Source organism: Chiloscyllium plagiosum, unplaced genomic scaffold (assembly GCF_037043375.1).
Source record: "Chiloscyllium plagiosum isolate Xiang-an unplaced genomic scaffold, Cpla_swu_hap1 HiC_scaffold_12, whole genome shotgun sequence".
NCBI lineage: Eukaryota > Metazoa > Chordata > Chondrichthyes > Orectolobiformes > Hemiscylliidae > Chiloscyllium > Chiloscyllium plagiosum.
The window spans coordinates 59,745,919-59,890,097 of NW_028270150.1; the positions used below are offsets into that span (position 1 = coordinate 59,745,919).

Genomic DNA, 144,179 nt, shown 5'->3' on the forward strand with positions numbered 1-144,179 from the left:
CTTTTTTGTAATCTCTTACTTCAACCTTTCTTCTTAAAATCTTTCAAATCATATTAAGATGCAACAGAGGGTAGAGCAATCTGGACCCGCAGCCTGTGCAATATTTCTTCTTTGCAAGTTCTATATATTTGCTCCTAATGCTATAAAGTTTTGGAATTTTTACTCACCCAAATACAAATATATTATATTTCAAAACAGTCATAATAATTTAACTCAAAATCTCTAATAAATTCATGTGTATATATTTATATCTTCTGTCTAAAGTGTTACAACCGAGGCCAGAAGAGTGAACTGTCTCGCTTGAGTTCCACTACTCCACTGGTGACAACATAACTCAAAATGTTTTACTTAGCTACATCTATATTAGGTTCAAAATAGAATGATTTGTCAATCAGGTTCCTTCAACAAAAATACAATTATCGATTTGTTATATATACAGAACTTATATTTGATAAAGATGTAAAAGTGATTAGTGATATATGGAAGTATAAATATTTACCTTTCTAAATAGTGCGCGCACGCACACACACATATACATTAGTTAAAGGAAAAGTAAAGAAACTTTAGCATTACTGAAAATATCACATACTGTCAAACATTTTCGTTGTGCACTCATAGAATTCTCAAGAAATACTGTCTGCAGAGATTCAGTTTGGGAAAAAAAAATCTTCTGCCAAATACTGTTACTTCTCAGAAAATAAAGAAAAGAATGAAATGTTCCAGATGGCTTTCAGTCTGGCATCCCTGCATATATAGCAGGATGTCACTTGACACACACATTTGTCACTGGGATCTTCTCAGAAGCAGAACATTCAGGAAATGTCAAGAGGAAGTCTTCCAGAAACCTTTCAGGTACAATATCTGTTGCGGTTTATCAGCTCTCACCAAGAACCCTCTGAATGGTTTCTCAGAAAGATGGCAAAAGCTAAGTTAGCTAACTTATCCCTTTGCAAGCTAAGCACACCTGAACTCTAAACAATATCAAAGAGCCAAAATCCTGACCACAGTAAACACAAACATGTGACTTCCCGAAAGTCCAAGCAGTTCCACAGTCTATCAGCCTTGGCTGTTTACTGAGCTTAAAACATGTGACTGCCAGCTAATGATTTGAAAAATAAATATCCCATGGTATCCTTTCAGTAACATTTTTAAAAAGCTAGGCCCTGGTATTTACTCAGCACTTCAATTGACTAATTTTCATAATCCTGTACACATCAGTCCTCAAACTATATTCATAATACATGTGCCTTAATTTTAAAAAAATGCTAGCTAGTTTTATTTTAAAACATAATATAAGCACAGATTACTATTTTGGTTTTATTTATGATCAGTGGATAATAGAAATATTTCAACAGTTGAAGGTACCTGAATTTAAAGTATTACTTGCAATGGCCAGCAATACCATGGGCAGAATAGATAAAGTTAAAATCAATCCATTCAGTTTTTCGTTCTTGCACAGGGAAGTTGATTTGGTTGTATACAAGACAGAGTACAGATGAATAAGTTATGCCATGAACCAATCCTTTTTACAAGATTTTTTTTCCTGAAAGTTTGGTGGACGTTGTAAATATGAGCAATTGAAGCTTAGATAATGGACATAGATTGAATGAAGGTATAAAATGCTTAATAATGTGAAAGCTTGTATTTGAGGTAAATATCATTTAAAATATGTAAATTAGAATACGTGGGTGAGTGGTTTGGTGGTTAACGACAGATGTATGATGTCACCAGATGTAACATTTATTTTACCATTCTGACTTCCCTTTCACTACAGTAACGCTTCTGCCTCTAGCCCTTAAATTAACTATAAAGAAAGAACAAGCAATGCTGTGAAATACAACTATTGACAAGATGGGTTTTATTCATCGTGCAACTGCTCTTTTGGCATTAAACGTGAATGGTAAGTGGTTCATACATTTGATTAAGTGATATTTCTTATATTGGAAGAACAAATCAAAATCACTGTAAAATAGAGAAAAGTGCAAAACCAAAACGATAAAATGGAGATTGTGCAGAAACTCTTGTTCAGGCAGAAATTGGAAAGACACAAATCCGATAGTAAATATTTTTTAGGTAGATTTGGAGGTATTGATGATATTTTCCAATCTAACTTCCAAATGCAATACAGAGGTGGTGTGGGGCATTTTCAAACAGATAGTGTTGCATCACTTCAGCTTCAAATTAGATGTAAAGTACATTCAGCACAGTGTAAACCACTTTGTAATAGTGTTTAAACAATCAATTCGACCAGCTGGCACATTTGTAAATGGAGTGGTCATTTGGAAAGATAGATGAGGCAGACCAATGGCTTCTCTCACCCAATGCAACAACAACTGGCATTTATTTCACAACCTAAACACAGGAAAATGTTTGTCAGTGTATCATAGGGAGATCCCAAAAGCCTGGCCAAGAGGTGGGTAATAATGACTGTTTAATAGTTAGAAGCAGAAAGAAATTGATGGAAGGAATTCCAAAAAATGGAGAGAAACCATCAAATGCAGGGATACAGGCCAGGGAATACATAACTTATTGGATAATGCTGCTCCATATTTAAGTTGCTGTTGACTGTCTGTAAGTGCCAACTCTACTCTCTTAATATATATTAAAAAGGGAAACAAAGCAGAAATTGCAGGTGAAACTGAGGAGGGCTGGCAGTATCTCTGGAGACAAAGCAGGCTTTTTCTTTGGGTCCAGTGACCCCTCTTTGGGACTGAACCAGTATCCATTATATTTCTTACAGTTGCAATCAGAATGGAATTTCAACACAATATGTGATAGAGCGAAATGACCATCTACAAACACACACTTTGACAATAAATTCATTCAGTTCTAAAACAGGGTCACTAGACCTGAACTGTTAACTTTGCTTTCTCTTCTCAGATACTGCTAGACTTGCTGAGTGTCTCCAGCAAATTCTGGTTTTGATTTACATTTCTGCAGTTCTTTGTGTTTCTTCCCCCCACAAGGTAGACCTCTGTGCAACAATATGTAGTTCAACCTGCAGCATGACTTGGGTCTTCCACCTCATGACATGACACTATAGATTGTCATTTGAGACCAGTTAGTACATTACCAGTAAAAACTGGATATGTGAGAAAAAATACAGAAAGAGTTGTTCAGTTTCAGATTATGAAAGTAAAACCCACTTATAAATCAGAACAACTTATAATGGTGCATGTCCTTATGTGGCTCTTTGAACAGGAAAATATGCCTTAATCATTGTATTGCATAAGTTTTATGGTGTTAGACACAAAATGGTTGCATACATGAGCGTGATTTAATCATGGATTGCTTTTCTGATATTCAAATGAAAGTTGTAATCTCATCATGTTTTTTACACAATCTGAGATTGTCAAAGTAGATTGATCTCTTGAAGTTAACACTAGTATCCATTATATTCCTTACAGTTGCAAATATAAAGAAATTCAATATCACTATGTGTGATAGAATGAAATGACCTACTACACACATGCTTCAGAAACAAAAAATCCTGTCCAATAAAGGACAAATTCCAAGTCTAAATAGTTTGAAGAATTTGATGTTTTAAAACAAGTCGTTGCAAAACTAACATGAAAGTCAAGCCACTGAAGGGAAAGATACCCCAGAAAAGTCAATAAAATGTTAATTTTGTGAGAGCAACTGAACAGATATTACATTCCAGGCAGTAATTTCACTTCAAATAGTACAATAGGAAGAAATGATTGAGGAGTAATAATGTCACTAGATGGGTAATCAGGAGGTCCAGGTTAATGCTTTAGGGAAACAGATTCAAGTCTCATTTAAATTTAGTTCATAAAACATTTGGAACTGAAAGCTATTCCTGATAACAAAGACCATGAAACTATCATTGGCTATTGTGAAAGTCCGTCTGGCCCATGAACATCCCTGCCATCCTTAGACATGACTCCAGACCCACAGCAATTTGGTTAGCTCTCAACTTGTGCAGAAGTGGCTCTGCAAACTACTCAGGTGGGTAGAAGGCAATGAGGATTGAGCCACAAAGGCTGGCCTTATCAGTAATGTCCAAATCCTGTGAAAGAATAAATAAATTCTTAACAAGTACTTTGCTGACTATAAATCACTTTGAGATATCCAGTACTTGTGAAAAATGCTGCATAAATGCAGACCTATTTTCTATAAGAATAATGGTGGTTTATGGGCAGCACGGTGGCACAATGATTAGCACTGCTGCCTCACAGCGCCAGAGACCCAGGTTCAATTCCCGCCTCAGACGACTGACTGTGTGGTTTGCACATTCTCCCCGTGTCTGCGTGGGTTTTCTCCGGGTGCTCCGGTTTCCTCCCACAGTCCAAAGATGTGCAGGTTAAGTGAATTGGCCATGCTAAATTGCCCGTAGTGTTAGGTGAAGGGGTAAATGTAGGGGAATGGGTCTGGGTGGGTTACGCTTCGGCGGGTCGGTGTGGACTTGTTCGGCCGAAGGGCCTGTTTCTACACTGTAAGTAATCTAATCTAATCTAAGTTTGGGCTGCCTATCCCACTTCATATTCTCGATGCACTTGCACCTCTGTTTCTGCTGACTGGGTTAACCTATGGTTGCCCAGAGTTGGTGAGCTGCAGAAAAGAAGCTTGTTTAGTACATTTAATTCATCTGTAGCATAATCTTGAAGTTTGAAGCTAAATGTGGTTCAGTTCTCACCCCAGTAGGGTGTGTTCAGCAACCACACCATGTTTTGAGCAGAAGTTGTTATTCTGGTCTCTATATTTCATGCTGTCAGTTTGAGCACTCTTCAGTAATATTGAGCTTTTCTGCTCAAGCCGCCCCATTCACCTCAGATGCTCATTCCTTTGTGTTCATGTCCCACTAAAACAACTCCTCTGCAATATGTCCCATACAGTCTCTGCAAAAATTGTGGATGTTTAAAATAATTTTTGTGGCTTTAAAGAGCTTGAAACACCTTTTAGACACCCCTACAGCTATTTCCCTTCAAATCGCCACATTATTAAACTTTAAACTGTATCTCTTTAATTGTTAAATGCAAAAAATGATTTCTACCTGTGCAACACATAACTGGTGACACTGGGAGTTAGTTTAAATGTCATTTATGGCTGGTTGATTTTCATTCAACTTAGCTCACTGGTATGTGAAAAAAAACTTGAGCAATGGGATCTTGGCAGCATTTTTTAGTTGGGATCCTGAAGCAGCTGTGAACAGCTGGAGAGTGGCAGTGCCCATGATGTTCTGAGATTACACCTATGCAGATGGAACCTGATGTGATGAAGACCTTGATCTGCTTTCCCACCATATTTTCTCTCACTAGTTCCAGCAGCAACTGTTTGCACCTGAACAGACTGTGAAACGTTGCATGTTTAAGAATATAAGAACATTGGCTTTTTATTATCTTGCTTTTACTAATAACTGTGCGATTAATGACTTTATTTTTGCTGGAATTCAGCTTTGTTGATTTTTAAAAAATCTATAAAACCTGCTAAACGAAAATCCCAAAAAATGGCAATATTTATAAAATTGGACAGATGTTTGATTTCAGTCAGTGTTGAATTTAAAAACGTTTGGAATAATGTGTTAGCTTTAGCCTGGAATTTAATTAGCCAAAAGCTCACATGCATTGGCAAAGTTATAATTGTAATCTAAACTGAGGCATTTTTACATGTTGTGGTCAGATACACGGAAACATTGATAGTGATGTGGTCAAAGACAAAGCTGACCAAATAACTTTCTCAGGTGAGGAAGTCACCCATGCTACATCAGCTCCAACTGTGCTTTAATTTAACTCTAATCTAAAGAATACCCCAGCAACCTCAAAACCTAACAGAGACAATTTTGAATTGTGGTCAAACTAACCCACGGACAGAGATATCGGCCTGACAGAAAATTAGCCAAACTAAAGTTAACAGCAGTTATTGACAGAGAACAGTGGAAATCAAGATCAAAGAGTTTACAAAATATCAAAGAAAGCCAATTCCAACCAGTCTAAAGGTTGCATATTGGCGAAGAGTTGATCAAACATTCTGGCAGCTTGACTGCCTAAGTATGTACACTTTACACTTTCTTAGCTAGTTGTATCTTTGGATCAATGGTGCTGGAAGAGCACAGCAGTTCAGGCAGCATACGAGGAGCTCCTCGGATGCTGCCTGAAATGCTGAGCTCTTCCAGCACCATTGATCCAGAATCTGGTTTCCAGCATCTGCAGTCATTGTTTTTACCTAGTTGTATCTTTGTCCTACTGAACCTCCAGGGCACCATTATAAGACACCGAAGCTTGAGGTCCTATTTTGTAGAGACGGGATTGGTATTATTGAGGTTGAGAGTGTGGCGCTGGGAAAACACAGCAGGAGAGACAGCACCCAAGGAGCAGGTGAATCGATGTTTCGGGCATAAGCCCTTCATCATTCCTGATGAAGGGCTTATGCCCAAAACGTGGATTCTCCTGCTCCTTGGGTGCTGTCTCTCCTGCTGTGTTGTTTCCAGCACCACACTCTTGACTCTGATATTCCAGCATCTGCAGTTCTCACTTTCTCTGCTTGGTATTATTGAAGACCTGTTCACCTGGCAAATGTTAAGCTCATTATGTCTTCTGAAAAACAAATGTTCTTGCTCCACAATATACTCTTGCCACCTGAAAAACGCAGAATTTTCATTATAACTAATTCTTCAAGGATGAGTCTTGTTGGTGCCCATAACAGAAAGAGTTAGGAGTAGCTGTGTTTTTCATCACTAAAGTAAATCACATGTTCATCAATTTGTATCTCATTTAGTTGTAAACAGGACTTACCTACATTCTAACCAGGTAAATTGTTAAATATTTCTCTTTACCTGTTGAAGGAAAAGTCTTACAATGCTGGCATAAAGATCAAAGATAATTATAACCTGGTGCATTTTGCACAAATTTCCCCTTAATGAGCATTACTATAAAACACATAGAAATGAAGAAGATCACCCTTTTTAGAATCATACAGTCATAGGATTTTGCAGTGTAGAATGAGGCCATCTGATCCATAATGTCTGTATCAGCTCCTGAAAGAGCTACCCAGCCAGTCCCACTATCCAGCCCTACCTCCATAGCCCTGCAGGTTAATCACCTTCAAACCTATATCCAGTTCTCTCTTAAAACAAAGTATGGAATCGCCTCCACCACTCTCCCCAGACATAACATTCCAAATCTTAACAAGTCTTTGATTAAAGAAGTTTCTCCTTATCTCACTCCTAGCTCTCTTGCTGACAGTCTTGAGATTGTGATCCTTCGTTACTGACATACTAACTAGTAGAAGCAGAGTATTTTGAACACGTCAATACGGTCACCTGCTAATCCTCCCTGCTCCAAGAGTACAAGCCTAATTTCTCTAATCTTTTTGTGTACTTAAAATCCCTCATTCCTGGTATCATTCCTGTAAATTTCTGTTGCACTCTCCAGGGTTTTAACATCTTTCCTTAAATAAGGTGGCAATAACTGAACACAATACTCCAAATATAGTCTGACTAATGATTTGTAGAGGTATAGCATTAATTCCTTGCTTTTACACTTTATATTCTATACAGTTACACTAGTGACAAATGAGAACTTTATGGAAATTGTCAATATATGTTGTTCCTTTCCTAATCCAAAATGCACAGCCAACTCACTAAAGTTCTCCAGCCCCATGATCATTTAAGAATAATGTTTTAAGGATCTTTGACCTTTGTGGACGCCCTTCTGTATTCACATCAATATTGGCAATGGTACCTTCAGCAGTCTGGAATTCCCTCTCTAAATTACTGCACAACATCAGTCCTCTTTAAAATCTTTCTTTAACCAAGCACTACGCACCTATTTTAATTTCTCTTCTTTGGCAGGGTGTAAATTTGTGTTTGCATAAGCTTTTGTGAAGCATAAAATAACATCTTCACAGAGACAACGTGCTATAAAAGTAGTAATTGTTGTTGTAATATGCTAATAAGTTGTTACATGAACTACACCAGTCAGTGATATGCCTAGTCAACAAGAATGTTGAACTCTCCTATTCAAGTAATTGTTCTGCAGGCACCAATTAAATTTAAGGCTAATTATTCTCCATGCAGAAATCTTTCCTCATTAGCTAAATATAATTTGGAACATAGATACTTTGTCTTTCACAAATGTTAGAAATATGGCATGTATATAATTGTTATGCTTTGGAACTGTCTCTTGAAGTTAGGATAAAGTGAAGGGGATCATCTGATCTGTTTTGAAGTATGTTTAACAACACTCTTGAAAGATTGAAGAAAGACCCAGATTGCTTTGCTTAGAGGAAGGTGTAAAGTGATCACACTTTGAAATTATGGCAACAACATCTGTGTTCATAATAGAGTGATAGTCTAAAAAGTCCAAGGAATATGTTCATAATTTCACATTATAAGCAAATGTGCTTTAAGCTATTCATTTGATACAAAAATAGAATAGAAATGGATTCTAATGTAGAGCTAATAAACATTCCTACCTGGATACAAGGCCCACGTGATTCATATTGTCATGGAGATGGAATTTGAGAAAAGAAATTCTAAGGTATCCCTGAAATTCACAGACACAGTTAATCTGCCAGAACTTGGTTGGGAAAAGCAGCTGGAAGCCAGAGGGCTCCATGCTTATTGTGCAAACTGCAGGAGGAAGCTGATACTTTTATTGAAAAGAGAACGTTTTTGAGGATTTCAATTGAGATTGAAAGATTTACCTCCCTTACATTTGAAGAAGAATCTCAGGTGGGGAGGGAAAAGACACTACAAAACAAAATTCTGACATTAAATATTACTAGCTGAGAAAAGAAATGCGAGCCAAGCATCACTTTAAATTGGTTCTGAGAGAACTGAATGTCTACATAAAGGACAGCATAAAATATATCTGTGAAGTATTGTTTTGGTTATGCAAAAAGTAAAGAAAGGACAGTTTTGTTCAATGGTTTAAATCATAAGTTGTCGACAAAACTATTGTTGTCAATGGCACTTTTAGATTGACCTTATCCAACCTACCATTTCCAACAAACTAATCTGGGCGCCATGGTGGCTCAGTGGTTAGCACTGCTGCCTCAGTGCCAGGGACCCGGATTTGATTCTAGCCTCGGGCGACTGTCTGTGTGGAGTTTGCACATTCTCCCCGTGTCTGCGCGGTGCTCCGGTTTCCTCCCACAGTCCAAAGATGTGCCGGTTGGGTGAGTTGGTCATTCTAAATTGCCCATAGTGTTAGGTGCATTAGTTGGAGGGAAATGGGTCTGGATGGATTACTGTTTGGAGGGTCGGTGTGGACTTGTGGAGCCAAAGGGCCTGTTTCCACACTGTAGGGAATCTAATCTAATCCCAGAATAATGGATACAACAGAAGCAATGAAGCCAGAAAATGAACATGAAAGCCTCAAAGATACCATCAAAGTGATCTTTCTCAAGCAATAATTCATTCTAAACCTCCAAACATCGTGAACTACAGCGTGCTCACTATGACTGCAGAACCCTAAAGTCCACCGTAAAAAAAAGTGCATTCATTGAGAGCTTTGGCTTCTCTACCAGGAAACATTATTAAGTTAAAAATCACACAACACCAGGTTATAGTCCAACAGGTTTAATTGGAAGCACACTAGCTTTCGGAGCGTCGCTCCTTCATCAGGTGATTGTGGAGGGCTCGATCATAACACAGAATTTATAGCAAAAATTTGCAGTGTGATGTAACTGAAATTATACATTGAAAAATTGATTGTCTGTTAAGCCTTTCATCTACTAGAATACAGTGATAGTTTCAGTTCTTTCATGTGTAAATTACAAAACCTTTTTTTAAAAGTTGCATTCTCGGGTTAGCTGTTAACAATGGTGATAGCTAGACAATATGTTGAAGGTGTTAGCCCCCTGTGTTCTCTGTCTATGCCATGATGTTTAGATTGATTCTAATCTAAAAAGTGAGATAACAGAGTTTTACATAAATTCATGCAGTTTTTGAGCTCAGAGTTCTACATGAATGTATGCAGCTTTTGAGCAAAGTGCAATGTAACTCTCCAAGTACAAATTCACCCCACAAAGTATATGTGTGCATGTGGGTCTTTGTCTGTGTGTGTGTGTCTGTCTGTCTGTCTGGGGTGGGGGTTGTGAGTGTGAGAAAAGGTGTGTGTGTGTAGTGAGTGCAGACTGTCTTAAGTCTGTGAGGGGGTGCATGTGTGAGTGTGGGTGTCTGTGTGCACGTCTGTGTGTACCTGTGTCCGTGTGTATGTGAGAGTGTGAGTGTGTAGGAATATCTGTGAGTGTGTGTAGTGTAATGGTGATCACTTGTAATGTGACATGAACCCAAAGTCCCGGTTGAGGCCCTCCCTATGGGTACCGAACTTAGCTATGAGCCTCTACTCAGCCACATTCCTCTGCTGCCTGAACCGTAGTCCACCTTGGAGGATGGTCACCCGAAGGTCCGAGGCTGAATGTCCTGGACCACTGAAGTGTTCCCCAACTGGGAGGGAACCCTCCTGTCTGTTGATTGTTGTGCGGTGCCCATTCATCCGGTGTCGTAGCCTTTGCTCGGTTTCCCCAATGTACCATGCCTCCGGGCATCCTTGCCTGCAACGTATAAGATAGACCGGATCTGCTCAGATGAGGAGGAACGTGATGGACACCTGGAAGTACTCAAGGATGCCCTCACAAGAACGGGGTACGATGCTCAACTCATCGACCGCCAGTTCCGACGTGCCACAGCAAGGAACCGTAATGACCTCCTCAGGAGACAGACACGTGCTGCAACTGACAGGGTACCCTTCATTGTACAGCACTTCCCAGGGGCTGAAAAATTATGCCATGTTCTTCGTGACCTGCAGCACCTCATCAAGACCTTCCCCACACCTCCACTACTTGCCTTTAAACAACCGCCAAACCTCAAACAGATCATTGTTTGTAGCAAACTGCCCGGCTCTCAGGACAACTCCATACAACCCTGTCATGGTGGACGCTGCAAGATGTGTCAGATTGTGGACATAGATACCACTATTACGTGTGGGAACACCCCCCACCTTGTACATGGCAGGTACTCATGTGACTCAGCCAACGTTGTCTATCTTATACGTTGCAGGCAAGGATGCCCGGAGGCATAGTACATTGGGGAAACCGAGCAAAGGCACGACAATGGATGAATGGGCACCGCACAACAATCAACAGACAGGAGGGTTCCCTCCCAGTTGGGGAACACTTCAGTGGTCCAGGACATTCAGCCTCGGACCTTCGGGTGACCATCCTCCAAGGTGAACTTCGGGACAGGCAGCAGCGAAAAGTGGCCGAGCAGAGGCTGATAGCTAAGTTCGGTACCATAGGGAGGGCCTCAACCGGGACCTTGGGTTCATGTCACATTACAGGTGACCACCATTGCACTACACACATACACACAGATATTCCTACACACAAACACTCTCACATACACATGGACACAGGTACACACAGACGTGCACACAGACACCCACACACACCCTTATAGACACACACACTCCCACACTCACACATGCACCCCCTCACAGACTTAAGACACTCTGCACTCACTACACACACACACACACATATTCTCTCACACTCACAACCCCCACCCCAGACAGACACACACACACAGACAGACAAAGACCCACATGCACACATATACTTTGTGGGGTGAATTTGTACTTGGAGAGTTACATTGCACTTTGCTCAAAAACTGCATGCATTCATGTAGAACTCTGAGCTAAAAAACTGCATGAATTTACGTAAAACTCTGTTATCTCACTTTTTAGATTAGAATCAATCTAAACATCATGACATAGACAGAGAACACAGGGGGCTAACACCTTCCCTCACCACCAGACGCCTGGAGGAAGAACGCCTCATCTTCCGCCTCGGAACACTTCAACCCCAGGGCATCAATGTGGACTTCAACAGCTTCCTCATTTCCCCTTCCCCACCTCAACCTAGTTTCAAAATTCCAGTCCCCTTGACTTGTCCGGACTTGTCCGACCTGCCGAGCTCCTTTTCCACCTATCCACTCCACCCTCTCCTCCCTGACCTATCACCTTCATCTCCCCCCCCACTCACCCATTGTACTCTATGCTACTCTCTCCCCACCCCCACCCTCCTCTAGCTTATCTCTCCACGCTTCAGGCTCTCTGCCTTTATTCCTGATGAAGGGCTTTTGCCCGAAACGTCAATTTTGCTGAAGTTCCTCGGATGCTGCCTAAACTGCTGTGCTCTTCCAGCACCATTAATCCAGAATCTGGTTTCCCGCATCTGCAGTCATTGTTTTTACCTTCAACATATTGTCTAGCTATCACCATTGTTAACAGCTAACCCGAAAATGCAACTTTTAAAAAGAAGGTTTTGTGATTTACACATGAAAGAAGTGAAACTATCACTGTATTCTAACAGATGAAAGGCTTAACAGACAATCAATTTTTCAATTTATAATTTCAGTTACATTACACTGCAATTTTTTGCTATAAATTCTGTGTTACGATCGAGCCCTCCACTATCACCTGATAAAGGAACGTTGCTCCGAAAGCTAGTGTGCTTCCGATTAAACCTGTTGGACTATAACCTGGTGTTGTGTGATTTTTAACTTTGTACACCCCAGACCAACACCAGCATCTCCAAATCAGGAAACATTCTGGCTAGGTTAATAAAAAACAACCATACAGGACCTAACCAAATATAAGTTGTTTTTACCGTTTCTTGTAAAAACTGGGTGCTGAAATGAGATAGAGCTATTTTAAAAACTAGAATATGAAAGAATGGCTGCAGTTTTGAAAGCATGTAATCAGATACCTGTGGCAGGCGTTGCAAAAAAAATTGAACAAGTTATAAATGAAATTCAGATTGCAACTAAGGGTGCGTACTTGATAATGCTATGATCAGCAACAAGGAATGGATTGATCTGTGGACACCTGACTGTTATCTTCTACTTTCCAACAACTGTCTGATTGGTTCTCAAGGCAGCTTGAAGCTAGAAACAATGTATAGACAGATAGAAGTGATCAGATTTTCTCCCAGCCCAGAAGCTGCCTGTTCTCTCTATCAAAAATGTTATTTAAATCTAATGAAAACCAGTAATGTTTCCTTCAGCAGTTGCTGTAAACAATAACTTTTGAATTAATAAATCAAAAACATTTTCCAAGTAAGTCAGCCACTTTGTGTTCCTACAAACCACTGGAAGCACCCAGAGAAAGGCATCGGTACATCAAGGTGTCTGGCAAGCTGAATGGTCATCCGACGTAAAAATACACTTAGGAACCATGGTCAGAGTATGGCTAATAAGGGAAGTTAGGGATAGTATTACATCCAAGAAAGAAATATACAAATTGGCCAAAAAAAGCAACTGACTTGAGGATTGGAAACGGTTTGGATTCCAGAAAAGGGAGATAAAAGAAAGAGGGGGAAATAGAGCTTAAGATAAATCTTGTGGAGAACATACAAACTGATAGTATAAGTTTCTGTAGGTACGTGAAGAAAAAAAAATAAAAAAGAATATAGGACTCCTATGGTTTGAACCAGGATTTTTTTACAATGGGAAATAAAGAGATAACAGACCAATTGACTACATACTTTAGACAAAGGAAGATACTAATAATATCAGAAAATTATTGGGCAATTTAGGACCTATGAGAAGGAGAAATGGAAGAAAATTAACATTAGTAGCGGAATAGTGCTGGGGCAACAAATGGAATTAAAAGCAGATAAATCTCCAAGGTCTGAGAACCTTCATCCCAGAATACTTAAGAAAGTGGCCTTATTGATAACTGATCTGCTACTGGTCATCTTCCAAAATTTTACAGACTATGGAGCAGTTCCTATGGATTGGAGGCAGGTTAATATCATCCCACTAGTTCAGAAGGGTGTTAGAGAGACAACAATGAATTGTCAACCAATTAGCTTTATGTCGCTACTGGAAAAAATGCTATTATCCATTATAAAAAATATAATAGCAGAGCACTTGGAAGATCGTGACAAGATCAAAAAGAGTCAACATGGATTATAAAGGGAAAGTCGTGCTTGATAAATCTTCTGAAGTTTTTTGAGGACATTACTGGAGGGAGCCAATGGATATGGTTTACTTTGACTTTCAGAATACTTCCAGTATGTTCCTACGTAAGAGCTTGCAAAAAAAGCTCATAGTTTTAGAAGTTTGTTTACTGAACTAGTTTGAGAACTGATGGCACATAGGAAATGAAATGTCGGATTAAATATCTTTTTCTGAATAGCAGGCATTGAACAATAGGGTAATGCAGCTATTCACAATATATATCAATGACTTAAATGAGGATGCTGTGTGTCATGCATTCAAGTTTGCAGATTACATAAAGTTGGGTGGGAGGGTATGCTATGATGAGGATGTAGAGAAGCTTCAGTCTAATTAGGACAAGATAAGTAATTGGTCAAATACATGGCAGATTCAATATAATTTGGATAAATATGAGACTATCCATTTTAATAGGAGAAAGTGAGGTCTGCAGATGCTGGAGATCAGAGCTGAAAATGTGTTGCTGGAACAGCGCAGCAGGTCAGGCAGCATCCAGGGAACAGGAGAATCAATGTTTCAGCCATAAGCCCTTCTTCAGGAATGAGAGCCTCATTCCTGAAGAAGGGCTTATGCCCGAAACGTTGATTCTCCTGTTCCCTGGATGCTGCCTGACCTGCTGCACTGTTCCAGCAACACATTTTCAGCTCAGTATCCATTTTAATAGCAAAACAAGCAGGCAGATTATTACCTAAATGGCAATAGATTGGAAAAGAGAGTGTTGTAATGAGACCTGGCTGTCATCTTACACCAGCCTTCAAAAGTAAGCACGGGTACAGCAGGTGATGACAAAGGCAAATTATATGTTGGGCTGGAAAGCAAGATAATTCAAATACTGGAGCAGGGATGTCTTGCTGCAATTGTGCAGGGCCTTGGTGAGACTGTATCTAGAATGTTATGTGCAGTTTTGGTCACCTTATCTAAGAAAGGAAGTTCTGACTATTAAGATAGTGTAAAGAAAGTTTAACAGACTGCTTCTTGGGATAACGGACTGACATATGAGGAGAGATTGGTTCAGTTAGGACTATGTTCACTGGACTTGAGAAGAACAAGGGGGGAGTTCATGAAAAACTCAAAAATTCCAACAGGATTAGACAGGGTAGATGGAGAAAGGATGTTCTTGACGATGGGGGGATCTAGAAGCAGGGGACACAGTCTAAGGGTAACAGACGGCTTTTGAAGACACAGATGAGGAAGACTTTCCTTGCTCAGAGAGTGGTGAGCCTCTGGAGTTCTCTGCCATAGGAAACTGTTAAGCCAAACCATTGAACTCTTTTAAGGAACATGTAGATAAAGGTCTTATGTCTAAAGGGTTCAAAGGTTATAGGGAGAAAGTGGGAACAGGCTACCGAATTGGATGATCAGCCATGCACATATTGAATGGGCTGAAAGAACTGAATGGCCTACTCCAGCTTTTATATTTGATGTTTCTACTTAAACATTGGAACCAGAAGCAGTGTTTGTGTGTGTGTGTGTGTGTGTGTGTGTTAGTGTGTGTGTTTGTGTTAGTGTGTGTGTGTGTTAGTGTGTGTGTGTTAGTGTGAGTGTGTGTGTGTTAGTGTATGTGTGTTTGTGTGTGTGTGTGTGTTAGTGTGTGTCAGTGTGAGTGTGTGTGTTTGTGTGTGTGTGTTTGTGTGTGTGTTAGTGTGTATGAGAGTTAGTGTGAGTGTGTGTGTGTTAGCGTGTGTGTGTTGTGTGTTAGTGTGTGTGTGTTAGTGTGTGTGTTAGTGTGTGTGCGTGTGTGTTAGTATGTGTGCATTAGTGTGTGTGTTAGTGTGTGTTAGTGCGTGTGTGTGTTAGTGCGTGTGTGTGTTAGTGTGTGTGTGTTAGTGTGTGTGTGTGTTAGTGTGTGTGTGTTAGTATGTGTGTGTGTCAGTGCGTGTGCGTGTGTGTTAGTGCGTGTGTGTGTCAGTGCGTGTGCGTGTGTGTTAGTGCGTGTGTGTGTTAGTGTGTGTGTATTTGTGTGTGTGTGTTAGTGTGTATGTGTATGTTAGTGTGTGTGTATTTGTGTGTGTGTGTTAGTGTGTGTTAGTGTGTGTATGTGTTAGTGTGTGCGTGTGTTAGTGTGTGTGTTATTGTGTGACTTAGTGTGTGTGTTATTGTGTGTGTTAGTGTGTGTGTGTTAGTGTTAGTGTGTGTGTTAGTGTGTGTGTGTTAGTGTGTGTGTTAGTGAGTGTGTGTGTGTTAGTGTGTGCGTGTGTTCGTGTGTGTGTTAGTGTGTGTGTGTTTGTGTGTGTGTGTTAGTGTGTGTGTGTTTGTGTGTGTGTGTTAGTGTGTGTGTGTTAGTTGGTGTGTTAGTGTGTGTGTGTGTGTGTGTTAGTGTGTGTGTTTGTGTGTGCGTGTGTGTTAGTGGGTGTGTGTGTGTGTCAGTGTGTGTGTCAGTGTGTGTGTCAGTGTGTGTATGTGTTAGTGTGTGTGTGTGTTAGTGTGTGTGTGTTTGTGTGTGTGTGTTATTGTGTGACTTAGTGTGTGTGTTATTGTGTGTGTTAGTGTGTGTGTTAGTGAGTGTGTGTGTTAGTGTGTGCGTGTGTTCGTGTGTGTGTTAGTGTGTGTGTGTTTGTGTGTGTGTGTTAGTGTGTGTGTGTTAGTTGGTGTGTTAGTGTGTGTGTGTGTGTGTTAGTGTGTTAGTGTGTGTGTGCGTTAGTGTGTGTGTGTTAGTGTGTGTGTTAGTGAGTGTGTGTGTTAGTGTGTGCGTGTGTTCGTGTGTGTGTTAGTGTGTGTGTGTTTGTGTGTGTGTGTTAGTGTGTGTGTGTTAGTTGGTGTGTTAGTGTGTGTGTGTGTGTGTGTTAGTGTGTGTGTGTGTTAGTGTGTGTGTGTTAGTGCGTGTGTATGTTAGTGCGTGTGTGTGTTAGTGTGTGTGTGTTAGTGTGTGTGTGTTAGTTTGTGTGTGTGTTAGTGTGTGTGTGTTAGTGCGTGTGTGTGTTAGTGCGTGTGTGTGTTAGTGCGTGTGTGTGTTAGTGTGTGTGTGTTAGTGCGTGTGTGTTAGTGCGTGTGTGTGTTAGTGCTTGTGTGTGTTAGTGCTTGTGTGTGTTAGTGTGTGTGTTAGTGCGTGTGTTAGTGTGTGTGTTAGTGCGTGTGTGTGTTAGTGCATGTGTGTGTTAGTGTGTGTTAGTGTGTGTGTGTGTGTTAGTGTGTGCTTTAGTGTGTGTGTGTTAGTGTGTGTGTGTTTGTGTGTGTGTGTCAGAGTTGTGTGTGTGTTAGTGTGTGTGTGTATGTTAGTGTGTGTGTGTTAGTGTGTGTGATAGTGTGTGTGTGTGTTAGTGTGTGTGTGTGTTAGTGTGTGTGTGATAGTGTGTGTGTGTGTTAGTGTTAGTGTGTGTTAGTGTGTGTGTGTTAGTGTGTGTTAGTGTATGTGTGTGTGTGTGTTAGTGTGTGTGTTAGTATGTGTGCGTGTGTGGGTTAGTATGTGTGTGTTAGTGTGTGTTAGTGTGTGATAGTGTGTGTGTGTTAGTGTGTGTGTGTTAGTGCATGTGTGTGTTAGTGCGTGTGTGTTAGTGTGTGTGTGTTAGTGTGTGTTAGTGCATGTGTGTGTGTGTGTTAGTGCGTGTGTGTGTTAGTGTGTGTGTATCTGTGTGTGTGTTAGTGTGTATGTGTATGTTAGTGTGTGTGTGCGTTAGTGTGTGTGTGCGTTTGTGTGTGTTTGTGTGTGTGTGTGTTACTGTGTGCGTGTTTTAGTGTGTGTGTGTTAGTGTGTGTGTTAGTGTGTGTGCGTGTGTGTTAGTATGTGTGCATTAGTGTGTGTGTTAGTGTGTGATAGTGTGTGTGTGTTAGTGCGTGTGTGTGTTAGTGCGTGTGTGTTAGTGTGTGTGTGTGTGTGTTAGTATGTGTGCATTAGTGTGTGTGTTAGTGTGTGATAGTGTGTGTGTGTTAGTGCGTGTGTGTGTTAGTGCGTGTGTGTGTTAGTGTGTGTGTGTGTGTTAGTGTGTGTGTGTTAGTATGTGTGTGTGTCAGTGCGTGTGCGTGTGTGTTAGTGCGTGTGTGTGTCAGTGCGTGTGCGTGTGTGTTAGTGCGTGTGTGTGTTAGTGTGTGTGTATTTGTGTGTGTGTGTTAGTGTGTGTGTATTTGTGTGTGTGTGTTAGTGTGTATGTGTATGTTAGTGTGTGTTAGTGTGTGTGTATTTGTGTGTGTGTGTTAGTGTGTGTTAGTGTGTGTGTGTGTTAGTGTGTGCGTGTGTTAGTGTGTGAATGTGTTGGTGTGTGTGTGTTAGTATGTGTGTGTTAGTGTGTGTGTGTGTTAGTGCGTGTGTGTGTTAGTGTGTGTGTATTTGTGTGTGTGTTAGTGTGTGTGTGCGTGTGTTAGTATGTGTGCGTTAGTGTGTGTGTTAGTGTGTGATAGTGCGTGTGTGTGTTAATGCATGTGTGTGTTAGTGTGTGTGTTAGTGTGTGTGTGTCAGTGCGTGTGTGTTAGTGTGTGTGTGTGTTAGTGTGTGTGTGTTTGTGTGTGCGTGTGTGTTAGTGGGTGTGTGTGTGTGTCAGTGTGTGTGTCAGTGTGTGTATGTGTTAGTGTGTGTGTGTGTTAGTGTGTGTGTGTTTGTGTGTGTGTTATTGTGTGACTTAGTGTGTGTGTTATTGTGTGTGTTAGTGTGTGTGTGTGTGTGTGTTAGTGTGTGTGTTAGTGAGTGTGTGTGTTAGTGTGTGCGTGGGTTCGTGTGTGTGTTAGTGTGTGTGTGTTTGTGTGTGTGTGTTAGTGTGTGTGTGTTAGTGTGTGTGTTAGTGTGTTAGTGTGTGTGTGTGTTAGTGTGTGTGTGTTAGTGTGTGTGTGTTAGTGCGTGTGTGTGTTAGTGCGTGTGTGTTAGTGTGTGTGTGTTAGTGCGTGTGTGTGTTAGTGCATGTGTGTTAGTGTGTGTTAGTGTGTGTGTGTGTTAGTGTGTGCGTTAGTGTGTGTGTGTTAGTGTGTGTGTGTTTGTGTGTGCGTGTCAGAGTTGTGTGTGTGTTAGTGTGTGTGTGTGTATGTTAGTGTGTGTGTGTTAGTGTGTGTGTGTGTTAGTGTGTGTGATAGTGTGTGTGTGTGTTAGTGTGTGTGTTAGTGTGTGTTAGTGTGTGTGTGTTAGTGTGTGTGTTAGTATGTGTGCGCTTGTGGGTTAGTATGTGTGTGTTAGTGTGTGTTAGTGTGTGATAGTGTGTGTGTGTTAGTGTGTGTGTGTGTTAGTGCATGTGTGTGTTAGTGCATGTGTGTTAGTGTGTGTGTGTTAGTGTGTGTGTTAGTGCATGTGTGTGTGTGTGTTAGTGCATGTGTGTGTGTGTTAGTGTGTGTGTGTGTTAGTGTGTGTGTATCTGTGTGTGTGTGTTAGTGTGTATGTTATGTTAGTGTGTGTGTGCGTTAGTGTGTGTGTGCGTTTGTGTGTTAGTGTGTGTTAGTGTGTGTGTTAGTGTGTGTGTTAGTGTGTGTGCGTGTGTGTTAGTATGTGTGCATTAGTGTGTGTGTTAGTGTGTGTTAGTGCGTGTGTGTGTTAGTGCGTGTGTGTGTTAGTGTGTGTGTGTGTTAGTGTGTGTATGTTAGTATGTGTGTGTCAGTGCGTGTGCGTGTGTGTTAGTATGTGTGTGTGTCAGTGCGTGTGCGTGTGTGTTAGTGCGTGTGTGTGTCAGTGCGTGTGCGTGTGTGTTAGTGCGTGTGTGTGTTAGTGTGTGTGTATTTGTGTGTGTGTGTTAGTGTGTATGTGTATGTTAGTGTGTGTTAGTGTGTGTGTATTTGTGTGTGTGTGTTAGTGTGTGTTAGTGTGTGTGTGTGTTAGTGTGTGCGTGTGTTAGTGTGTGAATGTGTTAGTGTGTGTGTGTGTTAGTATGTGTGTGTTAGTGTGTGTGTGTGTGTTAGTGTGTGTGTATTTGTGTGTGTGTGTTAGTGTGTGTGTGCGTGTGTTAGTATGTGTGCGTTAGTGTGTGTGTTAGTGTGTGATAGTGCGTGTGTGTGTTAATGCATGTGTGTGTTAGTGTGTGTGTGTTAGTGTGTGTGTGTCAGTGCGTGTGTGTTAGTGTGTGTGTGTGTCAGTGCGTGTGTGTGTGTTAGTGTGTGTGTGTTAGTGCGTGTGTGTGTTAGTGTGTGTGTTAGTGTGTGTGCGTGTGTTAGTGTGTGCGTGTGTTAGTGTGTGTGTGTGTTAGTATGTGTGTGTATGTTTGTGTGTGTGTGTGTGTGTTAGTGCGTGTGTGTTAGTGTGTGTGTATTTGTGTGTGTGTGTGTGTTAGTGTGTGCGTGTGTTAGTGTGTGTGCTAATGTGTCTGTGTTTGTGTGTGTGTGTTAGTGTGTGTGTTAGTGTGTGATAGTGTGTGTGTGTGTTAGTGCGTGTGTGTGTTAGTGCGTGTGTGTGTTAGTGCGTGTGTGTTAGTGTGTGCCTGTGTGTATTTGTGTGTGTGTGTTAGTGTGTGCGTGTGTTAGTATGTGTGCGTTAGTGTGTGTGTGTGTTAGTGTGTGATAGTGCGTGTGTGTGTTAGTGCGTGTGTGTGTTAGTGTGTGTGTGTTAGTGTGTGTGTGTGTGTTAGTGCGTGTGTGTTAGTGTGTGTATATTTGTGTGTGTGTGTTAGTGTGAATGTGTATGTTAGTGTGTGTGTTAGTGTGTGTTAGTGTGTGTGTATTAGTTTGTGTGTGTGTTAGTGTGTTAGTGTGTGTGCGTGTGTGTTCGTGTGTTAGTGTGTGGGAGTTAGTGTTTGTGTGTTAGTGTATGTTAGTGTGTGTGTTAGTGTGTGTGTGTTTGTGTGTGTGTTAGTGTGAGTGTCAGTGTGTGTGTTTGTGTGTGTGTTAGTGTGAGTGTCAGTGTGTGTGTTTGTGTGAGTGTTAGTGTGAGTGTCAGTGTGTGTGTTTGTGTGTGTGTTAGTGTGTGTGTTTGTGTGTATGTGTTAGTGTGTGTGTGTTAGTGTGTGTGTGTGTGTGTTAGTGTGTGTGTGTTAGTGTGTGTTTTTGTGTGTGTTGTTTGTGTTAATGTGTGTGTGTTAGTGTGGGTGTGTGTTAGTGTGTGGGTTTCATCTGTGTGTGTTAGTGTGTGTGTGTGTGTTAGTATGTGTGTGTGTTAGGTGTGTATTTGTGTGAGTGTGTTGTGTGTTAGTGTGTGTGTGTGTTAGTGTGTGTGTGTGTTAGTGTGTGTGTGTGTGTGTGTGTGTGTCTGTGTGTGTGTGTTTGTGTGTGTGTGTGTGTTAGTGTGTGTGTATGTTAGTGTGTGTGTTTGTGTGTGTTAGTGTGAGTGTTAGTGTGTGTTAGTGTGTGTGTGTTAGTGTGTGCGTGTGTTAGTGTGTGAGTTTGTGAGTGTGTGTGTTAGTGTGTGTTAGTGTGTGTGTATTAGTGTGTGTTAGTGTGTGTGTGCATGTGTGTGTGTGCGTGTGTGTTAGTGTGTGTGTTTGTGTGTGTGTTAGTGTGTGTGTGTTAGTGTGTGTGTGTGTGTTAGTGTGTGTGTGTTAGTGTGTGTGTGTTAGTGTGTGTGTTGTGTGTGTGTTAGTATGTGTTAGTGAGTGTGTTAGTGTGTGTGTGTTAGTGTGTGTGTGTTAGTGTGTGTGTGTGTTAATGTGTGTGTGTTAGTGTGTGTTTCTGTGTGTTATGTGTGTTAGTGTGTGTGTGTTAGTCTGTGTGTGTTAGTGTGTGTGTGTTAGTGTGTGTGTGTTGTGTGTTAGTGTGTGTGTGTTTGTGTGTGTGTATGTTAGTGTGTGCGTGTTAGTGTGTGTGTATCTGTGTGTTAGTGTGTGTGCGTGTGTTAGTGCGTGTGTGTTAGTGTGTGTTAGTGTGTGTGTATTAGTGTGTGTGTGGTAGTGTGTGTGTGGTAGTGTGTGTGTGGTAGTTTGTGTGTGTGTTAGTGTGTGTGTTAGTGTGTGTGTGTTTGTGTGTGCCTGTGTGTTAGTGGGTGTGTGTGTGTGTCAGTGTGTGTGTCAGTGTGTGTATGTGTGTTAGTGTGTGTGTGTTAGTGTGTGTGTGTTAGTGCGTGTGTGTGTTAGTGTGTGTGTTAGTGTGTGTGTTAGTGTGTGTGCGTGTGTTAGTGTGTGCGTGTGTTAGTGTGTGTGTGTGTTAGTATGTGTGTGTGTGTTTGTGTGTGTGTGTGTGTGTTAGTGCGTGTGTGTTAGTGTGTGTGTATTTGTGTGTGTGTGTGTGTGTTAGTGTGTGCGTGTGTTAGTGTGTGTGCTAATGTGTCTGTGTTTGTGTGTGTGTTAGTGTGTGTGTTAGTGTGTGATAGTGTGTGTGTGTGTTAGTGCGTGTGTGTGTTAGTGCGTGTGTCTGTTAGTGCGTGTGTGTTAGTGTGTGCGTGTGTGTATTTGTGTGTGTGTGTTAGTGTGTGCGTGTGTTAGTATGTGTGCGTTAGTGTGTGTGTGTGTTAGTGTGTGATAGTGCGTGTGTGTGTTAGTGCGTGTGTGTGTTAGTGTGTGTGTGTTAGTGTGTGTGTGTGTGTTAGTGCGTGTGTGTTAGTGTGTGTATATTTGTGTGTGTGTGTTAGTGTGAATGTGTATGTTAGTGTGTGTGTTAGTGTGTGTTAGTGTGTGTGTATTAGTTTGTGTGTGTGTTAGTGTGTTAGTGTGTGTGCGTGTGTGTTCGTGTGTTAGTGTGTGGGAGTTAGTGTTTGTGTGTTAGTGTATGTTAGTGTGTGTGTTAGTGTGTGTGTGTTTGTGTGTGTGTTAGTGTGAGTGTCAGTGTGTGTGTTTGTGTGAGTGTTAGTGTGAGTGTCAGTCTGTGTGTTTGTGTGTGTGTTAGTGTGTGTGTTTGTGTGTATGTGTTAGTGTGTGTGTGTGTGTGTTAGTGTGTGTTTTTGTGTGTGTTGTTTGTGTTAATGTGTGTGTGTTAGTGTGGGTGTGTGTTAGTGTGTGGGTTTCGTCTGTGTGTGTTAGTGTGTGTGTGTGTGTTAGTATGTGTGTGTGTTAGGTGTGTATTTGTGTGAGTGTGTTGTGTGTTAGTGTGTGTTAGTGTGTGTGTGTTTGTGTGTGTGTGTGTCTGTGTGTGTGTGTGTGTTAGTGTGTGTGTATGTTAGTGTGTGTGTTTGTGTGTGTTAGTGTGAGTGTTAGTGTGTGTTAGTGTGTGTGTGTTAGTGTGTGCGTGTGTTAGTGTGTGAGTTTGTGAGTGTGTGTGTTAGTGTGTGTTAGTGTGTGTGTATTAGTGTGTGTTAGTGTGTGTGTGTGTGCATGTGTGTGTGTGCGTGTGTGTTAGTGTGTGTGTTTGTGTGTGTGTTAGTGTGTGTGTGTTAGTGTGTGTGTGTGTGTTAGTGTGTGTGTTAGTGTGTGTGTGTTAGTGTGTGTGTGTTAGTGTGTGTGTTGTGTGTGTGTTAGTATGTGTTAGTGAGTGTGTTAGTGTGTGTGTGTTAGTGTGTGTGTGTTAGTGTGTGTGTGTTAGTGTGTGTGTGTGTTAATGTGTGTGTGTTAGTGTGTGTTTCTGTGTGTTATGTGTGTTAGTGTGTGTGTGTTAGTCTGTGTGTGTTAGTGTGTGTGTGTTAGTGTGTGTGTGTTGTGTGTTAGTGTGTGTGTGTTTGTGTGTGTGTATGTTAGTGTGTGCGTGTTAGTGTGTGTGTATCTGTGTGTTAGTGTGTGTGCGTGTGTTAGTGCGTGTGTGTTAGTGTGTGTTAGTGTGTGTGTATTAGTGTGTGTGTGGTAGTGTGTGTGTGGTAGTGTGTGTGTGGTAGTTTGTGTGTGTGTTAGTGTGTGTGTTAGTGTGTGTGTGTTTGTGTGTGCGTGTGTGTTAGTGGGTGTGTGTGTGTGTCAGTGTGTGTCAGTGTGTGTATGTGTTAGTGTGTGTGTGTGTTAGTGTGTGTGTGTTTGTGTGTGTGTTATTGTGTGACTTAGTGTGTGTGTTATTGTGTGTGTTAGTGTGTGTATGTGTGTGTTAGTGTGTGTGTTAGTGAGTGTGTGTGTTAGTGTGTGCGTGTGTTCGTGTGTGTGTTAGTGTGTGTGTGTTTGTGTGTGTGTGTTAGTGTGTGTGTGTTAGTGTGTGTGTTAGTGTGTTAGTGTGTGTGTGTGTTAGTGTGTGTGTGTTAGTGCGTGTGTGTGTTAGTGCGTGTGTGTTAGTGTGTGTGTGTTAGTGCATGTGTGTGTTAGTGCATGTGTGTTAGTGTGTGTTAGTGTGTGTGTGTGTTAGTGTGTGCGTTAGTGTGTGTGTGTTAGTGTGTGTGTTTGTGTGTGCGTGTCAGAGTTCTGTGTGTGTTAGTGTGTGTGTGTTAGTGTGTGTGTGTGTGTGTGTTTGTGTGTGTGTATGTTAGTGTGTGTGTGTTAGTGTGTGTGTATCTGTGTGTTAGTGTGTGTGCGTGTGTTAGTGTGTGTGTGTTAGTGTGTGTGTATTAGTGTGTGTGTGGTAGTGTGTGTGTGGTAGTGTGTGTGTGTGTGTTAGTGTGTGTGTGTCAGTGTGTGTGTGTTAGTGTGTTAGTGTGTGTGTGTGTTAGTATGTGTGTGTTAGTGTGTGTGTGTTAGTGTGTGTGTCAGTGTGTGTGTGTGTCAGTCTGTGTGTGTGTTAGTATGTGTGTGTTAGTATGTGTGTGTTAGTGTGTGTGTGTTAGTGTGTGTGTGTTAGTGTGTGTGTGTGTTAGTGTATGTGTGTGAGTTAGTGTGTGTGTGTTAGTGTGTGTGTGTTTGTGTTATTGTGTGTGTTAGTGTGTGTGTGTTAGTGTGTGTGTCTGTGTGTGTTAGTATGCTTGTGTTAGTGTGTGTGTATGTTAGTGTGTGTGTCTGTGTTAGTGTGTGTGTGTGTTAGTGTGTGTGTATTAGTTTGTGTGTGTGCGTGTGTGTTAGTGTGTTAGTGTGTGTGTTAGTGTTTGTGTGTTAGTGTGTGTGTGTTAGTGTGTGTTAGTGTGTTAGTGTTTGTGTGTTAGTGTGTGTGTGTTAGTGTGTGTGTTAGTGTGTGTGTGTGTTTGTGTGTGTGTTAGTGGGAGTGTCAGTGTGTGTGTTTGTGTGTGTGTTAGTGTGAGTGTCAGTGTGTGTGTTTGTGTGTGTTAGTGTGTGTGTTTGTGTGTGTGTATGTGTTAGTGTGTGTGTGTTAGTGTGTGCATGTGTTAGTATGTGTTAGTGTGTGTGTGTTAGTGGGTGTGTTAGTGTGTGTGTGTTAGTGTGTGTGTGTGTGTTAGTGTGTGTTTTTGTGTGTGTTATTTGTGTTAGTGTGTGTGTGTGGTAGTGTGTGGATGTTCGTCTGTGTGTGTTAGTGTGTGTTAGTGCGTGTGTTAGTGTGTGTGTTTGTGTGTTTGTGTGTGTGTGTCAGTGTGTGTGTATGTTAGTGTGTGTTTGTGTGTGTTAGTGTGAGTGCTTGTGTGTGTTAGTGTGAGTGTTTGTGTGTGTGTTAGTGTGAGTGCTTGTGTGTGTTAGTGTGAGTGTTCGTGTGTGTGTTAGTGTGTGTGTTTGTGTGTGTGTTAGTGTGTGTGTTAGTGTGTGTTAGTGTGTGTGTGTGTTAGTGTGTGCGTGTGATAGTGTGTGGGTTAGTGTGTGAGTTTGTGTGTGTTTGTGTGTGTGTTAGTGTGTGTGTATGCATGTGTGTGTGTGCGTGTTAGTGTGTTAGTGTGTGTTAGTGTGTGTGTTAGTGTGTGTTTGTGTGTGTGTTACTGTGAGTGTTTGTGTGAGTGTTTGTGTGAGTGTTAGTGTGAGTGTTAGTGTGTGTGTGTGTTATTGTGTGTGTGTGTTGGTGTGTGTGTGTGTGCGTGTGTGTTAGTATGTGTTAGTGAGTGTGTTAATGTGTGTGTGTTAGTGTGTGTGGGTTAGTGTGTGTGGGTTAGTGTGTGTGTGTGTTAATGTGTGTGTGTTAGTGTGTGTTTCTGTGTGTGTGTGTTATGTGTGTTAGTGTGTTGTGTGTTAGTGTGTGTGTGTTAGTGTGTGTGCGTGTGTTAGTGTGTGTGTGTTAGTGTGTGTGTGTTAGTGTGTGGTAGTGTGTGTGTGGTAGTGTGTGAGTGTGTTAGTGTGTTAGTATGTGTGTGTGTTAGTATGTGTGTGTTAGTGTGTGTGTGTTAGTGTGTGTGTCAGTGTGTGTGTGTCAGTGTGTGTGTGTTTGTGTTATTGTGTGTGTTAGTGTGTGTGTTAGTGTTAGTGTGTGTGTATGTGTTAGTGTGTGTGTGTTAGTGAGTGTCTGTTAGTGTGTGTGTGTTAGTGTGTGTGTGTTAGTGTGTGTGTGTTAGTGTGTGTGTGTGTGTGTTAGTGTGTGTGTGTTAGTGTGTGTGTCTCTGTGTGTTAGTATGTGTGCGTGTGTTAGTGTGTGTGTGTTAGTGTGTGTGTGGTAGTGTGTGAGTGTGTTAGTGTGTTAGTATGTGTGTGTGTTAGTGTGTGTGTGTTAGTGTGTGTGTGTTAGTGTGTGTGTCAGTGTGTGTGTGTGTTAGTGTGTGTGTGTTTGTGTTATTGTGTGTGTTAGTGTGTGTGTTAGTGTTAGTGTGTGTGTTAGTGTGTGTGTGTTAGTGTTAGTGTGTGTGTATGTGTTAGTGTGTGTGTGTTAGTGAGTGTCTGTTAGTGTGTGTGTTAGTGTGTGTGTTTTTGTGTGTGTGTGTTAGTGTGTGTGTGTTTGTGTTAGTGTGTGTGTATGTGTGTTAGTGTGTGTGTTAGTTTGTGTTAGTGTGTATGTTAGTGTGGGTGTGTGTTAGTGTGTGTGTGTGTTAGTGTGTGTGTGTTAGTGTGTGTGTGTTAGTGTTAGTGTGTGTGTGTATGTGTTAGTGTGTGTGTTAGTGTGTGTGTGTTAGTGAGTGTCTGTTAGTGTGTGTGTTAGTGTGTGTGTTTTTGTGTGTGTGTGTTAGTGTGTGTGTGTTTGTGTTAGTGTGTGTTAGTGTGTGTATGTGTGTTAGTGTGTGTGTTAGTTTGTGTTAGTGTGTATGTTAGTGTGGGTGTGTGTTAGTGTGTTTGTGTGTGTTAGTGTGTGTGTTTGTGTTGGTGTGTTAGTGTGTGGGTTTGTGAGTGTGTGTGTTAGTGTGTGTGTCAGTGTGTGTGTGTTAGTGTGTGTGAGAGAGTTAGTGTGTGTGTGTGTGTTAGTGTGTGTGTGTTAGTGTGTGTTAGTGTGTGTGTTAGTGTGTTTGTGTTAGTGTGTGTGTGTGTGTTAGTGTGTGTTTTTGTGCGTTAGTGTGAATGTTTGTGTGAGTGTTAGTGTGTGTTAGTGTGAGTGTGTGTGTGTGTTTGTGTGTGTGTTAGTGTGCGCGTGTGTTAGTGTGTGTGTGTTATTGTGTGTGTTAGTGTGTGTGTGTTAGTGTTAGTGTGTGTGTTAGTGTGTGTTAGTGTGTTTGTGTGTGTGTGTTAGTGTGTGTTTTTGTGCGTTAGTGTGAATGTTTGTGTGAGTGTTAGTGTGTGTTAGTGTGAGTGTGTGTGTGTTTGTGTGTGTGTGTTAGTGTGCGCGTGTGTTAGTGTGTGCGTGTGTTCGTGTGTGTTAGTGTGTGTTAGTGTGTGTGTGTGCTTGTGTGTGAGTGTGTGTGTTAGTGTGTGTGTTTGTGTGTGTGTGTGTTTGTGTGTGTATGTGTTAGTGTGTGTGCGTGTGTGTATGTGTGTTAGTGTGTGTGTGTGCGTGTGTGTTAGTGTGTGTGTGTTAGTGTTAGTGTGTGTGTGTTAGTGTGTGTGTGTTAGTGTGTGTGTGTTAGTGTTTGTGTGTTAGTATGTGTGTGTGTTAGTGTGCGTGTGTTAGTGTTTGTGTGTTAGTATGTGTGTGTGTTAGTGTTTGTGTGTTAGTATGTGTGTGTTAGTGTGTGTGTGTTAGTGTGTGTGTTAGTGTGTGTGTCAGTGTGTGTGCGCGTTAGTGTGTGTGTTTGTGTGTGTTAGTGTGTGTGTGTTAGTGTGTGTGTATGTGTTATTGTGTGTGTTAGTGTGTTAGTGTTAGTGTTAGTGTGTGTGTTAGTGTGTGTGTGTGTTAGTGTGTGTGTTTGTTAGTGTGTGTGTTAGTGTGTGTGTGTGTTAGTGTGTGTGTGTGTTAGTGTGTGTGTTTGTGCGTTAGTGTGAGTGTGTGTGTGTGTTAGTGTGTGCGTGTGTTAGTGTGTGCGTGTGTTAGTGTGTGCATGTGTGTTAGTGTGTGTATGTTTGTGTGTGTGTGTTAGTGTGTGTGTGTGTTATTGTGTGTGTTAGTATGTGTGTGTGTTAGTGTTTGTGTGTTAGTATGTGTGTGTTAGTGTGTGTGTGTGTTAGTGTGTGTGTTAGTGTGTGTGTCAGTGTGTGTGCGCGTTAGTGTGTGTGTTTGTGTGTGTTAGTGTGTGTGTGTTAGTGTGTGTGTATGTGTTATTGTGTGTGTTAGTGTGTGTGTGTTAGTGTGTGTGTATGTGTTATTGTGTGTGTTAGTGTGTTAGTGTTAGTGTTAGTGTGTGTGTTAGTGTGTGTGTGTTAGTGTGTGTGTTTGTTAGTGTGTGTGTTAGTGTGTGTGTGTGTTAGTGTGTGTGTGTGTTAGTGTGTGTGTTTGTGCGTTAGTGTGAGTGTGTGTGTGTGTTAGTGTGTGCGTGTGTTAGTGTGTGCGTGTGTTAGTGTGTGCATGTGTGTTAGTGTGTGTATGTTTGTGTGTGTGTGTTAGTGTGTGTGTGTGTTATTGTGTGTGTTAATGTGTGTGTGTGTTAGTTGGTGTGTTAGTGTGTGTATGTGTGTTTGTGTGTGTGTTAGTGTGTGTGTGTGTTAGTGTGTGTGTGTTAGTGTTAGTGTGTGTTAGTGTGTGTGTTAGTGTGTGTGTTTGTGCGTTAGTGTGAGTGTTTGTGTGTGTGTTAGTGTGTGTGTTAGTGTGAGTGTTAGTGTGAGTGTTAGTGTGAGTGTTAGTTTGTGTTTGTGTGTGTGTTAGTGTGCGCGTGTGTTAGTGTGCGCGTGTGTTAGTGTGTGCGTTTGTGTGTGTGTTTGTGTGTGTGTTTGTGTGTGTTAGTGTGTGTGTGTGTGTTAGTGTGTGTGTTAGTAAGTGTCTGTTAGTGTGTGTGTTAGTGTGTGTGTGTTTGTGTTAGTGTGTGTTAGTGTGTTTGTGTGTTAGTGTGTGTTAGTGTGTGTGTTTTAGTTTGTGTTAGTGTGTATGTTAGTGTGGGTGTGTGTTAGTGTGGGTGTGTGTTAGTGTGTGTGTTTTAGTTTGTGTTAGTGTGTGTGTTTGTGTTGGTGTGTTAGTGTGTGTTAGTGTGTGGGTTTGTGTGTGTGTGTGTTAGTGTGTGTGTGTTAGTGTGTGTGTATGTGTTAGTGTGTGTGCGTGTGTGTGTGTGTTAGTTTGTGTTAGTGTGTATGTTAGTGTGTGTGTGTGATAGTGTGTGTGTGTGTTAGTGTGTGTGTTTGTGTTGGTGTGTTAGTGTGTGTTAGTGTGTGTGTTAGTGTGTGTGTTAGTGTGAGTGTGCGTGTTAGTGTGTGTGTGTGTTAGAGTGTGTTGTGTGTGTTAGTGTGAGTGTGCGTGTTAGTGTGTGTGTGTGTTAGTGTGTGTTGTGTGTGTTAGTGTGTGTGTGTTAGTTAGTGTCTGTTAGTGTGTGTTGTGTGTGTTAGCGTGTGTGTGTTAGTGTGTGTGTGTGTTAGTGTGTGTGTGTGTGTACATGCATGCTTTAAAGTCTTCATTCGTCGTATCGTATGTCAATAGTTTCAATTTGCTTACTTTTAGTGATAGTCAAATTACTTTTAATAAATAATAATTCTTGTTCAGTACAGAAACTTGGTTCATGCTTTCAACCAACCTTGGTCAGAAAGCCAAGGGGTTCTGTGCATATTTTTAAAAAAATCTTTAACATTTTGTACAACCCTGGGAAAGCAGGGCTCGATTTACGATGTATCATCCCAGTGGGTCATTATGAAGTTTGGGGGCTCATCTGAGATTTGATTGGATTAGAAACAGAGGCAAAGGGCATTTGGGTGTCATATTAGTAAATATTACAGGTGAAGGAAAACATCAGGTTTTGTTACTGTGCTCGAGATATGGCACTGGAAACAGCAAAAGATTTCCTGCCGATGGCAGACTAATCACTGTCAGTCTGAAAGGCAATTTTGAAACCAAGATTGATTGACTTGGTAGATAAACTGAAGGCAACATTGCTTGACAGAGCTAGGAAGGCAGAAATAATTGAGATAGAAGCATGGCACTTGGGTTGACAGTAAATACAGAAATGGCCAATTACTTCAAGCCAGAAATGAATGATATTCAGTTACAGTTAAAGCAGCTTGAGTATAAGGAAAGAATGTAGAAAGTACAGATTACTGAAAAATAGAGAAAAGCATCTGTACATCCTCACAATTGTGGCTATGTCAACTCGATTCCCAAAAATTATTTCTTTCAGGCAGGGTAGTAATGGAAAAGTTAACACAGTTTCTGTTAACCCATTGTGGACGACCAGCTGAGATTCAGTTTGATCAGGGTTCTAATTTCATGTTGAAAAATTCCAGGAAATAATTAACAGTTTAGGAATAAAACAATTGAAACTAAGCATGTATCATCCACAAAGCTTTGGAGAACAATCATCAGACCCTCAAAACCACAAGTAAAACATACAATCACGAGTATCCACAGGACTGGGATAAAGAATTACATTTTTATTATTTGCAATCAGAGATTATCCAAATAATTCTAGTGGATTTAACCATTTTAAATGGTTTATGGCCAAGAGATTTAAAGTCTTCATTCGTCATATTGTATGTCAATAGTTTCAATTTGCTTACTTTTAGTGATAGTCAAATTACTTTTAATAAATAATAATTCTTTATTATTTATTAATAATCTGTTTAATTGGATTAAGAAGTTCTTGAATGACAAAGTTGAATCCTCAACGTTGGATTATGTGTCAATGTCTCCAGAAAGACTCAGAAAAGCATGTAGGGTAGCACAGGAACATTTTGTAAGTTTCACATGCAAAAATGAAAAAATAGATAACTAAATCTTAGGAAGTTTCAGGTGGGAGATGAAGTATTAGTACGGTTGCCTTTCCAAGGTGAATCTACGAAAGCGAAATTCAAAAGTCCATATAAAGTGGTTAGATGCGTTCATAAAGTGACTTATCTAATAAATATTCCCAATCAGTAGGAAGAAGAATCAATTTTTGTCACATAAATGCATGAAAGTGGTATTATTGTAGAGAGGACAATAAAGAGGAGCAAGTATGCTGGATGTAAGTGTAAGAGAAGATGATGAAGATAATGACAATGATGTAGAAGGTAAAGGAGACAATTCTCAAAGTGAACCTCTTAGAATTCAACCTGATAACATGGAAATACTGGGAGAGTTAGATACTGTATTCCCATATTTAGAGAAAAGACAATGCAGGATGTTGTAAGAACACTGAGAAAATTTAAGTTAATCGAAGCAAATACATCCAGATGTATTACATAAGTTAGGCATAATGTAGATGCAGGAGTGTCAAGACTGATTAAACAATACCCTTGATGCTTGAACAACCTCAGGTAGAAACTGAAATTCAGTATGTGTGAGAACCACTTGATAGAACTTGGTCAAAGTTGAGATTCACCAAAAGTGTTAGTTCCTAAAACTAATGGATCAAGTAGACTTTGTATAGATACTTGAAAGGGGAATGTGATCACCAAAATAGATTTGTACCTGGTTTCATGATTGGAAGATTGTATTGATAGTGTTGGCAATGCCTCATTTCTTTCCAAGATTGATCTGTTGAAGGGGCACTGGCAAGTGTTAAAGAAATTTCCATGTTGTTACACCAAATGGATTATATCAATGTCGGGTGATGCCACTCGGGTTAAAGAACGTTCCAGCTACATTCCACAGGTGTATGAAACATGTCATAACTAGTGTTTGTAACTGTTTAGTGCCTTCAGATGATGTTATAGGCTATAGTAGCAAGTGCGAAGAGCATGTAAAACAAGTCAAAGGCATAGAAGAAAGTGAGGACTGCAGATGCTGGAGATCAGAGTTGAAGAGTGTGGTGCTGGAAAAGCAAAGCAGGTCAGGCAGCATCCGAGGAGCAGGAGGGTCAATGTTTTGGGCATAAGCTCTTCATCAGGAATGTTGGGTTGGGAGAGTGGGGAAGCAGACTGAGAATTAAATAGGAGGGTGGGGGTAGGCTGGGGAATGGTAGTTGGGAAGGCAATAGGTAGATGCAGGTGGGGGGATGAAGGTGATAGGTTAGAGCAGAAGGTGGAGCGGATAGGTGGGAAGGAAGATGGACAGGCAGGACAGGTCAAGGGAGCGGTGGCGAGTTGGAAGGGTGAATCTGGGATGAGGTGAGGGGAGGGGAGATGAGGAAACTGGTGAATTTGATGTGATGCCATGAGGTTGGGAGGGTTCCCTAGGCAGAAGATGAGGTATTCTTCCTCAAGGCGTCGGGTGAGTTGGATTTACTGGTGGAGGAGGCCCAGAACTTGCAAGTCCTTGGGGCAGTGGGAGGGGGAGGTTGAAGTGGTCAGCCACATGGCAGTGAGGTTGTTTGGCGCATGTGACCCAGAGATGTTCCCTGAAATGTTCTGTCAGTTGGCATCCTGTCTCTCCAATGTAGAGGAGACCACACTGAGAGCAACATACATAGTAAATGAGGTGTTTGGATGTGCAGGAAAATCTCTGTTGGTTATGGAAGGATCCTTTGGGGCCTTAGACGGAGGTGAGGGGGGAGGTGTGGGTGTAGGCTTTACACCAATTGTGGTGGCTGAGTAAGGTGCTGGGAGTGGAAGGTTGGTGGGTGGTGTGAGCCTAACGAGGGAGTCACAGAGGGAATGGTCTCTGCGGAATGCTGATAGCGGTGGGGAGGGAATACTTTTCTGGTAGTGGGTTCTGATTTTAGGTAGTGGAAACGGTGGAGGATAATGCGCTATATCTGGAGATTGGTGGGGTAGAAGTTGAGGGCCAGGGAGTTCTATCCATGTTGCGGTTGGAGAGTTGGGATTTAAGGGCAGAAGTGTGGGAAGTGGAGGAGATGTGCTGGTAGGCATTGTTAACCGCGTGGGAGGGGAAATTGCAGTCCTTGAAGTAGGAGGCCATCTGGGATGTCATGGAGTGGAATTGTTCCTCCTGGGAGCAGAGGGATAGCTTTTTTATGGGGGGGGGAGGGAAGTGAGAGGAGGTGTAGTCCAGGTAGCTGTCGGCTTGAAGTCGATGTTCGTGTTGAGTTGGTCTCTGGAGATGGAGACAGAGAGGTCCAGGAAGGGGAGGCACTTGTCCAAGATGGTGCAGATGAACTTGAGGTCAGATTGGAAGGTGTTTGTGAAGTTGATGAACTGTTCAATCTCATCGTGGAAGCGCAAGGTAGCGCAGTTGCAGTCATCAATGTAGCAAAGGAAAATTTGGGGAATGTTGCCAGTGTAACTACGGAAGATGAACTGTTCCACATATCCTATGAAGAGGCAAGCATATGGCTGCACCCACACCTCTCCCCCCACTTCCATCTAAGGCCCCAAAAGATCCATGATGCCCATGGATACCCCTTTGTTCTGAAGGAAGTGGGAGGATTCAAAGGAGAAGCTGTTGAGGGTGAGGACCAGTTCTGTCAATAAAATGAGTCTGTCGGTGGAGGGGTAGTGGTTGATTCGGTGGAAGAGGAAAAGAGGAGGGCTTGGAGGCCTTCACCATGGTGGATAGATGTGTACAGGTACTGGATATCCATGGTAGAGATGAGGGGATGGGGGCCGGGGAAACAAAAGTCATGGAGGAGGTCAAATAGGTCAAATAGGTAAAGGCCTATTTAAACAATTACAGTTGGATGGTTTAGTGAAAAATGTAGCCAAAGGTGGATTTGCAAAAGCAAGAGTGGCTTAGTTGGACATGTGATTGGATAAGCGTCATTGATGACAAAAAATGTGAAGTCATAATCATAGTCATAGAGATGTATAGCACGGAAACAGACCCTTCGGTCCAATCGCTCATGCCGACCAGATATCCTAAATTAATCTATTCCCATTTGTCAGCACTTGGCCCATATCCTCACAAACCCTTCCTATTCCTGTACCCATTCAGCTATCTGTTAAATGTTGTAATTGTACCAGCCTCCACCACTTCCCTGGCAACTCATTCTATGCATCATCACTTCCTTTTCCAACTTGGCACAAATCTTTAATGGCATAAATGCCCCACCCTTTGCATGAAAAATTTGCTCCTTAGGTCCCTTTTATGTCTTTCCCCTCTCACCCTAAACCTATGCCCTCTAGGTCTGGACTCCCCCACCCCAGGGAAAAGACCTTGTCTATTTATCCTATCCATGCCTCTCATGATCTTTTAACCTCTACAAGGTCACCCCTCAGCCTTCAATGCTCCAGGGAAAGCAGCCCCAGCCTATTCAGCCTCTCCCTGTAGCTCAAACCCTCCAACCTTGGCAACATTCTTATAAATCTTTTCACAACATTCTTCCTATAGGAAGGAGATCAGAATTGCACACAATATTCCAAAAGTGGTCTCACCAATGTCCTGTACAGCTGCAACATGACCTCCCAACTCCTGTACTCAATGCTCTGAAAGAAAAGCATACCAAACGCCTTGTTCACTATCCTATCTACCTGAGACTCCATTTTCAAGAAACTATGAACCTGCACTCCAAGGTCTCTTTGTTCAGCAACACTCCTTAGGACCTTACCATTAAGTGTCTAAGTCCTGCTCTGACTTACCTTTCCAAAATGCAGCACCTCACATTTATCTAAATTAAACTTCATCTGCCACTCCTCAGCCCATTGGCCCATCTGATCAAGACGCCATTGTATTTTGAGATAACCTTCTTCGTTGACCCTACACCTCCAATTTTGGTGTCATCTGCAAACTTACTAACCTTCTTGTTTTTAAAACTAAATAAGGAGTCATAAGGCTGGAAGAAATTGATGTATTTTCTTTGAAATGTGTGTGTAATTTCAGTATGAAAACTGTGCTTTTATCAATTTTGTAAAAGAAACAAGCAAAATTGGTCGAGTCAGCAGAATGTGTGATTCCTGAAGAAGGGCTTATGCCCGAAACGTCGATTCTCCTGTTCCTTGAATGCCGCCTGACCTGCTGCGCTTTTCCAGCAACACATTTTCAGCTCTGATCTCCAGCATCTGCAGTCCTCACTTTCTCCTCGAGTCAGTAGAATGCCAAGCAGCATTTGAGAAGGTGAAGGTAATCAAAAAAAAAGTGTAGGTCATCCATGATTTTTCCAGACTTTTCAAAGTGGCAATTAGTGCTAGTGATTTGGGCGTAGGTGCGATTTTGTGACAGGGTGATCAGTTAGGTGTTTGTGAAGTCAGTTGAGTAACTCTCTAAGAAATTAAACCACTACCAGAAGAAATACTGTATGATGGGCAAAGAGGTTTTATGATTATTGTTAGCTCTTCAGAACTTTGAAATCTAAATCTGACATGTGAACAAGGAAATGCTAATTTAAACTGACTACAATCCACTAGCCTTCACTGAAAGGTTTACAGGAAGAATGTGAGACTATTCACATGGAGCCTTTTGTTGGAACAATTTAATATTCATATTATGGGAAAAGATAACGTGATTGGAGGTGATGACTGATTTAAGGACCCTCTCGGACAGTTCATTTTTGGAAAATTCACACATATGCACTGTTGATAAATTAGTTAACAGACTCTTGGAGTTTCTGTCTGTCTGAGATTAGTTGGAGTTTGTTAGCCCTCATATTAATTTTTACTTTCAGCTAGTCTTTGAATTCCTTCCAGATATTTTCTGGATCTTTTGCTCCTGCTTCCTGACATTTTCTACCTGTTGCATCAATTAACGAATTGCAGAATCACCGTTTACAAAATGCAAGCTGTAATAACATGTTTCTGACTGAGATAGCATTTGTGCCATTAAAGATTTGCGCAGAGTTGGAAAAGAAAGTGACAGACTGACCATGGTCTGGAAACAGATAATTGCTCATAATGTTAAGTGTTTTCAAGTTAGATTTTTTTCTGGAATCACTTGAGAGCTCTTTTTCCAGGATCACTTAAATGTTATTTTTTGTAGAAAAATCAGATCAGTGCCAATTTCTTCTTTAATAATGAGATGTTTTAAGTGTTTTATTACAAGTCTTTAGACTTTAGTTTTCACTGCAGTTCAATTTCAGCCTTTAGCATTTAAATCATAAATTAATTACCTGAATGCTCTATCAACAGACCAGTACCTGACTATTCTCATAGAAATGATGGTACTGATGTTATGAATTCTTTGATGGACAAAATTGTTGCTCCAAAGGATTTCAATTTGTTTCCCAGATATCTGCTTTTTGGGTTCTTTATTCTAGATGGTCACTGATGATTTGAATTTACCTTCAGTAGGATGTATTAGCAGATGCAACAAAGCTTATACCACCTCTGGTGATATAAGATATTGGGAATGGATATCTTTGTATTGACACTTCACAAAACATATATTACAACTAACTATTATTACAAACATTACATTAACAGGCATATTTAGTTTCTGGGCTAAAATTAAATTATTAGATCAAAATAAAGGAGTATGCTTTTTGAAGTATGTCATGCTTTCTTGATCCTAAGGTAAAATGGAGTATGAGATATGACCCTCAGGTCACATGCCATGATAAAAATGGTGGTATCATGAGCATGTGTCTTAAATGTATACTGATATAATGATTGTGAGACATTACACAACACCATTTGCCCCCCATGTGGCAAAAGCAACTTCTCACATTCTGGATTTATCAGATTTCTCAAAGCCCATTGAAATGCAATAGAAACAAGTCATCCTTTTTCTTGAAGGACTATTTAAGAGATGAGGAGCAAACACAGAAAACACATTATTCACCACGAGTTACTACAAACTACATTGGCGAAAAGACCCATTATCTGGTTTTAGTTGTGCTGATGGCTGAGGAAAGTGAGGAGAACGTTCTTATTGTTCTATACAAGTATGCCACAGGATATTTTAATTCCACCCGAAAGAGTGGACAGTGCCTCAATAGAATATCTGTTGCAATAGTGCAGAATAATCAGATGGACTGCATCACCCCTGGCCAATCTACTATCTGCTGTTTTAAGAAGTATCAATTATCAAAGTAAAATTATATTCCCAATACCTTTGCTCCTTTTTGTCAAGTTGATTTCAAACACAGCTAATAATTAATTTTTAAATGTCTTATCACTGAAGTGTCAGATGTAAAGATTGTCCTTCAGAGAGATGGAAAACAAAACTTATGCTTTGTTAATAGTTAAAACTTTAAATCATTCACAGTTTCCATATCAAATAATGCATAGATTAAATGTAGTTCACCCTGCCAAGCAGCTAATGCAAAACTCAGAAGAATATTGAATACTGCACTTAAATGGAGATTTCCCAATCTACCTACCTCCCATGATCTCTTTGAGATAGGCAGTGTATTGCAAGTTATGGATATTGAGCACTGTCCATCAACAAGAATTAAAGAACTGGAAGTGTTTTAATTTTGCACATTTTGCAATTAGTGATATGTAACCATTGCTGTTATATTCAATCCAGGTTTACTTACCGTTCTTGCATGTCTGGAGGAATCAAGCAGAAATGCAACTCTTGGAGAAAGCATCTTGCTGAATCCAAACTACACAGATTGTGAAATGTGTTCAGTTGAATGGACATTTTCTTCACACTCAGAGAACCGTCGTATTTCTTCTTATGTCAAAAGCAAAGGACCGACTTCTGAAACTATCTTTCGTACATTTGAACACAAAGTGAATATTGAAGATGATGGCTTTTTTTTACGACTTCTATCTATTCAGCTTAATGATACAGGAAAATACACTCGAACTTTCACAGCATCAAATGGAATAGAAAGCTGCGTAAGCGTAATAATTAATGTATATGCAGGTAAGGTCTGAGCATCAATTGGACACACTGCATCAATATAATATTTCAGACTTTCAGCAAAAAAAAATAGAATTTGAGGGAAATTGAACAGTTGATAACAATGCTTATTTGGCAAATGAAAGTAGCTGAGAAGATCAAAGATTGCCCTGTGAAAGGATACAGTTCCTCAATGCTGTTCATGCAATGCCTCCATAACGTCAGCAAAAAACTTTCCAATAAACTTCCATTAACATTATGGCAGCAAAACAGGAGAAACCCCAAGGAAATGCAATTTTTTGAGTTTTATTTTTCATTTTTAATTTTCTAACTTACCTACTTCCCTTCTTCAAGACAATTTCATGCAATATGCTATATTCTAAACCAGATGGTTGGTAGTTGACCTGGTGAGGTTCCATGCAGTGATTTGTAATATTGTTCACTTAACAGACAAAAAAAATTACACAATATATTCTGATTCTAATTTAAATGTATTAAGCTGCAGGTCTCTCCTGCTCCATTGTTGAACGTTCAGCAGATACTCTGTCCATTCAACTTCATCTGTTAATAGAGGAGGGCACTAGGAAATACCTTGAGAATATTACCACACATTCATTGTTGGATTTTCAGAGACTAAAATAAAAACTTTCATTAACAATCATGAGTTTCCAGTACTGCAGATTTGGGAATAAAACAGGAATGTTTGTTTCAAACAAAAGTGTTAATGCTTGACAGAGTGTATACCTACATATTTTCTGAGTTTGTTGACTTGCAAGAGAAAAATCCTGCTCCTCCTGAAAAAAAAACAATGCTCTAAGATAACTTTTCTCCAACCATATCCTTGCTTCTCCTTGTGTGAGCTTCCCAGTGTTAGACTTGCAAAGTGAAAAATCACACTAATACCAGGTTATAGTCCAACAGGTTCATTTGGAAGTACAACTTTCAGAGCACTGCTCCTTCATCAGGTAGCTAATGGGACAGGATCATTGGACACAGAATTTACAGTAAAAGATCAAAGTGTCATACAACTAATGCAATGTACTGAACAAACCTAGATTGCTGTTAAGTCTTTAATCACTTAGAATGGGTTGCAGGTTTTGATTCATTAATATGTAAATCCCAGAATTTCTTTCAAGTCATATTCCTGAGATAATTTAAGGTCTCAAAATAAAAGGTGACATCTCAGCCCAGACAATGCATTAAAGGTGTGAGGTTAGAGTCTGTCTGTATCCCAACCTTGAGTCTGACTGGTTCAGAGAAAAGTGTGTTGGGATTTGTTTTGAGATTGTTAATATTTTTACACTTCATCCAACCTCAAACCTTATTATTTGAAAGATTTGGAATTAACGGGGAAAGCTGAAACATTCAGTGGTTTCTAAACAAAATTCAGTGAGATTGTTGAGGGGAATAAACTTGCAGGTAAAAGGGATACAGCAGTTTAATGGGACTGACTGGCTTGCTCTGTAGTATTTTGCGGCAGAGAGCCTTGGGAGCTGGGCGGAAGTGAGGTCGGAGCACAGAGGCTGTTGGGAAGGTTAGTGAGTGCTATCCAAGAGAACGAGAATTTTCTGGACAGGACCTTCAGCAAGGTCATTACACTGTGCATACCAGAAGAGAGAAGGGAGATGACAATGAGGAAGGAAGAGATGATTCAAGTCCAAGAGACCCTGGGAGAAGTACCCCTCGAGAACAGGTTGAAACTCTTGGAAACTGTTGATACAGACGACACTGCCAGTCCGAGAGGCGGACAAGTCTGCCAATTGAAAATTGGCGTGTAGGCAGAGCTGAGGAGTCAGACATCATGCAGACCCGTTGTAATAGGGGACTTAATAGTGAGAGGGACTGAAAGAGGTTTCTGCGGCAACAGGCCGGATTTGAGGATAGTGTGTTGCCTACCTGGTGCTAGGATCCAGGACATCACCGACAGAGTGCAGAGAATCCTCAAGGGTGAAGATGAAGAGCCAGAGGTGGTGGTGCATGTCGGCACAAATGACGTCGGGAAGAAGAGGAGGGATATTCTACAGCGAGACTTTAGAGAACTCGGAAGAAGGCTGGAAAGCAGGACTTCCAGGGTGGTTATTTCCGGTTTGCTTTCAGTTCCTTGGACTGCAGAGGGCAGGAATAGGGATTTGAATGTGTGGCAGAGGAACTGATGCAGGAAGCAAGGATTTAAATTCTTGGATCACTATGGTATGTTTTGCTGTAAGGATAAATGATACAAGAGGGACGGGTTCACCTTAATAGGTGGGGGAATCAGCATTCTGGCAGGCAGGTTTGCCACTGCATCACAGGGGTGTTTAAACTAAGTAGTGGGGGAAAGGGGACAAACTGGAAATTCTAGAAGGAAGTTAAAGGGAAAATGAGAATAAGCAAAGTTAAGAAAGACAACAGAATCAACGGAGCAGAAAACTCTAGAAGGGATCATACAGTATGGTCAAGTGAAATAGGGATTGATAAGGAGGGAGAGGGGAGTAACAAATTAAGAATATTATATATGAATGCATGAAGCAGAAGAAATAAGATGGATGAGCTTGATGCTCAGTTGGAAATTGGCAGGTACGATGTTGTGGGGATAACTGGGACGTGGCTTCAAGTGGACAGGCCTGGAAAATGAATACTCAAGGCTATACATACTATCGAAAGGACAGACTGATGGGCAGAGGGGATGGGGTAGCCCTGTTAGTGAGGAATGATATTCAGTCCCTTGCGAGGGGGGACACAGAATTATGAGATGTAGAGTCAGTATGGATAGAGCTGAGAAATTCTAAGGGTAGGAAGACCCTAATGGGAGTTATCTACAGGCCCCCAAACAGTAGTCTGGATGTTGGGTGTAAGTTCAATAAGGAGTTGAAATTGGCCTGTCGCGAAGGTATTACTATAGTTGTTATGGAGGATTTCACCATGCAGGTAGACCATCAGGGTGGTACTGGACTCCAAGAAAGGGAGTTTGTGGAGTGCCTCCGAGATGGATTCTTAGAACAGCTTCTACTGGAGCCTACCAGGAAGAAGGCAATTCTGGATCTGGTGTTGTGCGACAAACCGGATTTGATCAGGGATTTCGAAGTAAAGGAGCTATAATGAGGTAGTGACCATAATATGATAGGTTTTAATCTGCAATTTGAGAGGGAGAAGGGAGAATCGTGAGTGTCAATATTGCACTTGAACAAAGGGAATTATGGAGCTATGAGGGAAGAGCTGGCCAAAGCTCAATGGTTCAATACCCTAGCAGGGATGGCAGTGGAACAACAATGGCAGGTATTTCTGGGTATAATGCAATAGGTGCTAGATCAGTTCATTCCAAAGAGGAAGAAAGATTCTGAGGGGAGGCAGAGGTGGCCGTGGCTGACGAGGAAAGTTAAGGACTTATGAAAATAAAAGAGTAGAAGTATAACGTAGCAAAGATGAGCTGGAAACCGGAGGACTGGGAAACTTTTAAAGAGCAACAGAGGATAACTAAAAAGGCAATACGTGGAGAAAAATTGAGGTACGAAGGCAAACTGGCCAAAAATATAAAGGAGGATAGTAAAAGCTTTTTTAGGTATGTGAAAAGTAAAAAAAGGTTAAGACTAAAATTGAGCTCTTGGAGACAGAAATGGGTGAATTTATTATGGGGAACAAGGAAATGGCAGAAGAGTTGAATAGGTACTTTGGATCTGTCTTCACTGGGGAAGACACAAGCAACCTCCCAGATGTAATAGTGGCTGAAGGACCTAGGGTAATGGATGAACTGAAGGGAATTTATATTCAGCAGGAAATGGTGTTGGATAGACTGTTAGGTCTGAAGGCTGGTAAGTCCCCGGAATGACGGGACTATCATATGTTGAAAGATTGGAGCAGCTGGGCTTGTATACACTTGAGTTTAGAAGGACGAGGATTGAGATTTATAAGATTATTAAAGGATTAGACACTCTGGAGGCAGGAAGCATGTTTCTGCTGATGGGTGAGTCCAGAACCAATTTAAACATGCGGGGGGGGGAACATTTAGAACAGAGTTGAGGAGAAACTTCTTCACCCAGAGAGTAGTGGATATATGGAATGCTCTGCCCCAGAAGGCAGCAGAGGCCAAGTCTCTGGATACTTTCAAGAAAGAAACGGATAGAGCTCTTAAAGATAGTGGAATCAAGGGGTATGGGGATAAGACAGGAACAAGATACTGATTGTGGATGATCAGCCATGATCGTAATGAATGGTGGTTCTGGCTCGGAGGGCCGAATAGCCTAGTCCTGCATCTATTTTTAATTGTCTATTAAAGACAAAAAACCTGCAGATGCTGGAATCCAAGTTGACAGGCAAGAGGCTGGAAGAATACAGCAAGCCAGGCAGCATCAGGAGATCCTGAAGAAGGGTTGCACCCTGAAATGTTGACTTCTCCACCTCCTGATGCTGCCTGGCTTGCTGTGTTCTACCAGCCTCCTGCCTGTTTGCTCTGCCATTTGTCAGCATGAACTCAATAGGTTATCTCATCACTTTCTATGCTGTTATGCCTCCATGACTCTTTATTTTAACAATTCTCTTGAACTGCAAGCACTATAAACAAATTGATGCTATTATTAGACAGCTTAAGCTCTCAGCCAATAATTCTTTTTACTGCTTTTCTCTGTTATTCATACTTCCAGATAAAATTATATTGAAAACAGTATATAAGGTTTCTCATTGAGAGTATTGCTACCATTTGCTATTGCCAACATAAGTAAAAATAATCCAAACTTCATTTTCAGCATTCTAATTGTGGTCGTTGAAAGACAACAATCTGATCTAATACACACTGAAAGCTTAATTCCACTATATTATGATCTTATTTTCTCGTAATCAACAGAAAATTACCAGTTCCACAAACTGCAGTGATTATTTTGTGATTATTTTACTCTTTATTCTTCAGGGAGGATAACAACTCACATCAATTATATAGACTGAACCTATTGGTGCTCTGAGTACAAATCTAAAATGAAATTAAACTGCTCCCTAAGTCTATCTGCTATGTGGGGTAAATATATAATATATCCTAAAAATCATACCATGTCAGCTTGGCGAAAACAACAGAAAGCTTCACACAAGCTTGGAAAGCTTCCGATTCAAGAACCAATCTGGGTTGTGATACTTCAATTGTATCAAGATTGAATGCTCTTGAGCTGAAATGAAGAAATGAAAATAAGCAAGGAATTGGGGTGGAGTGCCATTCAAGAATAATTTATAATTTATGGTTCACACACTGTCATAACCAAAGATCTTTTGTGGGAGTACATCAAGTGGGCATTGACAATGTTAGTTGTTAAGTACAGATGAATAGTCTACTGAAACAAATCATTATTTCGTCTTATGGCTTATGACACCACTGAAACTTCACAATGAGATGCACATTTGGTAATCAATTTTAACATTTGATTATCAATTAGTCTATAATAATTAAATAAATAGAAATTAAATAATTACACTTTTAAAAATATAAGTAAATGGAATTGAACAGGAAAGAGGTTGAAATTTAGACGTGTTCTTATTGAATGCTGAAACACATACAATTCTACTTCTGCTGCTATTTCCTATGTTTTTAATGGCCTAAAATGCAAGTTACTTCTGAGTTGTGTGAGTATGAAACTGCTCAGAAAAGTGTAGCAGCAATTTGCAATTGATTCACCTGTTTAATACATGGCTTTAACCATAGAAATAGAAATGATACAGTACTTAAGTTTGTCATCATTATTTTTTGACACTTTTTATGGAAGTTCAGTTAATTTGAAGGAGAAAGAAAGAAAAAAATCTGCATTTCCAAGGTAATGAACATGACCTCAGGATATTCCAAAGCATCTCACAGCCAATGAAGAGATTTTGAAATGCAGTTACTCTAACATTGCAGTACCCCCTTAGCATGAGACTGGAATTTTCTGTTTAGTTAAATGTTTAGGCTTCCAGAGTGGGAGTCAAACCCATGACCTTCTGCATGAGAGGTGAGAGTGCTACCAGCTCAGTCAGGGTTGACACTATTTTTACAGCTCATTTAAACAAATGTTACAGACAAAAGTCTGTATATGCAATTTACTTTTTGCATTAAAGATAAGAACGGTGGAATTCAGGAATTGAAAATGCTGATACTCTTAATGGAAACTCTGCAATGTTTCTCTGGTAATGATTAAATGCTTCAGGAGATAGCATTGGAGGGATGTTAGACAACGATTGTAACAGGTCAGCTGGTATTATCTTTCTAAAGTGGATGAAGAGCTGTAAATACTCTGCATGCAATAATTCCTATTTGGAGCGCTGGAAGTCCATTTGTCAAAATCATGGATTTAGCCTCCCTCTTCATCATATTAGCCATCAATAAGTTATTGCTCAAAATAAAACCCTGTCCTCTCATCCTTGCAAAGTATTGTTCCATTTCCAATCTCCTTTCAATTCCAATGTCCCTGAATACATTGTATCATCCCATATCTATGCATCTTTCCTGAAACTCCATGTTTGAATCTTTACACTGATGTTTTCAGCTGTGCCACAGAACTAAAAGTTCTTCCTAAATCAAAAAAGACATTCTGTGTGTCTGTGACAAAGGTAAACTGCTACACCTCATCCTTCTTGAGTTGTTGGCAGCCTTTAATACTGTTGGCCCTCCTGTGACTCTTGAACCTAAGGTAATCTTCTGTCATCATATTCACATGTTTGCAAAGATCAACTACTTCCAACTTCGTAACATTGCCTGAGTCTTCCTGACCTCAGCCCACCTACTGCCGGAATCCTCACTCATACCTTTGTTAATACTAAATAAACTCAGCATCTCTAGTTCAATCTTGTGTGCACTTAAAGCATCCTGGAGGCTAGTGTTTCAAATTCGCATAAAGTCCTACTCATTTATAATACCCTGCCTATGGACCTTAATTAGCTCCCAGTTCAGCAGTAACTTGAAGTTAAAGTCTCATTCTTATTTTCAAATCTCTTGATAATTTTTCTGTGCTCTATCTTTGTGATCTCCACCTGCACAAGCATCCCAGATAAGCATTGCTTCAACATTGTCTGACGTGCCTCCAGCTGTCAAATCCTTAAACTCTGGTCTTCCTTTCTAAACATTGTTGGTTCTCTACTTTTTCCTCTTTTGAGATGCTTCTTAGAACCCAGCTCCAACCAAGAGTTTGGACATTTTCTCAAATATATGACTTAGTGTCAAATTTGTTTGTTAACACTCGTGAAGAATCTTGAGACACTTTATTAAATTAGATGTAATATCATACCATAGAATCATAGAATCCATACAGTGCGAAAACAGGCCATTCAGCCCAACAAGTCCACACTGACCCTCCAAAGAACGTCCCACCCAGACTCATCCCCATATCCTATCCCTGTAACTCCACATTTCCCATGGCTAATCCACATAACCTACACATTTCTGATCATTATGGGTAATATAGCATGGCCAATCTATCTAGTCTGCACATCTTTGCACTGTGGGAAGAAATCATATTATTAGAAATTGTTGTTCTTGAAACCCTCATCTATAGTGGAGGGTGATTGTACACATGTGTATACATTTGCATATAGCTAGAGATTAAGCGGTGTGTTTTTTTTAATTCATTCATGAGATGAGGGCATCACTGGCGAGGCCAGCATTTATTGCCCATCCCTAATTGCCCAGAGGACAGTTAAGAGTCAACCACATTGCTGTGGGTCTGCAGTCACACGTAGGCCAGAGCAGGTAAGAATGCCAGTGAACCAGATGGGTTTTTCAAACAATCAATTCATGGTCATCATTAGACTCATAATTCCAGATTTTTGTTGAATTTAATTTACAGCATCTAGAGTGATGGGATTCAAACCTGAGTTCCCTGGACATTACCCAAGTCTCTGGATTAACAGTCCAACAATAATACCACTAGGATATTGCTTGGTGTTCAAGCTATCCAAGAAAGGAATGGAACAGATTTTGTTACCCTTCCTCATCAAGTCATTGAATTTTGTCACAGCACACTGTCTGTAGGTTTCATGGTATGAAAGGTAGCGTTCAATGCTTCTGTAATCTGCTGTCATATGGATTGTGAGATACATTGCTAAAGATTTCCTCTTGAGCGTGTGGAGGAAAGATTGATTAACAATTCTGCAAGAAACCAATAATGAGCATACAAATTAGGAGCAGCTGTCAGCCATTCAACCCCTTTAGCTTGCTCTACCATTTAATAAGATCATGGTTAATCTAATTATAACCTCAACTGCACAATCCTATCTCAATAACATTTCACATCCTTGCTTAACGAGTATCTATTTACTGCTGTCTTAAAAAAACTGAGGATTCTACTTCCACCCAATCTTCACTTAAAAAAAAGTTTCAAAGACTCACTACTCTCTAAGAGTTTTTTTAAAAAAGCCTTGTCATCGCTTTAAATGTGCAACCCTGGATTTTTAAACTGTGATACCTTGTTCTAGATTCTTCCATAAGAGGAAAAGTTTTCTTCATACCCAGCCCATAAATACTCCTCAATTAAGTAACCTCTTGCTCTTCTAAACTCAAACTAAGACAAACGTAGCCAGTCAAACCTTTCCTCATAGGCCAAGACCTTTATTCCATGTATTAGTTGATTACACCTTCCCTGATCTGCCTCCAATGCATTTACATCATTCCTTAAATAAGGTTATAAGTTCTCTACACACTGCTCCAGTGCCCTGTAAAAGTAAAGTGTACCTGCCCAATCCTTTGTAGTCAATTCCTCTCAAGATGCATTGTAATATTCTGTTGGCTTTTCTAATTACTTGCTGTATCTGTGTAATAACCTTTCACAACTTATGTATGAGGAGACCCAAACCTCCCTACCCCAGAGCTCTGCAATTTCTTATGATTCAGGTAATATGCTCTTTTGTTCTTCCTTCCAACTGTACAGTTTCAAATTATCCTGTCTTGTAGTACATCTGTCACATGTTTGCCCACACATTTAGCCTATCCATATCATTCTGTAGCCAACTTATGTCCACTTCACAGCTTCCTTTCCTGTCTACCTATGTGTCATCAACAAATTTGGTTACCACACCTTCTATCTCTTTATTCAAGCCATTTATATAAAATTTAAACAAATGAGGTCCCAGCAACTGCTCCCAGTGGAAAATGAGTTATTCCATCCTGCCAACCTGAAAAAGACCTCTTTGTTTCCTCTTAGCCAGTCAATCTTCTATCCAAGCCAATGTACTTCCCCCCCCCATTGCCATGGGCTTTTATTCTCTGCAAAAACCTTTGATATGACACCTTTACAAATGCCTTCTGAAAATCTGGAAGTCTGGATAAAAGAAAGCAAGCAGTTTCAATGGTTCAGGAAATAATGGGCCATAAAATACTACTAAGTCATTTTGTCCTGACAGATGTTACTGAATCGAGTGATATTAGAAAATAGATTGTTGCCAATGTTCCTATAGAACATGATTCTTCCACAGAGTTTACTGTGTCCCCAAATCTCATTGATTAAAATGGAATTTGGCTTGTTCAGTATAAATTAGTAACCCTGCTAATGTCCCCCATATAACATAAGCAGTTCTTTGTCATTAATCAATATATCGTTTAGCCCATCAAACCTATAGGTTATATCGATTCACTACTTGGGATGTTTAGGTATTGTTGTTGGAATTATTTCACACCAGATGGCAGTATAACATTTTTAGCATTATTTCCATATCGCTATCCTATTTGAAGTCATCACATGTAATTAATATATATTCCTGCAGGTGGCAGTATGTTTGTTTGGATGCAGAAAGGTTGCAAAAACGTTTTAAATTCACTCTCTATATTAACCTTGTGCCACTCGATTTTTCACACGTCTCTGTATTTGCTAGACTATCTGTCATTAGTGTGTCTTTTACGAATGGGACTGGATGATAGTAGTCCTTAGCATCTCATTGCCTTTGATTGTGAGAAAAGTAAAGCTGAAGATTTGTAAGGGAATCAGAGATTCCATATTCTAGCTACTTTTAACAAAAACATTTAATGGAAAGTTATTGATAAAATGTGCTTTAGATAACAGTTCTGTACTTGGGTTAGATGTTGGCATTTGCAGCAGACCTGTTGGCCCCTTTCCCATATTCAGCGAGTTGGTTTGACATTAGCTTGTCGAGTTACAATGGATCCTTCCTCCCTGATATCAGCACTGTCATGGATGATTGAGGTGTCTTAATGAAAATAGCTCACTTTTTAAAAAACAAACTGCTAGCAGAAAGAGTAGTTCTGCCAATCAGATGTATTGTAAATAAACAAATAGTCCTGCCAAGTTTGTCAGCTGAAATCTGCCTCTTGCTTCCAACAACATCTGCCTTTAACAACCCTGTATTTTGGACTCCCACAGAAATCTACATCAGTGCTGAAGCTAGACTAAATGGCTACCGACTCTTGCTCGTTGGAAAATTGATTATACTTCTAAAGAAATGGATACAAATCAAACTATGCTGGGTAAATTTTAACTCCTTCCACCTGATAGAAGCAAGGCAGAGATTTAAATGGAATGTGAATTCTTATCCTGCCCTAATTTGGCTGACAGTAATTTGAAATTTGCTTGTTGTCTTAGGTTCCCTGCAGTATTCTCCTGCAGGGAAGAAGAGTGTGTTGGTGACAGTCTGGTGATCTGTGTTGAGTGTGTGCCTTTTATGGTTGAATCATGCGGATGTTCTGCAAGATGTGAGGGCTAGGGAGCAGCAAGGGCTGCAGGATGATGAGGACAGGGGCTGCAGACTATGGAAGGAGGAAAAACTGAGGTGAAGTCAAGTGTGTTTTGGTAATTGTGGGAGAGTGAAGTGGGCTGGGGGAGAGGGTGTAGTATTGTGAATAGTGAGACTGCTAATGCCAGTAGCAATTGGTTAAGCTGAGAGGTAGGATTCTGGTGAGGTGGGCTACACAGTTTTCAGAGGCGTAGACATATCCTGGCAGATGATTTTCTGGCACTAAACTCCCCAGCCATCTATTTTCACATTTGACAGGTTTTCATTGAGAGCTATCATCCCTCATTGCCTTTTCCCCTCCACCCATCACTTGGATGAGATTCTTCAAAGCAGCATGAGAAACTCAAGCTATAGCTCCTTCAGCTATTTCAAACTCCTCAAATGCTCCCTGCCCTCTGAAACCAGAGTGCACTTCCCCTTTAAACAGTGCAGGCTGCCTTTAAAAGGCATCAAAAAAGTCTAAATTTTCAATTTAACTGGGACCCACTTCCAAAATGGACACCTGTCTGACAGGCAGCCTAGGGTATTGTTAGGCATCAAGTTGTCTGCTTCTGGCTCCATCTATCACAAATTTTCCAGAGAGAAGATCATGTGCAAACATGTGACATTTGTAACAACAGTTAACTGTTGGTTTGTCCTGTTGAACATTCTGTTGCAGACATGCTGACTTTGATGTGCTTAATTCTTTCTTTTGTCCTTAACAAACTGAGAGATATCTGTGGTCAAAATCAAACTCTTTCTTTATTATCAATACTAAATGCGTGTAGGTCAGGTGTAGACACAATATAAATAGTCTCTCAGTGCTGCCTTTGTAATTTTGCCTTAATTCAAGTTCAAAAGGCAAATTCCTTCTATGCCTGTATTATTTTATGTTCTATTGCCCAAAACAGCCATCCTTGGTGAGACTAATGATTTACTGCACTTTTTATTGAATGATAAGTTGATTTATGATCAGGACAAACCCATTATACTTGGACTCTTGCAGCCAACAGACAGAATAATTTGTTGACCCATCAGTCCAGACGGGATCAAACTCAAGTTCAAGGGTGAGAAAACAGAATCTAAACCTACTTTCCTGTTTAAAGTGAACTAAAATGCTCTCAATGCAGCTTAGTGCTGATCTCCCACATCATACACCAGAATAACAAAGATCAAGATTGATGTGGATGCTGGTTTCAAATAGGATCAAATTCTTCTGGATTCTTTATATTTACCAAAAAATAGCTTCAATTGTGAGTTTGTTAGAAACTGGATATGGTGATCAGAATTGGAATTCTGATGATCCTTTTGGCAAATGAGAGATTGAAGTAGGCCATTTAGTAGTTTAAGACCATTCTGCCATTCAATGAGACATATAAGATGATCAGAGAGTTAGATAGAGTGCACAGTGAGAGCCTTTTTCCTCAGATGGTGATGGCGAGCACAAGGGGACATAGCTTTAAATTGAGGGGTGATAGATATAGGACAGATGTCAGAGGTAGTTTCTTTACTCGGAGAGTAGTAGGGGTGTGGAATGCACTGCCTGCAACAGTAGTCAACTCACCAACTTTAAGGGCATTTAAATTGGCAGTGGATAGACATATGGGCAAGATTGGAATAGGGTAGGTTAGATGGGCTTCAGGTTGGTTTGACAGGTCGGTGAAACATCGAGGGCCAAAGGGCCTGTACTGCTCTGTTATGATATGTTGTGTTCTATAATATCAAGGCTGATTTGTGACTGAAATCCATTTACCCATCTCTGCTTCATATCCATTAATATTCTTGAGTAAATCTATGAACCTTAGATTGAAAATTTAAAATTGATCCAGTATCAATTGCCTTTTATGGAAGAGGGTTCCAAACTTCTACCATTCTAAATTTAATTTTGAAGGCCTGGCTGTAATATTTAGACTATCATTCCTGGTGTTTAACTTTCCAACTAGTACAAATAATTGTATATCTTACTTATTCCACTTCATATTTTGCAAACTTCAATTACATCACCCCTCAACATTTTAAGTTCAAAGGAATACAATCCTAGTTTGCATAAATCACTCCTGTTAAGTTAAGTCTTTGAATTTAAATATCACTGTGATAAATCTATACTATACTCCTTCTAAAACCAAGATCCTTTCTAAAGAGTGGCACCCAGAAATGCTGACACTGCTCTAGGTTTTAAGAGGGCAATGCAGCGACTCAATGGTTAGCATGCTACCTCACAGCACAAGGGACTGAGGTTCAATTCTTCCTTTCGAGTGATTTTCTGTGTAGAGTTTGCACATTCTCCCCACTGTGTGGGCTTTCTCTCGGTGCTCCAGTTTTCTCCCACAGTCAAACAGATGCAGGTTGGGTGTCATAGTGTCCAGGGATGTCCATGTTTGGTGGACTGGCTGTGGGAAATGCAACATTGCAAGGACTGGGGGATTCAGTCTGGGTGAGACACTCTTTGGAAGGTTGGTATTGGTCAAATGGCCTGCTTCCACACTGTAGGATTTTCTATGAAGTAGAGCTTTTCATAACTGAAGTATGATTTCTACCCCCTTTTATTTTAGCAGTACAGAGAAAAAGGAAGGCATTCTATTAGCCTTCTTGATTGTTTTCTGTCCAGGTCTAGGATATCATCTGTACATCAGACTCCCAACTCTCTTTGGCTCTCCACTCTTTCCGGCTTTTCACCATTTAAAAAAGGCTCTGTTTCATCCTTGCTGTTAGGTCCAAACTGTATAACTGCACATTGGTCTACACTGAAATTCATTTTTATCTCAATTTATTCTACAGTTTTACCCATTTATTTAGCTTTATGCTTTCAGCTACACTGCTTAAATTGCACCTATTTTTGTGTCATTAGCAAATGTGAATGTGTGGCCTGTCACCGTTAATAACCATGATGGACTGATGAAATTTGAATACAGAGCCTTGCAGGAGATCACTAAGCATGCTGGGTTAACTTTTCTTGGGGTGAAAGTGGCCCTGACAGCAAGTCAGAGATCTGTAGCAATTTCACCATAGCCATTTCTGTGTACCCTGACTAGTCTATGTAGCTATCATGGGGCTCCTGTCCCATTAAGGGATGAGATCCCAGAGGCTGCCAGCTTTCCTAGACTCTGCAAGAAGAAGCAACATGGATACAGCTCTCAAATGAAGATAAGTTAACCTGGTTGCTGGGTAGACAAGCCTGAGCAAGGGGCTGCAGATAGAGGTGTTGATAAGGATGGAGGTGAGGGATTGTTGTCTTCATTGTCTTGCCTTTTGTTGCCAGAAGGGCCCTATATGAACCATAGAGTTATGATCAGGAAACCCTCACCAGATTCTTTTAAAAAGCCCCTAAAGAGCCCACAAGCTTCTTTTACTGTGGCTGGTCACCTACATTTTGAAGGATCCCGCCTGCCACTGAGAAGGTGCAAGCCGTGGCAGGAACAATTGGCCTCAGTTGGTCACTTAAAGGCCTCAATTAGCCTGGGGAATGGGATCATTCCCTCCTTCCCCTCCACCAATTAAAACTTCGCAGCATCAGGAAGATGATGCATACCAACTCCCATTTGCTTTTGCCATTTAATTGACATCCAACTCACAATCTGTAGTCAAGGGCTGCTTTAAGTACTGTCCTTCCAGCCAATTTTAGTACAGAGCTATTATCCCCACTCTGCGTCCCCTACGGCTCAACCAATTTCCCACATAACGCCTTAAGTTCCATGACCATTGGGAGATCTCTTGTACCCTAACTCTCCCTTCACACCGACATTAACAGTTGAGCCCGCAAGCATCAAGGCCCTACTTTCTGGTATTTCCTCCTTAAATCCCTGCATCTCTCCACCTCTTTTAACATTCCTTCAAACAAACCTCTTTGCCTAAGCTTTTGATTATCTCTCCTATTAAGCATTGCTTAAGCTTGGCATCCATATCTGTTCAATTACTCCTTTATGAAGTGCCTTGGGACACTTTTCTACATGCATTGCACTCAGTATGCACCCATTGATACTTGGACTATTGCAGTATTTAATAGTGTCATATTAGTAATACTTATTCTTGCTGTTTTCAGATTATTAACTGGGTTAAACATTTGTGAACGTTTGCTTATGTTTTCCTAACCTTTTGCTATCAGAGCAGCTTCTAGCCAATCCTAATACTGTTTTCAGTGACTGCCAATAGCCACCTAGCTACTGTTGAGTTGTCAAGGGAACAACATAAAAAAAACAAATAGCTGTTGTTGTGGGAATGTCAGAAAACAACCAGCTGTAGTGTTAATGCAAATGCTTTTTTTTTCGGTATTTGCTTGCAATTAGAATGCACAAAAACGGTTCATCTTACAAACTGAAAAAAGCTAAAATGTAAACAGGAAATTGTTTATTAGTTTAAAAAAATGCTTGAGCGCTGATGGAGTGAAGTCAGGTGTGAAAAGCAGTGGGAAGAATGCCATTGGATGTACTTGCCAGTTGACTCCTTATGTGTGTTGAATAGAAATGTTTACTTTTGTGAGAAAAACAAATGAGCAGTGTTCCTGTAGAACATTCCTATATTGACAAACTATTGAATAAGCAGTAAGAAAAGCTTTAGATAAAATGGTAGCAGAATAACTAATCAGATAGATAGATGGATAATTGAGTTACTGGAAAGTCGTCACGACAGCAGGTGCTGAATTGTGATGACATGACAAATAAAACAAGGCATCATAATTCATAACATAGTTATAGGCAATCATTCGTAAACAATAAAACAAAAGAATTTAATAATTAAGGAAATCTGAGTCTACATATGAATACTGTGTCTGCTGGAAAACTGTAAAAAATAGAAAATACTCAGCTGATCAGACATCTGTGGAGAGACAAGTTGAATTAACATTTTACATCAGTGATCTTTCATCATGGAATGATAAGCTGAACTATTGGACAACTTTGAGGTCAAAAGATGAGGATGAAGTCATTGGCCAACACCTTCTATTATGAAACATAATTAACCTGAAATGTAAGATCTGTTTCCATCTTGTCAGTTGCTGCACGTCCTGCTTCATATTACCAGCAAATCTTGGAAACCTAAGGTGCTATTTAACAGAAAATATTTTGAGGGAGGCCTCACATTGTACAGAGGTATTCCAGCATGCATAGCAACTTCCTCAAATTGCTGTAAGACCTCTTGCCTACACAAATGGAGAGTGAAATGTCAATTTGAAGTGTACTTAGGGTAATTGAAAGCTTTTGAGAAGGTACATTCAGATGTTGCTAGTTTGGGTGTGGCCACCACCAAAATAGAAGGAAAACAACGTTTATTAAAACATAAATAAGGAGATGGGAGGAGAAGGTCTGCTGGCTGCTGCCACTTGTCAATGTGCAGTGTTCCCTTTATACAGTACTCAACTCTTAGCTGAGGCTGCGGGCTGTGAAGAAAGCAGAGCAACATTGAATCCCCTTGAAAATAGGGCAGCCTGTGGAGTACACTGCTGGATCACCACAATATGGTGACAGTGGAGTAACAGCTTCTGTCTGCCTTTGTTTTTTTCTCTCTTCTGTTTATACTTTAGCTAGTTCTTCTTTTCGTTATTCCCCTTTCCTGGTTGCATCGATCCCCTTCCAGACATATCAGCAGCGATAGGCGTGGGTCTGTCCCGGAGTATCAGCAGTGGTGGGAGCAGGTCCATCCCAGACTATCAACAGAGGTGGGGGCAGTTTATTCCTGGAACATCAGAAATGGTAGGAGTAATTCCTTCCCAGAGTATCAGCAGTGGTAGGTGTGATTCCTTCCCAGAGTATCAGCATTTGGTAGGAGTAGTTCCTTCCCGGAGTATCAGCCGTGGTAGGAGTAGTTCCTTCCCGGAGTATCAGCCGTGGTAGGCGTGATTCCTTCCCAGAGTATCAGCAGTGGTGCGAGTAGTTCCTTCCTGGTGTATCAGCGGTGGTAGGAGTAGTTCTTTCCCGGAGTATTAGCAGTGGTAGGAGCGGTTCCTTCCTGGAGTATCAGCGGTGGTAGGTGTGGTTACTTCCCGGAGTATCAGCGGTGGTAGGTGTGGTTACTTCCTGGAGTATCAGCCGTGTTAGGAGTAGTTCCTTCCCTGTGTATCAGCATTGGTAGGAGTAGTTCCATCGTGGAATATCTGCAATGGTAGGCGTGGTTCCTTCCTGGAATATCAGCAGTAATAGGAGGTAGTTATTTCCCAGAGTATCTGCAGTGTAGAAGTAGTTCTTTCCCGGAGTATCTGCAGTTGTAGGCGTGGTTCCTTCCCGGAGTATCAGCTGTGGTAGTTGTGGTCCCTTCCTAGTGTATCTGCAGTTGTAGGCGTGGTTCCTTCCCGGAGTATCAGCTGTGGTAGTTGTGGTCCCTTCCTAGTGTATCTGCAGTTGTAGGCGTGGTTCCTTCCCGGAGTATCAGCTGTGGTAGTTGTGGTCCCTTCCTAGTGTATCTGCAGTGGTAGGAGTAGTTCCTTCCTGCTGTATCAGCCGTGGTAGGTGTGGTTACTTCCCGGAGTATCAGCCGTGGTAGGCAAGGTTCCTTTCCAGGAGACATTAATGAGGGCAACATAATCCAGAACAAGGCATGAGCTGCTTTGATGTGGCGAGCCCAGCATTGAGTTTGAGCTCTGGTTGTTATCTGGCAGCTTCAGCAGACTCCAGCAATGTTGGCACTGAAGAATGGCCACACTGTTCCAGCAGCAGCATGGCTTCAGGACATGGCTGGGCCCAGTAACTGATGGTGAAGGTGTGCAGGCACTTGGGGCACCTGTGTGTTCATGGACTGAGGGATGGACTTAGAGGCTTTGTTTTTGTGGCAGTGAAGACTCAGAGGAGGCTGGGGAATTATCCACATGTTTCCTTTTCTTTTGGCTGTTTCTTTTATTTCTGCATCTGCTTTTAATGCTATCTTTTATATTCTAAGCTGGGGCCAGACAATGGTGTCTTTGTACACTTTTCACTGTACTCCTGTATTCTTCTACTTGGGTACTTGTGACAACAGAATCTAAATCTACATCTAAATGTTTTTGCTGATCACCAGGTCAGTTCGGTGCCAGCTTTGGGCCCCTTGTTTCAGATGTGTCCTATCTGACACAGCATTTTTTAAAAAAATGACATTTGGCAATCTCATCATTGTTATTTGCCAAGATACATTTCAGAGGGGTGTACTACTTATCTCAACCCCAACTAAAATCCCTCTGGATGGAAAATCAATGTCACATCAACTGTCTCTCAACAAGACTTCCCCACATCATTAACATGTTCAAGAGAGTCTGATGTGCTCAGATTGATGCCCCTCAGTGGGAGGGTCCCCAAACTCAAAGGGGCAATAGACAATTGACAATAGACAATAGGTGCAGGAGTAGGCCATTCTGCCCTTCGAGCCTGCACCACCATTCATTATGATAATGGCTGATCATCCTCAATCAGTATCCTGTTCCTGCCTTATCTCCATAACCCTTGATTCTACTAACCTTGAGAGCTCTATCCAACTCTTTCTTAAATGAATCCAGAGACTGGGCCTCCACTGCTTTCTTGGGCAGAGCATTCCACACACCCACCACTCTCTGGGTGAAGAGGTTTCTCCTTATCTCTGTCCTAAATGGCCTACCCCTTATTTTTAAGTTGTGTCCTCTGGTTCAGGACTCACCCATCAGCGTAAAGATGTTTCCTGCCTCCAGAGTGTCCAATCCTTTAATAATCTTATACGTCTCTATCTGATCCCCTCTCAGTCTTCTAAACTCAAGGGTATACAAGCCCAGTTGCTCCAATCTTTCAACATAAGATAGTCCTGCCATTTCAGAAATTGACCTCGTGAACCTATGCTGCACTCCCTCAATAGCCAGAATGTCTTTCCTCAAATTTGGAGACCAGAACTGCACACAATATTCCAGGTACGGTCTCACCAGGGTCCTGTACCACTGGGCAGTTAGGATAGGATGGGGAATCGGAGCCAAGCTGCTGATTCTGGCATCCAACATTTCCCGTGTTGTGATGACCATGTTAGAATTTGGTGGGAAGGTATTGGGCTGGCCAATCACCAAAGACAAACCATAAGATCCAACCATATTATAATTAGGGTAAGTTTGCCATTTTTCACTTTACATACTTACTTGCTATATGATATTAACAATTCTCATGATCAGTGCAGGTGAAAAGCTTTGGTAATTAATGTTTTCCTTGACATTTAAATATATCCGGTGCTGACTTTTTAATCTTTATAGAAACATAAAATATATTAGCCCAGAAAATCCCCAATTCTGCTGGCATGTGATGTTCATCGTTTCCTTTCATGTTCATCCTCATTCTTCCAGACTACTTGAAGACACAGCTGACCTTTTCTGTCAATATTTTCATACACTCTACTTGTTTGTCCCTTGCCCCACTGCAAATAGTTTGAGTGTTCAACTTCTGCACTAACATCACTTGCAGGGCTTTATTGTCAAACTCTTACCTTCTCTGTTGACATTCATAGTCAGACAAATGCATATACTGCAGTTAAAAAGTTAATTGTTCAGACACTTCTAATAGTTAGTTCCTTCAGAAGTGTTAAAGGTTTATTATTACAGCTGACTAGGTTTTCATTGCTGTTAACCAAAGAAGTGGTCACTTTTAAAATAAATACAGTTTGGTTAATAAAGGCAAATGAAATCTTTTTCCTCTGTTGTTAGGTTAAATAAAGTAAGTTCCAAAGAAACGTTATTAACTTCCTCTGCAGCTTGCATTGGATATTTAAATGATCCATTTTTCTGAACTTGCATCAAACCTTTTGTGGGTTTCTGTGGGTTGCACCCTTAACGTGCCAATCTGAAAAAGTGAGCAGGACATCCACCCAAAGGCGTCCAGTACAGGATTGTTGGGTCCACTCAAGGTTCTTCTGACCAGACACTTCCACTGACGATCAAAGGCTTCTCCTTCAGATCTCTAAGTACGGCTTTGTCTCATCCAGTATCCCACTCCAGCTTGCTGACCACAATCACTTACTATGTGGGGTTTGGGTAGGAGATTGAGAGAAACTCAAATATTAACTTTTCTTAGATAGAGGCCTGAAATATTGGTTGTCCATCTTGTCTCAATATATGGAAACCCTTCCCCACTTCAAATCATTCATATAATGCAATGTTTCCCAAACATTTTTCCAGTGTAATGACATTTTAGTACCTCAGATGTCAGGTAACCCATAGTGCAAATTTGGGAGTTACAACAGTTGTGGAGTGGGTAGGGCTTCAGCTGTTAAGCTGGTTGGGGGGAAGAGGTGAATGCACCCTTTTGAATTAAACAATATTTGTATCCTATCTGGACACAAAAATTTCATGTATTTAAATCAATGTTACCTTGTTGGAAAAGCTCCAGAAATTCATTTTCAGATACAGAGGCATTTTTCTTTTCCCGTACATTTCAATTTGAATGTGGAAAGACAGTTTACAATATAACATTTGGATGTACTTGCACTGAATCTCTCTTCTGAATATTCCTAATGAGCAGTACCATTATGCTATAAAATGCTATCTACCTGGAACAAGCCTCAAATCTAATTTCACAAGGGGCTTTCATGACAGTCTTTAACCAATGAATAAACTTTAAAAATTAACTTGAGACCTGACCTTTCAGCCTCTGCTGATTTACAATATCTATACGTTCTAATATTAAAAAAATCATGCAAGCTAGAATAAAGATATCAATGGGAGAAATTGGGCTCTGGAACATTTATATTTCAGGTGCTGAATTGTGTCTTAATGCTTGTAAGGCTATGCTGAACTGTACAGAGACCAATAAATGGACAAATAGGTGAATTTCCCAGTGACTGACAGACATGAACTGAGGGACTAAACTTCATGTTTTACAGCCTCCACTGTAAGAAATTGAAATCCAGATAGATCAAATATTACTTAAGAGGCAACTGATAGACACTAAAGAACATTTTTATTTCACATTATCTACTAACACAATCCAGCATTCTTGATGTTGTCCAACTGTGGCTGACAAGAGAAATCAATGATTGTATTGAATCAAAGGAAGCAGTCTAAAAAATTGAAAGAAAATGTCTAAGATTTAGTAGCCCTTCAGAATTCTGCAAAGAAGGACTAGGACAAAAAGATTATGAAAAAATGTATATAAAAATAAGCTAGCAATAAACATAAAATTGGTCTGTAAAGGCTTCTAGAGGTACGTAAAAAGGAGAAGCTTCATTTAAAAATTTGAATCCAATACAAATAGAGTCAGTAGAATTTATAACAGGGAATAGGGAAATGGCAGACAGACAAAACAAATAGTTTTTGTCTGTCTTCATGGGGGAAATTATTAAAAATCCTCCCAGAAGTAATGGAGAATCCAGGGAATAGTATAAATTCGGGTAATATCTAAGATAATAAGATTAAGGAAAACATTACTGCTGTAATTAGACAGAATATTTCTGAGGGAATCATCCATTGAAACTACATGGGTAGAAATTAGAAATAAGAAAGGGATGATCAGCTTGATGGGATTGTATTATATGGCCCACAATAGAGGGGAATTGAGGAGCAAATATGTCCAGAGATCTTAGATGTATGTAAGAATAATAAGGTTGCAATAGTGGGGACTTTTAACTTTCCAAACATTGACTGGGACTACCATAGTATTAAAGGCTTGAATGGTGAGGATTTGTTAAATGTGTTATCCTTTCATAAGTATTTTAAAACGATTAGAATTCTAATAGTTAGTCCCAAAGTGTAAACAGGATAGGGACATTCTTTAGGGGGAAATCAGGAAGGTAAAGAGGGGATATGAGATAGCCTTAAGGTTAAGGATAATCCAAAGAGATTCTACAAGCACATTAAGAGTAAAAGAGCAAGTAGAGAGAGAATAGGCCCCTTAGAGATCAATTAGGTTGTCTATGTTTTGAACCTCAGGAGATGGCAAGAAGGGGTAAGATAAAGGAACCTTGGATGATGAGAGCAGAGGAGCTTCTCATCAAATGAAAGAAGGTAGTTTACATAAGGTGGAGGAAGCAACGGTCTTGCTCAGCTCTAGAGGATTACAGGCAGGCAAGGAAGGAGCTCAAAAATGGTCTGAGGAGAGCCAGGAGAGGGCACGAAAAAGGCTTGGCAGGAAGGATTAGGGAGAATCCAAAGGCATTTTACACATATGTGAGGAATAAGAGAATAATCAAAGAAAAAGTAGGGCAGATCAGGGATAGCATAGGGAACTTGTGTATGGAGTCTGAGGAGGTAGGGAAGCTCTAAATGAGTTTTTTGCTTCTGTCTTTACTAAAGAAAAGGACCTTGTAGTGAATGAAACCACTGAGGAGCAGGTAAGCATACTGGGATGGATAGAGATTGAGGAAGCTGATGTGCTGAAAATTTTGACAAACATTAAGATTGACAAGTCGCCAGGGCCAGACCAGATTTGTCCTCGGTTGCTTTGGGAAATGAGAAATGTGATTGATTCACCGCTTGCGAAGATCTTTGCATCCTCGCTCTCCACCAGAGTTGTACCTGAGGACTGGAGGGAGGCAAATGTAATTCCTCTCTTCAAGAAAGCAAATAGGGAAATCCCCGGCAATTACAGACCAGTCAGTCCCACATCTGTCATCTGCAAGGTGTTAGAAAGGATTCTGAGGAATAGGATTTGTGGCCATCTGGAAGAGCATGGCTTGATTAAATGCAGTCAGCACGGCTTTGTGAGGGGCATGTCATGCCTCACAAATCTTATTGAGTTCTTTGAGGATGTAACTGGACAAGTTGATGAGGTTCAAGCAGTGGCTGTGGTGTATATGGACTTCAGCAAGGCGTTTGATAAGGTTCTCCATGGTAGGCTCGTTCAGAAGGTCAGGAGGAATGGGATACAGGGAAGTTTAGCTGCCTGGATACAGAATTGGCTGGTCGACAGAAGACAGCGAGTGGTAGTGGAAGGAAAGTATTCTGCCTGGAAGTAAGTGGTGAGTGGTCTTCCACAGGGCTCTGTTCTTGGGCCTCTACTCTTTGTAATTTTTATTAATGACTTGGATGAGGAGATTGAAGGATGGGTTAGCAAATTTGCAGACGACACAAATGTTGAGGGTGTCGTTGACAGTATAGAGGGCTGTTGTAGGCTGCAGCGTGACATTGACAGGATGCAGAGATGGACTGAGAGGTGGCAGATGGAGTTCAACCTGGATAAATGCGAAGTGATGCATTTTGGAAGGTCAAACTTGAAAGCTGAGTACAGGATTAAAGGCAGGATTCTTGGCAGTGTGGAGGAACAGAGGGATCTTGGTGTGCAGGTACATAGATCCCTTAAAATGGCCACCCAAGTGGACAGGGTTGTTAAGAAAGCATATGGTGTTTTGGCTTTCATTAACAGGGGTATTGAGTTTAAGGGTCGTGAGATCTTGTTGCAGCTCTATAAAACTTTGGTTAGACCGCACTTGGAATACTGTGTCCAGTTCTGGTCGCCCTATTATAGGAAAGATGTCGATGCTTTGGGGAGGGTTCAGAAGAGGTTTACCGGGATGCTGCCTGGGATGGAGGGCTTATCTTACAAAGAGAGGTTGACTGAGCTCGGACTTATTTCATTGGAAAAAAGAAGGAAGACAGGGGAACTAATTGAGGTGTACAAGATAATGAGAGACATAGATAGAGTTGATAGCCAGGGATTTTTTCCCAGGGCAGTAATTATTAACACCAGGGCTCATAGTTTTAAGCTGTTTGGCAGCAAGTATAGAGGGGATGTCAGAGGCGGGTTTTTTACGCAGAGAGTTGTGAGAGCGTGGAATGCGTTGCCAGCAGCGGTTGTGGAAGCGAGGTCATTGGGGATATTTAAGAGACAGCTGGACATGCGTACGGTCACAGAAATTTGAGGGTTTGTACATTAGGGTTTACCTCACATAAGGATCAATGGTCGGCACAACATCGTGGGCTGAAGGGCCTGCTCTGTGCTGTACTGTTCTATGTTCTATGTTCTATGGGAGAGATACTAAATGTATAACTCCCATCAATTTTTACTGCAAGGAAAGAAATGGAAGCTAGAGAACTCTAGGAAATAAATATTGATGTGTCCTCAAACAGACTCGCTACCACAGCCACATCTTCTTCCTCAGCACCTGTCTACGGAACCGACTGATCCCGCACGGACTCCGGATTATGTTCAGACCAACAAAATTTGGACCCAACCAGGACAACCAGGACCTACAACAAATCCGAAGCCTCCAGCAACAGACCACCTTCCGGATCCTCCGCTCCACGCTTGCAGCCATGTGCCGCTACCTACATTCCCTGCAGTCAGCCCTACCCCATATAAGGACAACACTCTCACAGACCTGCAAAGGACCTCTACTGTTCTTCATCCACAGAAGAATCCATACGCTAAACAAACAGTTCTTCCTAGCCATTTCAGAAATTAAAGACAGTAAGTACCAAAACCTTTCATGTACTTACCCCCACACTCCAGATTCCTCAATTGTTCCAGTATCTTCAATCGGCCTCCGGAACCGCTCGGGTGCCATTACCCACACGGCCGCTGCAGCAACCGCCGCCGTTAACCATGACGTCACTTCCGGCCCACTGACCATGCAGCCTCCGCGATCCCCGCCCAGACAACCGCCTCCATGATCGACAAGAAGACCATCGCCGACAGATTCGCGGCCTCCGCGGGGTCCACAGCCATCGGGAACAAAACTGTTTCTGCCGTCGCCGCAGCCACTTCTCCCCCCGGAGTTGCCGTCACCGCATCTACTTCCGCCCCCAGTGACGTCACTCACCTGCACAACGACCACGCCGCATGCGTCTCCACCCCCGCGCCGATCTCCGTCCCTGCGCCGATCTCCGTCCCTGCGCCGATCTCCGTCCCCGCGCCGATCTCCGCCCCTACGCCGATCTCCGTCCCCGCGCCGATCTCTGTCCCCGCGCCGATCTCCGCCCCTACGCCGATCTCCGCCCCGCGCGGATCTCCGCCCCCACGCCGATCTCCGCCCCCACGCCGATCTCCGTCCCCGCGCCGATTTCCGCCCCTACGCCGATCTCCACCCCGCGCGGATCTCCGCCCCCACGCCGATCTCCGTCCCCGCGCCGATCTCCGTCCCCGCGCCGATCTCCGTCCCCGCGCCGATCTCCATCCCCGCACCGATCTCCGCCCCTATGCCGATCTCCGCCCCTATGCCGATCTCCGCCCCTACGCTGATCTCCGTCCCCGCGCCGATCTCCGCCCCTATGCCGATCTCCACCCCACGCCGATCTCTGTCCCCGCGCCGATCTCCGCCCCTACGCCGATCTCCACCCCCACGCCGATCTCCGCCCTTACGCTGATCTCCGCCCCACGCCGATCTCCGCCCCCACACCGATCTCCGCCCCCACGCCGATCTCCACCCCCGCGCCGATCTCTGCCTCCATATCGATCACCGCCCCCACGCCGATCACCGCCCCCACGCCGATCACCGCCCCCACGCCAATCACCGCCCCCACGCCGATCTCTGCCCCCATGCCAATCTCTGCCCCCGCGCCGATCTCTGCCCCCACGCCAATCTCTGCCTCCACATCGATCTCCGCCTCCACGCCGATCTCTGCCCCCATGCCTAACCCAGCCTCCACACTGATCTCTGCCCCCAAGCTAATCTCTGCCCCATGCCGATCTCCACCCCACACCTAATCCCGCCCCCACGCCGATCTCTGTCCTCACACCTAACCCCGCCCCACACCCAACTCCGCCCACACGCCTAACCTCGCCCCCATGCCTAACCCCGCCCCACTCCCAGCTCCATCCCCACACCACGTCCCAGGTCCTAGCTCCCAGCCCTGCCGTATTTTCACCATCCATACAGACTTCCCCCTCCCTGAGGATGATAGATCAGTCCTCAGCAGCGGCCTCACCTTTATCCCTCTACGTTCCCAGATTAACGAGTTCAACACGCGGCGAGACATCGAACAATTCTCCCGCCGCCTTCGCCTCCGCGCCTATTTCTCCAGCCAGGACTCTCACCCACCCTCTGATGACCCCTTCTCCCACCTCCAACACACCCCATCCACCTGGACACCCCGTGCTGGCCTCTTACCCGCCCTCGATCTCTTCATAGCCAACTGCCGCCGTGACATTGACCATCTCAACCTCTCCACCCTTCTCACCCACTCCAACCTCTCACCCTCGCAACGTGCAGCCCTCCACTCCCACCGCTCCAACCCCAACCTCACTATCAAACCGGCAGACAAGGGAGGTGCGGTGGTGGTTTGGTGCACCGATCTTTACACTCCTGAAGCTAAATGCCAGCTTGCGGACACCTCCTCCTATTGCCCCCTTGACCATGACCCCACCTCCCTCCACCAAACCATCATCTCCCAGACCATCCATAACCTCGTCTCCTCAGGGAATCTCCCATCCACCACCTCCAACCTCATAGTCCCACAACCCAGCACCGCCCGTTTCTATCTCCTGCCCAAAATCCACAAACCTGACTGCCCCGGCTGACCCATTGTCTCAGCCTGCTCCTGCCCCACCGAACTCATCTCTGCATACCTCGACACGGTCCTGTCCCCCTTAGTCCAAGAACTCCCCAACTACGTTCGGGACACCACCCACGCCCTCCATCTCCTTCATGATTTTCACTTCCCCTGCCCCCAATTCCTTATCTTCACCATGGACATCCAGTCCCTATACATCGATGATTGTATCGGCGCTGCCTCGTGCTCCCACGAGGAGATTGAACAGTTCATCCACTTTACCAACACCTTCCACCCCGACCTCAAATTTACTTGGACTGTCTCAGATTCCTCCGTCCCCTTCCTAGGCCTCTCCATTTCTATCTTGGGCGACCGAATCAACACGGACATTTACTATAAACCGACCGACTCCCACAGCTACCTAGATTACACCTCCTCCCACTCTGCCCCCTGTAAAAGTGCCATCCCATATTCCCAATTCCTTCACCTCTGCCGCATCTGATCCCAGGAGGACCAATTGCAATACCGAACAACCCAGATGGCCTCCTTCTCCAAAACCGCAATTTCCCCTCAGACGTGCTTGACGATGCTCTCCACCACATCTCCTCCACTTCCCTCTCCACCGCACTTGAACCACGCCCCTCCAATCGCCACCAGGACAGAACCCCACAGGTCCTCACCTATCACCCCACCAACCTCCACATACATCGTATCATCCTTCGTCATTTCCGCCACCTCCAAACAGACCCCACCACCAAGGATATATTTCCCTCCCCACACCTATCAGCGTTCTGGAAAGATCACTCCCTCCGTGACTCCCTCGTCAGGTCCACACCCCCCACGAACTCAACCTCCACTCCCGGCACCTTCCCCTGCAACCACAAGAAATGCAAAACTTGTGCCCACACCTCCCCCCTTACTTCCCTCCAAGGCCCCAAGAGATCCTTCCATATCCATCACAAATTCACCTGCCCCTCCATACACATCATTTACTGCATCCGCTGCACTCGATGTGGCCTCCTCTATATTGGGGAGACAGGCCGCCTACTTGCGGAACGTTTCAGAGAACACCTCTGAGACACCTGCACCAACCAACCCAACCACCCCGTGGCTGAACACTTTAACTCCCCCTCCCACTCCGCCAAGAACATGCAGGTCCTTGGCCTCCTCCATCGCCAGACCATGGCAACACGACACCTGGAGGAGGAGCGCCTCATCTCCCGCCTAGGAACCCTCCAACTACAAGGGATGAATGCAGATTTCTCCAGCTTCCTCATTTCCCCTCCCCCCACCTTATCTCAGTCCCAACCCTCGGACTCAGCACCGCCTTCTTGGCCTGCAATCTTCTTCTCGACCTCTCCGTCCCCACTCCCTCTCCGGCCTATCACCCTCACCTTAACCTCCTTCCACCTATCGCATTCTCAACGCCCCTCCCCCAAGTCTCTCCTCCCTACCTTTAATCTTAGCCTGCTTGGCACACCTTTCTCATTCCTGAAGAAGGGCTTATGCCTGAAACGTCGATTCTCCTGCTCCTATGATGCTGCCTGACCTGCTGCGCTTTTCCAGCAACACATTTTTCAGCTCTGATCTCCAGCATCTGCAGTCCTCACTTTCTCCATGTTGAAAACAATCCACATTACAAAAGAGGAAGGGTTGGAGGTTTTAGGAAACATAAAAATGGATAAATCTCTGGGACCTTATCAAGTATATCACAGAACATTGTGGGAAGTTAGAGAAGAAATTCAGGGGTGCCGAGCAGAAATATCTGTAACATCTAAACCACGAGTGAGGTGCAAAAGGACTAGAGCGTGTCTAATGTTGTGCCTTTATTTAAGAAAAGCTGTAGGAAGAAGCTTGGGAACGATAGACCTGTGGACCTGACATCAGTGGTGGATAGGCTGTTGGAGGTGGTTCAGAAATATAGGATTTACATGCATTTGGAGAGGCAAGGATTGATTAGGAATAGTAAGCATGGATTTTTGTGAGGGAAATTGTAGAAAGTAATCATGACAGAAGAGTAGTAGACATTGTTTATGTGGACTTTAATACAGCCTTTGATAAGGTTTTGCATGGTAGACTAATTAACAAAGTTAATTAAAATGGGATTCGAGATGAGCTTGCCCACCGGACACAGATTGGCTTGATGACAGGAGAGAGATAGTGTTGGTGGTGGAGGGTTGTTTTTTTGGGCTGGAGGCCTGTGACCACTGATGTTCCACAGGGGATCAGTACTGCCTTCACTTTTGTTTGTCATTTATAGAATGAATAGAATCCCTACTGTGTAGAAACAGGCCCTTCAGCCAAACATGCCCACTCCGAAGAGTGACCCATCCCCCTATTTACTCCTGTGTTCTGCACCTAACTTACACATTCCTGAACACTATGGGCAATTTAGCATGGCCAAATCACCTAACCTGAAAATTTTCGGCTGTGAGAAGAAACTGGAGCACCCAGAGGAAAGCCACGCAGACATGGGAAGAAGGTGCACACTCTTCGCAGTCACCCAAGGTCAGACCGAACCCGAAACTGTGAGACAGCAGTGCTAATCACTGAGCCACTGTGCTGCCCTATATAAACAATTTGGAAGAGAATATAGGACGCAGGGTCAATAAGTTTGCAGATGACATCAAGTTTGTTGGTATAGTGGACAGTGAAGAACGTTATAAAGAGCAAAGAGAACAAAGAAAATTTACAGCCCAGAAACAGGCCCTTCAGCCCTCCAAGCCTGAGCCGATCTAAATGCACTGCCTAAACCTGTCGGTCAATTCCTAAGCATCTGTAACCTCTGCTCCCCACCTAGTCATGCTTCTGTCCAGATGCATTTAAATGAATCTACCATGCCTGCCTCTACCACCTCTGCTGGCAACACGTTCCAGACGCCCACCACCCTCTGTGTGAAGTACGTACCGCGCGCATCCCCCTTAAACTTTCCATCTCTCACTTTGAAAGCATGATCTCTTGTTATTGAATCCTTCACCCCGGGAAAAAGCTTGTCTCTATCCACCCAGTCTATACCCTTCATGATTTTGTAAACCTCAATCAGGTCCCCCCTCAATCTCCTTTTTTTTAATGAAACTAAACCTAACCTACTCAACCTCTGTTCATAGCTAGCACCTTCCATACCAGGCAACATCCTCGTAAACCTTCTCTGCACCCTCTCCAAAGCATCCACATCCTTTTGGTAATGTGGTGACCAGAACTGTACACAGTATTCTAAATGCGGCCGAACCAATGTCTTGTACAATTTTAACATGACTTGCCAGCTCTTATACTCAATACCCCGTCCGAATAAGGCAAGCATACTATATGCCTTCTTGACCACTCTATCCACCTGTGCAGCAACCTTCAGTGTACAATGGACCTGCACTCCCAGATCTCTCTACCCATCAACTTTTCCCAATGCTCTTCCATTCATTGTATAATTCGTTCTAGAATTAGACTCGCCTAAATGCATCATCTCACATTTGTCTGGATTGAAAGCCGTCTGCCACTTTTCCGCCCAACTCTCCGGTCTATGTATATTCTCCTGTATTCTCTGACAGTCACTTATGCTTTCTGCCACTCAACCAATCTTTGTGTCATCTGCAAACTTGCTGATCATACCAACAGTGCCCTCTTCCAGATCATTTATGTATATTACAAACAACAGTGGCCCCAACACTGATCCCTGTGGAACACCACTGGTCACCTTTCTCCATTTCGAGAAACTTCCTTCAACTACTACTCTCTGTCTCCTATTGCTCAACCAGTTCTTTATCCACCTAGCTAGGACACCCTGCACACCATGTGTCTTCACTCTCTCCATCAGTTTACCATGGGGAACCTTATCAAACACCTTACTAAAGTCCATGTATATGACATCAACAGCCCTTCCTTATTCTAACAACTTGGTCACTTCCTCGAAGAACTTTATCAAGTTGGTAAGGCATGATCTCCCCCGCACAAAACCATGTTGCCCATCACTGATAAGCTCATTCCTTTCTGAAAATGCGTTGCTGGAAAAGCGCAGCAGGTCAGGCAGCATCCAAGGAGCAGGAGAATCAACGTTTTGGACATAAGCCCTTCTTCAGGCTCATGCTTGAAACGTCGATTCTCCTGCTCCTTGGATGCTGCCTGACCTGCTGCGCTTTTCCAGCAACACATTTTCAGCTCTGATCTCCAGCATCTGCAGTCCTCACTTTCTCCTCCAAGCTCATTCCTTTCCAAATATAAATAGATCCTATCTCTCAGTACCCTCTCCAGCAACTTCCCCACCACCAATGTCAGGCTCACTGGTCTGTAGTTACCCGGAATATCTCTACTACCCTTCTTGTACAGGGGGACAACATGAGCAACCTTCCAGTCCTCCGGCAACTCACCTGTATTTAAGGATGCCACAGAGATATCTGTCAGGGCCCCAGTTATTTCCTCTCTCGCCTCCCTCAGCAACCTGGGATAGATCCCATCTGGTCCTGGTGATTTGTCCACCTTACTAACCTCTAGCATACCCAACACATATTCCCTACTTATGCCAACGTGATCCAGACTAATCAAACTTCTATCTCTAATCTCAAGATTCATCATGTTCCTCTCCTCAGTGAACACTGATGCAAAGTAATCGTTCAGAGTCTCACCCATTCTCTCAGGTTCGGCACACAGCCTTCCTTCATTATCTTTTAGTGGATCAATCTTTTCTCTAGTTACCTGCATGCTTCTTATATAAGAATAAAATGCTTTGGGAATTTCCTTAATTCTGCTTGCTAAAGCTTTTTCATGACCCCTTTTAGCCCGCTTGATTCCTCATTTAAGACTTGTCCTAATCTTCCGATATTCCTCCAGGGCCCGTTCTGTTCTTAGCTGCCTAGACCTTATGTACACTTTCCTTTTCCTCTTGGCTAGTTGTACAATTTCTCCTGTCATCCACGGTTCACGACTCTTGACATTCCTATCCTTTGCCCTCAATGGGACATGCCTATCCTACACTACCATTAACCTATCTTTGAAAGCCTCCAACATCTCAAATGTGAATTTCCCTTCAACTAGCTGTGTCCAATCCACATTTCCCAGCTCCTGGCTAATTTTGATATAATTGGCCTTGGCCCAGTTTAGTACTCTTCCCTCAGGACCACTCTCTTCTTTATCTACAAGTATTGTAAAACTTAGAATTGTGGTCTCTGTTCCCAAATAAATCCCCCACCGCAACATCTATCACCTGTCCTGGCTTGTTCTACAGTACCAGGTCCAATATGGCCCCTTCCCTTGTCGGACTATTGACATACTGCTCTAGAAAACTCTCCTGGATGCTTCGTACAAATTCTACTCCATCCAGACCTCTGATGCTAAGTGTATCCCATTCAATGTTGGGAAAATTAAAATCTCTCATCACCACTACTCTATTGCCTCTACATCTATTCATAATCTGTTTACCTATTTGTTCTTCTACCTCATGCTCACTGTTGGGAGGTCTGTAATACAGCCCCAATAATGAAACTGCACCCTTCTACTTCTCAGCTCCACCATAATGCCTCACTACCCAAGACCGCCATAGTGTCCTCCTTTAGCACAGCAGTGATATCGTCCCTGACCAGCGATGCAACTCCATCCCCTCTTTTACTTCCCTCCCTGTCCTGTCTGAAACGTCTATATCCTGGAACATTCAATTGCCAATCATTATGCCCTTCCTTCAACCAAGTCTCTGTGATGGCAATAATGTCATACTCCCAGGCACCAATCCAAGCCCTAAGTTCATCTGCCTTACACACTATACTCCTTGCATTAAAGTAGATGCATTTCAGGCCACCGGTTCTTTTGCGCTCATCTGCTCTCTGCCTACTCTTCCCTTTATTAGTGCTGTCTTCATAATTCTTACAATCTGCAGTCTTTATCTCGCTGCCTATTTGTTTTCTCTTCTGGTTCCCAGTCCCCTGCCACATTAGTTTAAAACCTCCCCAACAGCAGTAGTAAAAACCTCCCCAAGGACATTGGTTCCGGTCTGGTTCAGATGTGGACCATCCCTTTTGTAATAGTCCCACCTTCCCCAGAACCCATCCCAATGTCCAACAAATCTGAACCCCTCCCTCCTCCACCATCTCTCAAGCCACGTGTTCATCCTGCCTATTCTTTCATTTCTACACTGGCTAACACGTGGCACTGGTAGTAATCCCAAGGTCACTACCTTTGAGGTCGTTCCCTTTAACTTTCATCCTCACTCCCTGCATTCTTCTTTCAGGACCTCATCTCACTTTCTACTTATATAGTTGGTGCCTATATGCACCAAGACAACTGGCTGCTCACCCTCCCCTTTTAGAATGCTCTGCAGCCAATCAGTGACATCCCCGACCTGAGCACCTGGGAGGCAACATACCATCCGGGAGTCCCGTTTTCAGCCATAGAACCACTTATCTACTCCCCTCACAATAGAATCCCCTATGACTATGGCCCTATGAGTCTTTCTTCCGCCCTTCTGAACATCTAGGATTACAAAGAGATCTTGGGCTGAGGAATGGCAGATGGAATTTAATTTGGATAACTGTGAGGTATTGCATTTTGATAATACAAACAAGGACATGACTTACACAATTAATATTAGGGCCCTGGGCAGTGTTAGGTGAAAATGGGTACTGCAGATGCTGGAGATTAGAGTCGAGACTGTGGTGCTGGAAAAGAACAGCACGTCAGGCAGCAACCGAGGAGCCGGAAAATTGATGTTTCAGACAAAAGCCCTTCATCAGGAATGAGGTTGGGAGCCTCGAGAGTGGAGAGATAAATTGGAGAGGGCTGGGGCTGGGAATAAGGTAGCTGAGAGTGCAATAGGTGGATGGAGTTGGGGGTGAAGGTGATAGGTCGGAGAAGAGGGTGGAGTAGATAAGTGGGAAGGAAGATTGTCAGGTAGGACAGCTCATGAGGATGGCGCTGAGCTGGAAGGTTGGAACTGGGATAAGGTGGGGGGAGGAGAAATTAGGAAACTGGTGAAGTCCACATTGGTGCCATGGGGCTGGAGGGTCACGAAGTAGAGGATGAGGCGTTCTTCCTCCAGGCGTCGGGTGGTAAGGGAGTGGTGACGGAGGAGGCCCAGGACCGCATGTCCTCGGCAGAGTGGAAGTGGGAGTTGAAATGTTCAGCCACGGGGCAATGGGGTTGATTGGTGTGGGTGTCCCGGAGATGTTCTCTAAAACGCTCTGCAAGTAGGCGTCCTGTCTTACCAATGTAGAGGAGATCACATCGGGAGCAACGGATACAGTAAATGACATGTGTGGAAGTGCAGGTGAAAGTTTGATGGATGTGGAAGGCTCCTTTGGTGCCTTGAAAAGAGGTGAGGGGGAAGGTGTGGGCGCAGGTTTTGCAATTACTGGGCGGCACGGTGGCACAGTGGTTAGCACTGCTGCCTCACAGCGCCAGAGACCCGGGTTCAATTCCCGCCTCAGGCGACTGACTGTGTGGAGTTTGCACGTTCTCCCCGTGTCTGCGTGGGTTTCCTCCGGGTGCTCCGGTTTCCTCCCACAGTCCAAAGATGTGCAGGGTCAGGTGAATTGGCCATGCTAAATTGCCCGTAGTGTTAGGTAAGGGGTAAATGCACGGGTATGGGTGGGTTTCGCTTCGGCGGCTCGGTGTGGACTTGTTGGGCCGAAGGGCCTGTTTCCACACTGTAATCTAATCTAATCTAATCTAATTCCTGCGGTGGCAGGGGAAGGTGTCAGGAGGGGAAGGTGAGTTGTTAGGAATTGGGAGTAAGGGGAAGCAAATTGGCAAGAGGCAGGGTGGGAGGAAGTGTAATCCAGGTAGCTGGACCCACCAGCAGAGATATATTTCCCTGCCCACTCCTATCCAGTTTCCATAAAGACTGTTCCCTCCATGACTACCTAGTCAGGTCCACGCCCCCCCCCCAACAACCCATCCTCCCGTCCTGACACCTTCCCCTGCCACCGCAGGAATTGCAAAACCTGCGCCCACACCTCCTCCCTCACCTCTGTCCAAGGCCCCAAAGGAGCCTTCCACATCCATCAAAGTTTCACCTGCACTTCCACACATGCCATTTACTGATGTGGTCTCCTCTCGATTGGCAATATAGGACACCTATTCACAGAGCGCTTCAGAGAACATCTCCGGGGCACCGACACCAATCAACACGGCCGAACATTTCAACTCCCACTTCCACTCTGCTGAGGACATGCAGGTCCTGGGCCTCCTCCGTTGCCACTCCCTTACCACCCGATGCCTGGAGGAAGAACACCTCATCTTCCGCCTTGGGACCCTTCAACCCCATGGCATCAATGTGGACCTCACCCGTTTCCTAATTTCCCCTCCCCCCACCTTCCCCAGTTCCAACCTTCCAGCTCAGCACCGTCCTCATGACCTGTCCCTCCTGTCCATCTTCCTTCCCACCTATCTGCTCCACCCTCCTCTCTGATCTATCACCTTTACCCCCAACTCTATCCACCTATTGCACTCTCAGTTACCTTCTCCTCAGCTCTACTCCCCTCCCATTTATCTCTCCACCCCCGACGCTCCCAGCTTCATTTCTGATGAAGGACTCTGGCCCAAATCATTCATTTTTCTGCTCCTCGGATGCTGCCTGATCTGCTGTGCTTTTCCAGCACCACACTCTCGACCCTGGTCGGTATTTTAAAACAGAGACCAAGGGATTCATTGAAATTTGCATCATAGGTAGACAGGGTGGTAAGGAAGGCATGTAGCACACTTGCCTTCATTGCTCAGACCATTGAGTATAGAAGTTGGGATGTCATATTGAGCTGGTACAGGACAATGATGAGGTCTCTGCTGGAATCCTGTGTGCAATTCTAGTTGCCCTGCTATAAGATGGATATTATTAAGCTGGAGAGGATTCAGAAAAGGTTTAACAGGATGTTGCCAGGTATGGAGGGTTTGAGTTATAAAAATAGGCTAGACAGTCTGGGATTTTTTTTTACTGGAGCATGGGAGGTTCATGGGTGACCTTACAGATGTTTACAAAATCATGAGGGACATAGATAAGGTGAATAGCAAATACCTTAGTGTGTGGGAGTTCAAAACTCACCTATTTTAAAGGTGAGAAGAGAAAGTTTTAAAAATGATATGTGGGCAACTTTTTTATAGAAAGAGTGGTTCATGTGTGAAATAAACTATCAGAGGAAGTGGTGCATGCATGTATATCACAATGTTTAGAAGACATTTGGATAAGTAATGAATAGGAAAGGTTTGGAGGGATATGGGCCAAATGCAGGAAGTGGGACTAGTTTATTTTAGGAACATGGTTAGCATGGACTAGTTGGATTGAAGGCTCTGTTTCCATGTTATATGACTCTATGACTCTATATTAACATTTTTCTTTTTAAAAAGTATAAGGAAAATTAATGGGAATTAGAATAGATAAATCTACAGGACATTCCATAGAAGATGCAAGGTGTCACCATTCAAAATGATATAGATATTGAGATGGTCCATGCAGATTGGAAAATGTCAAATGTAACCCAACTATGTTACATTGGGATCTACTGATCCATAAACCTAATGTTTGTCTCAAGGAAATGCTGAAATCTATCATAAAGGATGCAACAGCAGAATACTTAGAAAATAATGGTAGGATTAGGCAGAGTCAACATGGTTTTCTGAATTTGAAATTATGTTTGACAAACCTGGTGGAGGCTAGTATGATTGCAACATTTAAAAGGCATCTGGATGGCTATATGAATAGGAAGGGTTTGGAGGGATAAGGGCCGGGTACTGACAGGTGGGACTAGATTGGGTTGGGATATCTGGTCGGCATGGATGAGTTGGACCAAAGGGTCTGTTTCCATGCTGTACATCTCTATGACTCCATGACTGTATGTTGGAGATTTTTGAGTGTATAACTAGCAGATTAGATAAGTGGAACTTGTGAATGTGATATACTTAAATTAACTTACATTTTTAGGTCACTTTTGATAAGATCTCACACAACAAGTTGTTTATTTAAATTACTACACACGCGATTGATGGAAATGTACTGGCATAGATTGAAAACTAGTTAACAAATGAAAATAGAATGTAGTAATAAATGAGTCATTTTTAGGTTGGCAGTCTGTTACTTGTGAAATGCCACAATATTGAGTGTTTAGGCCTCAGCTAGTCACAATCTAACTTAAAGATTTGGAAGTGGGAATTACATGTAATATTGTCAAGTTTTCAGATGACACAAAACTAGGTGGGAGTGTAAGTGGAAGGACACAAAAATGATTCAAAATGATTTGGAGAGACTGGGAAAACATTGGTAGATGGATACAATCTGCAGGAATGTGAGGTTAACCACTTTGTTGTAAAGACAGGAAAATGGAATATTTTTTAAATGTGAGAGGCTGTAAAGTATTCAACTTCAAAGTAACTTGTGTGCCCTTGTTTATAAATCACAGAAAGTTAATATACAGATACAGCAAGCAATTAAGAGTGCCTATATAATATTGGCCTTTATTATAAGAGGATTTTAATACAGAGCATCTTACTATAATTATATCTTGGTGAGACCACACTTAAAGGTTTTGTCTGTAGTTTTGACTTTCTAACCCAATGAAAGGTACAGTTGCCACAGAGAGTATAGAAATAATTCCTGAGGTGGAGAGATTATCCTGTGAGGAAGACTGATGAGTGGTTTCATTCAAGCATGCAAAATTCATGCAAGGATTGACAAGTTAGATGCATGAAGTATGGTCTACCTAGCTGGGGAGGACACTCCATTTATAACTGAGATGTGAAGGAATTTGTTCAGTCAGAGAATGGTAAATCTTTGGAATTATCTGCTGAGGGTGAGTTACTGAACATCTTCAAGACTGAGATTGTTTAATTTCTTCATATCAAAGAAATTGAGGGATATAGGATAGCTTAGGAAAATAGTGTTGAAGTGGAAGATAAGCCATGGTCACATTGAATGACAGACTGAGTTTGAAGTACTGAATAGCCTACTCCCATTCCTATTTCTTATGTTCTTATCTTACCAATCATGGAGTGAGAGGTTGCTTTTCTACCCTTGAACAGTGGCATCCAGGGCCATGATTGTAACATTTTGAGCTCCACTGACAGAAGTTAAATTTTTGATGGAAGTTGTCTATTTTATAGTAAAAGCTGTGAAATCAACTGTAATACACTCCATCATTGGTCCTTATTGGTTAGATTTCATCCAGAATGAATAGATCTCAAATTTGGTGCAAAGTCTTATGCAAAATTATGTTTCAACTCCACGATGCTTCTTCACAATATGCATTCTGGCAGGATTTCTAGTATCTCAAGAATTTAGCTTTGTGCACATTTCTTCTGAATCCTGGATCATTGAGATCTTTCATCTTCAGCAGCAGTGCTGGTGAGCAACTTCATTTTTCAGTAAGCTCACTTTTATATCATTATTTCCTCTATTCCTGATCCTTGCACTCCTTTGCTCAGTATATCACTGCTTTCAGATGTCCCCGTTATCTTAGCCTCTAAATTATGAACAGTACCAGTCTCTGGACTCATAGCAAAGAATAAGTGAGGACTGCAGATGCTGGCACTTAACTTTACACTCATAGCTACGAGTCAAAAAGTGTGGTGCTGGAAAAGCACAGCCAGTCAGGATTCCTGATGAGGAGCTTATGCTTTAAACGTCGACTCTCCTGCTCCTCGGAGGCTGCCTGACCAGCTGTGCTTTTCCAGCACCAAACCTTTTGACTTGTAGCTATGAGTGTAAGGTTAAGCGCCAGTCTCTCTTTATCTTCAATGGCATTTTCTCTTCCTCCACTCACTCGGAAAGTTTCAATTTTTGGGCACCTGAATTTACAACTGCATAAGGGATGACTTGTGATGAAAGGAGGGAAGAAAGTAAAAAGTGTTTGTTCAAACTATATGCACCTTTTGAATTAGAGTCCCTACAGTGTGGAAACAGGCCCTTCAGCCTAACAAGCCCACACTGACCCTCCGAAGAGTAAACCATCCCCCAACCTCATTTCACCCCTAACTAATCCACCTAACCTACACATCCATGAACACTATGTGCAATTTAGCAATGCCAATTCACATCTTTCACCTGCATATCTTTGGATGTGGGAGGAAACCGGTGCACCCACAGGAAACCTATGCAGACACGGGGAGAATGTGCAAACTCCACGCAGACAGTCGCCTGAGGCAGGAATCAAACCCGGGACCCTTGCACTGTGCGGCAGCAGTGCTAACCACTGAGCCACCGTGCCATCCTTTGAGCATGAAGAAATTGTGGTGAGAGGGAAGTAAAATGACAGAAGAAGCATTAGGTATGCAAATACTCTCATCATCAATTCCTCCTGTCCTGCCAGTGGCCATAGCTTCAATGATGCCCCTTCAATGAAGACCAGTTCTGCATCCTCTTCCCATTATATTTTTCTGTCTGACATTATGTGCCAGTTTCTCATGCAAACAAGACAGAAATATGTCATTATGTATCCTGCAGGTTTAAGTAATGTCATTGCTGATGTGTTATGTCTAAGCTGTGCACAAGAGACATGCATCCATATTAAGAGTAAGAGACTGAGATTAAACATACAGATTAAAATATTGAGCATTAACCGATAAGAAATTGTTGATATGCGGTTGATGGGGATTTAATTAACTGGATGACAAATAAGGTTAATGGTTCAGTTTGCTTGAAATGTATTTTGACAAATGAACTCACTCTCCTTGACAACACATAGGTAATTATATTGTATTCGTTTTCTTGTAGTAATACTCCTGGCATTAATACACCATTACTTGTTCCAATTGTCTCTGGTGTATATCTCTGGAGGCCTTCAGCTTCACGATGTATGTAGGATGCCTTTCCTTTCCACATCTCCAATCCAGAGGATTAGGTGAAAAGCCTGATGTTTGCTCTCCCCAATATTTAGCAATTGCCGAAAGTATCCCTGTGGAACTTAACATTTGAACTACCTCCCACCTCTTCTTGTAGCCATAATGCATCATCCTTTTTACAACTACAGGCTGTCTCTGATATTGGTGGCTGCTCACAATACAAGCCCAGAGCTGACTTTGTAGCCAGTGCATGACACTGGGAGCATCAGAATAGCACATTAAAAGAGCAGGCAGCACAACTTTACCAAATTGCCTGAAATGTATTGAACAAACCTAATTCAATCAGGAGTCATGATCCTCACACTGGATTTTGAGAGTTGGGAAAGATCTCCCCCACCCGCTTTGCTGACATGAATTTCATGTCTTATGGTGAATTCCAAAGTACCTTTAATAATTTCAGCCCTCTGTTGCTTTGCAACAATAGAAAAGTTGCATTTTTTTCCAAGGGAAAGTATTTCTTCTTAACAATTTTGGGCATCTTGCAGTTTCTTTTCAATAAATAATCCATTAGGGTATAAACAATTTTAGATTTTATAAAAAATATAATGATTTCAAATCCAAACAGGAATTCAGAAATATCATTACTTATGATTACACTGAAAAAGAGCAGACAACATATACATGTGGGGGAAAGTCAATTCCATAGCTTGGGATGTTACAATTTTTTTTTGGAAAGCCATGACCCATTCTTGGGGCACAGCTGTTCTGCTGTCACTATTTGTTGCTTAGCGATAGAAAACTGATTGTTGTATGGCGATGGCACCAGAATTCCCAGACGCTGAATTCTCAAATGACACATGTTCCCTATTCTATGAAACTGGCTGTTCGACAAATACTGAATTCATGAACTTTGGTCAGGGAAGAGGCATAATGAGTATTTTTTGTTTATTAGATCGCAATGCCACAATATAACAGGCGAGGGATGGCATAGCATTGTCTAATGATAGGAAAACAATTTTAAAGAAACAAAATGCCACAGTCTGTGGTTGAACAAAAAATAACAGGATGTAAAAGTCTACACTTAGAGCCTTCAATTAGAGTTTTTTTTAGCTCACAGCTTGGATTGAATTTTCTGCTGTCTCTGGCAGTGAGATTAGAGATGGGGAGAGCATTTAATCAGGTGGAATGTATTTAACCGAACCCTGTGGCCTTTCTGCCTGGTCTAGAATTAGGTTTTAGGTAAGAGAACTTTCTGCCTCTGCCCTCAACCAACAATCACTTAAGGGTCTCATCCCATTGCTGCCGGTATTCACCCAGCCTATCATAGGTAATGTGCATGGCAGTGGAAACATGTGGCCTGTTTGTCACCAATGAGTCGTTGGGATAGGGTGTCACTTAATCAAAGGCATTCAGTGCTTGATCGAAAGACTGCTCATCAGGAAGTTGGCAATGGTGGCCTGCTGAGACATATCCTCAACACTTGCTTCTAGTTTGTCTATATTGTGTTAGTATTGTCTCACTGTAGTCTCACAATTAGTGTGTTGTATACTTCTAAGAGACATATCATGATATCAACACTGTTTCATAGCTCATAACCTGCAGGCATTAAAATCTCAGACTCTATCTTGACTTGCACCACTTGAAGCATGATGTGCTGATGAAAGCGTACTGCTCGTTGAAACTTAACAATAGCCCAGACAAGTATATGTTTTGATGAAGCTTCCTGAAAAGAAGCAGCAAAGCTCCTTTGTCAGCTCTTCAGCCAGCAAGTGAGACATCTGATGCCTCAACGAAATTCACTCAATGGTTGTGCATGAAGCTACTGTGAACAGTTTAATCTTTCCTTTCCCCATTTCAGTTACTGTTCTCTCATATTATAATGACTAAAGATATTTCAACTTGAACTGAACCATAACATTTTTGTTATCCTTGCTGTACTTTAGAATCTGAAGTAAAGACTCTTGAGGTAAACCAGTCGAATGCAGAAGTCCATAGCTCAAGAATAATAACACACATTTCAGGTAAAGCTATCAATTGTATGCATATTACAGTTTTAGTTTCCGGTCAATCACAAGCTGAGGCTTAGTTTTATTTATGGGCAGTGTATATGATGGGATATTTTTATTGTCTGGATCTTAAAGTATTCTTTAAAGCATATAATCTGGCTGCTTTGGAAACTTCAGTCATACTCAGCTGGATTCTAATTTAACTTTTTGCCCAGATTTTCTCCAGGATTATGCCCATTTTCTGATTGTTTCTGAGTGACTGGTGTGGGTTATCCATGAAAGAACATTCTGCTGGCTCTCAGCATCCACTGTCATGTTTGGGAGTTTTGTCCAAAGTGGTGATGAACATTACATATACTCATCTGCTTTTGAGCGAGAATGTACAGGTTATGGAATAATGATGGAGAGACTTTCTCCCATCCATTTCCCGTTTTTCAAACCATAGCAATTCTAGACATCACAATTGTCTTTGCAATCTTTGCACCCAGTAATACAAAGGCAGTTAGATTAGGAGGTTATTCAAGAGCTGCATTATCTGACTTAATTGATCAAATTAGAGATTTAAATTTCATTAATTAAAGCCATTTTATTTTTTAAAAAGTATCTAATACAAAGCATTTATAAATAAAACTATCAGTAATTCCTAACTGTAATAGGAGCTTTGCATATTTGTATAATTTTACATATTTTGAATATATTAATTTTTGGATAAATTGAGTGTACTCTATTCAATTCTGCAACTAAAGAACCAGTGCCAGACTGTGGAACTGCAAAACAGTGTTAAAAAAAAATATCCAACTGTGAAGTCAAATCTGTGGTGGTTTCAGCTTCCAGACTTCCCAACCAATTCTTTCTGATTCCCTATTAGTCAGCAAGTCCGGCAGTCTGATTACACAAAGCTTTATATAATCTGCGGTCAAACTCACCCAGATGCATTGACATAAGGATCACATAAACAAATATGATCAAGGGAGCTTTGCTTTATTATCTCTCTGTCATAAACAGGTAGAACCTTAATGGCTTCATGAATTTTGGGCCTTCACCCATCATCTTTGGTCTTTCGATAATAACATTCACATGCCCAATAATAGATTAGTGCATAACTGAGACATTAACAATTTACTTAACAACAGAGAATATCAATGATATAGTTTATTACATTATGAACATATTTACATGATGTTTTAAATTATAGTTTGAGCATATGTGACAAATTAACTTAAAGCTATTTTTTGAATATGATTTATTGAATAATCTTTCCTGATGTGAGTTTTGTTTGTGAACTAATAAATGAGCAGTGTCATTCATAACTATTGTATCTATTATTTATAATAATAGCATCAATTGTTGGATCCATATTTGGAGGGATAATCTTGGTTCTGATCATCTGGATTGTAATTAAATTAATTAGAAGAAGAGTAGCATCAGGTAAGCAAATGTATTTCTAAAAAGAGATATGCCTTGATTTTATTTGTAGACATTCCTAAATATGAGCAGTTTGATATTATATTTCTAAATCACTAATGTGTTTTAGTCATTATTGGTTCTTGGAAGATTTTCTTTAGCAATCAGAAGTGGTCAAGTATATATATATTTCTCTTAAAAATTTCCTTGAAGTTATACTATAAGGAAGAAGTTCGAAAGACAGATTCTTGCATGTGCATCTTTCTGAGAAGAAATAGGGTTATTTTTTGTGTTAAAAGGGGAAAGGCATTTCAGTGAAGCAGAATGGAATGGTTTCACTCTGGACACCATTTGAGGTTTCTCTATGAAGCAAAATCTATTAGCAAAGAATGTAATTGCAGCTTTATTCCAAAATGAAGAGAAAAATCCTCTTGCCAGCACCAGACAGCCCTGATGCAAATTCTTACTAAGCCTGGGCAAAGGATTTGGGAACAAGTGTTCAAATCCCACCTGGACAGCTAGTGGAATTTTAATTCACTTAAATAAATCTGGAACATAAAACCAGTCTGAGTGATGGTGACCATGTCAAATATCTTTGATGTAAACACTCACCAGGCTTTTGTTTGACCTTCAGAGAGGGAGGTTTGCCATTCTGACCCAGTCTGACCTACATATGACTCCAAATTCACAACAGTGTGTTTTACTCTCAATTGTTCTCTAAAATGCCCTAGCAAGCTACTCAGATTAAACAAGTAGGAATGTGCAATAAATGCTGGCTTCATCAGCAACACTCACCTTGTGAATGAATTTTAAAAATGGACTGGATTTTCCAAGGTGTGGCAGTCACACGCAGATTGCCACTCTGCTCATTGCTTTATGTTAAGAAGTCTTTATATTTCTGCCAGAAGAGTCCAATCAGGGATTCTTCAGAAGTGTAAGGGTGTACTTTAATACTGACAAGGTCCCTCTAAATGCAGGATAATTTGGGGAAGGCAAGCCTCACCCTGGGGGGAGCATGTTTTAGCATCTGGATGAAGAAGTAGGTATCATTTCGTGGTGAGAGAGTGGTTTTAGGCCCTGGGTTAAAGGAGGATTTCCATGGGGATGTCCCCCAGTTGACCTTAAACTTTACCTCAGATTGATTATGCCCCTCTCACCAATTTCAACTTTCACTTCATCCTCATTGGCATACTGTGGCTACAATGACTACTATCTACAAGATACAGCACAGCAACTTACCAAGGCTTCCCTGATAGTGCTTTCTCAAACTCTTAAAGTCTGCTTCCTCAAGAACAAGGGCAGCAGATTCATGGAAATTTCACCAATTGCAAGTTTCCCTCCAATTCGCACACCAACATAACTTGAAAGTATATTGACACTTGGAACAAAATATTGGAACTTACAATCATACAGCATTTTGGGAGTAAATTCATTATGTGGACTGCAGAAGTTCAAGAAGGCAATTCACTGCCACCTTCATAAGATCAATTAGGAATGAGCAACAAATGCTGGCCATACTAAAGAGGCAATCAAAATGAATTATACAACTCCTACACAAATTATGTTTTTGTCTGTCTTATACTGTGAGGTTCATATGTGTGTATTAAGCACTATATCGCATGAAGTTAAATAGACCTTGATGTAATTTAAAATCACAAAAATTGTCAGACTATCTTTGAAGCAGTGGCTGTTTTTATTAGTAACTACAGACACTATTGTGCAACATCAGTAACCCACAGACATGCATATTTAGTGTTAATTTGTGCTGGAAGCAAAGCATAAACATGCAGAGTGCCCATGAGGAACAGTGCTGATGTTGGTCAAAACTTGTTAAAATCAAATCATGGTCAGTGAACGGGAAGTGTTCTATTGTATTAATTTGTTCAGGGGATGAAATTTAGTAGTATAACATATTTTGCCACCCGATTCTCTGAAAACGTTTTGCTCCATGTATTAAGTGTGGAATTCTGGATTTTGACAGATGCTATTTTATTTGAAACATTAACTTAGTTATTTGAAATAGGTTAATAACAGAGCCATAATGATGCCAATTGGAAAATCTAGGCCCATTGATATCATATTACCTCTCACTTTGCTTGCATGTAAACAAATCAAATGGAGATAAACTAATTTTCTTCAGCGGATTGACATTACATCAAGTACAAAAAGACCTCTTTAGTAAAACAGCAATAAAATATTATTTTTAAGTGTGAATTAGCAAAGGGCAATATGTATTGGTAGGAGACAAGATTCGGGTTTTAAAAGGAATAAATATCTATTGACAATAATGAAAATGAAGGAACAACTGTAATTGTACATTTGACCTTAAAACCACATTTATACTGGCACTATTTAATTCAGATTCCAGCAATCCTTTATCTATATGCCAGTTCCCAAACTTTTATGTTGTGACATGTTGTTGTTTTATCCTTTGACATGTTCACAGAGCTAGAAAGAAAACTCGGTCTAATTATTTACCTTCCATAATAAAAATCTGGATCATGGATACCATTCTAAAATCTGAATTAGAACAGCAACGGAATCAAACCAATTTTTAAAAATCCAATGAACACCATCCTATTGTTAAAAATGTAAACTAGATCCTCATAAACATTTAGGACATATTAGGCTATAAATTTAATCAGGAGAAAGTGAGGACTGCAAATGCTGGAGATCAGAGTCGAGAGTGCGGTGCTGGAAAAGTACAGCAGGTCAGGCAGCATCTGAGGGGCCGGAGAATCGATGTTTTGGGCATAAGCCCTTCATCAGGATAAATTTAATCAGGTTATTTTTAACATTTTAGAACATTGGTGAGTCTAAAATATGAACAAACAAAATAATTATATACTTTGGATTTTCATCTTGCTTTTGAGCATTAGCTAATTGAATGGAAGAAAACCATGGAGGAAGGACCTGTAACAAAGTGAATCTAATCTTTCTCTGAATACTTTTCTCAGAGAATAATTAACACCCAAGTTCAAAATGGGAAAGTGTGCTCATATTCCTCAACAGGGCATGATCATATCTGAAAGAATTCAAAACAAAATAATGTTTTGAAAAGTTTCAGGACAACTTCTAAATTATATTGATGAACTGACATAAATAAGATTATTTTCAGAGAACTCACAAAGCCGCATGATGTGAGTCTTTACAATGACAAACGTAATGCTTATAATTGATCCAAATGTTCTTTTTCACTTTAACAATAATCATAAGCCAGAAAATATAATTTATAAAATAGTCAAATCTCACATCGGGTGAGAGATTCAGCTGCTGTCTTCCCATGGTGATGGACTGATGTGAAAAGTTAGTTAGTGCTAAATCAGTTAACTTATTTCAACGTTATGACCTAATAATTTGACCAGTAAAGGAATGCAAGTGGCAACATTCAATTTAGACATAAATGATTCAATATTAATTACTAAAAGGCCATAATATTGTCTGGTGGAAATTTGCAGCTTTGATTTGAAAGTTTTGCATATTTTTTCACCTTTTAAAAAATATAAATAAATTAGAAGTGGTTTGAACAGTCTTTACTGCTTCTGACCTTAAATGTTCTGATCATGCAGGAGTGAGGGGGGGGCATGGGATTTAGTTGGTATTCAAAATGAGTGTAAGTGAATAGGCAATCTATTTGACATGCATTCCTCAATTTACTTCCCACTGAATTGGTCTTCTGGTGCAGCATTCCAATCCTTCCCTTTGGGCCAGAGAGTCTGCTTTCAAGTCACACGTCAGGATTTCATGGCCGCAGAAGGTGTGTCATAATGTGGCCAACGTGTAGATTAGCAATGTTTACAATGGTATGGTATACACCGTTTTTAAAAAAAAATTGGGTTGATACTGTGCTGTTCTAATGGTATGTTTACAGCTGGCAATAAAAAAGGAAGAGTCTCTCCTGGTTAGATCGAACATTGTGTTATCTGCAACACAACAGCCTTCCCACATTAAAAGACTCAATGACCAGGTTATTAAACATGATGTTTATTCTGAGAGACTACCATGCATACGTGTTGAATACCTCTCAGAAATTCATTGTAAAACAAGCATGGGATCGATTAAACTAAAATTTGTGTTTAATTGCAACTCATTCTTTTGCTGTGTTGATAGTATACCAGTTTATTTTATTTTAGAAAATAAAAGTTCATTGTCAATCCAGATGTCATCTTATCCAATTTATGGCAATTGGAAAATCCCAACATATGCCTGGTAAGTTTTCAGTTTTCTAACATAATTTTATAACTAGATGTTAGAGCGACAATAGACAATAGACAATAGACAATAGACAATAGGTGCAGGAGTAGGCCATTCAGCCCTTCGAGCCTGCACTGCCATTCAATATGATCATGGGTGATCATTCCTAATCAGTATCCTCTTCCTGCCTTATCTCCATAACCCTTGATTCCACTATCTTTGAGAGCTCTATCCAACTCTTTCTTAAATGAATCCAGAGACTGGGCCTCCACTGCCCTCCGGGACAGAGCATTCCACACAGCCAGCACAATCTGGGTGAAAAAGTTTCTCCTCATCTCTGTCCTAAATGGGCTACCCCATATTTTTAAGCTGTGTCCTCTGGTTCGGGACTCACCCATCAGCGGAAACATGTTTCCTGCTGCCAGAATGTCCAATCCTTTCAAAATCTTATATGTCTCAATCAGATCCCCTCTCAGTCTTCTAAACTCAAGGGTATACAAGCCCAGTCGCTTCAGCCTTTCAGTGTAAGGTAATCCCGCCATTCCAGGAATTGACCTCGTGAACCTACGCTGCACTCCCTCAATAGCTAGAATGTCTTTCCTCAAATTTGGAGACCAGAACTGCACACAGTACTCCAGGTGTGGTCTCACCAGGGCCCTGTACAGCTGCAGAAGAACCTCTTTGCTTCTATACTCAATTCCTCTTGTTATGAAGGCCAGCATGCTATTAGCCTTCTTCACTACCTGCTGGACCTGCATGCTTGCCTTCATTGACTGGTGTACAAGAACACCCTGATCTCTCTGTACTGCCCCTTTACCTAAATTGATTCCATTGAGGTAGTAATCTGCCTTCCTGTTCTTGCCACCAAAGTGGATAACCATACATTTATCCACATTATACTGCATCTGCCATGCATCTGCCCACTCACCTAACTTGTCCAGGTCACCCTGTAATCTCCTAACATCCTCATCACATTTCACCCTGCCACCCAGCTTTGTATCATCAGCAAATTTGCTAATGTTATTGCTGATACCATCTTCTATATCATTAACATATATTGTAAAAAGCTGCGGTCCCAGCACGGATCCCTGCGGTACCCCACAGGTCACTGCCTGCCATTCTGAAATGGAGCCGTTTATCACTACCCTTTGTTTCCTATCAGCCAACCAATTTTCAATCCATCTAGTACTTTGCCCCCAATACCATGCGCCCTAATTTTACTCACTAACCTCCTATATGGGACTTTATCAAAAGCTTTCTGAAAGTCCAGGTACACTACATCTACTGGATCTCCCTTGTCCATCTTCAGAGTTACATCCTCAAAAAATTCAAGAAGATTAGTCAAGCATGATTTCCCCTTCATAAATCCATGCTGACTCTGTCCTATCCTGTTACTACTATCCAGATGTGCTGTAATTTCATCCTTTATAATAGACTCCAGCATCTTTCCCACCACTGAGGTCAGACTAACTGGTCTATAATTTCCTGCTTTCTCTCTCCCATCTTTCTTAAAAAGTGGTATGACATTAGCCACCCTCCAATCCTCAGGAACCGACCCCGAATCTATAGAACTCTGGAAAATAATTTCCCGAGCCACCTCCTTCAGTACCCTGGGATGTAGACCATCAGGCCCCGGAAACTTATCAACCTTCAGACCTAACAGTCTCTCCAACACCAAATCCTGGCAAATATAAATTCCCTTAAGTTCAGTTCCTTCAGCCACTGTTACCTCAGGGAGATTGCTTGTGTCTTCCCCAGTGAACACAGATCTGAAGTACCAATTCAATTCTTCTGACATATCTTTGTTCCCTGTAATATATTCCCCTGTTTCTGTCTTCAAGGGCCCAATTTTAGTCCTAACCATTTTTTTGCCTTTCACATACCTAAAAAAACTTTTACTATCCTCCTTTATATTAATGGCCAGTTTACCTTCGTACCTCATTTTTCCTCTGCGTATTTCCTTCTTAGTAATCCTCTGTTGCTCTTTAAAAGCTTCCCAGTCCTCAGTTTTCCCACTTATCTTTGCTATGTTATACTTTTTCTCTTTTAACTTTATATGTTTCTTAACTTCCCTCATCAGCCACGGCCGCCCATGCCTCCTCCTGGGATCTTTCTTCCTTTTCGGAATGAACTGATCCTGCAACTTTTGCATTATACACAGAAATATCCGCCATTGTTCCTCCACTGTCATCCCTGTTAAGGTATTGCATCATTGAACTTTGGCCAGGTCCTCCCTCATAGCTCCATAGTTCCCTTTATTCAACAGAAGTACTGTCACTTCCGACTGTACCCTCTCCTTCTCAAATTGCAGATTGAAGCTTAATGTATTATGGGCACTACTTCCCAATGGCACCTTCTTTTCGAGGTCTCTGACCAATTCTGGTTCATTACACAATACCAGATCCAGAATTGCCTTCTCCCTGGTCGGCTCCAGCACCAGCTGCTCTAAGAATCCATCTTTGAGGCACTCCACAAAGTCTCTTTCTTGAGGCCCAATACCATCCTGATTCTCCCAGTCTACCTGCATGTTAAAATCCCCCATAACAACTGTAGTAACATCTTTGCGACAGACCAATTTCAGCTCCTGATTCAACTTACATCCGACATCCAGACTACTGTTTGGGGGCCTGTAGATGACTCTCAAGAGGGTCTTTTTACCCTTAGAATTTCGCAGCTCTATCCACACTGACTCTACATCCCCTGACTCTAGGTCCCCCCCGTGCAAGGGACTGAATATCCTCCCTTACCAACAAGGCCACCCCACCCCCTCTGCCCGTCAGTCTGTCCTTACGATAGCACGTGTAGCCTTGAATATTCATTTCCCAGGCCCTGTCCACTTGAAGCCACGTACCAGTTATCCCCACAATATCGTATCTGCCAATTTCCAAAAGAGCCTCAAGCTCATCCATCTTATGTCTAATGCTTTGTGCATTCATGTATAGTATTTTTAATTTGTTACTGCTCTCACCCTTCCCATCAACCCCTATTTCACTCAACCTTACAGCATGATCCCTTTCCGAGTTTTCTGCCTCGTTGATACAGTTGTCTTTCTTGACTTCTCTTGTTCTAACTTTCCCTTCAATTTCCTTTTTAAACATCCAGTTTGTCCCTTCCCCCCCCCCCCCACTACTTAGTTTAAATGTAGCGGTGTGCAGTAGAAAACCTGCCTGTCAGAATGCTGGTCCCTAACCTATTAAGGTGCAAACCGTCTCTCTTGTAGAATTTATGCTTTCCACAAAATATACCCCAGTGATCCAAGAACTTAAATCCTTGCTTCCAGCACCAGTTCCCCAATCACACGTTCAAGTCCATTATCTCCCTGTTTCTGGCCTCACCAGCCCGAGGGACTGGAAGCAAACCGGAGATAACCACCCATTTCAGCCTTCTTCCTAGTTCTCTGAAGTCCCACTATAATATGTTCCTCCTCTTCTTCCCGACATCATTTGTGCCGACATGTACCACCACCTCTGGCTCTTCACCCTCGTCCTTGAGGATTTCCTGCACTCTGTCCGCGATGTCTTTCACCCTGGCACCAGGAAGGCAACACACCATCCTTAAATCCCGTCTGCTGCCACAAAAACCCCGGTCAGTTCCTCTCACGATGGAGTCCCCTATTACCACGGCTCTGTGCGATGTCCGACTCTTCCGCTCTGCCTCTGCGCCAACTTTTGATTGACAGACCTGGCCGCCTTGCGAACTGGCAGTGTCATCAGTCTCTATTGTTTCCAAAAGCTTCAACTTGTTCCTGACGGGTACTTCTCCCGGGGTCTCTTGCACCTGTCTCCTCTCTGCCTTTCTCACCGTCTGCTCTCTTCTGCTCTCTTCTGGCATGATTGGTGTAATAACCTCGCTGAAGGTCTTGTCCAGAAAGATCTCATTCTCTCGGATGAGCTTAAGGTCCTCGAGTTCTTTCATCAGTGCTGCAATATGCTCGGTCAATAGCTGAATGTGCACACACATATACGAGCCAGACACACCAGAGTCGTTGACCTCCCACATCAAGCACGTAGCGCACTGAACCAGCTGGGCAGTCATGTCTTCCCCCTCTTCAACTGTGGCATAAACACTTCACTCAACCTCCTTGTCAAAGACTCCTGAGCTGAAGCCTCACTCTTCGATCCAAACTTCCTTAGACCCTCTTTTTGTGGCAAGTCTGTGGACTCTTAATTTAGGTTAGAGGAGGAGGGAGGGAGGGAGACCCTACTTTGTAGGACCTGGGGTTTAGAACACACCCACTCTAATAGCAATCACTTACCTTCCCGACTGGTTTTGCGCTCCGCCTGAACTTCCGCTCAGCTCCCGCCGCTCTCTGCTGCGAAAAGTGAGATTAATGTAAATCAAAAGTCAAGAGGACGTTTGGCAGCAGCATAATGAAATATGTGATTTGAATAACCTCCAGAGTGTATAGATCAATAAGGAGAAAGTGAGGACTGCAAATGCTGGAGATCAGTGTCAATGACTATGGTGCTGGAAAAGCACAGCAGGTCAGGTAGCATCCAAGGAGGAGGAAATCTGACATTTCAGGCACAAACCTATGATCAAGAATGAAGGGCTTATACCTGAAACATTGACTCTCCTGCTTCTTGGATGCTGCCTGACCGGCTGTGCTTTTTCAGCGCCATGCTCTCGACTCTGATCTCCAGCATCTGCAGTTCTCACTTTCTCCTAGTTGATTATAACCTTACTGTGAAGCCTCTTCCAAGAATGCCTACCTTGAAGAAATTCTCCTCCTCATTCGACATGGAATTCCTGATGAAAGGCTCATGCATGAAACGTTGGTTCTCCTGCTCCTCAGATGTCCCCTGACCTGCTGTGCTTTTTCAGTACCACACTATTCAACTCTGTATTGATCAATAATACATGGTATTTTTGTCAATTTATAAGTTTCTGTTAAAATGCCCCTAAAGAATCCAACAAAATCCCACATAAAAATAAAAGAGCTATAATTAACATGCTAGATTTGCAGCTATGAATTAGAAGGATTTTACATTGCATGTCCTAGTTATTCAGTATCCTGCCATTTCCAATTCTACATTACACTTTCACTACAGGAAATCATTATGGGAAGGTTAAGACTGATGATTATTCTACCCTCCACTCAGCTCAGAGTGAAAATTAGCACTCAGGGTATCTTTGGCGGTATCTTTGTTGATTTGTATTTTCATATACATATTCAAAGTACCAATAATCAGCTGATGTACCTGGACTAAAATAACATAATCAATTACTTATATGAGCTTATTGGTATTTGCAAAATTCTCTCCATGACTGACTCAGCAATATAGAGGGGCACCATACAGAGCAATAGTGATAGGAAATTTGATAATTAGAGGAATAGAAAGATGATTTTGCAGCTACCAACATGCATCCAGGATGGTCTATTGCCTCCCTGGTGCCAAGATCAAGGATAAAAACAATTACTGCAGATACTGGAAACCAGATTCTGGATTAGTGGTGCTGGAAGAGCACAGCAGTTCAGGCAGCATCCGAGGAGCAGTAAAATCGACGTTTCGGGCAAAAGCCCTTCATCAGGAATACAGGCAGAGTGCATACTTTCTCCCCACCCCCACCCTCCTCTCATTTATCTCTCCACCCTTCAGGCACTCTGCCTGTATTCCTGATGAAGGGCTTTTGCCAGACACATCAATTTTACTGCTCCTCGGATGCTGCCTGAACTGCTGTGCTCTTCCAGCACCACTAATCCAAGATCAAGGATAGCACTGAACCTCTGCAGTTCTCACTGATGGGTGAGGGCAGGGCGAGTAGCCAGCAGCTTTTGTCTACATTGGCACCAAAGGCACAGATAAAAAGAAGGATGTGGTCCTAGCAGGAATGTAAAAGTAACAATTGCTGGATTCTTTTTGTTACTACTTGCAAGTGTAGAAAATGGAACAGTTGAATACATGGCTAGAAATATAATGTAGCAGAAAGAATATTGGATTCCTGAGACACTGGGACCAGGTCTGGAGAGATGGAATGTGTACAGACTGGACAGATTGCAGTTAAACAGAACCAATATCAAATTTGTTGAGGAATGAATTGCTTATGGTAATGGAGAGGCTTTAATCCAACATTCGAACACAGAACAACTTCCATCCAGAAGGACTAGTGCAGCAGATACACAACAACTTGCAAGTTCTCCTCCAAGACATTCACCATCCAGCTTTTAAATAGATCACTGTTCCTTCAGTGTAGCTCCATCAAAATCCTTGAACTCCCTCCCTCACAGCATTAAAGAAATATTTTGTCATCTCAGTCCTAAATGATCAATCCTGTCTCCTAAGATTGTATCCCTTGGTTCCAGACTCGCCAACTAGGGAGAACACTCCTCCAGCATCTAGTCTATCCAGTCATGTTAAAATTTTACATATTTCAATCAGAACCCCTCTCATCCTTATGTACTCTGGTGAATGCAGGCTCACTTGACCCAATCCCTCCTTGTAGGACAATCCTGCTGTCCCTGGTATCAGTCTGGTCCGTCTCTGCTCACTCACTCTATTGAAAGCATATCCTTTCTCAGATCATAACTCCATACAGTACTTCGCTTGTGGTGTCCTCAGGTGCCTATATAAATGCAGTAAGATATCTTTCTGAAATCAAATCCTCTTGCATTGAAGGCCAATGTGCCATTTGAGTCTATTTACTTGCTGTCCACCTGCTTTCATATTTTCATTTAGTGTGGAGTATTCTTGTTATCCTGATGCACATAAAGGAAGATTTTAAGAGGTTATTTTTAACGTCTTCAGAATTATGTTTAAAGTAGATTTAAATTTATGGCTATTTTTTCTGTTTAAGCCTAAGTGAATTCTCTAGATCTGAATGATCACTTTTTGACTGTTACTGTAACACAGTGTTATTAGCTTAACTGTTCCTGTGCAAGGTTGTGCTTTGAATGTGAAACATGTCTGAGGCAAGCATCCTCTTTTCATGTTTAACATAGCAGATGTATCCCTTGGTTTGTACCTTGAGGGGTCTTTTAGGTTTGCCAACATAATATGCCGCTATGAAAAGAGCTGATGTAAATACTGCTTTGTTCTCCCATGGAACGAGTCCTTTGAGTAGCTAAGAACATTCTGAAATCTGAAGCCACAAGAAAAACAACAAATTCCAATGTTATGCTTGTTAAGATGTTTGCTTAGTCTGTTGGGGATTCATTGAATCTACGGCAGGACTGGATGTGCTATGTGCATTGTTCCTTTGAATGCTCAGAAAGGGCTCAGTTCCAGTGTCTTTATACTAGTTCCTTTATGTCACCTAGATAAGTATCATAAATTAGTCTCAAGCTAGTTCTTATATGCTGCAGTTTCTCTTTAGCTGCTTTTATACTGCTGTTTTGTTTAGATTTCAGGGGACTGGCACCCATGAGGCAGTTCCCCTCAATTGGATGACAAAATCTGGCTTCTTTGCCCCAGTAACTGATGAGAAAGCTCACTGCCAGGATGAGAGAGAGCCTGGTTTAGTAATTTGAATATAGGCAGCCCACTCACAGATCCTGTTCTTCCAAGAATTTGTTCTAAATGAGCTTAAATGCAAAGCCAGCTTTACTGAGTTTTTTTTTATCACAAATAAAGATTTTAGACATGGGTGTTCAAGTGTTTCATAATTGAGGTTTATCTCACCTCATTTCTTGATGTAAGGTTGACTAATTGACCATGATTGATTGCAATTATGAGTCAACAGCTCTATCATCATCATCATGTCACAGAAAGCAACTTAAGCAACATGGCCTTTTACCATCAAAAGATTCACACGTTCCTATGTTCCTCCTATTACTCTTTGGCTTCTCATCTGACTTCTACTCTGATCCTGTTTTTACTGTCCAACTTGTCACCCTGCCACTTTGCAAATCATACCATCATCCATAACGTTCTTTTGCTGTGCACCATGAAATTCTTATGTTGCTGTGGTGCTGTTACTCATATTCCTTTTTCCACTTTAACCGTCAGTTCTGCTCTGTAATTGCCCCAGTGTAACTATGTCAGATACAAGTCAATATGTATTTACCTGTTTAGCTCCTCAAGTTGACTGGATCAGATGAAAATCTTCCTTGGAAATTTTCATCAAGCTTTGTATTACGGGTCTCATTCTGCTGTTTGCAAACAGAAGTAGATGGTCTGTGGAAATGGTGAGGATCAGCTGTTCAGGCACCAAGAGAAAGCTATGGTAGCAGAGAGAAGCTGTGGGGAGAGAGTGGAGTGAGATGATGCAAGTGTCTGTCACTGAAGAGAAGTAACAGAAGATGCCTGAGACAGCAAAGGCTCACACTTACCTTGTGCACTCCAAAAGAATACTTCTGCTTTTTCCAACCACATAATGCTTTAATATAGATGGTTCACTAGCTTCCAACAAGATTAGTTTACAAATATAGATTTGATAGAGAAATTAATTAGAGAAACAGAGTTAATGGTTCAAGCCTGGTATGACCCTTATTCAAAACTGCAAAGACCTGGAAAATGATTTTTTTGGGAGCATAGTAGTAAGTGGAACATATGGTGAGGATGCACAGAGCAAAAGACAAAGGAAATGCTAATGATAGTAGACGAACAATATAGATGTAGAACAGATGTAAATTGTAGATGCAAATAGTAGAAAATGAGTCAATTCTGTTGGGAACAAGACATGGGGGAGGGCTGTATTCAAGACAGAAGACAGTGTTTATCGCCTGAAGTTCTTAAACTTAACTTTGAACCCTGAAGGCTGTAAAGTACCTAAATGGAAAATGAACTACTATTTCTTCAGCTTGCATATGGTTTCACTGGAATACTGCAGCAGACCTTGGACAGAAGTAAAATGGTGTATTGAAATGGAAAGTCAGGGTCATTCTTATGACCTAGCAGAAGTAAACAGAACAATGAACACAAAGCAGTCACACAGTCTGAGTTTGGCCTCACTAATGGAAAGGAGACTGTGTTGTGAGCATTGAATACAGCAGACTAAATTGAAAGATGTGCAATTAAATCGTTGTTTTTCTGGAAGGTATATTTTTGGTCTTGGACAGCGAGGAAGGAGAATGTAATGGTCAAGGTGGGTGGAAGGATACAGCTTTTGCAATTGCATGGGAAGCTGCCATGCAGGTATGAGGAGATATTGAGTGTCAGTGGAGTGGTCCTTGGTGTCATCGAAGGAACAGTTCCAGTGGAATGATGACAAAGAAGGGGAAGGATAAATGTGTTTAGTGGAAACATCTTGCTGGAGGCAAAAGAAATGATGGAGGATGATCCTCTGAATGCAGTAGCTGATGGTGTGGAAAGTAAGGACAAAGGGAATCCTTCTTCTGAGAAAGAGGACATGAAATGAAGACAGAACTGCAGGAAACGGTTCAGACATGGCTGATGATCATCTCAAGTACATCTGAGGAGAAGTTTTGGTTGAGAGAAAAGGAGGACATATCAGAGGCACAGATGCGATGGAGACAGAGAAACAGGGAAAATGGAATGATGGACACACAGAAAGCTTGAGATAAGGAAAAGTAGTCAAATTGCTGAGTTTGTCAGGGATATTGATAGACAGCCAATCCCCAGAAATGGAATACATGTGTTAAAGAAGGGAAGGGACAAGTCAGAGACAGGCTAGGTGAAGGTGCTTGCTGCATCTACCTTTCTATGCTCATTGATTGGAGTACAAAGACACCCAGGTACCTTTGTACCTTCACAGTTCCCAATACAGCACCATTTTGAAATTAGTCTGACATTCATTTTTTTTCACATGAAGTGTATAGTTTCACATTTAGCCACATTGTACTGTATCTGCCATGTGTTTCCCCATTCACTCACCTTCCCGAAATCATTTTGTATCCTTCCTTGAATCCACCTCATAATTCATAATGCCACCCAATTTTCTGTTGTCAGCAAATATGGAAATATTGTACTTTATTCCCTCAGCTAAGTCATTTATATAAATTATAAATAGCTAAGGCCCAAGAACTGAACATTGAGGTACCCTACTAGTCTCTGCCGGCTGCTTAGAAACAAAATTCCCTTTCTATTTCCTGATTGACACCCAATTCTCAATCCAATCCAATTTAACACCCATATACATAATGCTTTAACTTTGCCCACTCTTATGAGGGACCTTATCAAAAATCTTCTGAAAATCCAATATACCACATCCACTGGTTCTTCCTTATCTATTCTACTAGTTATTTCTTCAAAAAACTCAGGTAGGCTGGCTTTGTTCAATCCTGTAATGTTTTCCAAATGTTCTGTTATCACGTCTTTTATAATAGACTCCAGCGTTTTCTCCACTACTGATGTTTGGCTAACAATTCTGCAATCTCTGATATTTCTTTCTCTCCTTTTTGAATAGTGGGGTTACATTTACAATGCTCCAGTCTGGAGGAACACTTCCATAATCTAAAGAATTCTGGAAGATAACCACCAATGCATCCAATATTCCCAGGGCCACTCTCTTTCATGCTCTAGATTGTAAATGATCAGACCCTGGTAGTTTGTCAGCCTTTAATCTCATTAATTTCTCCAGCACTATTTTCTTACTGATACTGATTGCCTTTAATTCAGCCCTCTCATATTACCAATGGTTTCCTGCGGTAAGTTTTTCCTGTTTTGTGAAGATTGAACCAAAGTGTGAGTTTGTTTCCACCATTTGTTTGTTTCCTCCATTATAATTTCTCAAGTTTCTGACTGTAAAGGACTTACATTTTTTTCTTTACTAATAGAGTTATAGAGTTATACAGCATGGAAACAGATCCTTGCATCCAACTCAGTCAACCAGACATCCCAATCTCACCTAGTCTCATTTGCCAGCATTTGGCCCATATCCCTCTAAACCCTTCCTGTTCATATACTCATCCATTTGCTTTTAAATGTTGTAATTTTCCCACATTCACCGCTTCCTCTGGTAGCTCGTTCCATACACACATCACCCTCTGCGTGAAAAGATCCCCCTCAGGTCCTTTTAAAGCTTTCCCCTCTAACCTTAAACCTGTGCCCTTTAGTTTTGAACTGCCACACCTTAGGAAAAAGACCTTGACTATTCACCCTATCCATTCTCCTTATGATTTTATAAATCCCTGTAAGGTCACCCTTCAGCCTCTGATGCTCCAGGGAAAAATGTCCCAGCCTATTCAATCTCTCCCTATAGCTCAAACCCTCCAATCCCAATGAAATCCTTTGAAATCTCTTCTACACCTCAAGTTTAACAACATCTTTCCTATATAAAGGTGACCAGAATTCGATGCAGTATTCTAAACGTGGCCTTACCAATGTCCTGTACAGCCGCAACATGAAATTCCAACTCCTATACTCATTGTTCTGACCAACATGCCAAATGACTTCCTCACCACCCTATACACCTGCAACTCCACTTTCAAGGAATTATGCACCTGCACCCTGGGCCTCTTTGTTTGTCGTTGCTCCCCAGGTGCATGACATTAACTGCATACATCCTGTCCTTATTTGCCTTTCCAAAATGCAGCACATCGCATTTATCTAAATTAAACTCCATCTGCCACTCCTCTGCCCATTGGCCCATCTGATCCAGATCCCATTGTACTCTGGGGTAATCCTCTTCCCTGTCCACTACGCCCCCTATTTTGGTATCATTTGCAAACTCACTAACCAGGCCTCCTGTATATTTTCTTTCACATATTTATAGAAACACTTTCTAGGAGTTTCTATGTTCCCTGTAATTTTACCATCTGTTACAAGGGCATTTTGTGTGCATGGACAAAGACTCAGCTCATTGCTTGGACCAGACTGCAGTTCAGATCCACTCGCCTGCTCTCATTGCGCTCACTGACTTAGTATCTACCTGGAAGATTGCCACCTTGATGCCTTGCCATGCCATACTATACATGTTAGTGCAGTCACACAGACAGGCAGCTTAACTTATTAGTCAGCAGTCTTCAGTTAAGGGAGTGTACTTCATGCTGTATGGTTCCCTGCTAAGTCATTCTCATACTTGTACGATGTGCTAGCACCTTACTCAACAAACACATTAACGTTCAGCAAGCAATGTTGCATCAAAGTCTTAGGAAAGTAGTCCTCACTGAAGTCCAGGGAGGCACCCATCAGTCCCAGCACAGTGAGCCTCTGATATCACTCAGGGTAAACATGTGACCTGTGGGGTTGCCAGACTCACTGTGAGGCCATTTAAAGGGAAAGAACAATACACACAGAGCTTTGCAGTGTACAGGACTCAAACTTGAATGGTATGTCATCCCTGGCAATCCTATTGCATTGGCTCACTGTGTGCTGCACACCTCTCTGCCCAACATTACTGACCACTTCATTCACACCAACACTTTTATACACAGAAGCCAGGGAAAGAATAGGGATGTTTGACCAGAATGGGTAATGGTGTCAGCAGAACCCATTGCCCTGTATACTTCCACATGATGCAGCAGGCTTTCTCAACACGGACACTGATCCATGGTACATCCTGTGTGGATACCAAGTTAAACATCATGATGGTACACATGAGTCAAACAATCAGGTTTATACAAACATGAGACTTGATATGCAGTGCAATTTCATCTGTGCCACCAACATGTCCTCAATAGGTTTCTTTATTTTTCTCCTTCCTACTGTGTTGAAAGGTTCAGCAGATGGAGTGGAGGGAACCTTTCCTGCAATGCAGCCTGTTGACTCAGGAGGATTGGTTGGGTGACCCCAGGGGTATTAGTGCATCACATCCTGAGTTGTCCTGCCAGAGGCAAGTGGACCCACCTTGGCTTGAACTTCCACAGGTCAGAGGGGTGCAGGCAGGATGGAGATGGAGTACCCAGCCACTCTGAAGTAGCCTGAGAGGAGACTTCTAGGGAATCTGTGTCTGGTTCCTCCATTTGTTGCCTCCTGGTACCACCCAATCTCCTTGTGAAGAAAGGGCACCAGGAATATTTGCCAGCTTCCTTGTTTCCCTATTGCCATGCCTTCAGTCTTGAGAACCAATTACTGGGGTGATGGATTGCAGTTGATGCATGTAGCTGCTGTCTTGCAGCTTTTCAGGATAAAAAGGGCCATTGCCTCCAACATATCTGCAAGCTGCTCCTGTATCTCCCTGTCCATTTGGATGAAGTCCCTGATTGCCAATACCACGGGAACCTCTCCTGCCTGGGACTGAACAGTACCTGGTCTCTGGCAGACCTCTGATTGTCAGAAACCTGGGACGTTTCTTCCTCAGCAAGCTATGGAGCTGTCACTGAGAGGTGTTCACCAGATTATGCTCCCACTCTTCCAAAGGCTTACACTCCAATCAGGGTGTCATAATCTGAGCTTGTGGAAGGTGGAGGAGGCAGCCTTACTGATGCTTCATCCGAGATTTCCGTATATTCTCACTCTAAAACATCAAGGTGGTGGCTTCTGACATAGCTGGACATCAATGCACAGTGAACATCCCACTGCATACCTGCAAAACAAAAGAGAAAGAAGACATTACAGCCAGTGGTCTCGATATCCTTGCAAGTGCAATCCTGGTCTTCTTCAGATAGTCAGATACCCTCCATCTGTACTTGCCTTATCTATCTTTCTACAGGCCACCTTCTGCTGGAAGGAGAGAAAGAGGAGAATTGAACAAGCTGAATGTGAATGGAATTTCTGCTAGAGTTGGTGGAAATGTGGTAAGGTGTTGCAAGACAGTGAGTAGGCAGTGGAGTGGTTGTGCAGAGTTCATAGTGTGGTGGAGGGGTTGAGAGTGAGTCAGGGAAAATGTTACAGGCAATGGTGAGCGTGCTAGAGCATGAACATTGGTGGATCAGTAACAGAGTGAGTGTGAGGTATAAGTTAAAAAAAGTGTGGCATTTACCCTGGTAGAGCAGGGAGGTCATTGACCTACTTGTGGCACTGCTGGCCATTCCTCCTTCCCATGGAGACCATTCTGAGAACGATTTCGAGCTCAGACCAAGCTGCCAGGATCTGGTGACATGTAATTCTCTGCACCATTGGGATCTCCAGGCCCTGTTACAGAATTACTGCATCATCTTTCCCGTTTCTGGTAAATTCATACTACATTTGTCAGGGAAAGGACCAGGCAGCTGTGGTTAGTGCTTGCTTGAAAGTACAACAGCCTTTTAAGTACAACATGGGTGCCGGGGTGCCAGTTTTTCAGTAGATACCTGTTGTATGGCATGTTATTTTGAGAAATGGTTAATGGTAAGACAGGGCTAGATTGGTCAATAGGGCCACCATTGGGGTAGAATATGTAATTAATGAGGCAAGTTTGGTAAAATATGTCTATCATTTATTGATTTGCAATTATTTTATGTGTAATGATCTCAAACGATAACAGAAATTGCTGGGTAAACTCAGCAAATCTGGCAGCATCTCTGGACAGAAAGTAAGGTTAACGTTTTGGATCCAGTGATCTTCAGTTTTGAAGAAGGTCACTGGACCCGAAATATTAACTCTGCTTCTTCTTCACAGATGCTGCCAGATCTGCTGAGCTTTTCAAGCAATTTCTATTTTTGTTTCTGATTTGCAGCATCTGCAGTTCTTTATTTTTTTTTTCTTGTGAGTCATAATCCCAACTGATTATAATACTGGACAAATCAGATCCCAGAAAGGCTTGATAGACCATGTATTCATATTTTTGAAATCGATTAACATGGTGGTTAGCTGGTGAAACATTCACATAAGGCAGATATTCTTCAACAACAAGAGTTTACTACACAGAAGCAGAACAAATAAACAAAGCTCTATGGAGGTAAGAAAGATCTTATCACAGACATTAAAACAAAGTTTCTGTGAAGTGAATCTTATATTTTTGGCCAAGTGTCAGTTGCGTTGAGTTTTCTAGAAGGCTTATTAATATGAGGGCCAGTGAGATAGTGAGGAAAGATTGGATAGGCTCAGATTGTTTATCTTAGAGGAGTAAACGTTAACAGGGACCTGATAGATATGTATAGGATTATGAAGGTGTAGATAGGATGGATAGAAAGGCACTTTTCCCATAAATAGAGGTTTCAATAACCATCGGGCATAGAATTAAAATAAAATGTAGAAGATTAAGAGGGGTTTTGAGGAGAATCATTTTTTACTTAGAGGTTTGTATGAGGCTGGAATTGTCTGCCTGAAAAAGTGGTGAAAAGCACCTTGGTTCAGTGTTTAGATATTCACATGCACTCTCATAGCCTCCAGGGTTATAGTCCAAATCTTGTAAATTGGATTTGTGTAGTCAGATCTTTGCTGACTGGCACAGACATGATGGCCCAAATGGCCTACTTCTGTATTCTATGAGTCTATGCAAATATACCGCTTCCATGCCCACATGCATCCAATGTTTTCATAATCACTTCTTACAGAATCAATCACTTCCTGGCAGGTCTGACAACTCATTAATATATCATTGAAACTTCCATAACAAGCAAGGAGACATTGAAAATATTCTCCGTTAGAAAAGAAACTGCTCCTCCAAGAGCCCAGAAAAAGCTGAAAATTAAACATTTGGCAGTTTGTTCAGCTCACATCATTGACACAACTGCAAAATAGTCAAATTATGAATGCTGGGCTTTGATCCAGCAATGACTAATGAGCTGAGTCCTGTAAGAGGCATTGAAACAACCTGTATATTGTTGCCATGGAAGACTGATGACTTTAGCATTTCTCCTCATAATCTTTTTTTAAAGTGTTCTTCTCGTACCGATGTGTTTCTTCGCACAAGTTTAATATGCCTGACATTAATTAAAGTTTCTTTTGTAATTGATACAATCAATGGCTTTGATTGACAGGTTTATGAGAAGGTAATCAGGTCAATGTTCTATAAAGGGGATGTTGAGAGTCTTTTCTTTAGTTCCCACCTCAAGATAGGTGATCCCTTGTGGTTAATGGCTCCCCAGCTATGAAATATGTGGTATTTAACAGAATGGCTCTGGCTCTATCAAAGTTGAATGAGAATTGAAATGCTCACCTTGTAATGGAGCCAACAACTATTACATATGAATAGTGACTGTCAAACAAAATTCTGGAAATGGGATTGGAGGCAGGAATTCTGGATTCGAATCCAGCCTGCTATTTTTGAAGTTTCCTCCACACAAATCTGGGTCATTGACTAAAATGAGAGAGAATATGTGATGGTTTGTGTAAAAGGAGATAAATTTGCCAGTGCCCACTTTATATCCCTGTGAAAGTTTCATTTTAATTACTTAGACTGAAATGGAGATTATTAAAACAAAAAAAAACCTTGAGCAAGCTTGTTTCACTTTTGTGCAAACTGAAATGTAATGCCCCAGTTTTACAAAAAGTTCTGACCACTCCGTTGACTGATGGAAGTACTCAAATAGCTTTATTGTAAAATTTTATCTTGGTATTCTTAATTAATTAATAAAATTGTCCCATTAGTTAAGACAGAATAATAATTAAGCTATTAACAAATTAATGTTCTCCATGGAGATAAAAAATATGAGGTACTGTAACAGGAGAAAGATGTATAATGTTAGCTTTACACCGGAAAAACTAGTTGAAAATTAAGACCTTTTAGTTCATATGTTTGTATGTTAAAATATGTAGCACTATCTCAGATATTGTCATAATCCATTGACTAATAATCTGAGCAATATTATGATACAGCTGCAGTAACAAAGGTTAGCTTCAAACACTGTTCATAACAAAGTCAGATAAAACCAGTTCTTGTGATAAAATTGCTCTGAAGAGGTTGAGGATCATCTGAAATTCTGATATCCAACGTTTTTAATACAGTGATAAATGTTATAATTAAAGGAAGTTGTGATTTCACTCCAATCATGTTCTAGTTTGTGTTTTATTTGTAAGAGGCAGAAATATAGTGATATTGAATAGTCTGTGAATAGCAAGTATAGCATAAAAATTGAAAGTCAAACTTTGTATTTTCACAGAAAAGAAGAATGACAACGATGGCTTGATAACCTATCGGATTGCATCACATGCCAAAATGTCACAAAGGAAAACAGCATACTTTGACAGGAAATTCTGCAGACAGAAGTTACATGTGATAGAACATTTTATACATTCATTTTCAGTAACCTAATTTCTTTAGGTGGTAGTTTATCTCATTGCTAAACCTAAACTGAGGAATGTACTACAAACCTCTGACACTTGGTAGTCATTTTTTAAATTTGAAATACTGTAAAGTTAACTTGAAATCATTTTGAATAATGTGATTGATTTACAATATTTACATCTTGCTCAATTCAGTGTATTTAATATTCAGTACAATATGTTTTGTTATACATGCACACTTCTAGTCAGCCCAACACAGTGGTAAGCTGTGGTTGCTGGAACCACAGTGAGACAGTTTTATTCAAGTTGGTTTCATCCTGATTTACTAGCAATCATAGAGTGGCTGTTTATCTGATTTCTTTTGGTAATCTTTAGACAGCTGACATAGTGGGGTGGGTGTGGTGGATTCCATGCACTTGCTTACTTATATTTATTCATGGACAGAAAAAAAATACAGGGCTAGGGCATAAAGCATTGGGTGGGGACCCAGTGGGCTGAATAACCTGTACTGTAAACAGTTTATAATTCTGATAACTAACTTCAAAGTCAATTCTAACTGAGAGAGGGAATTGGTGATGGGGTGGAGAGGTGGTTAGGGTGGAGTGATGGAAGGGTTTGCTGGTAACAATCTGTTGAAGTTCTGGATGTAGGTTTGCTCGTAGAGCTGGAATGTTCATTTCCAGACGTTTTGTCATCCTATTAAGTAACATCGATAGTGGGCCTCCAAGTGAAGTACTGTTGATAATTCCTGCTTTCTATTTATATGTTTGAGTTTCTTTGGGTTGGTGATGTCATTTCCAAGCCAAAGAAACCCAAACATATAAATAGAAAGCAGGAATTATCAACAGTGTTTCGCCTCGAGGCCAACTGAAGATATTACCTAGTAGGGTGACGAAACATCTGGAAATGAACCTTCCAGCCCGACGAGCAAACCTACATCCAGAACCGCAACCTGAGCTACAAATCTTCTCAAAACTCGCTAAAACTGTTGAAGTCTCTGAGGCATAAGCTCTTGAAATTCTACCTCCCAGGCATCAGTTGGATGCCCTGACTGATCATTCTTACTGGCTTTGGATGGGATTATGTCACTGGTGACAAGTGGGTGCCAAAATTCATGAGTTAATCAGATAGTTGGGAAACAAAGGATTGCTGTGACCACACAAAGATCAGGAGGTCTGGACCAAAGATTTGACTGTAAATTGATAACCAAAGTGATAACATCAGTATGTTTCATGTGTAACATCTGATTATTTATACCCATTCAACTCAATGAACAGAATAATGTTTGGAATGAGAAAACATCTTTCAACTCATCAGCTCATTGTTTCTTCAAGTATTACAGAATCTGTCCTCTCCTAGATCTTACTTCACTTTCTCATAGCGATACTTGTACCAAATCTATAGGATTAATAACTTTTTGCTCTATTTTAAAACATTATTTAATCCATCTACTGTATGCAAGCTGTCAAATCCACAGTAATAATACACAGGGAAACATACAGTTGTATATCAAATTTCCTGCAGAAAAACAGTTCCAACCCTTCCTTCCCTCAAGAAGCTTCTGCAAAGTTTTTCCTCAGCCCCAAATTTGGTAAAATTACCAAACCATCATAAAACGCACAAAGGTGCGAATATTCTCGGGATCTTGTTCCATTGGTGCAACTGCACTACACCAGAATGCCAATGACAAAAGTTCCAAAACTTATTGTGACAAGAGGTATCTGTATGCAAGTTGATTGTTGGAATGACCCCCTTTTCTTTAACATTTGACCTTGAAAAGATTCGTGACCTTTAGAAGATGGTGATGAGAAGTTATAATCTCTCACCTGACATAGGTTTTCCTTGGTTTTCGAAGTGGAGAATCAGTAACATTTCCTGCATTCTAGAATTCACCCAGATATACTCTAGACGTTGAGCAGTGTAAAAAGCACAATATCCCAATTTCTCTTCAAGCTATCTAGTATAGTCCTCAAGTGGAAGTCTACTTTTTCATGAAAAACTGACAAAACGGAGGATGCTCGAAGTCAGAAACAAAAACAAAAATCTCAGCAGAACTGTTTTCAAGAAGGGTCACTGGACCTGAAATGTTAACTTTGATTTCTCTCCACAGATGCTGCCAGACATGCTGAAATTTTCCAGCAATTTCTAGTTTTGTTACTTTTTCATGACCTTATTTCATTTAGGAGAACAAAGGAAACAAAATAAGGTCTCTGAGCAGAGATAGTTGTGGGACACTGAAATTTCTGTACTATAGGCATGTACCTGGAATTATTTATGTTTGATGGTGCTAGTATCCAAAAACATTGTGTAAATACCTTGTTCTGTATTGACCCTGCAAACTCTGCTGGATCAGCACTAAAGATATCAGCATTTCCAATCCCAGAAAAATTGGATCATTGTTTTAGTAAATTCACACTGATGAACTATAAAGCTTTCCTCAAGCTACCTTTTAGATTTAGAATCCCTACATTATGGAAACAGGCCCTTCAGCCCAACAAGTCCACACCGACCCTCCGAAGAGTAACTACCCAGACCCATTCCCCTACATTTAACCTTGACTAATAACCTAAACTATCGGCAATTTAGCATGGCCAATTCACCTGCACATGACCTGCACATCTTTGGACTGTGGGAGGAAACCAGAGCATCCAGTGGAAACCCACACAGACACGGGGAGAATGTGCAAACTCCACACAGACAGTCACCTGAGGCTGGAATCGAACCCGGGTTCCTGACGCTGTGAGGCAGCAATGCTAACTACTGAGCCACCGTGCCGCCCCTTCCTCAAAATAAAATATGAATTTTCATGACAACGTGATAATAATCCTATGTTATGACTGGGTTTGGAGGATTACACTGATTTCTCTCTAGCCCTACTCCTCCACTTGTCACAATATGTTTTTAATTTAACCAGATTGGTGATGTGGGCAATCATACAGGTCTTCAACTGTACCGAGGTGCCAATTGGTACAGTATGATCAGTAATAAAAACAAGTTAGCCAGGTTTCTTTAGTCTAAAACAAACAACTGGTTTATTACTAAAAGAAAATTTACTTAAATAAAAGTCAGTGACAACCAGTTTTGAGATATATGCTTTTTGTGAGAAAAATAAATTAACACACACAAATATACTCAAGCCTGGGGAAAAACAAAAAAAAATGAACACTCTGCAGATCATTTAAAGTATTTTGATCGAGTAAATTTTACTCTCAAAAAAAGAGGTTAAGTCACTGATTGATTGTCCCAAATGGTGTTTTGATTTTGAAGTTATCCTACATACACCAGTTTCTCATGTTGGTGTGCTTCTCTGGAGCAGTTACAGCTGGCTGAAATCCCTTTGCTCGAAACAGTAGGTATATTCCAAAAATACATCCAAAAGAGAAAATGCTGGAAAATCTCAGCAGATCTGGTAGCATCTGTAAGGAGAAAAAAGAGCTGACATTTTGAGTCTAACTGACCCTTTGTCAAAGCTTTGACAAAGGGTCAGTTAGACTCAAAATGTTAGCTCTTTTCCCTCCTTACAGATGCTGCCAGACCTGCTGAGATTTTCCAGAATTTTCCCTTTTGGTTTCAGATTCCAGCATCCGCAGTAATTTGCTTTTATCCAAAAATTCATCACCATTCAACTCAATAAATGATTAAAATGACTTCAGGTGTGTTTACAGCTCACACACATTATTGAGAGGTATTGCAGACAAAGGCCGCAATGGGCTTTTGTTTCTCAGGTCTTAAAATTTCTCTAAAATAAACAAAGAGCTGCAGATGCTGAAGATTAGAAACAGAAGAATCTGATGAAGGGTCACTGGGCTTGAAATGTTAACTCTGCTTCCTCTCCACAGATGCTGCTGGACCTGAGTTTCCCCAGAAATTTCTGATTTTCTTCTCAAATTTTCTGAGTTAAAAAATATATCAACTCATCAACTAGGCCATGTTTTCTGAATGTTTTCCAGAGTAAGAATTCATCCAGGCCACCTGTTCCTTTCAGTTGCAAAGTTGATATGATTGTGCCTGTACCTTCTCCTTCACAAAATGTCCTTTGTTTAAAGGTTCAAGATATATGTATATTGGTCTATATGATCTTTTAAAAAATAATTTTTGTATCACATCTCTTCATAACGGTGATTTATGTGGTATTTGCAATATTGATTATTTTCAACAAAACAAATTTTCATTACATTCTTGTTGGACATTTCTCACAAAAATAATATGTGATACCAACCTTACATGGTTTTTATCTATTTCATTTGCAACTGAACTGAAATAAAAGAATGAATATGGCTGGCTCCCTGAGACAAAATTGTTATTGGTGGATTTGAAGCAATAACAACTCTGCAAGATTGGATAAGAAGTGCATTGTCTACATCATGTCACTAATCCAATTTCAGTCCAGTGAAAATAGGATGATATTTTCTACCCTTTGAACCATTCTGGTGAAACAAATTTGTATGTTTTCTTTCATGTGGAGGAAGCATCTTTGTTAATTACATCTGAGGCGGAAAAAGCAAACAAAATGAAGCAAAATGGGTCCTGGTTTGGGCTATTTAAAAGATCAAACAATAAGTTGCAACTGGGATATTTTTGACTTGCTTAAAATGTTTTTTGGAAATATTGTGGGGAGTTGCTGAAACATTTCAGCTGTTACCACACCCAGTTGGTGAGGATAGAATAGCGCCTTGCATAGATATGGGGACAGCTATCACCTTTCCTGCGAACTACACAGAGAAGGGGGACTTAACCTGGCAATTATATGACAAAGGATGTTAAGGCAGGCCACCCTTAGAAGATTCTATGACATAAGATATTCAGAGAATAAAGGGAGGCAGTGGTAATGTCACTGGACAATGCGATGGAGACATTGTTTCAAATCTCAGTACAGGTGATGATGAATTTAACTAATAAAATCTGGAATTAACAATTAATTGGATCACTAAAGTCCTGTTTTTAAGGAAGAAAGTATGCCACCCTCACCTAGTCTGTCTGAGTGTGAGTTCTGGTCCTATGGGCCAGAGTCCAACAAATGTGGTTGACTCTTAAATTCCCTCTAGTCAAGAAATATCCTGACATAGTGATGGAATCAGACTTAGAGGCAATCTCCCAGACATCAACATCCCTAGGTAGCTTAGCCACAGGGCAGACCTGGCAGAGGTGGTGGCATTGTAATGTATGGTTAGGAGGATGTTTTGAGGTTGACTTTACATTCTGTGAAGTCTTATGGCATGAAGTCAAACATGGGCATTGAAAACTCCTGCACGTTACCACTTACATTCTAATCCATTTTTGGATGATGAATCATTGCTGTTTCATGTTGAACACAAATTGGAAGAAGTAGGCACAGATGGCACTTTGGGTTAAGGACTTCAATATTCATCACCAAGAATGTTTGAGTACCACCATTATTGACCAAACTGTTTGGGTCCCAAAGGATTTAACTGCTGGACTTAGTTTGCAGTAAGTGGTGAGGAAACTAACAAGAGGTTAAAAAACTGCTGATCCAACTATTTCAAATGCATCAGCCCATTATCGTATTGTAAAGACAAAGTATCATCTTCACAATGGGGATATCATCCACTGTGTTCAATGGAATTACACTATGCTAAAAGTTTTGAAAAGATCTAGCAACTCAAAGCCTGACAGCAACAAGGCACTCTGGGCCATAATCAGCAAAAGAATGGTACTCCACCACGAACTGTAATCTTGTGATCCAGCATATACCCGAGCCTACCATGACCATCAATCCAACAGCTGGAAATGTGTTGCTGGAAAAGCGCAGCAGGTCAGGCAGCATCCAGGGAACAGGAGAATCGACGTTTCGGGCATAAGCCCTTCTTCAATCCAACAGACCAACCCTGGTTCAATGTAGAGTGCAGGAGAAAATAAGAAACAGGAAACAGGAGCAAGATTAGGCCATTCGACTCTCATACCTGCCCTGCCATTCGATTAGATCATACATGATCTGCCCTACTCCTCAATTCTTCTTTCATGCCAACTCCTCAAAGCCCTAGGCTCCTCGATATCTCAGAAATCCATCGGCATACGCTTTAGACACTTTCCATAATCTAGCCTCCACAGCTGTCTGAGGTAGAAAATTCCAGACATGCACTACTCTTTTCGAGAAGAAATTCCTTTTCCTCTCAAATGAGAGACTCCCTTATTCTGTAACAATGTGACCTAGTTTGAGATTCTCCAACTAGTGCAAACATGTTCTCAACATCTACCCTGTCTTGTCTCATCACAATCTTGTGTGTTTCAATAAGATCATCCCTCATTCTTCTAAACTCAAATGAAAAAAGGCCCAACTATTTAGCTGTTTTTAATAAATCAACCCTTCATCCATGGGATGGCTAAACTACACTATGAAGAGACATTGGGCAAACTGAGCCTGCATATCAAAGAATGAGAGATGATCTCATTGAAACCTATAGGAGATGTAAAGTGTTGACAGGGTAGATGCAGGTAAGATTTTCCCCCTGTTTGGGGAATCTGGAACTAGGGGCTGAAGTTTATAATAAGAGGGCTATCACTTTGGTTGAAGATGAGAAATTATTTTATTCAGAGGGTTGTGAAAGTCTCCGGTATGGAGGGCCATGGACGCTCAGTCTTTGAGTATTTTTGTGGTCAAGATTAGCAATGGCATGCAGGATTATGGGAATAGGGTGAGTAAAATGCATTAAAGGATTTGATCCACCTTGATCATCGTAAAATGCATGACAGGTTCAGTGGGCTGAATGGCCTATGTAGTGATTGTAATGAGGTCAGCCAGGGGGACTTAATAGAAAATGAGTTCCCTGACTGGGCTGTTAATCTGGTCCACCGGGGAGCCCTGTCTTACAGATATAAACAGGTATGTCAGACATCCTTTTCATGCAGAGCTGGCACTGAGGGAACTGGGTCAGTGTCAAGGACCCTCCACATGTAAATAAAAGGTGTCTTGGTGACAGGATACCAGCCTTTGTGGAGTTACTTCAGGAAGAGTTGTAAACACTCCGTCTTTGGAGGCATTCCTTGTTCAAAAGAAGATGGTTGTGGTTGCTGGAAGTCAATAATCTCATAAGCAGTGTATCATTATATGAGGTTCTTCAGTGCAAACAGATTCAACTGCTTTATTAATGACCTCCCTTCCATCTACAGTAAAAACAGATGAGTGTAAGGTTGAAAGGTGTTTTTTTTTTGAGTCTAGTTTTTTTGCCCTTTCATTTAGCAATTAACTAAACATTACTCATTAATTAAGAAAAGTTAAATTTTGTTGCAGCCTTAAATCAGGAATATACAAGCTCTGAAAGAACATACAGCGGTTCATTAGTGGCTTGTTTAATCTGATATTTTGAAATTTTGCTTAGTTGTACTCAGAAATTATAAACAAAGAACTCCCTCAGGTATCTTAACTGCTGGTAATTGTGTGAGAGATAGGGGATTTTAATTTAAAATTCTAGGTTTTCTTTAAGTTAGCAATTAACTAAATATTACAGTGGAAGTTAAAACACCTTAAGTTTTACTGCAACCTGTAGTCATGTATAGAAATAAATATTCTAGTATGCAAGTTGTGTTAGAGCAACGTGTGTCATTTGAAAGTCTTTGTTTCTCCCAGTGATGCTGTCCAAGATCCTAAGCAAAGTTGGGTTATAGCTCATGGCAGTCCAAGGTTCCATGGAAAAAGCCAAGATACTCTTTGTAATCTGTAGGCCCAAAATCAGAGAGAGGATTGAAGCAAAAGCCAAAGTTAGTAAAACACACCAATTGCCATTTTAGAAGTGCTTCATTTCTGGTGGGAACTAGACACCAATCTTTTTTCAAAATTCATTCATGGACATAGGTGTCATTGGCTAGTCCTACTTTTATTGCTTATCTGTAAATTCCCAGAGGGCAGTTAAGAGTAAATCACATTCCTGTGGGTCTGGAGTCACTTGTAGGCCAGACCAGGTAAGGATGGCAGATTTCCTTCCCTAAAAGACATTAGATTAGATTAGATTACTTACAGTGTGGAAACAGGCCCTTCGGCCCAACAAGTCCACACCGACCCGCCGAAGCGTAACCCACCCAGACCCATTCTCCTACATTTACCCCTTCACCTAACACTACGGGCAATTTAGCATGGCCAATTCACCTAACCTGCACATTTTTGGATTTTGGGAGGAAACCGGAGCAAACACGGGGAGAACGTGCAAACTCCACACAGTCAGTCACCTGAGGTGGGAATTGAACCCGGGTCTCTGGCGCTGTGAGGCAGCAGTGCTAACCACTGTGCCACCGTGCCACTGAATGAATCGGATGGGCTCTAATCATAGAATCATAGCATCATAGAATCCCTACAGTGTGGAAGCAGGCCATTTAGCCTATCGAGTTCACACCAACCCTCTGAAGAGGAGCCCACCCAAGCCCACCCCTCTATCTTATCTCTGTAACACTGCATTTCCCATAGCTAGTCTATCTAACCTAAAAACTGGGCAATTTACCATGGCCAATCCACCTAACCTGCACATCTTTGGACTAAAGGCTACAATTAGACTAGCTTTTGAATTCCAGATATTTTTTATTGAATTCAGATTTCACCATCTACCATGGTGCAGTGTGAATCCAAGTTCCCAGGACATTTGCCAGGGTTTCTGGATTACTAGCATTGTGTCATTACTACCACATTACCAACATCTCCCAAATGATGACCACCCAGCAGGGGGAGCTCTAAGTCACAATTGCACTAAACGCGGAATGTCAACATATATTATCATAAAATTGCAACCAATGAAAGTGAATGGCAATAGTTTACATGCAATCAAATCCACTAAATAGGACAATTATGGCTACAGAATTTGGACGTCCTAGGAAAGGTCGCTGAGCCAGACAATAAAGTCTGGCTGGTAAATCACAACATAGGGGATATTTTGCTAAATTCAAATGAGACATTGAAGCAAGTGTTAATATACAATCTGAGAAATTACAATAGTTATAGCAAATCAAGTTCCAAGCTTCTTCAATCAAACCACAAGAGCAAATTTGAAAGTTAAAGGCCAGATCATAGCGAGAGTAAAATATAAAGACAAAAGGGAGTGAACTGTCCAAATCGTGAAGGGTTTTCCATGCTATCTCACTGTCTCCAACATATTCATTAGCTGGATACAGAGACTGGTGAGGTGGTAGGTCTCTCTAATTAATTTTTCTCCTCCAATCAGTGATGCAGAACATTGAATGGTTGCACGTCTGCATGGCCCTGCAGCTTAGAGAGAATATTAACTGCAAATCCTACCATTTATGGTATCTCCCTCATTTGACACTAGCCCAATTCTTCAACTTGCCACAGTTGGAAGAACTCTCCACTACCCAGACATCCCAGAATGGACCAGCACCTAAGAGTCAGATTTAGATGGCCACTGTATTATGAGGGAGAGTGGACTTACATTGTGCCTATTGTAAATCTCTTATCCTTGAATGTTTTGAAGAACTGATCCATGCAACAAATCTTTTATCTGCAGAAATGTGTGTAATCATCACTGTTTCTGTAGTCTTATTCACATGGTGAGTGTAAGTGCAATGATGAGTGCAGGCCAAGACCGAGTACATTCCTGGCATATTCCGTGTCTCGCCTCAGAGTTGGCCACATTAAAATGCAGTGTTTTGGCTCCAGTCCTCAACCTCATGGTTCAAGGATCCCAGATGTTTGAGGCTATCTCCAAGCAAGTAATCAGTTGTTTGTGAGAGATGAGCAATATTTAGCCATTATAACTTCTTTTATCCTTCAGATGTCTGATAAAGCTGTTCATCTTTCATATGGGTATGACTTAATCAAGGCTGACCATGGAAATTATGTTCCTGCGCAACATTATTTGACTGTGCAAGTTAAAATGTATTTACAAAAATGATACTTTATTTACAATGATGTTGCATCTCTGTCACATATATGCCCTCAATGTATTTTCTCCTTCCTGTACCTCCCATTATAGGATTGAGGTGCCTTTGAAGACTTGGAAAGTTTAGGCAGTCTCTTTGGCTGCATTTGGGGCCAGACTGCCTGGGAATACTGGAATCATCCTGCTCAGCTGCAGGCTTATCTACCTGAGTTTCTACTGCTAGGATCACAGACTGGGAGGAGTTGGAGGAGCAGGCAACCTCTATAATGACCATGCTGTGGTACTGAGGGTGAGGGTAGGATGGGGAAAACTCTCTGTTGTTTCTCTTCACTGTGCATACTGGCACAACCCTATCTCACTGAGAGGAAGGTGCACCTGAATTGATTTGGAATGTACTGTTCCCTCACACCTTTCCTTTGATACTGAGCAGTTAATCGACTTTGCACACAATTTCCACCCTACCCTCAAATTCACTTGGTCCATCTCAGAAACCTCCCTCCTCTTTCTTGACCTCTCCATTTAAATCTCCAGCGACAGTCTCCGGACAGACATCTACTACAACCCACAGACTCCCATAACTACCTAGACTACACTTTCCCCCACCCAGTATGCTGCAAGAACTCCATCCCATTCTCCCAATTCCTCTGCCTCCGCCACATCTGCTCAGACGAGGAGACATTCCACTCACGAGCATCCCAGATGTCCAGTTGTTTTGAGCAACATACTTTTCCTCCTTCCACCATCCAGGCAGCTCTCTGCTGCACCACTTCCATTCCCTGCTGCACCACTCTAAACCCCCTCCCCTCCCAACGCAATAAAGACAGAGTTCCCCTTGTCCTCACCTACCACCTCACCAGTCTCTGTATCCAACGCATCATCCTCAAACAATTTCACCAACTCTAAACAGATACCACGACCAAGAACATCTTCCTCTCCCCACCCCTCAATGTCTTCCACAAGCACCATTCCCTCTGACAGTTCTTGGTTCACACCACTTCCACCACTGCACTTCTCCTATAACCAGAATAGATTTAAAACCTGCCCGTATACCAACCTCCTCATCCGGGGCCCCAAACAGTCCTTCGAAGTGAGATAGAGGTTCACCTAACTCTCTTCCAACCGGGTTTACTGCATCAGGTGCTCCTGATGTGGTCTCCCCTACATTGGGGAGTCCGAATGTAAACTTAGGGAACAATTTACCAAGCATCTCAGCCAGGCCCGCTGGGACCAACCAGACCTCCCAGTCACTGCCCATTTCTCCTTCCCACACCCTTTCCAACATGACCATCCTTGGCCTTCTCCATTGCCAAAACAACTACAGTACAAATTGGAGGAACAACATCTTATCTTCAACCTGGAGGACTCAAGGTTGAGTTATCTAATTTTAAATAACGTCCCTTCCCATCCCCCAACTCCTTTCCGAGCCCCTCCCCATCCCTTCTGCTGTTCCATGCCACCAACCAAATTCATTCCTCCCATTGACCAACCAGGCCGTGCCCTCTACTTGTCTTCTCCTATCCCCACTTCACCACACTGCCCGCCACCCCCTTTATCTGCAGCTCCCCTTACACCCACCCCAAGTCCTGAAGAAGAGTTACACCTGAAAAGTCGACTTTTGAACCTCCTGATGCTGCCTTGCTTCCTGTATTCATCCAGCCTCCTGCCTGTCTACTGTGTGCATACCCAGCAGACACTGACAGTCAGTCTGTCCTGGCTGGATGGCTGCTTTGCGATGCAGAGTGATGCCAATAGCACGAGTTCAATTCCCACACCAGCTGAAATTACCACGAAGAACTCTCCATCTCAACCTCTTCCCTCACTTTGAGGTATAGTGACCCTTGGGTTAAACTCACCATCTCTGGTCCATTTCTAATGAGAGAGCAGCCCTGTGATCTGGGCAGATGATGGTGACTTCATCTTTACTATGAAGACAGCCACATGTATGCATGTCTCTGAATTGGTGGAACTTGCAGGTGAATGTTTTGTAGTTCATCCCTGATGCTTCACTAGTTTATTGTCAAAGGTAGAGGTGATCACTTCCAATTCCGGCCTCTGGCTAGGGGAGATTCAGTGGATTCAACCAGTGCTTGCATACGAGAATATATGGATTAAAGGTTTTGAGATGGATATAATTGTATTCAGGTTAAGAATGAGTTAATATTGATGGTAATGGGAAAGCAGCACAGCAGAGCACAAATAAAGATCACTGGGTTTGTTGTCCATTGGTGTTTCTCCACATAAGGTGCTCCTATTCTTCTCTGGGCAACCGTCTCCTTGTGAGCAATGAGAAAGTGCCCTCTCAGCCTAGTTAGAAGACAGTATTTTTCCTGCAATGAGACAAAGGGAGAGATTGATAATGATGGAAGTGAATATCAAGCAATTAGTAATCATACATGGCAAAAGTGTTGGTAAAGTGTTCCTGTGATTGAGTAAAAATGGCAGACAGCAGAAACGGTTATTAGTTTGGAAGGAGGAAGTGGGTGAGTGTTTTGAGTAGATGCAGTGCACACAATACAAAGATGTGCTGTCCATGAGCTTCGGTAAGAAGTGTGTGTAGTGGGAAGTTAGACTGAGTGGGTGATGTAAGTGTAAAGTACCAGAGGGAGATGGTGGTTCTTGCCCTTTCCAATGCATTGCATCTTTGAGCCTTTTGTATCAACACTGGGCATCTCTTTTGATGCAGGACATAACTCTGACCTGTGCTGTTATTTGGGTCTAAGCTGGATCAGACACCATGCAATGCACTCACCATCACCTCAATGTAAATGGGAAATTCAGTCCAGAATTTTGCAGATTAAAATCTTAACATCTTAGCAAGAAATCATGCTTCAGATTAAAATTGATCTTCAAGATAAGATAAATTTGCTGAGTGAGAAAGTTAAATAGAATTTTGAGAAGAATTTCCCAAATTATTTCAGGACTGGGTAGACTAAAAGAATATGAACTAAAAGAATATGAACACACAATACAAAGATGTGCTGTCCATGAGCTTCACAAAATTAGATGCTTTCATTTGGTCTCTGACAAGTAATTTTGGGCCAGGGAAGAAGAATGCTAACACTTTATAACACCTTCAATAGACTGCTTGTGCCTGAAATATTCCACAAAACTAAGTCCAATTTATTCCAAAGCAAATTCCAGATCAATTTGGCTTTTTACTGTAAGAAACATATTATATCTGTAAAGCATAAGTGAAGGTATAAATGGAAAGAAGGTATAAATGGAAAGAAGGCAACAGCAGGAGTAATTTTACTGATTACAATACCAACTAAATGATGTTCAGTTATTGTCACTGCTCGTAAACCAAATGGAAATGTTAGGATCTGTGTGGACCTAATCTAACTCAGCAAGCAGTGCAATATGAAATCCATTAAGTGGTTGATTACAGCTGAGATAAACTGGTGAAGACTACACTGTTCACAAAATTAGATGCTTTCATTTGGTCTCTGACAAGTAATTTTGGGCCAGGGAAGAAGAATGCTAACACTTTATAACACCTTCAATAGACTGCTTGTGCCTGAAATATTCCACAAAACTAAGTCCAATTTATTCCAAGGAAAGCATGAACAATCTACCAAATGAATGATACTTTTTATAAAGTCCAACAAAGGAGGACCATGATAATGGAATTAAGAGGACCTGAAAATATTGCAGGGTTCAGGCCTTATTTTAACTGACAAATTTGAATTCGCAAAGCCATTTCGAGATCACAGAATACAAGCAACAGATCATCAGGGGGAGAAAAAGTGACTCAGACTCTCTGTAAAAAACATCATAACAAAGCTGCAAAGATTTTGAGGGATAATTAATGAAGTCAGGAAATTCATACCTCATCTATCAACAATTAATAAGCAGTTGAGAAGTTACTAAGACAAGGCCAATATTGGTTCTGGAATGTTGATCAAAGAAATTATTCTGAAAGGAATGAAAAAAATTAACTTCCTCTGACAATTTGACCCACAGTTATTAATAATAATAATTGTGGATGATCCATCCACAGAGCTGGTTACCATGTTTACCAGATCCAAGACGATGAAAAATTGAATGTAACAGAAAATGCTGAACATACGCAACAGGTCTAACAGCATCTGTGGAGATAGAAAAGAATTAATGTTGTAATAACTCTATTTCTCTCTTCAAAAATACTGGCTGACCTGCTGAGTTTCTCCAGCATTTTCTGCTTTTATTTCAGATTTCCAGCAGCCAAAATATTTTGCTATTAGCTGCAATATGGAGGCTGTTGTTTGAGTGCTTCAAATTCACTAATAGAAAAGAAAATGATACAGCACTATTGAGTTTAAACAAAATGTCTGGGTAATATGGATCTGCAAGAAGTTCTCCAATTATGTTTTGGAACTTTAAGATTAAGGTTTAAGATTAAAACAGATCATGGACAAACGTTTCTCCTCTTCAGACAAACAAAATTACAAGGTGCGACCTTGTATTCAATGTTTCACACTGCATTTGATGAGATGCAATTCACCCACTGGGAACTTTCAAGGGAACTGTCAAACAATAACTTGTGGAGAATACCATTTGAACAGACTGAAAAACAAGTTAGAGTTGATAGCAGACATAAAACTATACACATGCTCAGTAGCAAAACACTTGTCACCAACAGAGAAAACTGGAAGGGACAAGAGAAGCTCCTAACAGAGACAAAGAATTTCTCCTGATTAGAAGCTAATGCTTCCAATTAAACCTGTTGGACTATAACCTGGTGTTGTGTGATTTGTAACTTAATCCTGATTAGAAGGTATTGTCAGAATGAATGGTTAGCACATATCCCAGCAATCCTATATTAAGACAATATTTTGAGCAATGTAAGCATCTCATAATTATAGATGATGTAAGCTCACATGACTACAAGAGAGTCTGGAGACAGACCTCAAAGTGACACCATGAGCTTGTGTGGATCCTTGAATGCGTAAATAGTTTGTCATGGTTAAAATATATGCAGACTACTACAACCTCATTAGAGAGGCAATATAAAACCACTACCACTCCAAGCAAACAACAAAACATTTCACTTGTCTAATAGTTGCCTCCAGGATAGCATTACTGAAGTGGGAAGTCTGAACCTTTGCTTGGTGTCACATCTTGCTTGACTCTTTCATATTAATTTTTCCATGAGCTGACTGTGAATTAATGCGTCTATCTTTTAGTGACACATTTAAAAATGGAAAGTTGCATGGAGCACAGAGATAGTTCAAACTCTACATGTCCTCCTGCGGTGCTCAAATACCACTGACTATGTAGCCAGGAATCCACCACAAAACTTGTTAAGGAGTAAACAATAATCGATTTTCCATCCTGTTCACTTCATTTGGATCCAGTATGGACAGGTCTCAAATCCTAATTAGCATGTCCAAAAATGAGAAATCCAATTTCTAACACCAAAAAAGTAGGAATTTGATTAACAAAAAAGAGAGTTACTCAATGATCATATCCAAAGGGAGAATTCTAGAACTTCAAAAAATGGCTGCTGAGAGTCTTGGCAACGTGGTCAGAAATTAGATCAGAAATCTTGCTGTTTTGACAAACTCAGTCCAAGCCCATTCACTTTAATGTGCACCCTGAAAAGATTGAAGAATGCAGTAAATACCAGAAGCAGTCCTTCTAACTGCTCACATTATGGAGAAAAGACAGTATTTGATGTGGTATGGTAGCATTGCAATTATATTATTAGAATAGTAGTTCAGAGGCTCAAATTATTGATAATATACAGAGACATGAGTTCATATCCCATCACTGCAACAGGGGAATTAATAGACAGTTAATGAAATAAATTTGGAATAAAAACTAGGATCTTTAATGGTGAATATGAAGCTACCAGATTGTCATAAAACACCATCTGGTTCACTTTGTCCTGTGTTCAGCAGTCTGGTCAGAATGGAATCCTGATGATAGCTCTCAGATGGTTGCCTGCAGTGTCACCATTAACTTCATGGCAGAGATCATATTTCTCTGACAGACAAAGAAGGACATTTGTACCTGATTGTATTTCAAGCCAAACATACCTTTTTAGACAAACCTTCCCCAAAAATTTGGATTTATAATCATATAAATGTTTGAGTTACCCAAGGTGTCAAAAATACACAGAACTATTGTCGTGCATTGGCAGTTTATTATGCTCTTCAGTCTCAGCATGTGCGTTGAATACATAGGGGTAGACCTTTTGCTCATGAGACATTCATTATTCCAGTGGAGCTAGGAATTGGGAATGGAGACCCTCAGTCTTCATTATTCATCTATGACTGGAACTGTCTGAAAGTCTCCATTTAAGTCAGTGACTTTGAATGATTCCAATGAAATTAAGTAAAATCTTATTCTGGAGAAATTTGACTATTAAATGCATAGTTAACTTTGAAGTAACTATTTAACACACCATACTCACCTCAAACACACGGCCGCATACAATTTCCCCATATCACTTACACTTCCCGATCCAAAATCCCAGCACCCGATTCCCCCACATCCACCACCTCAGGGACCTGGCATCCTTAACCTAGAACCCACCAGCACCCCCCTCACCAGACCCAAAGCCCACAAGACCAGACATTCACCAGATTTCTCCGGCTCACCCTGCTTTCCCTAAATACATAACTGGCCCCCTTGCCATCTTGCGCCTTAACCCCACCCTAACTGGCAATCTGCCTATCTCTAGCTGGCACCCCACCTTCCCATCACACCAACCTAATAGATAACTTAAATTAACCTGCCCAAAGGTGTTATGGCATGCCTCTGGAGGAGATGGGGCTTGAGCCTGGAGTCTTTTTGTTCAGAACTATGGACACTTTATGTACTTAACTTATAAACTTACCTTAAAGGGCAGCTATTCAAGTGACTATTAGGACTTTTAAATGTCAGAACATGGCAGCTACCTGTTGTAAAAAGGGAAGAGTTGCTTGTCTTCCTTTGACAGTTCTGCATAAAGAAAGAACTATTAGGATTGAGTACGTCTTTTCTTTGAGTGACCTGAGCATAATTTCCACTCATAAATGCCGAACCCTATTGCTTCCTTTTTTCATAAGAAAGGAGTGCTGGGGTGGAAATGTGCATGATGTTGCCAATCCCTGGAAATTTGATTCATGGTTTTTAAATTTTGCTGATCTTTTAATGGTACATTCATATGTTATTAGCTACTGATCTGGGTGATGTTCCTTTCCAGGTGAGTGTTGTTCTTATCTCATTGGCTGTTGTGTGGTACATGCTGTTGTTCCAATATTGTTCCATTTCCACTGTTAGTTGCTGTGTATCTCTGGATCCAATGGCTAATCTATGCGCTCTGCAAATGGTAAATTCATATCTTCCTGATCAGCCACCTGGAATGAAGGAACAGCTGCTCCAGTTTTGTTATGATCCTGCAACTGTAATGGTACACAGGTCATTCTACTATAATGCACATTTCCTTAATGTGAATTCACTACAACATGATTGGTGAAATGGGGACACTTTTTAAAGTGCAAACTTTCGAAACATGTGATGGCTGTAACACAAGCACATCACCAATTATTAAGCGCTGTTTCTGAGACATGATTTTTCTATAACATGGGGTTGCACAAGAACACAGCCATCGCGTTATAGAAAAACTACCTGAATCCAGTCATTCACTTCAATTGCATGCTATCAAGATGGCACCTGCTCTGTTCAAGTCCCATTTGGTACATCAGCTGAGATCATTGGAGGTTTATATCCCATCTGCTCTGCCATGTTCAGTTCTGGCAATGGACAGTTCAGTTCAGTTAGGCAATCTTGTCAAAATAAAGTTTATGAAGGGGCTGAATTGTTCACTCGTGAACTGAGCGCCATTGTTGCTCATCACAAGGTCAGGAATCCCACAATGGCTGAATTGTACTTTTAAGAATTTGATAATCTCAGTGGTTGCCATTGATATCAGCTGGTCCCCCTCTCAATAGTTACAACAGTTGGCTATGATGATAAGATAATCAGTTCTTGCGAATGTAATGAAATCTACTCCCAGCTGTAACCATGGTCTACCTGAGATATCATGTGTCATCAGTGGCTCTCTGACTGGTTTAGTCTGACATTCTTTATAAGCACTCCACTGACTGATGTGATCTTGATTTTATTGTTCATGTTTGGCCAGTAGAGCACATCTCTTAACTGCTTGCTGGCTTACATTGGTGGAACTTTAGTATCACTCATCTCAAATTTTTAATGACCTTGATTTTATTTCCTGTCTACAACATACAATTTTGGGCTGCAATGGAAATTGGGGTCTCCTTTGTATCTGAGTTCTTTTCATATTCTATACTTAATTTTCCTGAGTAGCCTCATTTAATTGTGTAACAATAATAACCAGTCTTTTACAAACATAAATAAAAGGTTTACCAGGAACTACGCTACTCTATTGTGCATGCAGAGTTTGGGAATATAAGGTTTATTCTTAGAAGAAATGAAAATTAAGCTGGGCAAGGAGACAAGGGTTATCCAAAAGTATGAATAGTGCTGATATCACTCTGGAGGCTGTGAATATGTAAAATAGTATACGTGTGCATGCACACACACTGATAGATGCCATTGTGAAAATAACATTGAGGCAATCCACCAAACCACTTAATCTAGTGAATTGGAGAAGGTTGTTTCAAATTTCAGAACTGGGCTCAGGAGTATTATTGGACCTCATGACTGTTGACTTCTATAATGATCTCCACTCAAGCCTCATGGTCAGGCAGGAGAGTATTCTATTGGAAAGACTCTCTCCCACCATTCCCCGATACTCCACAGGAGATTTGGTCTTCAGACATCACTGAACCCTGGCACTGGTTGTTGTCTTACCATCATGTGTTGTGCAGTTGGCGTGACCGTGATAGAGATCCTGAAACAAATACTATTATGTACCAGGAGGGAGTGATCAGATCTTAAGTCAAAGAATTCCAAAATGGCACACAGACTGTAAGTCCAAACAGAATACATCATTGGTTTTGAGGAGATATTGCTCACTCCCAGATGGCTCCCAATTCTCTCTGCCTGCAGAGCCAGCACGTTTGACCAGGCAATTCTTCTATAGCCTGTTCAGACCTTTAAAGAAGCTAGTTGATGGTAGGTTCAGGCACTTGCTTTCTGTCCCCAATATATTATTGAATATCCACCACATAACCACCATCTGCCCTTTAATGGGATTGCAAGTGTGAAAGTATATACCATATGTGTAAGCTGCAACAACATCTGGATCCACCACCGGGAACATTGTGCCTAGAATTAAATTCAGCTCACTGTAGCCCATCAGGTAATGGGACTTGCATACAGAACAGAAGGTCAAAGTATCATGACAAATCAATGATATATAAATATAAGATGTTAATCAGCAAAGAATAACTACAATTTCCTTCCAATCACCTGCAATAAAGAATAGTGTCAGTAGTGAGGAAGTGACAACTATTGCCTCCAGCCAGTTCTGCTCCATTTGTCTAGTTCTCATCCGTGCCATGCATGCCAGCTGTACCTCTCATTGCATTTATGGTGAAGGCTGATGACCACACTTATGCTGTCACTCAGTCTCCCACCTCCACAACCTGATTGCCATTACTAATTGGATGGCAATTGCAGAAAAGGCCTCACACTTGTGTGCCTCCCCTGAAATAACCCCAAGAAATGCACTGCTGCTGCGACTGGAATGAGCACATAAAAAAATGCCCAACCAACCAAAATCAAATTTTGGCACTTGCTAAATGTGACGTGCTGATGTAAATTGAAATTTCTACATCTTTGAAATGCTATTATAACAAAAGACCAACCTCCTTTTAAAAGCCAAGAATTTAAATTGACTAAATTATAGTTGTTGAACATAAGACTCAAAAGTAATTTTCTTCCGACTGTTAACGAGAAACACATTTCCAGACCACTTATGTGGTTCTATTGATGTTTGTGTGAGGAGACCAAACTTCCTGCAGGAAAAAAGGGTTTCTATTGGCATAATGCATAATCCAGTTTGTCAGTTATGTAACATTCAAAAATACCTGAAGAATCCAAGTACTTCAGAGCTTAAAATGACATTTGTTTGGTTATGTATTCTAACATATATTGTTCTCATTACTAATTACATTAACAAAATAATTCAAGGATGAAGCTGAATTTTGAAAATAGCAATGACTTACAACAGGCTACTAACTTTGCATTACCAAAATTAACAAGAGCTTAAATTAATTTTGAGCCAGGATTACTCTAATTTTCGCTGCATTTCAAAATCAGAACTTCTGATTTCCTCCTGCAAAGATGGACACAAATCAAAAGGAATACAGGCAATTTTAAGCTGTGATTGCTTGGCTTAATTCTGATGCTGTGACCTCATATGACTGTAATGAATGTTTCATGGTTGTGTAAGCTTAACTGCAGATGTGTACATGTTGAGGCTGTAATAAAAACAAAATTGAGTTAAAAAACAGACCACAAACAGAAGTTGTATACCACATCTGTTGTTACTACAGTTACTCCTTTGTTATCTGCTGGTTGCTTACTGTGATGCAATATTGGAGGAAAAAATGGCTGGTAAGCTACTTCAAAGGCCTAAACACTTCTGTTGTTATCCTTGACCAACTGCTTAACCTAGTTTGTGTTGTTAATTTTGCATTTGGTTAAAGCACAAATCTTCGAAAAAAAGAGACAGAAATGATAGATTTCTGCAATCTGTGAGTGGTGTGTACTCTTTATTCAAGAGCTCTTACTCCAAACTGGTTGCTCTGATGGCTTATTGCCTAATTCAATGCTCTAGGCAAGCATTAGCACTTGCAGTGAGTACTTGCTGGGAAATAACAGGCCTGTATTACCTAATTTACTGCCCATTAATTTAAATAATTAGAAAATCAGGCACCACAGCTCCTCTCCAAGTGTCCGATTGTGCAATCAGTTCTGAAAGCATTTTAGAAATTCTTCACTCAAAAAGGATATGATGGAAAACCCAGAAACAAAAACAAAACACAGGGAAATTGACATGAACTTCATTTTTCTGGGTTTTCTCAAGAGATAATTAGGATGGATAAGCAAGGGAACCCTCAATATAATTCATCCCAATGAGAATGATCCAATGATCATGTTTCCTCTAGACTCACCTGAAGCCATTCTCAGAAAGCTGTTAAAGCAATTGCCAGTTTGGTTTTCTAATAATAACCATGTCTACTGTTATATTCAATTCACAATGCTTAATGTGAGTTGTCAGATTTGCTTTGTTTATGAGAATGTCATGTAGTTATAGAGAAAGTGCTGGAGAAAGTCAGCAAGTCTGACAGCAATTTTGGAGTGTGACAATGCTGCTCCTTTAACAAGGTGACAATGCCCTTGTTTTGTTTTGTCAAAAGGGGTTGTAAAAGCCAAGGTTCAGATATGTCTGGAAATTTCCACTTGAGAAAGTTTTTAAGTGCGTTTTAAAAACACATGTACAAAGAAAGAGGAGTAGCCAGTTCTCCCAGTTCAGGGTTTGGTTGGAGCAAGCTGTTTTGCTTGCAGCTGATGGTCAAGTTTTCGCTGGGATCCCAGAGAAGCTGCTGGGGACCCAAAGAAGCAGTTCCATGCTGATCCTCTCTCTCTCTCTGACATCTATCTTCTGTAAGAACCTGTGTTTGAGTTTAGCTTTTTGCCAAGGGGGTGTTTATGGGATGTTGCAAGCATTCGGAACAACATCATTAAGTTGCATTTTCATGTTGGTTAGGTTTTCAAATAGTTTTTATTCTAAATTTGGTTTTCTTCTGTTCATGTGTAAACAAATTCTGTTTTGTTTAAAATGGAGTGGTTGTGCCAACTGTGTCATTCCTAGGATATCCACCTTACACCCGCTTAAAATGACTAGAAAAGTTAGGGTCTGGGCTATCTTCCTGAGGGGTCTGGCCTGGTCCATAGCAGGAGAGAGAAACAGAATTACCTTTTGAGTTCAATATGACTCTTTACTTTGAAATTCTGAAGAAAAGACAGACTGGTCCCAATAAAGTTAACTCTTTCTCTCTACACAGAGGCTGCCAAATCCACAGAATTTGACTGGCATCCAAATTACCTTGCTTTTATTTAAGTATTTAATAATCCTTTTAGTGGAACAAATGATCTACACAAGAGTGTAATCAGATGAAATTGAAACTAAACTAAAAAAATGAAACAAAAGGATAGTGATGAAAAGCTTGGCCAAGAAGACTTTGAAAACTATTGTAAATGAGGAGACAGAGGTGGAGAGGCAGATAACTTTAGTTAGGAGTTCTAGAATGGCTTCGAGGACTAGTAGCATGGTTATCATTGGTGTCAAGAGGTGAGTTTTAAAGAGGAGCGTTTTCACAAAAAGACCAATGTTTTCAGAGGGTTAGAAAGCTGAAGTAGGTTACAAAAAATGAATAGGCAAGGTGCACATGTCTAAAGGTCTGGATTGACAATATGGGGAATTTTTGAACACCATGCTTGATCCAAGGCTTAAATAACTAATTTGCCCTCTGCTCCTGTGCAAATCACACCAGCTGCTGAGGGGATTCTCAGCAACAGAGATATGACAGGAATTGGAGCGAATGATAGAAATGTCAGGGAGAAATGACTCACACTTTATCTGCTAGTGCAATATACCTGCAGCAGTTACATTTTATAATTGGTGCATAAGCAGATATTGGATGTTTTTTCACCCGAGAAGCATAAAGAGACCACCATTACTTGTGCATACTGAGGATATATCAGGAACCTGAATATGCACTCTGTTGGTTGAATGGCTAACGTTTCATCCATTTATCTTACTAGATAGAAGTTTGTGTGTGCACCTGATTTCTTGATATTTACTCTCAACAAGTCCAACATCCGGCACAATTCCTTGATATGGAACATGTGAATATGAGGTTGTAAGTTTGCTCACTGAACTGGTAGATTGTTCTCAGACATTTTTGTCGCCATGCTAGGTAACATCATCAGTGAGCCGTCAATGAAGCATTGGTGATCTGTCCTACTTGCTATTTATCTGTCTTGGTTTGTTGTGGTGGATAATATCACTTTCGGTTCTGTTTCTGAGAGGTTGGTAAATGGGGTCCAAATCAATGTATTTGTTGATGGAGTTCCAGGTTGAATGCCAAGCCTCAAGGAATTCCTGTGCATGTCTTAGCCTGTACCAGGATGGATTTATTGTCCCAGTTGAACTGGTGTCCCTATTCATCTCTGTGTATGGATATCAGTGATAGTTGGTCATGTCTTTTGGTGTAGATTGGTGCTCATGTATTCTGGTGGTTAGCTTCCTGCCCATTTGCCCAATGTAATGTTTGTTGCTGTCCTTGCAGGGTATTTTGTATATGATGTTCATTCTGCTGGTTGTTGATACTGGGGCTTTTAAATTTATCTGGAACTGTTTCAATGTGGTGGTAGGCTTGGGGGCTACCATGATGCCTAGGGGCTGGAGTAATCTGGTCGTCATCTCTAATATGTCTTTGATGTATAGCAATGTGGTTAGAGTCTCTGGGCATGCTGTGTCTTCCTATTTAGTATGTTGTGTAGGAATTAGCGGACTGTGCTTATCGGATACCTATTGTTCCTGAATGCATTGTATAGGTGCTTTTCCTTGACTTCCCTTAGTTCCTGGGTGCTGCAGTGTGTTTTAGTTCATCTAAACAATGTCCTGATGCAGCTCCGTTTGTGGGTGTTGGGATGATTGCTTCTGTAATTGATATCTGGTCAGTGTGTGTGGCTTCCCTGTAGACACTGGTCTGCAGCTCTCCATTGGCTTTTCATTCTACTGTGACATCTAGGAAAGGGAGTCTGTTGTTGTTTCTTCTTCCTCTTTGGTGAACTTTATACCCATAAGGATGTTGTTTATGTGTTTGTGGGTTTCTTCTAGTTTGTTGATGACAAAGGTGTCATCCATATAGCAGACCCAAATCTTGGGCTGGACCGTGGGAAGGGCTGTTCGTTCTAACCTCTGCATTACTGCTTCTGCTAAAGACTCCTGACATTGGTGATAAACCGCAACAAACTAGAAGAAATCCGCAAACATATAAACAGCATTCTTACTGGTATAAAATTCACGAAAGAGCAAGAGGATAATAACAGACTCCCCTTCCTAGATGTCACAGTAGAACAAAAAGACAATGGAGAGCTGCAGACCAGCATGTACAGGGAAGCCACACACACTGACCAGATATTCAACTACAGGAGCAATCATCCCAACAAAGCTGCAACAGGTTATTTAAATGAACTACAAAACACTGCAGAACCCAGGAACTAAGGGAAATCATGGAAAAGCACCTATACAATGTATTCAGGAACAACAGGTATCCGATAAGCGCAGTCCGCTAATTTCTACACAACAGACATAAATAGGAAGACACAGCATGCCCAGAGACTCTAACCACACTGCCATACGTCAAAGACATATTAGAGATGACGACCAGATTACTCCGGCCCCTAGGCATCATGGTAGCCCACAAACCAACCACCACACTGAAACAGCTCCTGATGAATTTAAAGGCCCCCCGTACCAACAACCAGTAGAATGAACATCATATATACAATATCCTGCAAGGACAGCAACAAATATTACATTGGAGCAGACGGGCAGGAAGCTAACCACCAGGATACATGAGCACCAATTAGCTACCAAAAGACATGACCAACTATCACTGGTATCCATACACACTGACAAAGAGGGATGTCAGTTCAACTAGGACAATACATCCATCCTGGGACAGGCTAAACAAAGACACACATGGGAATTCCTCAAAGCCTGCCATTCAAACCAGAACTCAATTAACAAACATATAGATTTGGACCCCATTTACTAACGTCTCAGAAACAGAACCGGAAATGATGTAATTTACCACAACAAACCGAGACAGATAAATAGCAAGTGGGACAGATCACCAACGCTTCACTGGAGGCTCACTGATGATGTTACCTAGCACGGTGATGAAACATCTGAGAACAAATCTACCAGCTCAATGAGAAACTTACAACCTGATCCACACGTGAGGTATAAATGTTCTCCAAAATCTCAATGTGGATATGATTCATTGCCCTTCTTATATACACTGTCACTTAATATTTATTGAAAACCAGCCTCCGCAGCCTCTTACCCACAACTAAGCATCCTCAGACCAACTCAGTCACCACTCCAAGGCTATGATGCTCTGCTTTAAAGCTAATAGATAACTATGGATTGCATATGTCTGCCAGGTGCCTTTCACACAGGGACAGTTACATTTCTTATGCATCTGTGCAGAATTATTTAATGCTGGCATGAACACATGCCATCCTCAGGCCTGCTTGCATAACATTCTCTTGTTTGCCTCTGTTTGGGTCACATTGCTTTCTTCATGCACATTCACTGACTTACTGGTTACAGACTGCTCTGTGGGTCACATTGGGTTTCTTAATTCACAAGGTAATAAGTGCTCAGTTCGAGGTTGCCAGCCTCTGTGGTATAATTTGCTTCTTAGCACAGAGGAGAGGTAGACAGCTTGTGATGGTGGGCAGCACTGAAAAGTAAAGCTATCAGTTAAATAGAGGTTGGGTATGTTGCTACAGCAAAGTCAGAGTTGCAGCTTGTGCCAGCAGCTTACATGGCAAACACATGGCATGTGCTTCACGCAAATAGAAATGTGTGAAAGTCAAAGAGAAAATGTCCTCATTGGGGTGAAGGAAGACTACAATTAGTCAGGGTAACAGTTACAAGCAAGTCAAGGGACTCGTTCTATATCAGTGCAGGATTGGCCATGATTGGGTGATTACATGTTGGCCAGCCAGGATACTGTTGAGACATGAGTCCAAGGATGGGCCAGTTTTACTGACAATGAGACAAAAGGATCATGATGGAAGTGGATCAAGAACTCTTGGTTGTGATGCGTGAGCAGGAGATGTGATAAGGTGAGTGAGTAGGAGATGCAAAGGGAAGGAAGGGTTAATAGTCTGGGATGAGGAGGTGGGTGAGAGCTATTGAGTGGACATGAAGTATGCAATAGTGAGAGCTGTAGTCCATGAGCCTTGGTAACAGGTGTTTGCGTTGGCCGCATTGGAGGGAGTAGTGTTGCTGTGAGTGTGAGGTAACAGAGGGAAAATAGCAGCATATACCCTTATGGAGCACAGAAGATCATTGATATTCTTGCAGCATTGCTGAGTGTTCTTCTGACTTGGGACATAGCACTGACCCGTGCTGCTGTTCCTGTCCAGGCTGGATAGGTCTGGTGGCCTGGTTTCCTTTGGTGATCAACCAGAAACAGGACTGCCTTCCTCTCCATCACTGCATCCACCAGCTTCTTCAGATCCGTGTCCTGGAAGTAGTGAGCTTGCTTACATTTCATCTGAGATATAGTTACTCTTGAGAACCACATTAGTTCACTGCCCCTGACTAGCAGTGTCTGAAGTGATGTGTAGCTGGGATTTAAATATGGTGCTTGAGGTGTGTAGCTGAAAGATCTTCTGCTTCACATACCAGGCAATTGCCTGAGAAACACGCCCAGATGCTCCAGTATATAACTAATAAGCTGGAAATCAGAGGATCATGGGAAAATATTTGCCCATAGTCAGAAAGGACTGGACATCATAAGACTCACCTCACCATCACTATTTAAATGCAAAGCAGAAAATGTATCATAAGATTCTTCACCTAAGGTTTACCTCCCTCTTGAAGCTGGTGTTCAATGTTCCTGCCACAAGATGGGTAACTATCTGCCTTCTTCATCCTTTACTGTTGATCAGTTGCTTGAAGGCAGAGAATTCTGCTGCAGTTTCATTGGTTATTATCATCAGGAGGATATTTATCTCAGTGAGGACAAGCTATCAGAAGAGATAGAAATATTATAGGTTATGATAATGTCTCTCTCTCTCGTGTAAAATGTCAGTATAATGAAGAATTTTTGATTTAGAGCTGACCTTGGGTCCAATGGTGATCCTTCTCATTGTTTTATAAACATTAATGATAAATGTTCATCCTGTTCTTTTATTCATTGACAAGAGGAGAATGGTATTACCCTTTTACATTCCTACTGGTCATTGTACTTTCTCCCCTCCCAAAAATGAATCTGAGGAAAGGTGCTGAAGAAGTAAAAATCTCCCAGTTGTGTCAGGTGTAATCTTTCACTGCTAGTCTTATTCATTAGACAAGATTTACTGACACCTAAATTGCACTGCCCTTGAATGGTTCACATCCAGTCCTTTTTTTTTTGAAGAAGAGATTTGTTTATAGTATAAGAAAGGGGGTTGTGCTGATGCAGTTGCTATGTCCCCAGGAGTCTCAGGTTCAAATCCCACCTGCTTCAGAGGTGTGTAATAAGATCAATGAACAGGTTAATTAGAAAATATCTACAGAATGAGGGAGAGACTCCCCTCTGGGAGAGGAAGTACTCCCTCAGGGTTCAGATTTTATTGCTGGGTGGATAGGGAAACTCTAGTAATGTAGCAGCCGCAGATTTATCAATCAAGTCTTTATCGCATCTCATCTTACCATCAGTTCCTGCCAATCAATTGAAAGCTCCCTGTCTAAATATTTGACACATTTAAATGTTTCATCTCACTTAAAACATATATCTGTCACTTACCATTTATATTGCACATGTCAACCTTTACATTATTTATTTCCTTCCAGATCAACTTTAGGAACACCAGGAAGAGTAACATCCATAAGATCAGATCTCCTGTGCATGCAGGGCACACAGCATTATTGGTGAAAAGGATGACAATACTGAGGGTTAAAAACAGTCTGAAGGAACCAAAGATGCTTGGTCTTGGCTGAGGAGCCACAGAACTATACTCTTAGTGGTCCTATATTTAAAATACAGACCTAAATCAGTTCATGTTGATGGTGTAAATCAATGTTCAGCTGTAGGCATCAGATGGTGGTACAGGTAGAGAAGTCTACGACTTGGATCAAAGTTGATGATAATTGAAATTCAAACTAAACTGCAGATCAGCCCTAAGCAAGTGTTAGCGTCCATCTCAGCAAGAGCACAGAGCCAAAGAATCTACAGGCATTTGGTGCTTCCGGCTTCACTGTCATTAACTACTGCGGTTGGTGTTTTTAGTAATTGTGTGGATTTTTATAACTACTATATGTGAAAATAGCTAGTTTTGGAGTATATTAGTTTGTAGCTTGTTAATTTCTTCTTTCTGGTGGAAACTTTAAATTCATAGCACCCATATCGGAAGAGGCACATAAGTGTTCCTCACCTCTCTAATCTCACTCAGCCCTATCAGCTCTATTTGTCAACTTGAAAAACACGTCCTTTCAACTTATTCACTTGACAGTCCAAAATACACATTGAACTGCAAGATTAGCCCAGAGTTAGGGATTTTGTTTTGTTAAAAGATGTTATTGAACACCTCTGCACATCTTATTTACCACCACAAATCACCTGTATTGAGTGTTATGACCTGGTGCTTAAAACTGAAGAGGACACAGGAATTGCTCCCTGAGTTATGGGAGCTTTGGTTGCATTGCCTTTGGGTTTGTGATGTGACTATTAGCTGAAGGAGAGGCTGCACAATAGTGGAAACTCTGCAAAGTGAAGGAGGAGGATGCAGGCTTTACACAGAATGTCCCATCCACCAAAAGAATTTCAGGAGGACATTCTTTGCCTACATCTGACCAAGAAGGTCTACAACCCAAACTGCAATCTCATAGCACAATATTCATTAAACTACTTCCACTAACCAGTCTAGGCCCAGTATTCCCCAAAATTCTTTTCTGCTTGCATTATCTTAAGATTATTCTCCTAATAGCTGGCCCTTTTAATGTCTTTGGATTCTGTTGTGACACTTCCCAATGTTTCTGACCTGACCTCAACTTCTATTTAATTCAAGTTCCTGGTTGTGAGCCATCACTATTCTCTCAGGTTCTACTGCCCCCTACAGGGCTTCTAAACCTACAAACGTGCAAACTAAAGATCACAAATAGGCAGTTTGGTTCCATGAGACTGCTCTGCCATTTAATAAAATCATAGCGGATCGGACTGTAACCACAAATCCACATTCCCACTGACCCTTGATAATCTTTCACCCCCTTGCATAACAAGGACCTATCCACCCCAGCTTTGAAAATATTCAAACACTCTGCTTCCATGGTCTTTTCAGGAAGAGAGTTTCAAAGACCTGGAGCATTTATGAGAAAATAAATACACTTCATCTGTTTTAAATGGGAGACAATTTGTTCTATATTCTCCAGTGAGAGTAAACATCCTCTTCTTATCCATCCTATCAAGATCACTCAGGACCTTGTGACTTTTTAATATATTTGTTCAAGGGATGGTAGTGACTCTGGATAGGCCAGCACTTATTGCTCAAAATGCAGGTAGAGTCAACCATATTACTGTGGTCTAGAGTTACATGTTGTCAGACCAATAAGGACTGATTTCCTTCCATAATGGACATCAGTGAACCAGAGGGTTTTTTTAAAGAAAGATAATGACTGTTGCCAACTGTAAAACCAATAACAGTGCTCACCATTAGGCCAGTTCCTTTAAAATAAAATTCAAAGCTCAACATAAGCCAGAGTTGGGATTTGAACTCATGTCCCCAGAGCATTACTGAATTACTAGCCTGATGACATTACCATTTCACTACCATCTAGAGCCTTGGCAACACCTAGATCCACAATTCATTCAGCATCATTTTTCTGGTGATTACTATTTTCCAGATTTCTTCTCTCCTTTCCATTTCCTAATTTGTAGCTACTTCTAGGATGTCCATTGTATCCTCTAGAATGAAGAATGATGCAAACTGCCTGTTCAATACCATCTGCCTTTCCTTTTTTTATATAAGACCAGTACTCACATTGTTAACTCTTTTCTTGTTAAAATATTTATTGGAATTCTTAATATCTGTTTCTATTTTGCAAACCAGCTTACTGAACTCTCTAATTTCTCCCTCTTTTCTCTTAGTCATTCTGTGTTTTTTTTATATTCTGACAAATCTTCTATCTTCTATCTACGTTTACATTATGATATACTTTTACTTCTAATTTCCATGTATTTTTAAACTTTCTGGTTAGCCACAGATGGGGATTCCATCCCTTGGAATGTTTCTTACTCATTGCAATATTTTTCTACGAAGTATTCTGAAATAAAATGTCTGCCACTGCATCTCTATTGACCTCTTCTTTTGTCTAAAATGTGGAAGTTCTGGTGTTGGACTGGGGTGGACAAAGTCAAAAATCACACAAAACCCAGTTAAAGTCCAACAGGTTTATTGGAAATCAGAAGCTTTCGGAGCGACACTCCTTTATCAGGTGCAGTGATGAAGGAGCATTATTCTGAAAGCTTGTGTTGGACTCTAACCTGATTCCTTGTGATTTTTTACTTTCTTTTGACTAATTTTCTAATTCACTTTAGCCACTTTTGCTTTCATAGCCTCAATGGTGCCCTTAGTTCAGCTTTAAAGAAATCATGGATTCACTCCTCTCTCCCAAAACTTGAATGAAAATTCAATCATTTATGTCACTGCTACATTATGAGATAATCCTGCCTCTTTGCACAAAACCAGGTACAATTGGTTCTGGTATAACGTGATTGTTCCGTTCTCATGCAATCTTTGTTATAAGAAAATCATGCAATAGCCACGCCATTTAAACTAATGGGGCCAGAATCACATTATAGCCAATACAGGTGAGGAAAGTTTGTGTTCTACAAATAACGGTCTAAATTGTTCAATCACGTAAAAGCCAATTTGTGTTGAAGAAACACATGTTAGAGAAGGACTGACTGTGCTTTTTCTGTGGACACCTCCAGGATGTGTTGATCTTAGAAACCATCTGAAAATATTCTATAAACTCTTAAGTCAGGGTAGCTTTGTCCATCTGATTTTCCCAGTCTATATGTATATTATAACCAACTATGATTATCATCTTCCATTTTTGACGAGCTTGCATTATTTCTTTCATCATGCAACACCCTACATGTGGCCTGTGTATTATTCCCAAGTGATTTTTTTTTTTGTCTTTATCATTTCTCATTTCTGCCCAAATATTTTAACAGCCTGATTTCCTGAACTTATATCATCTCTCTCTATATCATCTAATCTATCACTCACTAACACCTTTTCCTAGTTTCCTGTGCTTCCTATAGGTCCTGCCACCTTCAAGATTCAGGTTCCAATCCTTGTCATATCTCTGTGATGGCTACCAGATCCAAATTATTTATTTCTATTTGGATTCTTAATTTATCTGATTTGTCTCAAATGCTACCTGCATTCAGATACTTTCCTTATAATTATAATTAGAATTTATTCTCACATGTACTCAAGTGCAGAAGTATAGGCATCATCTTAGGTATAAAGATGCCTATGTAAAAATCTTAGGTACTAATTAGAAAAATAAAGAAATAACGTGAAACGTTCCACAGGCTTTCTGAAATGCTTAGCCATGCTGAGCTCTCACTCCCTGCACTCCCTCAATATCCTCCTCTTTGGCTCGCTGTCTGGAAGACCTCAGACTGCCATCTGTTGCCGCCATCACAGATGCTGGGGGACTCTCCCTCACTCCTATGTTGGATTCGATCTCCAACCGTAGAAGTCCTGATCCAGGCTCCCAGCCGTTGTTATGCACAGGACCTCTAGCTGACCACCAAGATCCCTTGTCAATTTACTCACAGATATATGCTCTCTATCTTTGCTTTCATGGTCAGCACATCATTTCCTCTATTAATAGCATTCACGTTTGTCTTGTCTCAAATCTTTGATTTATCACATCTTCCCAAATTTGATGCTTTGCCATTATTTTAAAAGCCTCACCAATCCCCATGTGGCTCACAAGACCATTAGCCCTAGCACAGCTCTCATTTCTCCAAATATTGGTGCCAGGGTCCTATGAACTCATTTTCCCAATACCAATCTTTGATCCACACATACATCTTTCTAAACTGATTTGCCCTTTGCGATTTTCACATAGTTCATTTAATAATCAAGAGCTTATGGCTTTTGCAATTTTGCTTAATTTGATGTCTCACTTTTCATAGTCACTCTGCAAAACCCCTTTCTTTGTCCTGTCTAAATCATTGGTACTCAGATGAAACATGATAACTGAATCTTCCTTGTCTCAAAGCTAGTTCCCCTCTATCTCACTGCAAATTCCTGTTCAGTCCAGAGCAGATGTCCCAAACCCTGCCACTAAGCAGACAAGACAGCTCCCTGGACTATCAGCCTTTGTTGCAGAGAATGCACTCAATCCTTCTATCCACTACTGCCACTGCAATTGTTTCACTCTCCTCACTTCAATGGCTTCCTGTAGCATGGTGCGATGATCAGTTTGCTTAGCTAGTGTGCAGCTCTCACTCTCACCCAGACAAGTTGAAAAACCTCTAACCAGTCTGAAGCTTACAAAAGTTGAGGCTCCTGCACTCCTGTCCCCTGGGCTCCCTAACATGCCTCACTTGTAGTCCCATGACCCAATCCAAAGATGTGGCTACATCCTTTTACAAAGAAAATTCCTCTTCCTGCCGATCCATTGCGGTGTCTATAGTTCAGCGTCCAGCTCATAACCACTAATCAAAGCTCCTGAAACTTCAAACACTGAATGGATTTGCCTTGGAACAAACTGGTCTCCAGCCTTTACAAGAAAAAGAGGTAATTCTGTATCCGACAGCATTGGATTGCACTCGTTTGCAATGTTGTGCATTCAAGAATGTTCAGTCGGGGTTCCAAAGAAATTATTCAGTCATCACTTGACAACTAGTAGTGATCTATTGAAATCAATGACCATGAAATGAAACCACCAACTGCACCAAGTGCAACAATTGGAAACATTTTCATAACATTTTCCTTTAAAATGCTCAATGTTCAACAGAACTCATTGGAAATTGACTGGAAAGAAAGTAAGCTGAAACAAGTGCTTGATCAGCCTCGAAGCAATCCAACGAAGGAAATACTCAGGTTAGATTTTTTTCTAAATCCTTGGCGTAATGTGATGGTCTAACAAGAAAAGGAAGACAAATCTCATATTTTCTAATTCCATTTGCCAGGGTGACGTTTAACATAGACAAATCACTACAGTAATCATTATAGCTTAATTAGTGTTAGTTATATTGGTTGTTGTAATTATGGTAATTAGTTATAATAATGTGAAATAGCATTTTATTGTTCTGTATTATTATAGACCACCCTTTCCTTCCTCTCTCCGCTATCCTCAGCAGATGCCCATTCCCTACTCCTCCCAACATCTCTGATCCCTCCACCCAACCCTACTCCAACCAATTGTACTCCACTCTCCTCCCTTCCCCAACCAATCTGCTCTTGGTCCCCCACCCTGCATTCTCCATTCTCCCACGCACCCTATTATGTTCCCTGATGCCCCTTCGACACTTCCAGCCCGGACCCCACTGCACCTCTCCTACCTTACATGCTACTCTTTCACTGATACAACTCTCCCACCTCAAACCCCACTCTCCTCTGCCTACCCCTACAATTCCCCAACCTCAAATTCTCTACCTAACCCCCATCACTCTCTATCCCACATCTATCCCACGTCTACTGATTCACCACTTCCAGCTTATATTCCACACCCTCTACCTCATCATCCATCAGTCATTCTTCCCACAGCACTCAGCTCATGTGCTGCCACCGTCAACATCAAAAGTTGCACTAATCATGTTCTACTTGTAGAATTGTAGTTAATCAGAGCATAAATCAAGCAGCGGGGCAAGTAATTTTGGGATGCCAAAGGGCAGGGAGTTAGAGAGAGTAGAGAGCTAGAGAGAACGAGAGAGCAAGCGAGAGAGAAAGAAAGAGATTGCCGGGGTGCAGGGGAAAGAGAATTTGCCTATTGTGGTAGAGATTGCATAGGAGTAGTACTGACTTGTATTTTGAGGGGTGGACTAGGGGTGGAGTAGGGGCCTTCAAGGGAGTGAGTTGGGATGGTAGGTGGGATGGTGGTCAGCGCTGGGGCTGTCAGGGGGGGAGGTGGTATGTGATCCTAGAGGGGTGTCATGAGCCTTAGGGAGAGGGACTGAGTCCTGCAGGTTAGGTACAGGGGGAAGTTGTGAGCATGAGCCTCAGGGGGGGACACAGCCTGGATTTTGGATTAGACCATTCTGTAAGCTCTGGTGACTATTCCCAGCAGCCTGTTGAGCTCCTTGCAGTTGTAGATGGCAAGCTGTAGGGGCAGAGTTGATGCAGGTCTTCTTTGTTGTCCTGGCTCATGTTGTTACCCCAGCACCAGGACCTAGCAGTTGATAATCTAGTGGTGAAATAGACAGCGATTGTTAGGAAGAGAATTCCAGGTTTGGATTCAGCAACATTAAACGAATAGCAATGAAGTTCAAGTTAGGATGGTAACAGGCCTGGGAGACGTTTACATCTGTTGCTGTTACCATGCATCTTGAGTTTCCAGATGGTACAGGATGCCAGTTTAATAGGCCCTGTGGAGAATTCTTAAATACTTTTAAATTTAATTGCATTGTGCTCTTATTTCCATTTTGCTGCATTTAGGTTATTAACTATTTGTTTATCAGTAGCCTCACCACCGTTTCTTTCGTGGAGCCAAGAGATTCTTCAGATGAGTCGACGGATGCCGAGCATTGTGTCACTGACCAGTACTGTGTATTAGTTAAATGTTTTCCATAATCTGTGATAGTTCTTGATGGATAAATATCTGGTTGTTGAAACTCAATGGGCAATCCATTTTCCCATGCTGTTCCAATGGTTTGTTATCAGAATTCCCTATTAGTTTTGTTATACAGAGGAACCTCGATTATCCAAAGGACGCAGGCGGGGAGTATTTCGTTCGGTTAATCAAACGCTGGATAACATAGTTAGCCATGCACCGGGACCGTATGATTTTGTTTGGATAATCCAAAATTCAATCAATCAAGGTTTGTCTGTAGCTGTTGACACGGAGTGGGTTTTCAATCCTTCGAATTGAAAGATGAAGTTCAAATTTATAGTTTAGTTCCAGGAATACTTGTAATTAAGAAATCACGTACTCACTCCTATTCCCACCTGCAATGAAGATCTCACTGTGAGTTAAAATTGCAGATGATGAATTTTAATTTCTAGTCATTGTATCTGTGATAGCTCGTTCTGGTGTGGTAGTCAGTCCCAACAGTTTGATACTCCTTTGTAATTTCTCTGAGTTTAACAACTGGCAGATCAGTTAACTTCGCAGCCATTTTGGAGTGTGCCTGCTCATTGTTAGCAGTTCTTCTTTCAACATGAAAATGCAAGGCTATTAGGATAACCAGTGAGATTTTAAAGTTTAATAGCACGCATTTTATGTCATCATAACACACTATTAATTTTACTGAGCAAAAAAATGATGTGAAATTTCTGGGATATGCTATCCCATCGACTATAATATAGCCAATTAAATATTTTAATCTTAAAATCTACCCAGTGTTTTTCTCAATAAGTGACCATCATGACAGACTTACAATTAGGATTTCCAATAAGGCCATTCCTTGAACCTGTTGTGTGTAACATTATCAAATCTACCTTCAATACCTATGCCTTTATTTTGCTGCAGACAAGATAACAAATAATATTCAGGCACAATTCAGGCTCTTTCTAAACATTTTCCAGGACAATACTAATATCTAATTTCATTTCAAGACTTAAGCATAAAATGTATCATTTCTTACGTTTACATCTATGATTTCCCCTCACTATATTCCTTCTCCAGTTTCTTGCCTTCTGCCCCATGTTGAATAAGATAATGGAAATGAAAGAGGTAAACTGTGAGTAAAGCTGAAGCTCCAACTTTGATATAATATAGCCATTGGGTTGAGCAGTGGACAGCCGGAGATGGTTTGAACATTGCAGTCTGGCACAGTTTTGTGATAGAGTATTACCCACCTATTGTTAACAATTATTAACATGACTAAGAGTTAAAGTCAACAGTATGTGATTACTGTGATGGAATAAACTACATCCTGTTATCTAGGACAGGAGTTTCCTTGAATCTGTACAGTATGGAAGCAGGCCATTTGGCCCATCAAATTCACACCAACCCTACGAAGGGCATCCCATCCATGCTCAACCTCCTATCCTATCCCTGAAACCCTACATTTCCCATGACTAGTCCACCTAGTCTACGCATCCCTAGACACAATGGGAAATTTAGCACAGCCAATCCACCTAACCGGTACATCTTTAGACTGTGGGAGGAAATCAGACCATCCAGACACAGAGAGAATGTGTAAACTCCATGCAAACAGTCGCTGAGGATGGAATTGAACCCAGGTCCCTGGTGCTGTGAGGCAGCAGTGCGAACCACTGAGTCACCGTTCTTCTGAGACATATTTGTGGTCTATTCTCCAGCACAGACTAGGAAACAGCCTCTGAGGCTGGCATTGGAAGGAGGATGGGTGGCAACACTTTACCACAGTTACTAGCCATGAATAGTTGGTAGCCAAGCATCAAATGGTGGCAACAATGGCTTTCATATCACAGTTATAAAAATAATTTCATTCTATTCAGTCAGAAACATGTATTCTTGGTTTTGAATTTCTCAAAACATGCCTCAATGCTGCTCCATATGGACTGGAAGGATCTGAACTTGGAACAGATGGATTTTACTGCTGTGTCCCTTTGTGTTCAGATGAAACAGTCTGTTATTATGAGACATTCCATTTACCAAACTGAATACAATGCCACAAATCAAACAATAAAGGATGGCAGAGATCAACCATCACCAAAGCTTGGGATTTAATTTGGGGTGATTGGTTAAGTCCCCATGTCCTAGTCAAAACCTAATCTCATACTTTCGTGTTTCATGATACAGTTAATTAACAAATCCACTAATAGCAGTGATATAATGCAAGAAGTAATCAGTAAAACAGAATTTATTATTGCTGCATGCTAAGTCCTCATTTTTTCCATTAAAAAGTACTTTCTTCTTTTTGTTGCCATAGATCCAATAAATTCTCAGCACATTTCACCTGATGATATGCAAATACATCATGCATCATGAAATGTGAAGATACCATGGGTAACAACAATTTGGCAGATGCTCTAATTCTATGCTGTGACTATCCCATGTGAAATCAAGAGCAAGGAAAATATATTTAAATTCCTTTCACTCTTCATGTGTCTGAATCTGCATAACTATATTCATCTTTGCTTGGGTTGAAGGTTAATTGGTGTTAGAGTTATGAATAATAGCTTCAGATCATAGCTTCTGTCACTTAAGAATTAAACTGAAAATAATTAGACATGAAGAATCACAGAATGTCTGTAGTGCAGAAAAAGGCCTTTTGGCCCATTGAGTCTGCACCAACCCTCCAAAGAGCATCCCACCTAAACCCAGGCCCTTACCCCATCCTTGTAACTCCAACTTGGCTATTCCACCCAACCCGTGCATTCCTGGACACTACGGACAACTTAGCATGGCCAATCGACCTGCACATCTTTGGACTGTGGTAGGAAACCGGAGCATCTGGTGAAACCCTGACAGACATGGGAGCCCTGGCAGACATTGGCCAGGCAGCATCTGAGGAGCAGGAAAATCGACGTTTCAGGCAAAAGCCCTTCATCAGGAATGGAGGCAGGGAGCCTCCAGGGTGGAGAGATAAATGGGGGGGGTGGGGTGGGGCTGGGTAGAAGGCAGCAAAGAGTACAATAGGTGAATGGGGGTGGGGATGGGGGTGATAGAGGGGAGTGTGGAGCAGATAGATGGGAAGGGAGATTGGCAGGTAGGACAGGTCATGAGGACAGTGCTGAGCTGGAAGGTTGGAACTGGGGTAAGGTGGGGGGAGAGGAAATGAGGAAACTGGTGAAGTTCACATTGATGCCGTGGGGTTGACGTGTTCCGAGGTGGAAGATGAGGCGTTCTTCCTCCAGGCGTTGGGTGGTGAGGGAGCGGCGGTGGAGAAGGCCCAGGACCTGCATGTTCTCGACAGAGTGGGAGGGGGATTTGAAATGTTGGGCCACGGGACGGTGGGGTTGATTGGTGCAGGTGTCCAGGAGATGTTTCCTGAAATGCTCTGTGAGGAGGTGTCCAGTCTCCCCAACATAGACGAGACTGCATCGGGAGCAACGGATACAATAAATGACATTGGTGGATATGCAGGTGAAACTTTGATGGGTGGGGAAAGCTCCTTTGGGGCCTTGGATGGTGGAACGGGAAGAGGTGTGGGTGCAGGTTTTGCAATTCCTGCAGTGGCAGGGGAGGGTGCCAGGACTGGAGGGTGGGTTGTTGAGGGGCATGGACCTGACCAGTAGTCACGGAGGGAACAGTCTTTGCGGAAAGTGGAAAGGGGGTGGGGAGGGAAATATATCTCTGGTGGTGGGGTCCGTTTGGAGGTGGTGGGAATGTCGGCGGATGATGTGGTTAATGGGAAGGTTGGTAGGGTGGAGGGTGAGGACCAGGGGGGTTCTGTCCTTGTTACGGTTGGAGGGGTGGAGTTTGAGGGCAGAGGTGTGGAATGTGGATGAGATGATTTGGAGGGCATCTTCAACTATGTGGGAAGGGAAATTGCGATCACTAAAGAAGGAGGCCATCTGGTGTGTTCTGTGGTGGAACTGGTCCCCCTGGGAGCAGATACGGCAGAGGAAGAGGAATTGGGAATATGGGCTGTAATTTTTGCAGGAGGTAGAGTGGGAAGAGGTGTAATCCAGGTAGCTGTGGGAGTCATTAGGTTTGTAAAAAATGTCAGTGTCAAGTCGGTCGTCATTAATGGAGATGGAGAGGTCCAGGAAGGGGAGGGAGGTGTCAGAGATGGTCCAGGTAAATTTAAGGTTGGGGTGGAATGTGTTGTTGAAGTTGATTAACTGCTCAACCTCCTCCCTGGAGCACGAGGTGGCGCCGATGCAGTCATCAATGTAGCGGACGAAGAGGTGGGGAGTGGTACTGGTGTAACTACGGAGGATGGACTGTTCTATGTAGCACCACTCCCCACCTCTTCCTCCGCCATGACCTGTCCTACCTGACAATCCCCCTTCCCACCTATCCGCTCCACCCTCCCCTCTGACCTATCACCTCCATCCCCACCCCCATTCACCTATTGTACTCTTTGCTACCTTCCCCAATCCTCCTCTCTGAACTATCAACCCCATCACCACCCCCATTCACTTACTGTACTCTTTGCTACCTTCCCCATCCTCCTCTCTGAACTATCACCCCCATCCCTACCCCCATTCATCTATTGCACTCTTTGCTACCTTCCCCTATCCTCCTCTCTGAACTATCGCATCCATCCCCACCCCCATTCACCTATTGTACTCTTTGCTACCTTCTCCCCAACCCCACCACCACCACCCCTCCCATTTATCTCTCCACCCTGGAGGCTCCCTGCCTCCATTCCTAATGAAGGGCTTTTGCCTGAAACGTCGATTTTCCTGCTCGTCGGATGCTGCCTGACCTGCTGTGCTTTTCCAGCACCACTCTGATCTAAACTCTGGTCTCCAGCATCTGCAGTCCTCACTTTTTCGCTGTGCAACTTCACACAGACAGTCACCCAAGTCACCCAAACCAACGACCCTGCCACTGTGAGGCATCAGTGCGAACTGCTGAGACATTTTTTAAACATTCATTCACGGGATGAGGGCATCAGGCAACCACATTGCTGTGGGTCTGGAGTAACAATGTAAGCCAGACCAGGTAAGAATAGTAGTTTCCTTTCCCAAAGGACATTAGCGAATGAGATGATTTTTTTCCCCCAGACAATCAACAGTGGATTCGTGGTCATCAGCAGACTCGTAATTCCATATATTTATTGAATTCAAATTCCACCATCTGCAATGGCACGATTCTAATGTGGTCCCCAGAACATTACCTGGGTCTCTGGATTAATAGTCCAGTGGTAACACCACTAGGCCATTGCCTCCTCTAGACTAGAGAGCATTGTGCAAAGGATACTTTATGCCAAGTACTAAGTCACCCCTTAGTGCTTCCTTTGGAAAGTTCCCCCACAGTCACTGATTGTGCAAAAATGGATAATTTGTGATTGAAAGTGCATGAATTCCTGAAACCAAAGTTTTACTTTGCTAAATATCGAGGAGTTTTTCCAGTTGCAATAAACAATTCAGCAGGTGCAGTTAATTGATAAGCTAGCTAATAGAAGTCAGAATCATGGAAATAGCAAGTTGTTAGTTGGATATTGGGAATAGATGGAATACTGAAACTTTCTGAGTAAGGTTATGATGGCTATTGCTATCTGACTGATGTCTATGGTTTCATAATGTGGAGCTCATGATATACTGCAGAAGTGGAATGGTTATACCATTATCTGACATGGCAGGATGTCAGATTCATATTTTTAGAGGTCATTTATGAGCCCTCTGAAACACAATAACTCAAAGAAAAGGTTCATACTTTCTTATAATAATTAGTGGCTGCTCACAAGTTAGAGAGAGTAGCCAGTACGGAGAAATGGTAGTATGTATGTGCAGGGATGAGATTTTGTTTGTTGATACTTGGGGTTTTTTTTTAAGGACAAAATTAGTATAATCTCCAAAGGCAAAATCAGGAAAAAACAAAGTTGTTAATTTTGGAAGAGAGAAGAGAGTATCATTTAGATGGAGAAAAAAACTACAGAAAGCTGCAACATAAAGCTCGCATGCAGATCCAGCAGGTAGTCAGGAAGATGAGTGGAATGTTGGCCTTTATTTCAAGGGGGTTGGAGTATAAGAGTAGGGAAGTCTTGCTGGAACTGTACAAGGTGCTAGTGAGGCTATACCTGGAGTACTGTGAGCAGTTTTGGTCCCCTTATTTAAGAAACAATATTTCTTTGGAGGCAGTTAAGAAAAAGTTCAATAAGATGATCCCTGGTATAGAGGGACTGCCTAATGAGTGAAGATCAAACAGGTTGGTACTCCACTCAATGGAGTTTAGAAGCATAAGAGGTGGTCTCATTGAAACACATGGGATTCTTAAGGGTAAGCTAAGAGTGAAATGGTAACAATTGAGAAGATGCTTCCACTCATGAGAGAATCAAGGATCAGAGGGCATTGTCGTAGAATTAAGGGGCACCAATTTAAGGCTGGAACGAGAAGGAACTTTTTCTCACAGAGGGTTTTTAGTCTTTGGAACTCCTTGTCACAGAGAGCTGAGGGGGCACAGTGTGTGTGTATATTTAAGACTGACATAGACAGATTCTTGGTAAGTGGAGGAATCAGGTATTTTGGGAAAGGGCATGAAAGTGAACATGAGGCCTGTTGGATCCTATTGAATGGCTGTGCAGGCTCAAGGGGCTAAATGGCCTCCTCCTGTTCCTATTTTTTATGGTCTTACGGTTTAGAAGGACAGAAGCAGCTGATTCATGGGAATACCACCACCTGAAAGTTTCAGTCACAAACAGTCCTGACATGGAATTATCGACCTTCCTAAAAAGACTGTAGATATATTACCCACCATGGAATACAATGGTTCAAGAGACAGTTCACCATTACCTTGCCAAGGGCGGTAAGAACAGACATTAAATGCTAGCTTAGCTAGTCATTGAGATATTTTGTGAAATAATACAAGTAAAATTTGTTTCACTGCTAATGGGCACCCTCCCTTATGCATTCACAAAATAAACTCCCCTTTTAAGGTTTTCATGTGCCAACCATGTGGCCTTTGATCCAGATGATATTTGCCTCTGGACACTCAGTTCAGGCAGGCAGCTTCCTACATGTGTGATAATGAGGACCAAGCATTAAAATGATTTTTCTTGTCACTTCCTGAGTGGGAGCACTCAGCCAACACTTGATGTCAACACACCCCCCTCAATTGCTCATAAATGTTTTAGAGATGTGGGGCATAAGTATATTGGAGCAAAATTTCATATTTGCTGCTTATCAGGAAAGTATAAATGTTTGTCTGAAAAATGTATTGCATATTATGCATCCATTAAATCATTCTCCTTTATGCTCATACAGAGTCTATACAGGAAAATGTTATTGACAGAGTTTGTCATTGAAATTAATGGCATGGAAGCGCCTGAGAGTTTTTTTAATTAATCCCAACATTGTGATATTTGTTAAAAAAAATAACTTGTCATTAATATGTTGAATAGAATGAAGTTAAAAATCCCAGCAAACTTGTTTGTGTCTGTTAGGTATATTAGAAGAATAAATTAAGAATTCCCACCTGAAATGAATTGATGGATTTATGTTGATCACTGCAATCAAACTCCATTTAAAAGTGAACAGCCCTCTAGCATTTGGCACATGATCAAGTGTTCTCCTCGAAACAATGGCTCTGGAGAAATTCTCCCACAGGCTGTGGTTGTATCAAGACCTGCTTAAAAAAGGCTGAGTTTGAATAACAAAGGGCATTTCTAACATGCAACCACTGTATGATGATATATCTTAAATTATAAAGCACCCACTTTGGAAGGTTTAGCAAATGCTATGAAAATTTACAAATTTTAGTTTGACAATGAGGCAAAATTATCAAAATCATTCATTAATTTGATTTGTCTCCATAGATTTTAAATGCATCTGCTTGTAAAAACATTTACACTATTATTTTATGAATTTATGCCTTATTTTAATTTTATTATTACGTACAACAGAATTTATTTTTCTAAATTAAAAATGACTGAATTCCATCTCCTACGTCTAAAATGGAACAGCAGGAAATATGTATGGTGGTCATAATGGCAAATATCCTGATTGTCAACTTTCCATTTACAGTTTTGGATGTCAGTAGTGCAAATCAATAAATCGTGCACGTGCAGCTTGTAGTTTCTCTGTTAATGGATTTCCTGATATATGCACTTGGTTGTCAACATGAGCAATCAGAAAATGTACTTCAATTATCTGTAACTAACATTTTAAAGGTAGATAAACTGTGAAGTGTCTGATAGAGATTGACTTGCATATCCTCGATCCTCATTTACTGCATCCATTGCTCTTGATGTGGTCTCCTCTACATTGGAGAGACTGAGCGCAAACTCGCAGAATAGTTCAGGGAACATCTCTGGTCCATAAGCAGCAACCAACTCCACTTTCAGGTGACCATCCACTTCAACTCCCTCTCCCACTCCCCGACGACATATCTATTCTGGGCTTCCTCCACTGCTTAAACAAGGTCATCCTCAAACTGGTGGAGGAACACCTCATTTTCCACCTCGGAACCCTACAACCACATTGAATTCACCAGTTTCCAAATTTCCCCACTCCCCACCCTCCCCCCATCAATATTCCAGATCCAACCCTCCAAATAGGCACCGCCCTCTTGACCTGACTTATTTGTCCATCTTCCTTCCTACCATTGACTCCACCCTTCCCACTGACCTATCACAGTCACCTCCTACCTTCGTCCACCTATCGTCATCCCACCTACCTTTCCCCTAGCCCCAAACCCCTATCCCTATTTATTTCTCAGCTCTCTTCCCCTTCCCCAGTCCTGATGAAGGGTTATGCCTGAAATATCGATTCTCCTGCTCCTCAGATGCTACCTGACCTGCTGAGTCTTTTTTAGCACCACACTTTATCGATTCTGACCCTTTAGCATCTACAGTCCTCATTATCTCCAAATGTCTGACTGAGACCTACTAGTTGATTAGTTCCACCACTGTTCTATTGGTGGTAGCTGAAGACCATAGATTGGTTCACTGGAGGGTTGAGTAAATTAATCTCGACTAAGTTGGCTGTAGGTGCAGTATAATTTGTGCCAGCAATTATGCGTTAGGACATTTTCCTGCCTTCTTCTTGGGAACAGTTTAGATTAGATTCCCTACAGTGTGAAACAGGCCCTTCAGCCCAACCAGTCCACAC

General features: G+C 41.5%; 1 protein-coding gene across 1 annotated transcript; it reads left to right on the forward strand.

Annotated features, from left to right (window-relative positions):
- The first annotated feature begins 1,763 nt into the window (after positions 1 to 1,763).
- LOC122555098 (uncharacterized) lies at positions 1,764 to 101,367 on the forward strand. The gene is made up of 6 exons (XM_043700777.2): positions 1,764 to 1,900; positions 37,184 to 37,528; positions 78,164 to 78,241; positions 79,565 to 79,654; positions 83,764 to 83,839; positions 100,629 to 101,367. Coding segments are annotated over exons 1-6 (639 nt in total). The 5' UTR covers positions 1,764 to 1,851; the 3' UTR covers positions 100,630 to 101,367.
- The last annotated feature ends 42,812 nt before the right edge of the window (positions 101,368 to 144,179 follow it).

Coding starts and splice junctions, on each gene's coding strand:
- LOC122555098 (XM_043700777.2), top strand. CDS start 1,852: ATGGGTTTTATTCATCGTGCAACTGCTCTTTTGGCATTAAACGTGAAT. Junction 37,529..78,163: donor AATAATTAATGTATATGCAG/GTAAGGTCTGAG, acceptor GCTGTACTTTAG/AATCTGAAGTAAAGACTCTT. Junction 78,242..79,564: donor AATAATAACACACATTTCAG/GTAAAGCTATCA, acceptor TTATAATAATAG/CATCAATTGTTGGATCCATA.